This window comes from Equus caballus, chromosome X (assembly GCF_041296265.1).
Source record: "Equus caballus isolate H_3958 breed thoroughbred chromosome X, TB-T2T, whole genome shotgun sequence".
Taxonomy (NCBI): Eukaryota; Metazoa; Chordata; class Mammalia; order Perissodactyla; family Equidae; genus Equus; species Equus caballus.
In genome coordinates, this window is record NC_091715.1 from 67,491,237 (window position 1) to 67,618,913 (window position 127,677).

A 127,677-nucleotide genomic window follows, 5' to 3' on the forward strand; every position below is an offset into this window, starting at 1 on the left:
CTACCAGCCTGTTCCAGGGCCCTGCTCATAAAACAGGGGCATCACTCAAACAGGTCACAGTCCCCACCCCAATCTCCAGAGTAGAAGCTGAGAGATTTAGCATGGGAGGAGAGGCAGTCCTTAAGAACTATAAAAAATCCACGGACAACATCATACTTATTGGTGAAAAACTGAATGCCTTCCCCCTATAACTAGGAACAAGTCAAGGATGTCTATACTCACCACTTCTTTTCAACATTAGAAGTTAGAGTTAGAACAATTAGGCAAGGAAAAGAAATATGATACATCCAAATTAGAAAGGAAGATGTAAACAATCTCTTTTTGCAGATGATATGATTTGCACATAGAAAATCCCAAGAAATCCACTAAAAACCAATAGAACGAATAAGTGAGTTCAGCCAGGTTGGAGGATAAAAAATCAATATACAAAAATCAATTGTATTTCTATACGGGAGCAATAAACAAACTGAGAATGAAACAAAAAAGCAATTTCACTTATAACAGCATCAAAAAGAATAAAATACTTAGGAGTAAGTTTATCAAAAGTACAAAACTTACACTCTGAAAACTACAAAATATTATTGAAAGAAATTAAAGAAGATCTAAAAACTGGAAAGATATCCCATGTTTATGAGTTAGAAGGCTTGACACTGTTAAGATGGCAACACTCCCCAAACTGATCTATGGATATAAGGTAATACCCACCAAAATTCCAGCTGTCTTCTTTGTAGAAATTGACAAGCTGATTCTAAAATTCATATAGAAATTCAAAGGACCCAGAATAGTCAAAAAATTCTTGAAAAAGAGGAAGAAAGTTAGAGGACTCACACTTCCCAATTTCAAAACTTATTATAAAGTTACAGTAATCAAGACAGTGTGGCACTGGAATAAGGACGGATATATATATATATCAATGGAATAGAATTGAGAGTCCAGAAATAAATGTTCACATTTATGGTCAATTGATTTTTGACAAGGGTGCCAAGATAATTCAATGGGAGACAGAATAATCTTTTCAACAAACTGCTGAGACAACTAGATATTCACAGGTAAAGGAATGACTTTGGACTCTTAACTCACACTGTGTACAAAAATTAACTTGAAATGGACCAAAGACCTAAATGTAAGAGCTAAAAATATAAAACTCTCACAAGAAAACATAGGTGTAAATCTTCATGACTTTGGATTTGGTAACGGACTCTTAGATATGACACCAAAAGTATGAGCAACAGAATTAAGAATAGATAAATCAAACTTCATCAAAATTAAAAACTTTTGTTCTTCAAATGACACCATCAAGAAAGTGAAAGGACAACCCAAAGAATAGGAGAAAATATTTGTGAATCATTTATCTGATAAAAGAACTGTATCTAGAATATATAAAGAACTCTTACAATCCAATAATAAAAAGATAAACACTTAACATTCACTAGGATGACTATCATTAAACAAAACAAAACCGAAAAATAGCAAATGTTGGCAAGAAGATGGAGAAGCTGGAACCCTTGTGCATTGCTGGTGGGAATGTAAAATGGTGCAGCTGCTGCATGGTAATTCCTAAAAAAATTAAACATAGAATTATTATGTGATCCAGCAATTCGACTTCTGAGTATTTACCCAAAAGAAGTGAAAGCAGGGACTTGAACAGTTATTTGTACATCAGTGTTCATAGCAGTATTATTCACAATAGCCAGAAGTTTGAACAACTCAAGTTTCCATTGACGGATGAATAGACAAACAAAATGTGGTATATACATACACTGGAATATAATTCAGCCTTAAAAAGGAAGGAAACGTTGGGGCTGGCCCCGTGGCCGAGTGGTTAAGTTCGCGCGCTCCGCTGCAGGCAGCCCAGTGTTTCGTTGGTTCGAATCCTGGGCGCGGACATGGCACTGCTCATCAAACCACGCTGAGGCAGCGTCCCACATGCCACAACTAGAAGGACCCACAACGAAGAATACACAACTATGTACCGGAGGGCTTTGGGGAGAAAAAGGAAAAAATAAAATCTTTAAAAAAAAAAAAAAGGAAGGAAATGTTGATATATGCTACAACATAGATGAAGCTTGAAGACATTACGCTAAATGAAATAAGCCAGTCACAAAAGGACAAATATTATATGATTCCACTTATATGAGGTTCCTAGAGTAGTCAAATACGTAGAGACAGAAAGTAGAATGGTGGTTGCTAGGAGCCAGGGAGGGGGGAAAGAGGGAGTTAGTACTCAATGGGTAGAGTTTCAGTTGGGGAAGATGGAAACATTCTGGAAATGGATGGTGGTGGTGGTTGCACGACAGTGTGAATGTACTTAACACCACAGAGCTGTACAGTTAAAAATGGTTACAGTGGTAAGTTTTATGTTGCGTATATTTTACCACAATGAAAAATAAGACAACCCAGTTAAAAATGGGCAAAGGATTTAAATACACATTTCTCCAACAAAGATATGCAAATGGCCAAAAAGAACATGAAAAGATGCTCAACATCACTACCTATTAGGAAAATGCAAATCAAAACCATAATAAGATACCACTTCACATCCACTAGTATGGCTATAATCAAAAAGACAGATAATAACAAGTATTGGTGAAGATGTGGAATAATTGGAACCCTCATACACTGCTGGTGGGAATGTAAAATGGTGCAGACTTTGAGGAAAACAGTTTGGTAGTTCTTCCAAAGGTTAAACATAGAATAACTATATAACACAGAAAATCTACCCCTAGATATATACCCAAGAGAAATGAAAACATATGTCCACAAAAAAACTTGTACACAAACATTGATAGCTGCATTATTCATAACAGCCAAAAAATAGAAACCCAAACGTCCATCAATTGATGAACAGATAAATAAAATGTAGCATGTCCATACAATCAAATATTATTCATCAACATAAAGAAATGAAGTACTGATACATGTCATAACATGAACCTTGCAAACTGGATGCTAAGTAAAAGAAGCCAGTCACAAAAGCCCACATATTGTATGATTCCATTTATAGGAAATAGCCAGAATAGGCACATCTATAGATACAGAAAGTAGATTAGTGGCTGCCAGGGGCTGGGAGGGTTGAGAGGAAATGGGGAATGACTGCTAATGGGTACAGAGTTTCTTTTTGAGGTGATAAAAATGTTTTATAATTGATTGTTATGATGGTTGTACAACTCTGTGAATTTACTAAAAACTGTTTACTTGTACACTTTAAATAGGTGAATTGTATATGTGAATTATAGCGCAATAAAGCTAGTATTTTTTAAGACACAGGTGAATTTTTTTTTCATGAGGGAGCTCTTTAAGTTTGGAGAGATATATATATCTCCAATAGCTGGATAGATGATAGATAAACAGACAGACAGATACATAGAAAGGATGGATAGAGATACATAGATAGATCTCCAATATATATTGTTAAGTGAATAAAGAGGCAAGATTGCATGTAAGATTGTATCATTTCTCTAAAAAAGAGGAAAGATTATATATATATACGCACAATTGCTTGTATATGCATAGTTTATCTGTACAGCTTTTCTCAACCAGGGTTCAGAGAATAAAGCCCTACAGAAAATTATTTGTGTGACTATTTTCTTAATTCTCCCAAGAACTGCATGCAACCAATGCCATTCTAGATGCATGGGTAATAAGTTTACTCATTACATACGATGGATGTCTTAGGGCATTAGGACTGGGCTGCAAAAGGATAAACAAGAAACTGAAAACCCTGGTTGCCACTGGGATAGGGATGGGAGGGGAATTTTTCCTGGCTTGTCCTTTTATAACTTTTGAAATTTGAACCAAAAAGGAAATCGCAATGAGATATTTTAAATGAAATTTATTTTTGAAAAAAGGAAGAAAATAAATTTAACTAAAGCTGCACGTAGAATTAATGAAGTATACTCTTTTCTCACAAGACGGTAGATACTAAAGCATGTTTACTAGCTGAGGGCAAGAATCTATGATGGAGCTAGAAAGGCTGAAGAGATAAGAAAGAGAAGGAATAATACTGGCCCAGCCAGGACCCTGTAGAGATGCGAGGGTATAGGATTCTGAGCACAAGTAGAATGATTAACTTTTCTCAGAGGGAGGGAAACAGGAAAGGCTGAGCACAAATGTAACTAAATTTTGAAGTAAAGGAGCTGGTACTCAGCTTCAGTGCTCTTTATGAAGGGGAGGCAGGGACATCTTCCGCATGGGAGGGAACAGGGATGGAGCAGGTGACCTGAGAAGGGAGGTGAGGGAAGGTTGGAAACAGCATCTGTGGGGACTAGGAGCTAAGGCTGCTCGGTAATAGTCAAAGGACTGCTAGGTCATTGTGATTCCGCTGTGTTTCCCTGGGGGGCATCATGCATTTCACTTGGGGCTCCACACCTGAGGAAGGCCACTGCCAACTACAGTGTAAGCTCAGGTCAAAGCAACTAAAACGGGAAGTTTTCTGGAAACCTTGTCACATGAGGACTGACTGAAGAAGCTAGAATTATTGAACTGAAATAAAATAAATCTAAAAAGGGGCAGATGAGAAAGGAGCCACAGGTAAGAGTCAAATATGTGATGGTTTGCCATATAAAAGAAGGCAGAATTAGGAGACCTTCTAGCTCTAAGATTCTGCCATTTGCTCCTTACTATTGTTATCTTCCCAAATAGAGTATAAACATTAGCTGGCTGCTGAATGCAATCTGTAGAGGGACTGGAAACAGACCAGCACTGGAGTGATGGGGGTTAGAATGCAGTGGATTAAGAAGTGAATGAAAGGGGAGGAACGGAAGACAGTAAACACAGACTACTCTTTTGAAAAGCAGGGCTATGAAGGAAAAGAGAAAAATAAACTTAGCTAAAGAGAAATGCAGAATTCAGGAAGGGCACAGTCATAATATCTAATAGCAAATTTCATCTATTCAAAGATGCACATTTCTTCATGTTTTTAAAATTTCTGAAATTGGGATCCATCTTATAATGGAATCTCACAGTTGCTATTCACCAGGTAGCAGTTTGATGTAGCTGTCGTTGCCTGACACCATCTGGTAAGATCAAGAAAGTACCAGCTTGCAAAATCAAAACCTGCAGAATGGTTGTCAGCAACTTGGAAGAAAACCCCGGCAACAGAACACTCCTCCCCACTCCCCGAAACACTACATCACCAATGCTGTTAATGACAAAGAGAATAACATTCTGTGGAAAATCCAGAACATGTTAACTGAACCAAAAAGTAATTTGGATATACTCTAACCAAAAGTAAAGGGTCAGATTCTAAACGTGAAGATATTTTAGAAATATCTTAATCAATTTATTTCATTTCAGTGTTCTTTGTAATATATGCACAAGACTGATAGATGATAAAAATCAATTTCTAAATATGTCTTAAAGAACACTCTCAATAATTATAAATTCTAAAAGCTAAAATAGTGTTGTGTTATAATTTAATTGGCAGTGTTTTATTCTTTCCTAGTGTTACATAAAACAAGGATGCATCTTATAGTCAGTGATGTTTCAGAGTAGATGAAATAGAGTAATTCTACATCTTAAACAGAACCTATAAGAGTATCATATAGTAGGTGAAAGAAATGCTCATTTATTGGGCATTAACAGATTTATTCATACATTTATTAAACAAATATTTACTTAGAATTTACTACATGCCAGGTACCGCATGCTGGATATACAATGGTAAATAAGACAGACATAGTCTTCACTCTTATTGAGCTTAATGACTAGATAAGATAGCAGTTCCCAAACTGGTCCCTCAAAATTAGTTTCTCAAGATACTCCAGGAAAAAATAGTTCTGCGGTGAGATTAGTTTGAGAAAAGTTGCATACTAAATTCACTTCTTCACAATGTACATTACCATATTAAAGGTTTTTTTTTTTTTTTTGAGGAAGATTAGTCCTGAGCTAACATCCGTGCCCATCTGCCTCTACTTTATATGTGGGACGCCTGCCACAGCATGGCTTGACAAGCGGTGTGTAGGTCCGTACCCAGGATCCGAACTGGCAAACCCCGGGCCACCAAAGCAGAACACGCGCACTTAACCGCTCTGCCACCGGGCTGGCCCCACATTAAAGGCTTTTTAAAACCGTATGGTAGAGAAGTTTGCTTAACTTTGTTTCACTCTTCATATTTCAAATTTATAAATGATGTAAACCCAGAATCAGAATTGTGATACATAACATAAAAAGAACTCCTACAAATCAATTGGAAAAAGACAAACAATATTGGCAAAGGAGATCAACAGGGAATTCACAAAAGAAATTACATCTGAAAAATGCTCAACCTCACTCATACTTAAGAAATACAAATTAAAACAATGAGAGAGCAGACTTCTGCCCATCCGACTGGCAAAGATAGAAAAAGATTAATGATAAATAGTGTTGTGAAGATGTGGGGAAAGAGATACTCCCATTCACTACTAGTTGGAGTGTGAAGTAGGTCAATGTTTTAAGAGCACAATTTGGCAATATCTACCAATTTTACTTCTATGAATTTATCCTACAGAAATACTTACACAGGTGCCCAAAGATATATGTACAAAGGATGTCCACTGCAGCACTGTTTGAATAGTGAAAAAGTGGAAAGAACCCAAATGTCCATCAATTGGGCATTTAATAAACTATATTACATACACACAAAGGTCTACCATGAAGCCATTATAAAGATAAGAGAGTGCTAATTGAAGATGTCTGACTAAAGATATGTGCTTATCTCCCTCCCTTTTGACATCCTATTAAAATGGTAATAAAGGAATGAACCCTTAACAGTGAAGAAAATGGGCTTAACAAATTTCTGGAAGATTGGAAATGTGTCAACTGATGAAACAGAATGGAAGAAGCCAACGTACACGGCAGAAGCCCAGAAAGACTCCCATTTCAGAGCTGGCAAGTATTCAAGGTCAAAATAAGAAGGGAGTCTGAAAACCAGGGGTGAATTGAAAGCCTGTCTATGAAACAAATGCCCCCATTAGCTCCCTATGATCCCCCCCACCCATCATCCCCATACTCAACATAGTTAACCCAATCTTTATCTTTTAGCAACAAAAAAAAAGAACAAAGAAAGAAAGAAAGAAAAAGAAAGAAAGAAAGAAAGAGAAAGATAGGCAGAAAGAAAGAAAGAGAAAAGGACTCAGTAGAAATAGAATAAATGGCTGGAGAAAACGGAAGGATAGTATAGGTATTGGTGCCCCAGAGAAAATGAAAATTCTTCTTAATATGGCATTTGGGGACCTCCAGCCTAAAGGCAGTTTCCAAACCCAAGTCTAAAGAGAAGGCTACTAGTCACAAGCCCTGGCCAGTTACACAGATGTCTAGTACAATCCCCTATTCAGAGAAGAGATCTAGGGGGAAAATGGACCTACATAAGTAAAGTAGAGGAATCTATAGCACCTACTTATTCTTTCAATTATAAATATGAAGAGACAATCAAAGCCCATCAGAAATATGAAGAAAAAAAGCATTATGAAAAGAAAGGCCAACATAAACAAGAAGTAACCCCAGAGGAAACATAACTCAGAAAAGAGAAGATTTTAAGGACCTACTAAGACCAAAGGAAAAAAAAAGACCCACAGCTACATACTATATCATTTTACACTATCAGAAACAGAGAAAATTGGGGCCAGCCCAGTGACGCAGCACTTAAGTTCACATGTTCCACTGAGTGGCCCAGAGTTTGCTGGTTTGGATCCTGGGTGCAAACCTATGCACTACTTGTCAAGCCATGCTGTGGCAGGCGTCCCACATATAAAGTAGAGGAAGATGGACACAGATGTTAGCTCAGAGCCAGTCTTCCTCAGCAGAAAGAGGGGGACTGGCAGCAGATGTTAGCTCAGGGCTAATCTTCCTCAAAAAAAAAAAGAAAAGAAAAGAAAAAGAAATAGAGAAAATTGTAAATGCTTCCAGAAAGAAAAAGTAGGTTACCCATAAAGAAACAAAAATCAGATTTCTCATTAGCAACACTGGATGCTAGAATAACACTTTAAAATTGGGGGAAAATTATTCTGAACCTAGAATTTAAAACCTAGCCAAATCACCAATCAAGTATGAGTACAAAGAGATATTTTCAGAAATGTGAGGACTCAAAAGAATACCTCCTACACACCCTTCGTTCGTACAGTATGTTACTTGAAGATGTACTCCAACAAAACCAGGGTAAATCCCAGAAAGAAAAAGACATGGGAAATATGAAATAGTAGACTTAACTCATGAATCTAGTGACAAAAAAAAACTCCAGAATGACAACTGTGAAATAGGACTGGAAAGCAATCAGTCCAATTTAGAATAAGCAACCAGAGTGCTACAGAATGAATATCTTCAAGAAGAATGAAATAGATTCTAGGTGATAGATAAAGAAGCTGGAAAATATTAATGATTGGAAAGTCATGTCTCTTTCCTCAAAAAGAAAATATAAAAGGCAACTCCAGGAGAAACAAACAAAACTATACAAGAAAATAATGACGGAAATATGAAGCAAGATTTCCATTCCTGGTTATATGGTGCACTAGGTATTTGAACCAACCCTCCCACAGAAAACCACTTAAGAGACTGGATAAAACATAAAGCACTTTATTAAAAGCATCAAAGAACTGGTAAGATAGTAAGGAATTATTAAGATAAAATAAAAGGGAACCCATAAAGACATGTGGTGCACAGAAGCTGCTTTTGCCCTGGGAGCATATGCTAAATCTAGTGACCTTCAGCTAAAATATTCATAGACTCCTAGGTCCATCCGAGGTGGAGAATCTAAAAAAAAAGGCTCTCTTTCTGTACCCATGGGTTTTAGCTGAATCCTGAAAGGACTACAATCTTAAGTAAGGGCAAACTAAAAAGTAACCTCACCAAACCCCACTTTCCCAGCTCCAGGGGACTGAAGGAAAGGTTGCTTTGGCTCTGAATAGAGGAGAGAATCACATCCCTGAGAAACTGAACAATAAGCTGGACCTTGCTCAAGTTTACAATTCAAATACACACCATCTGGTGGCCCAAAAAACTTGATTTACCTTACACAGTCCCAGACCATTGCCCATAAGTGCCTAGAAGAAGCAAACACACTTTCTGAAAGAATGCTCTTTTACCCGAGGCCTCAAAAATTTTCCGCAAATAATTTTCTAAGGAAAATGAGCAGCTCACTACCAAAAATTAGTAAAACACACTTCTCTCTCACCAGAAAGGTTATTTTTTAAAAAATATCCCTCTGAGGACAGGAACAAGACAAGGGTGCCCACTTTCACCACTCCTATTCAACATAGTACTGGAGGTGCTGGCCAGAGCAATTCGGCAGGAAAAAGAAATAAAAGGAATCCAAATAGGTAACGAAGAAGTAAAACTCTCGTTGTTTGCAGACGACATGATCTTATACATAGAAAACCCCAAAGAATCCACAGAAAAACTATTAGAAATAATCAACAACTACAGCAAAGTAGCAGGGTATAAAATTAACGTGCATAAATCAGTAGCATTTCTATACACTAACAATGAACTAACAGAAAAAGAACTCAAGAACTCAATCCCATTCACAATCGCAACGAAAAGAATAAAATACCTTGGGATAAACTTAACCAAGGAAGTGAAGGATCTATACAATGAAAACTACAAGACTTTCTTGAAAGAAATTGACGATGACATAAAGAGATGGAAAGACATTCCTTGCACATGGATTGGAAGAATAAACATAGTTAAAATGTCCATACTACCTAAAGCAAGATACAGATTCAATGCTATCCCAATCAGAATCCCAAGAACATTCTTCACAGATATTGAACAAACAATCCTAAAATTCATATGGGGCAAGAAAAGACCGCGAATTGCTAAAGCAATCCTGAGCAAGAAAAACAAAGCCGGCGGAATCACAATCCCCGATTTCAAATCATACTACAAAGCTACAGTGATCAAAACAGCATGGTACTGGTACAAAAACAGGTCCACAGATCAATGGAACAGAATTGAAAGCCCAGAGATAAAACCACACATCTATGGACAGCTAATCTTCGACAAAGGAGCAGAGGGCCTACAATGGAGAAAAGAAAGTCTCTTCAACAAATGGTGCTGGGAAAACTGGACAGCCACATGCAAAAGATTGAAAATTGACCAGTCTTTTTCACCACACACCAAAATAAACTCAAAATGGATCAAAGACCTAAAGATTAGGCCTGAGACAATAAGTCTTTTGGAAGAGAATATAGGCAGTACACTCTTGGACATCAGTTTCAAAAGAATCTTTTCGGACACTGTAACTCCTCAGTTGAGGGAAACAATAGAAAGAATAAACAAATGGGACTTCATCAGACTAAAGAGCTTCTTCAAGGCAAGGGAAAACAGGATTGAAACAAAAAAACAGCTCACTAATTGGGAAAAAATATTCGCAAGCCACTTATCCGACAAAGGGTTAATCTCCATAATATACAAAGAACTCACACTGCTTAACAACAAAAAAACAAACAACCCGATCAAAAAATGGGCAGAGGACATGAACAGACATTTCTCAAAAGAAGATATGAATATGGCCAATAGACACATGAAAAGATGTTCATCATCACTAATCATCAGGGAAATGCAAATCAAAACCACACTAAGATATCACCTTACCCCCGTTAGATTGGCAAAAACATCCAAAACCAAGAGTGACAAATGTTGGAGAGGTTGTGGAGAAAAAGGAACCCTCATACACTGTTGGTGGGAATGCAAACTGGTACAGCCACTATGGAAAACAGCATGGAGATTTCTCAAAAAGTTAAAAATAGAAATACCCTATGACCCAGCCATCCCATTACTGGGTATCTATCCTAAGAACCTGATATCAGAAATCTCAAGAGTCCGTTGCACCCCTATGTTCATCGCAGCATTATTTACAATAGCCAAGATGTGGAACCAGCCTACATGCCCAGAAACTGATGATTGGATAAAGAAGATGTGGTATATATACACAATGGAATACTACTCAGCCATAAAAAAAGACAAAATTGGCCCATTCACAACAACGTGGATGGACCTCGAGGGTATTATGTTAAGCGAAATAAGCCAGTCAGAGAAAGACGAACTCTATATGACTCCACTCATAGGTGGAAATTAGTATATTGATAAGGAGATCTGATCGGTGGTTACCAGGGAAAAGGGGGGGTGGGGGGAGGGCACAGAGGGGGAAGTGGTGTACCCACAACATGACTAACAAAAATGTACAACTGAAATCTCACAAGGTTGTAATCTATCATAACATTAATAAAAAAAATATATTGATAATATCAATTTTTGACAATGACATGGAATAATCTGAACTCTCATAATTACTAATGGCAATGTAAATTGGTACAACCACTTTGGAAAACTATATAGCAGTATCTAATAAAGCTAAACATACATTTACTCCATGACTCAGCAATTGCACTCCTAGATAAGCATTCAACAGAAATTAGCTCATACAGCCATAAGAAGACATGTACAAGAATATTTGTAGCAGCTTTATTCATAATAGTCAAACGTTAAAAACAACCCAAATGTCCATCAACAGGAGAATAAATGAATAAATGGTGCATATCCATGCAAAGGAACATTAAGTTCCATTAAAAAAGGAATAAACTATTGATACAGGCAATAATATGAATGAAGCTCAAAAACATTATGCTGAGCAAAAGAATCTAGACACAAAAAAGTACATACTGTTCGATTCCATTTATATGACATTCTAGAAAAGACAAATCTTTAGTAACAGGAAGCAGATGAATGGTTGCCTGGTGCCCTGGGTGAGGACAATTGGCTGGGAAAGGGCACAAGGGAACTTTCTGGGATGATAGAAATGTTCTCTCTTGATGGTGACGGTAGTTACACAGGTGTATGCATTTGTCAAAATTCATCCAATTGTACATGTAAAATAGGCACATTTTATTATATGTAAATAATACTTCAGAAAGTTGATTAAAACTGTTTTAAAAACTTGCAAAAATGAGAAACATAATAATTGCAATTAAAACTTAATGGACAGGGGCCAGCCCCATGGCCAAGTGGTAGGGTTCACATGCTCTACTTCGGTGGCCTGGGGTTTCACCAGTTCGGATCCTGGTCACAGACATGGCACCACTCATCAGGCCATGCTGAGGAAGCATCCCATGTAGCAGAACCAGAGGCACTCACAACTAGAATATACAACTATGTACTGGGGAGTTTTGGGGAGAAGAAGAAGAAAAAAAAAAAAGAACATCAGCAACAGATGTTAGCTCAGGGGCCAATCTTTAAAAAAAATAAAAACTTAATGGACAGGATGATTCTTGGAAGGTGGTGAGGTAGCATAGTTTTTTAATCCTCCCAAGTCCCTCTACAAAAACAGAGAAAATAGGACAGCAAGACCAAAACCCATGGACAACATCTGCAAAAAAACTAGGTAACAAGATATTCTCATGAACCCCAAAATATGAGGAAAGGAGACAAATTACCAACAGCTACAAAGACATGTATGATATTAGCAGTTGTACAAAAGGAAGCAGAGAGAAGCAATGGGGCATCTGACAGATCAGAGAATCCCCAAGCAGCCAAAGTTACTCACTAGAAAGTTCAGAGGGCCAATCTGAGGATAGCAGCTGAAACTGGGAGAGGTTTTGTGTATTCCAATAGTAGGGTAGTGGTAAGACCTAAAGAGGCTAGAAGAATCAGGGCCTGGAGCAGTGTGAGCCCCAAGACTTCTCAAAACTAACCAGCTAAAGGTCCATTCCAGGACAAAGCCCCACACTGAGGAGAAACTGCTGGGAATAGAATCCAAACCAGGCAGTGCAGCAAGAAAAGATCCAGACAAAAGTAAGGGAGCGCAGCAGCAGCAGGGTGTCAGTTTTTTAATATTACACAAAAGCAACAGAAGAGGGAGCTCAAAAGCCATGAAATTAGAAAATCTATTCTAAATCCAGCTTCCCTCTAAAATTAAAAAAAAAAAAAACTTCATGTTCTTACATGAACATGAGCAACAGAAAAGGATCAAGGTCACATTTATTATAATAAAAATGAGAATAAGGATAATAACATCCCTTGACAATGAAAGCATGGCAGAAATTTAACACTAGAAAACATGAAAACTATAAGCTACTATTTTAAAACAAGCAAAAAAAATTAAGAAAAAGATATGAAATATGAAAGAACAACATAAATCAGAATTAGAAAAACTCAAAAGTTAGAGAATAGAACTAAGGAAAGAATTGTAAATAAAAGAAAAATCAGAAATGAATTCTAAACTAGAAGGAACACAAGAGTAAATAAACTCAACACATAATGCCTTAAGAGAAACAGAAAATGAAAAGAAGGAATTTTTTAAAATCAAAAAGAAAAAAAGAAAGATAAAAAGGATTTGAGAAAAAGTGATAAATTTAGAAGATAGTTAAAGAAAATCCAACATACATAGAAGAAAACCAAAGTAAGGGAACAGAACAAAAAATAAAGACTATAAGAAAGTTTTCCTGAAATAACTTCTAATAGAGACTTGAAACAACATTTAAGAAGGCAATTTGTGTAACTGAGAAAATCAACCCAAAATGACCATATCATAGTAAAATTACTGGACTTTAAAGAAAAAAATCTTATGTATTCAGCCGAAGAGAACAAGAGAAAGAAAATCGGCCAGTCATCAGATATATTGACAGCAATGGCTTATGCCAGAAGAAAAGTCACATATTCTAGATCCACAAGGAAAGAAAATGTGAGCCAAAGATTTTATATCCAGCCAAACTGACTGGTATGGGATGAATTGTGTCCCCTCAAAATTCATCTGTTGAAGCCCTAACTCCTAGTACCTCAGAAAGTGACCATATTTGGAGACAGGGCCTTTAAAAGGTAACGAAGTTAAAATGAAGCCAGTAGGGTGGGCCCTGATCCAATCTGACTAGTGTCCTTATAAAAGGACATTTGGACACAAATAGAGATACCAGGGATATGCACACACATAGAAAAGACTATGTGAGGACACAGCAAGGAGGTGGCAATCTACAAGCCAAGGAGAGAGGTCTTAGAAGGAATCAAATCTGCTAATACCTTGATTTTGGACCTCTGGCCTCCATAACTGTGAGAAAATCAGTTTCTGATGTTTAAGTCGCCCAGTCTGTGATATTTTGTTATGGCAGCCCTGGCAAACGAATACACTGACTTTCTAGAGTAGAGGCTACAAACTGTTATCAACATGCCATCATGCAGGAGAGACTGCTCTTGTGGAGCCTCCCCGAGGGATCTACCAGCGAATAAACTTCAGAAAAGCAAAGTAACTAGAAAAGTATTGACATAAGGGCTGATAGTGAGCATTAAATAAGTACAATAAATAAACACACACGCACATATTTGTAGAACTAATATTCAATGAAGGTTCTAAGTAAGAGAGTATAGTAATGCAATTGCTACAAAAGGGTGGAAAACCGAGAGAGAATATGCAAAATAACTTTTTAATTGTTCTTGTAATCATATTGGTGGTGGCAGCATTAACACTGCTAGTCTTAGTTGTGTATATCAGTGGGATAAAGTAAATGAGTAATTATGATATATTCTAATTCTATTATCCCCTATATCTTTGGGAAGCAAGATTCTCAAGCATGAAAGAAAGGAGATTCAGCTATAGGACAGGAGTTAAGGGAAACCCTGAATGCCTGAATTTGAATTAAAGTATCAGTGTCAACTCATGAGGCATTTTTTCTCAAAAGCCTTAGAAATAAGGACCAGCCCTGTAGCCATGAGCACTGCTAGCCTAGCATCTAGACTGTGGCCTTGAAATACAATTTCCCACTAAAAAGAAACGAGGGTTTTTTTGAGAAGTGGCTGATTCCAGATCTGGGGCAGGAAATGTACAAGATGAGTCTGAAATATCAAATATGTTCAAATCCATGAGTTCATAATGATGCAATTTTTGTTAAAAAAAAAGAAATAAAACTATACATATTAGCACTGTGCAAAGGGCCTCTATAGACGTACAGCAAATACTTAGAGTTTCTCTCTTGGGACTAGGATTATAGGGAATTTTTCTTTCTAAGTTACTACTTTCTAGATTATTTGTTTAAAATTTAATGAGCATACATTACTTTCATAATTAGCAAAAACAGTGATTAAAGAAAATTTTAAAAAAGAAACAACTGTGATAACTGCATAGTTTTCAAGAATCAGTTTCTAAAACGAGGCATTCTCATTGACTTAATCAAGATTGAGCAATGACTAACACTAGGTTTTGGTAAATGGCAAGAATAAAGTTCCCTAAACTGACTTTTAGACTGCTTTTGCTTTATTGCTCAAAATTCACAGTTTTGAATAGCTAGCAGGCTATTGTTATCAATGAAAATTCATCTACCCTCACACATGGATTTCTGATCCGGTGGTTCAGTACTTTAAAAAAGGTAGAACCCTGCTTTCAGTTTCAGTCATTTTCTTCCCTTCTGCTTTGGTGAGGTGTGAAGATCGGGGGGAAGGCTTCACAGAGGCAACACTCTTATCTTTCACCATTTAACCTATATGCCATGGATCTCAAAAGTGTGGTCCCTAGACCAGCAGACAAATTCTCAGGTTCCATCAGACCTACTGAAGCTGAATCTCTTGAGGGTGAGGGCTAGTAATCTATGTTTTAATAAGCCCTTTCGGCAAGGTTGCTAGACAAAATATAGGATGGTCCAGCTAAATGTGAATTTCACATAAACAACAAATAATTTTTTTAGTATAAATATTTGCAATATTTGGGACATACTTATATTCAAATTCAAGTTTAACTGGGTATCTTGTTTTGTTTCTTGTTTATTTATTTCTAAATCTGGTAACCTGACCTCCAAGTGATTCTGATCCAAGTTAAAGTTTGAAAATCACTGGAGTAAAGGTAAGAGGATGGGCCTTGGATTCAGATAGATCTGACGCCATCATTTTTTTTAACAATGGATGGAATCCCACAAATATGACTGGCATCTCCATATGACAAAGGAGACCACGGGGGAGAGAGCCAACCAGCCTCAGGGCCTAGAGTAAAGTTTGGTAGCAGAAAGGGCCTGAATTTCACCAGAAAGTTCAGACACACTCTGCGTGACTGATACTCTAGTCACCCTGGGGTGCTGTTCTCATACAAAGTACAACATTGGCCAAAATGGGAGGAAGGGCTGGGTGGGGGATGCAAGGGAGGGAAAAACTGAAATCTATAATACGGAGGGAGGAATATAAATAGGTTAGAATCAGCCAAGGTCGGTTTGTGCTCACTTCAGGCTCTCTACCACTGACTTTGCAGGGAGAAAAGACTGGGGAAGAGTCACTCTGAGTATAAAGAGGCTCCTGGGCAGCACCAACCCTGTTCTGTGAGCCTCTAAAGCAGTGCTTCTCACCCAGGGGTGATTTCAACCCTGGCAGTGTCTGGAGACAATTTTAGTTGTCACAACCAGGCGGGGTGGGGAGGGTGTGCTACTGACATCTAGTGGGTAGAGGACAGAGATACTGGTAAACATCTTACAAAGCAGAGGATGGCCACCCACAACAAAGAATTATCTAATTGCAAATATCAAGTTCCAAGGCTGAGAAACTCTGGCTCTAAAGCAGGTCAGTGCAGAGAAAGTTACTCTCTTCGCCACAGCCGCACTCCTTACCCCAAACCACTGACCCTCCTCTACAACGAGGTGTTTGCACTGCACTGCAGAGATTTGATGCATGCCCATTCTCGTAAGTCTGAACTTGGACAAGCTACTCAATTCTCCTAGCTTTTCTATCCTAATCTGTACAATGTGGGTAAAACTATTTACCTCATAGGGTTATTGCAGGGATTAAACGAGGTAATTTAACAGTTTAGATTCAAACATTTATCAAGCTCCTACACTATGTACCCAGTCTTGGGGGTACACGGTCATGCCATTAAGGATTTAAGTCTAGTGAGTTTTAAGGCACATAGTAGATTTTCAAACAAAGGCTTATTTCCTTCACACTCAGCCCCTACCCATATCCTTCCCTTTCATTATTAGACTGGTGCCTAATCTTCTCTCTTCCTTACCAGAGAACTGGAAGGAAGAGCAGAATTAATACTTATTATGAAGAGGAGCTACACCACCAGTTTGTACTATTTTGCTGATGCTTTTCATCATTAATTCTCAATACAGCACTAAAGCCAATGTATTGTTTTTAATAATCGAAAGAAGTTCAGTTAGCTATTTAAGGCTGGCATCTGCTCTGTTCTCAAAATTGACTATTACCTTTGAATAAGGTCAGGAAACAAAAAGCAAGCTCAAGAAGCCCTCTTTCTGACCCTGACTTGCATGGCTCCTACATCCTGCTCTGGTAAGTAAGGTTATTAGAGTATTAGAAAATTCGGGTGCTCTCCCAACATTCCCACTTGCTCATGAAATGGAATGAGAGAAAGGAAGGGAGGGGGCGACTCAAAGGTCATATCCAGGGGTCGGCCCGTGGCCAAGTGGTTAAAGTTCCGTGCGCTCCACTTCAGCAGCCCAGGGTTTGCGGGTTCGGATCCCAAGGGCAGATGTCCTCCATTCATCAGTCGTGCTGTGGAGGCATCCCACATACAAAGTAGAGGAAGATTGGCACAGATGTTAGCCCAGGGCTAATCCTCCTCAAGCCAAAAAAGAGGAGGATTGGCAATGGATGTTAGCTCAGGGCAGATTTTCCTCACAAAACAAAACAAAACAGGTCATACCCAGGTTTTGGGGTTGAGCAACTGGATGATAGTAGTGTCATTTACTGAGATTATAAAGTCTTGGGGAGAAGCGTGTTTGGAAGGGAAATCAAGAGTTCCACTTGGAACAATTAAAAAAATCTCTCTTCTTCTTGTCTCTAACCTCTCTTTCTATCAGCCTGTACAAATGACCAAGTCTCTCCTTTCTTAAAACAAATGAAGCCCTCCCCAAACTTTATAATCCCTTTAACTGTTGCCCTCTTTCCTTGCCTTTAGGTCCAAACTTCTTTAAAGGATCATCTATTTCTCCTCTATCTAGTTCCTCACCCCCAAGCCTCTTCTCGACCCCCTGCAATTTGGTTTCTGCCCTCACCATATTATTGGAACTACACTCACTAAGGTGACAAATAATGTCCTAATTGCCAAATCTAACAGATACTTTTCAGTCCGAACCTCACTGGACCTCTCTGTAGCCTTCGATATGGCTGATCACATCCTCCTCTTTGGAAATCTCTCCCCACTTGTTTCCCTGGCATCCCTTTTTCCTGCTTCTCTTCCTCCTCTGTAACTTTTCCTTCTCACATTCTTCCTGACTCCTCCTCTATCTGCTGCTTAAATGTTGAATTTGCAGGGATTCTGTTCAGCTCTTCTCTCACTTTACACTGTTTTCACAGATGATCCTATCTTTTAGATCCCATTTAGATGATTTTGGCTATCATCTATAAACTGTCAACTCCTAATTTGCTATCTCCCGACTCTAATTCTCTTTGGAACTATACGCTCATATTTTGAGTTGCCTACTAGACAGGTCATCTAGATGCTCCCAGATGTCTCAAATTCAACACATTCAGAATTCAATTCTAAACAAGACAATTTACAAAAGAAATTCATGTTTCCTCACCTAGTAACCAGGAAAATGCAAATTAAACCAATAAATGCAATGTTTCTTACAAAGACTGACAAAAATTTATGAGCATGAGAACACCGAGTGTTGATGAAGATTAGGGAAAAAAAGACTCTCAGACACTGCTGGTAGAAGTATGACTAGTTATAACCTTTTAGGAAACTAATCTGGCGATATCTATTAAAGTATAAAATACATATATGTCCCTTCTATGCCAAAGAAATTGCCACACAGGTCCATAGGGTGCATGTACAAGGATGCTCATCACATTGTTGTTTGTGTTAACAGGAAGGTGGAGGTAATCTGCTTGCCCATCACTGGAGAAGTGGATAAGGGAAATGTGGTAGATATATACCTTGGAGTATGATGCAGCAGGAAGAAGGAATGCCTCAGATGTATTGCATAGCAACAGGAATGGCTTTTATACCAGGGTGTTGAGTGAAAAAGAAAACATTGAAATGTCTAACACAAAAAGATTTATGTAAATTAAAATAATACACACATAAAAAAAGTTGTACTTTATAAGAATATATTTAAACAAAAGGATATACATTAAGGAATGGTTGCCTGTCGGGTGGAGAGGGCCTGGGAGTGGGAAATGAGGCTAAAAGAGAATATACAAACAAACAGGGAGGAATCTTACAAGGGCCAATGATGATAATGTGCTATAAACTGAGGAATATCATTAACTCAACCCACAGCACTGAAGACTTCCCCCAGATTAATAACACATTCTGTTTGACCCTACAGTCTGTTCCCATTTTTTTTTGCCACTAACAACAATGCTACAATAAGTATTCTTTATATGTATATTTTTATATTGGTGATTATATTTCTATAGCATATATTTTTAATTGTGCTATCTCCACATATGGAATAGCATGCAGTTATTAGAAAGGATGGGTTACAAAGAAATCCATGCCAAGACACATCATAATTAAACTGCTGAAAATGAAAGACAATGAAAAAATCTTGAAGTCAGCCAAAGAGAAAAGTATACAGGAACATCAATTTGAATTATAGCAGATTTCTCATCTGAAACCATGCAGGCCAGAAGGAAGTGGCACAAAATTTTTCAAGTGCAGAAAGAAAAGAACTGTCAGATTAGGGCAGGAAATATACAAGATAGCCTGGAACATCTTATAGTGCCAGAAAGGAAGGAAGCACTCAAAGGAGAAAAACACAATGATAGTGGAATAACAAAGGGACACAGAAGCCAACTAAAAGAGCTCCCAGTGGCCAAAGCTAGAACAATTTGAGCAATACAATAAAGTGGTATCGGGTTATAACCCAAGGTACAAAATAAATATCCATGAGTCTATACTGATATAAACAAATGATTGATTGATTGGACTGATAGATAAATACATTCATGGGGAAAAGAGACAAATCTGCTATGCAAAATTCTAAATAATTCATGTAGATACTTTGCTCTCAAGGAGGGGGAGCATAACTCTATTCTTTAAGTTTGGGTGCATACAGTGACTTCCAAGAGTACAAGATGGAAAAGGAGATCAAAGAGTAACTTGACTGTGGAGAAATCTAACAAACACATCAGCCAGGTGTTCAAGGTGAACATCAAAAGTAACATCTCTGCTAGTATGTACTCTTGATATGATGTGATGAAAATGGTATTTTCACTTCTGTGGTCTTCCTCCCCAAAACCCATAACCCCAGTTTAATCATGAATCAGACAAATTCCAATAGAGGTATTTTCTACAAAATAGCTGACCAGTGCTCTTCAAAGTTATCAAGCTGATCAAAAGCCATAAAAGTCTGAGAAACTGCCATAGCCAAGAGGAGCCCAAGGAGACATGATGACTAAATGTAAGGTGGTATTCTGGATGGTCCTGAAACAGATGAAGAACATTAGGTAAAAACTAAAGAAATCTGAATAAAGTATGGACTTTAATTATAAGGTATCAATACTCCTTCATTAATTATAGCAAATATATCATACTAATGTAAGATGTTAACCACAGGGGAAACTGGGTACAGGGTATATGAGGACTCTCTGTACTGTCTTCTCAATTTTTCTGTAAATCTAAAACTGTTCTAAAAAAAATAAAGATTAGTAAAAAAAAAAAAAAAGTACTGTAAACAACAAGTTCTGTATCTGGCAAAACTATCCTTCAGATAAAGGAAAATGGAGAAAATTTGTTGCTAGCAAACCTGCCCTTAAAGAATGGCTAAAAGAATTCTCTCAACAGAAAGAAAAGATAAAAGAAGTCCTGGAACTTCAGAGAGGAAAAAAACATCAGAATGGGCAAAAATAGGGGTATATTATCCTCTTCATGAGTTTCTTAACTCATATTTGATGGTTAAAGCAAAAATTATAACACCATCTGATGTGGTGGTTCAACATATGTAGAGGAAATACTTAAGACAGTTACATTTTTTTAAAGTGGAGAAGGTAAATAGATCTAAATGGAAGTAAGGTCTTCATACTTCACTTGAAGTGGTAAAACACCGATACCAGTAGAATGTAATTAGTAACATATTTACATTGTAACACCTAGAGCAACAACTAAGAAAACTATATAAAGCAGTATGCTCAAAAATACTGTAAAGAAATCAAGATAGAATCCTAAAAAATATTCAAGTAACCACAGAAAGGTAAGAAAAGAGAACAAGAAACAGAGGAAACCAACAGAAAACAAATAAGAAAGTGGCAGACTCAAGTCTTAACATGTGAATAATTACTATCATAGGTTGAATTATGTCATCCACAAAGATATATTGAAGTCCTAACCCCCAAACCTGTGAATGTGACCTTATTTGGAAATAGGGTTGTCTTAGTCAGTTTGGGCTACTATAACAAAGTATTATAAGCAATATAAATTTATTTCTCACAGTTCTGGAGGCTGAAAATTTGAGATCAAGGTGCCAGCACGGTTGAGTTCTGGTGAGAGCCCTCTTCTGGGCTGTGGGCTGCTGACTTCCTGTTGTATCCTCACATGGCACAAAGTACAAGGGAGCTCTCTGGGGTCTCTTTTAAAAGAGCATTAATCCCATTCATGAGGGCTCCACTCTCATGACTTAATCACCTCCCAAAGGCCCCACCCTCCTAATATCATCATATTAGAAATTAGGTTTCAATATACAAATTTTGGGGGAACACAAACATTCAGTCTATAGCAAGTGTCTTGAAGATGTAATCAAGTTAAGATGAGGTTGTTACGGTGGACCATAAAACAATCTGACTGGTGTCCTTTTAAGAAGAGGGAAATATGGGGCTGGCCTGTGACCTAGAGGTTAAGTTCACGCGCTCTGCTTCGGTGGCCCAGGGTTTCGCCAGTTCAGATCCTAGGCGCAGACATGGCACCACTCATCAGGCCATGCTGAGGTGGCATCCTTCATGCCACAACTAGAAGGATCCACAACTAAAAATATGAAACTATGCACTGGCGGGCTTTGGGGAGAAAAAGGAAAAACAAAATCTTAAAAAAAAGAAGAGGGAAATATGGACATAGACACACAGAGAAAGAGAACACCATGTCTTCACATGACACATGAACACTGACACAGAAGGAAGAGGGCCATGTGAAGACAGAGGCAGAGATTGGAGTAATTCTGCTGCCACAAGCCAGGGATCGTGTGAGGATTCCAGAAGTTGGAAGAGGCAAAAAGGATCAACCTCTAGAGGCTTCAGAGGAAGCATGGCCCTGACAACACCTTGATTTCAGACTTTTAGTCTTCACAACTGTGAGATACTAATTTTCTGTTGTTTTAAGCTACCCAGCTCATGTTATTTTGTTATAGCAGTCCTAGGAAATTAATACAATTACCTCAAATGAAAATGGTCCAAATACAGCAAATTAAAAGACAGAGATTGAGGCCAGCCCGGCGGTGTAGTGATTAACTTTGCACGCTCCGCTTCAGTGGCCCCGGGTTCACAGGTTCGGATCCCAGGTGCACTGGGACCTAGCACTGGTCATCAAGCCATCCCTGTGGCAGCATCCCACATAAAATAGAAGAAGATGGGCACAGATGTCAGCTCAGGGGCAATCTTCCTTGCAAAAAAAAAAAGACAGAAATCAGCAGAGTGGATTAAAAAAAACAGGATCCGAGTACATGCTGTCTACAAGAAACGCACTTGAAACACAATGACATAGGTAGGTTGAAAGTAAAAGGATATAAAAAGATAAACCATGTAAATATTAACAAAAAAAAGCATTGGGTATGGGGCCGGCCTGGTGGCATCGTGCTTAAGTTTGCATGCTCTGCTTCAGTGGCCCAGGGTTCACAGGTTCAGATCCTGGGTGTGGACCTACACACCATTCATCAGGCCATGCTGTGGCGGCATCTCATATACAAAGTAGAGGAAGATTGGCACAGATATTAGCTCAGGGACCATCTTCCTCAAGCAAAAAGAGGAGGATTGGCGACAGATGTCAGCTCAGGGCCAATCTTCCTCTCACACACACACAAAAAGCACAGGTTAGATTGATATATATTGACCTAGGGGTATATCCACTGAAGTATTACTAAGTAAGAAAACCAAGTTGTAGGACTATACATATATATATATATATATATATATATATATATATATATATCCTCATCTTTATAAAAACTAATCATTAAAATCATACATACATACACATATATATACACATACACACTCATGAAGAAGGTGTGGAAGGCTACACAAATTGGTCCCCTTGATGTTACAATGGAAGGGGAGGGGGATATGAAAGGGGAGATTATTAACTTTCTTCTTGTATTTTTGGATTGTTTCACTTGTTACAGTGAGAACATACTGCATTTGTAATTTAAAAGAAAATTGCAATTAGATAAATTTTTTGAGGGAAATATTTTCCCTCAAACCTACTTTTGTTCTTCTTCTCTATTTTGGTGAATTAGTACCATCATTCACTCCCAAGACAAGAGACCTGCAAGTAATTCTCGATCCTTCCTTTTCTGTAATCTTCCACTCTCCCACTTAATTAGTTACCAAATCTAGATTTTAGTTCATAAATATCCCTACCTTCCTCTAATTAATTATAAGTCCTGTCTATTCTAGTTCCTAAATCTCTTTTAAATCCCTTCCCCTCTTTACCACCCCTGCCAATAATGCCTTTTTTTAGTTCAGGACTTTATCATCTCTCAGTATTTCAATAACTTTTCAAATAATCCTGTTTTACTCCCCCATCCAATCTCTCTCATACAATGCTCTCAGAATTATCTTTCTAAACAGTTATAGTGTACCACTGCTGGTACACAAATTAATATATTTTTATTTTAATATTCATAAGAAAATATATTAAACTCATGATTTCAAAGATATTACTGCCTAAATTAAGAAATTAAAATGGTGAAGGCAGAATATGAGTCAGTGAAGTTGGAAAACATTGGTCTACAAGGATAAAGCCCAAACTCCATGAGTCTTTAGATCTGGTCCCATCCTACCTTTCCAACTTTGACATCATAAATGTACCATTCCAATTAGAGAGAACCTTCTGATGGCCCCCCTCTATTCCAGTACTTGTACTTTATAATATGCTAATTATTTGTTCACATTTCTGTGTCCCCCACTAAATTATGAACTCTTCTTGGACAGGGACTAAATCTTACCCAACTTCTTATCTCAAAGGCCCACAAAATACCTGGCATAAGCACTCATAAAATGTAAGTTGAATGAAAAGATTGAAGTCTGGAATCTAGAGCCAAGGAGAACATTCCCTAAAGGCAAGTCTGCTTTGCGTGTTACTACAGCTTCCTGCCTTCTTTTAGACATCACCCTGGTCACCTGGAAAAGAACACAAAGGCCAGAGTCATGAAGGTTTCAGGGACAGGAACAGAACAGATTAGAAGGGTTTAAAGTGAGGCCACGCTGCCCTCAGTTGGCACTAAGTTGACTGTTCTGCGTAGACACTTGGTCTTTGTAGATCAAGTCTTCCTTCCCATCTTCTCTCTCTGTCTGGTTTCTGACTATCTGGGGTGAGTAAACCCAAGAATTATGGCCTCAGCCTGCCTCTGATAACAGCAAAAAGTACCCTGGACATGATGCAACAAAATGGACATTGCTCTGCCAAGGTTTCATTTCCATGCTATAGTCTGGAGCTCTCTGGATTGATATTTCACTTCTAGATAAGGTGCAGTAGTTGTAAAAGGTTGTTAGCGGTGGTGGGGGACAGAGGTGAAGGTGGGAGGAGAGAGAGAGAACTACATTGACTATCATCATACAAATCGCACACAGAAAATATTTAAACCCTTTGGCTTAAAGTCAGCCTTGATGACAGCCCCACTTTCTGTGGGAATGCTGACTAGCCAGACAGAGAGAACCAGGAAAAGGTTGAAGGTCCCTGAAGTGACAGACTTGGAGCCATCCCTCTATATGCCCATTCTTCCTTTCACACTAAATACAATCCTTATGGTTTACTATGTCTGTGTGGCCTTTGGTTACAGCACCTTGACAAAGTAATAAGTGCATACGGGTTGAATGTTTCCAGCTTTCTAGGGACTCCTTGTCTTGGGAAACCCATGGCTACAGCCCTTACAATCCACGAACAGGCAATAGGGCATTGACTTGCCATGAAACTGGTAATATAAAAGAATTTGTATTGAAAATTAGTTTTTGAGGGCAGCATGGTGGTGTAGTGGTTAACTTTGCACACTCCACTTCAGCAGCCCAGGGTTTGGCAGTTCGGATCCTGGGCACAGACCAACACACTACTCATCAAGCGATGCTGTGGTGGCATCCCACATAGAAATAGAAGGACTTACAACCAGGATATAAAACTATGTACTGGGGCTTTGGGGAGGGGAAAAAAAAGAAAATTAGCTTTTGCTTTTTTAGTTATTGTTTGGGGAAGGGCAAACGGTGCCAATAAAGAAGTAGTAGATAAAACAGGACCCCAAGTCCCTTTACTAAGCTTTTTTTCCTTTAGCCACTTGATTCTAAAAGCCAGACAGGATTAGGCAGATTCGGGGGCAGGAAAGGGGGAATGGCTCACTATAGAAAAGGCAAATGTGAAGGTATATAGTGTACATAGGAACTATGAACCTGAGAGCTCTCTAAGCATCAGTATCCAATATTTAAAAAAAAAAATATTTTCCATTTAAAGTGATACACGTTTATTATAGAAAATATGGAAAATGAAGTCCTCCAGGTGATTCTGTCTATATTCTCTCTCTAAAGCAGGCTCTCTCAAACATTAATGTATATAAAACAATGGGAAGCTTTAATGAACAGAGAAGCTTGTTATAATACAAATGGCTAGATTCTAACCCTAGAAACAGATTAAGTACATCTGGGAATCTGAATTTTAAATGGGAATACCAGGTAATGCAGAGGATCCATACTTTGAAAACATGGGCCTAAGGGTAGAGCCTCATTCTTAGTCTGCAGAACAATGATTCTGAATTTCTTCCTATTCCATCTTTCCTTCCTTTAGCAATATTATCCATTGATATAGTTGCAGTCTCACTTATATGAACAACTCCTGAAGATTTATTTCTATCCTCAACCTCTCTGAGTTTCGGAACCAAGTTTATAATTACTTGCAAGATACCGTGTGGCTTGCCAGCACCTCAAACTCAACAGGTTCAAAACTGAAGTCATTAGTCATTCAGTGACTTCTTACTATGTACCTGAAACCATGCTAAAGATCTGGGATAGAAAGATGAATTAAAATTCAGTCCTTGTATCTCCTTTCCCTTCACTTTCCTGAATGAATTTCAGAGTTGGAAGAAGCATTAGAAGTCAAGAAGTATAATCCTTTTACAAAACAATCTACCTGAAATGAATGGGCCTTCTGAAAGTGATTTTAGTGTGTAGATATTTGGCCTCCTATGACATTAATCAGGGTATGGATTCCTTAAGAAATATAATTACAAGGTGGTGGTTGTTTTTATGGAGTAATATTTCAGGGGATAGTTTCCAAACACTCTAAACCCATTTACACCAGGAAAGCTATCTTCTCTACATTATACAGTAGGAAACTTTACCATAAACTTGCATCTCAGTCTGACTACAGAGCTCAGTAGCTCTTAAGGTCTGCTACAAATACATCAAGTAAAATCCTCCTTGAAGAAAAATATAGTGGAGAGTAACTGCAAATTGGTATGGTGTTTATTTTTGGAGTGATAAAAATGTTTGAAAATTAATTGTGGTGATAGTGCACAACTCTGTGAATACACTAAAAACCAATTAATTGTATACCTTAAATGAGTGAATTGTATAGTATGTGAATTATGTCTTAATAAAGCTATTATAAAAAAGATATCAAGAGAATGGAAACACAACTCTCAGAATGGGAGAAAATATTCACAAATCTTATATATGATTATATATATATATATCAAGAATATACAAAGAACTCCTATAACTCAACAATAAAAAGACAACCCAGTTTTAAAAAGAGCAAAGATTTCAATGGACATTTCTTCAAAGAAGAAATACAAATGGCCAACAAGCACAGGAAAAGATGTTCACCATCACTAATCATTAGGAAAATGTAAATCAAAACCACAATGAGATACCACTTCACACCCACAAAGATAGCTATGATCAAAATAACAGATATCAACAAGTGTTAGTGAGGATGTGGAGAAATTGGAACCCCCATATATTGCTGGTGGGAATGTAAAATGATACAGCTGCTGCGGAAAGCAGTTTGGCAATTCCTCAACAAGTTAAACACAGAATTACTATATGACCAAGCAATTCTACTCCTACGTGTACACACAAAAGAATGAAAGGGGCCAGCCCAGTGGCGCAGTAGTTAAGTTTGCACGTTCCAATTCAGCAGCCTTGGGTTCACTGGTTCGGATCCTGGGTGCAGACCTATGCACTGCTTATCAAGCCATGCTGTGGCAGGCATCCCACATATAAAATAGAGGAAGATGGGCACGGATGTTAGCTCAGGGCCAATCTTCCTCAGCAAAAGGAAGAGAATCGGTGGCAGATGTTAGCTCAGAGCTAATCTTCCTCAAAAAACCCCAAACAATTATAAACAGGTGTTCAAACAAAACTTTGAACATATATGTTCATAGTAGCACTATTTACAATAGCCAAAGATAGAAACAGCCAAATGTCTATCAACGGATAAACAAAATGTCGTGTACCCATATGATGGAATATTATTCAGCCATAAAAAGGAATGAAGTACTGATACGTGCTACAGTGTGGATAAGCATTAAAAACATCATGTTAATCATTTCACACTGTATACAATATCATGTATATATACATCAACACATCGTATTGTACACCTTAAGTATATACAGTGTTTGTCAGTCATATCTTTATAAAAGTGGAGGAAAAAAGGAGAAAACATCATGCTAAATGAAAGAAACCAGACACAAAAGATCATATATTGTATGATTCCATTCATATGAAATAACCAGAATAGGTAAATCCATAAAGATAGGGGGCAGATTAGTGGTTGTCAGGGGCTGAGGGCAGGTGGAATGGGGAGTGACTGCTTAATAGGTACAGAGTTTCCATTTAGAGTGATGAAAAAGTTAGATAGAGCTGATGGTTGCACAACATCATAAATATACTTAAAACCACTGAATTGTATACTTTAAAAGAGTTAAAATGGTAAATTTTATGGCACGTATATTTTACCACAATAAAAAGAAAAGAAAAATTCAAACATGCAAGAGGTTGCAGGAAAGCATTAGAAATATAAAACTATAAGTGAAATTTAAGCTTCATTATGTCATGTCACAGCTTGGAAAACAAAACTATAGTGGGTCTAACTGGTTGGGATAGGAATGCATTTAGCAAAAGTGTAACCCTGTAAGACTAACTGCTGATTGAAATCTTTTATCATCTAAAAACAATCTTAGTATTGGAAAGAACCTCAGATGCCATCCTAATCTTCCCTACAGTAAAAAAAAATGATGAACACAAAGGAAAAACATAAAAAACTTATGTTTGAAAAAAAATGTCAGGTCTGACACGTAAAGAGCTCAGAAGTCATCCCTCCTATCCTCACAGGAAAAAAGCGGAACTGAAAATGCACAACTATTCTTAGGTTCTTCAGAGAATTGAGGTCACAGGGTAAACCACTGCCCCCAAAAGTGGAGAGACAGGTGAATAGAGTGAATCACAGCTTTTGAGAGCAGAAGCCCCCCACTGGAGCTAGTATTAGGATAGGAAAATCAATTGACCAATTGTTGGAAGCTCTATGTGGACAAGCATGAGAATTTAAAAGTCCAGAGGGGAGCCCCAGTCCCAGGGAGGCCCCCACACTTTCATGACTTTTACCTACATGAGCCCCACTAGGTTCTCAATGCAAAGCTTGGAGAAAAATTCCCTCATGATTGTGACGGGGGTGTGGGGAATAACCATTTTGAAATAACCCAAGGTATTCTGTTCTCCTTAACAAAAGCCTGCACCAAAGCTAACTGATTTTACCAGAACCTACCACACTGGGTTTTGCTAGAGCCTAGCCAATCTGGAGGAATGGAAATATCCAACTCCAGCTCCCTCTAGACTTCCTATCTCACTCAAGTTGTGGCAGGGTGGAATAAAAAGCACTTGTAAAGATCACAGCCTAGGAACACAGGCTTACTAACAGACTGAGACCTAATTATAGGAATATAGAATCTTTCCCCGTCTCTGACACCATACCACCACATCAATAAAGCTCCTGTATAACAACAGGGAATTACAAATGAAAGAATTGCATGTCTCAGATCTTTAAGAATAACTCTCTAGGGCAAATCCAAAGACAACAGGGGAAAGAAAAACAAGGACACCTGGGCCAACCTGGTGGCACAGTGGTTAAGTGCGCACATTCTGCTTCAGTGGCCCAGGGTTCGCCGGTTCGGATCCTGGGTGCGGACATGGCACCGCTTGGCAAGCCATGCTGTGGCACGCGTCCCACATATAAAGTAGAGGAAGATGGGCATGGATGTTAGCTCAGGGCCAGTCTTCCTCAGCAAAAAGAGGAGGATTGGCAGCAGTTAGCTCAGGGCCAATCTTTCTTAAAAAACAAAAAAACAAGGACAACAGAGGAAATTTTACCTCTGACACAACTACAGTACATAGTAAACCCAGCCTAACTGCTAGCCAGACAAACATAAAATCTCACACAAAATGTCAATTTACCTGAGTTCCTCTTATCTAGTACATCATGTTAAGCTTTCAACGAGGCATTACAAGGCATACTAAATGGCAAAAAACACAGTATGAAGAGAAAGAGAAAACATCAGAGCCAGACTCAGATATGGCAGAGATTTTGGTACTACCAGAACAGGAATTTAAAATAACTATATGCTAAGGGCTCTATTGGAAAAACTGGACAACATACAAGAATAGATGGGTAATGTAAGCAGAGAGATGGAAATTCTAAGAAAGAATCAAAAGGAAATGCTAGAAATCAAAAACACTATAATGGTAATGAAGAATGTCTTTTATGGGCTCATCAGTAGATGGGACATAAATGTGGAAAGAATCAGTGAGTTTGAAGATACGAAAATAGAAACTTCTGAAACTAGAATGCAAAGAAAAAAAAGAATGCAAAAGATGGAACATAATATCCAATACTTGTGGGACAATTACAAAAGGTGTAATATATGCATAATGGGAATACCAGAAAGAGAAGAAGGAGACAAAAGAACAGACGAAATATTTGAACTAATAATGGCTGAGAATTTTCCAAAATTAATGATAGATAACAAACCACAGATCCAGAGAGCTCAGAGAACAGCAATCCAGGGTAAATATCAAAAAATCTATACCTAGGCATATCATATTCAAATTATAGAAAATCAAAGACAAAGACAAGCTCTTTAAAGAATTCAGGGTTAAAAAACATCTTACCTACAGAGGAACAAGGATAAGAATTACATCAAACTTCTCTTCAGAGACCATGCAAGCAAGAAGAGAGAGCAGTGAAATATTTAAAGTGTTGAAAGAAAAAAGCCACCAACCTAGAATTCTGTATCTAGCAAATTCATCCTTCAAAAGTGAAGGAGATAAACAACAAAAACAACCCAATTTAAAAATAGGTAAATCTCCAAAGAAGATATGCAAATGTCCAAAAAGCACATGAAAAGATGCTCAACGTTACTAATCACTAGGGAAATGCAAATCAAAACCACAATGAGATACCACTTCACACCCATTAGGATATTGGGGTGGCTATTATTTAAAAAAAATTAAAAGATAATAAATGTTAGCGAGGATGCAGAGAAATTGAAACCCTTATGCATTGCTGGTGGGGATGTAAAATGGTACAGTATGGCAGTTCCACAAAAAATTAAATATAGAATTACCATATTATTGAGCCATTCCACTTCTAGGCATATACCCATATACCCAAAAGAATTGAAAACAAGAACTCAGATTATTTGCACACCATGTTTACGGCATCACTATTCACAATAGCCAAAAGTGGAAACAACACAAATGACCATCAACAGATGAATGGATAAACAAAGTGTGGTATATACATACAATAGAATATTATTCAGCCTTAAAAAGAAAGGAAATTCTGATACACACCATAACATGGATAAACCTTGAACACATACTGCTAAGTGAAATAAGCCAGACACAAAAGGACAAAAATTGCATAATTCTGCTTATATGAGGTACCTAGAGTTGTCAAATTCCCAGAGACAGAAAGTAGAATAGTGGTTTTCAGGGGCTGAGGGAGAATGGGGAGTTATTGTTTAATGGGTACAGAGTTTCAGTTTGGGATAGTGAAAAAGTTTTGGAGATGGATAGTGGTAATGGTTGTATAACAATGTGAATGTAATTAATGCCACTGAACTGCACACTGAAAAGTGGTTAAAATAGTAAATTTTAGGCTATGTACGTTTTACCACAATAAAAAAAGAAAAAATGAGACAGATCTGTATATACAGACATGTAAATATTTCTACACGCTTTCTCTTGTAAAAAACTAAAAGACATTAGAAATACTGTAGTAATCTTAAAAGCCTATAAAAATGTTTACAGAAATGCTTTCTCTAGTTACTGCTCTCTCAGTTCTAAAGTTGTACCTCGGTTAATTCGATTATTTCCCATATTTCCATTAGTAGCACACTTGTAAACCACTTCTACAGATGGCTAATCTCATCCCTTCAATGACAATTCTTATTAAAATTTCAACCAGTAATTCTTTTTCCAAGTTCTCAGCTTCCAACATACTCATTACAGCACTAATCATTTTACCTGACAATATCTATTCACTAATCAATTCCCAGTGAGAATTATAAGACATTTATGTCCAGTAGCAAGAAAGAAAAAATTAGAATCCCTGAAACAGATGGTAAGTGATATGCTTTCAAATCTAGGACATATAGAAAATGAAAATATGAGACTCTCTGGTGATTTCCAGAGAAAATAATATTAACATAGTCAATGCACTGTGTGATTTATCAAATAAGTGCTGTAGAAACATTAGTGAGATCATTTGGACTCTGACAGAAGGAAGGCTTGTGGAAGTAGTTAGATAGGGTTGGCTATATGCACAGCCATTACACATAGAAAAAGACTAGAAGAACATATACCAAAATGTTAATATTGATAATCTCTGGGAAGTAGGGTTCCTAGGTTTCTTTTCTTTTTTTGTTTATCTGTATTTTCTAAAATTTCTAAAATAAATATGATAACTACTATAATAGGAAAAATCCAAATAATAAAATTTATCAAGGACACCATCAAAGTGGCAATGTAGGAGATCCCAGCCTCCATCCCCCCACAAAGATCAATAATTAGATAGCTATCCATGAACAAAAACAGCTCTGAGAGAGCTCTGGAGTTCACTTAAGAAACTGTAGCAAGAAAGTGGAACAAAAAACCTGAGAATAACTATAAAAGAAGAGAAAGTAGACAGCTTCATTTTGCCTGTATCATCCCATCCCCCAAGCTACCACTGCTCAGCACCAAGGGGGAACTTCCCAGCTAGAAAGAGTTCCCCTCGTCAGGAAAGGAAGAGTGGGGTGAGTGACCACCTTCCCCAGCCTTTCAGGCACTTCATGAAGGTCTCACTTCAGTTCCACCTCACCCAAACTAGCAAAGCTGAGCCATATAGAGATGGCTAGGAACAAGGAAGAAAAACAGGGGCTACCAATGCAGTCATGCAGTGGAAGGAATTGCGGTTCACAGTGATCTGCTCTGTAGATAAACACAGCAGATTTCGCCACAGGAGAAGAAACTAGCCAACACAATCACTGTGGATGCCTCACAGATTTCACCATCTTTTGCCCCACAGGTATTCACATTCACTGACATCAGCTACCTGAGTCCCTCCTCACTCCCCTCCCCCACTGGAGCCTGGGAACCTCACTGGCAGCCAGCTCAGGCCTCTGTGGCTATGTAAGTGCAAGACACAAGCCTAAACCCCCACAGCTGACCCCCACTGCCATGTGCATGCTTGCAGTTATCCCCTCCAACTGTGCACTTGCATGCTGCTGGCCTGATGTCTAACATCTATTACTGGCTCCCACTGCAGTGTGCACACCCAGGGGGAGACTATGCAGCCAAGGGAGAGCATGCCAACAGCTAGGGCCCCTGCAGCCACCAGTGAGCCCATGGTTGGCCTCAACCTTTGTTATATCACTTGGCCCCCACCACCACATGTGTGTCTGCATCCAGCTCCTGCCACTACAAAAGCACCTGCAGCCAACCCCTGTAGCTAAATGTGTGCCATCACTGGCTCTAGCCACACTGCTACATGCCCTGGTCCCCAGCCATGGTAACAGGAAATGTTGCTAAGGACACCAACAGCCCTGCAGCCACAGTGGACCCCCTGCAGTGATCACCAAGAACCACAGTTGTCAATGCTGTGGAACCCAGTGGCCTGAGCTGAAGAGACATCATGCCCCCCTGGACCTAGTACTATCATATGCCCCTAAACTTGATGCCCTACACCACTAGACCCAGGGTCACAGCATGCTCAAGTGAGCCCCCAGCTCTAGGTGAAAGGCTTCCCTTACCAAAGACCGTCCATAAAGTCTGGAAGAGGTGACTGCTTCTTCAAATGTGCAGGCATCTACAGAAGGCTACAGGGATCATGAAGAATCAGGAAAGCATGATTTCACCAATGGAATACAGTAAACCTCCAATAACTGTCCTCAAAGAAATGGAGATCCAGGATTGCCCAACTAAGAATTCAAAATAATTGTTCTAAAAATATTCAGAGAGCTACAAAAGAACACAGATAAACAATTTAATGCTATCAGAAAACAATACAAGAACAAAATGAAAAATTCAACAAAGAGATAAAAAAATATAAAAAAGAACCCAAGAGAAATTTTGAAGCTGAAGAATACAAAGATTGAACTGAAGAATTCAATAGAGAGCTTCAATGACGGACTTGAACAATCAGAAGAAAGTATCAGTGAGGTAGAAGATAGAATAATTGAAATTATCCAATCAGAAGGTCAAAAAGAAAAAAGTACGAAAAGAAATAAAGAAAGCTTACAGGACTTATGGGACACCATCAAGAGAAATAACGTATGCAACACTGGAGTCCCAGTAGAAGAGATGGAAAAAGGTGCAGAAAGCTTGTTTAAAGAAATAATGGTTGAGAACTTCCCAAACCTGGGGAGAGATTTGGATATTCAAGTTCATGAAGTTAATTGGTTATACCAAAATTTCAATCCAAAATGATCTTCTCCAAGAAACATAATAATAAAACTGTCTAAAATCAAGAAAAGAGAGAATTTTAAAAGCAGCAAGAGAAAAAAATCTCTCATACAAGGGAACCCTCTATAAGGCTATCAGCAGATTTCTCAGGAGAGACCTTACAGGCGAGGAGAGAATGAGATGCTATTTTTAACGTGCAGAAAGAAAAAAACTGCCAACCAAGAATACTTTCCCCAGCAAAGTTATTCTTCAAAAATGAAGGCAAGATAAAGATTTTCCTTAATAAATAAAAGTTGAGGGAATTCATCACCATTAAATGTGCCTTACAAGAAATGCTGAAAGGAGTTCTTCAAGCTGAAATAAAAGGACGCTAATTAGTAACATGAAAATATATAACATGCTGGTAAGAATAAGCATATAGACAGATTCAGAATACCCTAATACTGTAATATGGTGATGTGTTACCTACTTAACTCTAGTATAAAGGTTAAAAGACAAAAAGTATTAAAAAGAGCTATAGATTCAACAATTTGTTAATGAAAACACAACATAAAAAGTTATAAATGGTGACATAAACCTAAAAGGGAAGAAGTAAAACTATAGAGGTCTTACATGCAATCAAAGTTTTTGTAAGTGAGACATTGCTATCAGCATAAAATAGGCTGATATATACATATATAGATATATGATGTTTTATGTAAGCCCTATGGTAACCATGAAGCAAAAATCTAAAGGAGATTCACAAAAGATAAAGAGAAGGGAATCAAAGAATACTACTATGGAAAATTATCAATTTACAAATCAAGGCAGAAAGACAAGAAAAAAACAAAGGAACTGCAAAAGAGCCAGAAAATAATTAATAAGGTGGCATTAGTAAGTCCTTACCTATTACTAATTACTCTAAATATAAATGGATTGAATTCTCCAATCAAAAGACACAGTGACTGGATGGATTAAAAAAAACACACACAAGATCCAACTACAGTTACCTAAAAGAGACTCACTTCAGCTTTAAGAACACATATAGGCTCATAATGAAAGGACCGAAGAAGATATACCATGCAAGTAGAAACCAAAAAAGAGAAAAGGAAGCTATACATATATCAGAAAAGAGACTTTTAGCCAAAACCAGTAGCAAGAGCCAAAGATGGTCAGTATATAATGATAAGGGGGTCAATATATCAAGAAGATATAACAATTGTGAATATATATGCACCCAACATCAAAGCACCTAAATATATTAAGCAAATACAAACAGATCTGAAGGGAGAAACAGACAACAATACAATAATAGCAAGTGAGTTCAATATCCCACTGTCAACAATGGATAGATCATCTAGACAGAAAATCAACAAGGAAATGCTGGGCTTGAACCATAGTTTAGACCAGATAGACCTAACAGACATACAGCACATTCCATCCAAAAGTAGCAGAATATACATTCTTCTCAAGTGCTCATGGAACATTCTTTAGGATAGATCATATGATAGGTCACAAAACAAGTCTTAGCAAATTTAAGATTGAAATCATACCAAATACTTTTTCCAACCACAATGGTATGAAACAAGAAATCAACAACAGGCGGAAAGCTGGAAAATTCACAAATATGTGGAAATTAAACAACACAGTGCTAAACAACCAATGAGCCAAAGAAAAAATAAAAGTGATCAATAAATATCTTGAAACAAATGAAAATGAAAGCATAACATATCAAAAGCTACAGGATGCTGCAAAAGAACTTCTAAGAGAGAAGTTTATAGTGATAAATACCTACATTAAGAAAAAAGAAAGATCTCAAATAAACCACCTAACTTTACACCTCAAGGACCTAGTAAAAGAAGAACAAACTAAGCTGAAAGTTAGCAGAAGGAAGGAAATAACAAAGATCAGGGCAGAAATAAATAGAGGCCAGAAAACGATAGAAAAAATGAGCAAAATTAAGAGCTTGGGTTTTTTTAGAATAAACAAAATTTGTAAACTTTTAGCTACACTAACTCAGAAAAAAAGGAAAGAGGACTCAAATAAATAAAATCAGAAATGAAAGGAGACCACAGAATGATACCACAGGAATACAAAGGATCATGACAGATGACTATGAACTGGACATACCAACAAACTGGACAACCTAGAAGAACTGGATAAATTCCTAGAAACACACAACTTACCAAGACTGAATCATGAAGAAATAGAAAATATGAAAAAAACCAACAAGTAAGGAGATTGAATCAGTAATCAAAAACCTCCTGAAAAAGAAAAGCACAGACAGTTTCACAGGTGAATTATACCACACATTTAAAGAATAATTAATGGCAATCCTCCTGAAACTCTTCCAAAAAATTGAAGAGGAGAGAACACTCCCAAACTCATTCTATGAGGCCAGCATCACCCTGATACCAAGGCCAGATAAGGACACTATAAGAAAAGAAAACTGTAAGCCAATATCCCTGATGAATATAGATGCAAAAATTCTCAAAAAAATCTTAGCAAACCGAATTCAACAGTACTTTAAAAGGATCATACACCATGATCAAGTGGGATTTATCCCTGGGATGCAAGCATGGTTCAACATACACAAATCAATGTGATACACCACATTGACAGAATGAAAGATAAAAATCATATGATTTCAATAGTTGCAGAAAAGGCATTTGACAAAATACAACAACCTTTCATGATAAAAACAGTCAATGAATTGGGTATAGAAGGAAACATGCCTCAACATAATGGAGGCCATATATGACAAGCCCACAGCTGACAACATACTCAATGGTGAAATGTTGAAAGCTTTCCCTCTAAGACCAGGAACAAGACAATGGTGTCCACTCTCACTAATCTTATTCAACGTAGTATTGGAAGTCCTAACCAGAGCACTCAAGCAAGAAAATGAAATAAAAGGCATCCAAATCAAGAAGGAAGAAGTAAAATTGTTTCTGTTTGCAGATGATGTAATCTTATATATAGAAAATCCTAAAGATTCCACCAAAAAACTGTTAGAATAAACAAATTCAGTAAAGTTGTAGGATACAAAATCAACATACAGAAATCAGTTGTGTTTCCACACATTAACAATGAAACATCTGAAAAGAAATAAAGAAAACAATCCTATTCACAATAGCATCAAAAACAATAAAATACTTTAAAATAAATTTAACCAAGGAGGTGAAAGATTTCTACACTGTAAACTACAAGAGTTTGAGGAAAGAAATGGAAGAAGATGCAAATGGAAAGCTATCCCATATTCAAGGATCAGAAGAATTAATATTGTTAAAAGTCCATACTACCCAAAGCCATCTTATAGAATCAATTCAATTCCTATCAAAATTCCAATGGCGTTTTTTCACAGAAATAGAAAAAGAATCCTAAAATTAGTATGGAACCACTAAAGGCCCTAAATAGCCAAAGTAATCCTGAGAAAGAAGAACTAAGCTGGAGGCATCAAACCTCCTGATGTCAAACTACACTACAAAGCTATATTAATCAAAACAGTATAGTATTGGCATAAAAATGAATGTAATAGACCAATGGAACAGAATTGAGAGTCCAGAAATAAACCTTCACATATAGTCAACTAATATTTGACAAGGGAGCCAAAAATACTCAATGGGGAAAGAACAGTCTCTTCAGTAAATGGTGCTGGGAAAACTGGATATCCACATGCAAAAGAATGAAATTGAACTCCTGTCTTAAAGAGTCACAAAATTTAACTCGAAGTTGATTAAAGACTTAAACATAAGACCTGAAACCATAGATATCCTAGAAGAAAACATAGGGGAAAAGCTCCTTGACATTGGCCTTGGCAATTACTTTTTGGCTATGACACCAAAAGCACAAGCAACAAAAGCAAAAATTAATAAGTGGGGCTATATCAACCTAAATAGCTTCTGCACAGCCAAAGAAATAATCAACAAAATGAAAAGGCAACCTACTGAATGGGGGGAAATATTTGCAAATCATGTATCTGATAAGGGGTTAATATCATATGACTGAACTCATCATACATATGAACTCATATGACTCAATAGTAAAAAAACCAAACAATCCAATTTTTTTTTTTTAGGAAGATTAGCCCTGAGCTAACATCTGCTGCCAATCCTCCTCTTTTTGCTGAGGAAGACTGGCCCTGAGCTCACATCCGTGCCCATCTTCCTCTACTTTATATGTGGGACACCTGCCACAGCATGGCTTGCCAAGCGGTGCCATGTCCGCACCCGGGATCCCAACAGGCAAACCCCAGGTCGCCAAAGCGGAACATGCGCACTTAACAGCTGTGCCACGGGGCCGGCCCAAATCTGATTTTTAAAATAGGCAGAGGAAATGAATAGATATTTTTCCAGAGAAGAGATACAAATGGCCAACAGGTACATGAAAAGGTGCTCAACATCACTAATCATCGGGGAAATGCAAATCAAAACAATGAGATATCACCTCACACCTGTTAGAATGGCCATCATCAAAAAGACAGGAGATAACAGGTGTTGACAAGGATGTGGAGAAAAGGGAACCCTTGCACACTGTAGCTAGGAATGTAAACTGGTGCAGCCACTATGGAAAACAGTATGGAGGTTCCTCAAAAAACTAAAAATAGAACTTCTATATGATCCAGCAATCCCACTTCTGCATATATATCCAAAGGAAATGAAAACAGGCTATCAAAGAGATATCCGCATTCCCATGTTCATTGCAGTACTCACAACAGCAAAGTTATGGAAACAACCTAAGTGTCCATCAATGGATGAATGGATAAAGAACATGTAGGATATGTATACAACAGAATGTTATTTAGTCATGAAAAAGAAGGAAATCCTGCCATTTGCAACAACATGGATGAAACTTGAGGGCATTATGCTAAGTGAAATAAGCCAGACAGAGAAACACAAATACTGTAGGATATCACTTATATGTGGAATCTAAAAAAGCTGAACTCACAGAAACAGAAAGTAGAGTAGTGGTTTCCAGGGGCTGGGGAATGGAAGAAACGGAGACATGTTGGTCAAAGGGCACAAACTTCCAGTTATAAGATGAATAAGTTCTGGGGATCTAATTGTGATTATAGTTAATAATACTGTATTACATACTAAGTTACCAGGAGAGTAAATCTTAAATACTCTCATCACAAAAAAGAAATGGTAATTATGTGACATGATAGAAATGTTAGCTATCGTTATGGTGGTAATCATTTTGCAGTATACAAGTGTATCAAATCAATATGTTGTACACCTTAAACTTACATCCTTCTTAAAATGTCACTTATCAATAATTATCAACTTACAAATTATCAACTTACAATGTCACTTATCAATAATATCTCAATAAACCTGGAGAAAAAAAGCTATCAAAGAGATGGTTTATTTTAATAGCAACTGACCTGAGTTGCATTTTCTAGTGGTTTTTTCAGCCACAGAAGTGAACAAAATCTTCTAGGACAAAGTAACAGTGTAGATGGGACCCAGAGAGAGACTGATTGTACTCTATGATAAGTATTCTCCAGAATATAAAATGAAGTCATGAACAGGAGGCCAAGCTTTTGTTCTCTTGTATCTCTCTCCCTCTTGCCTCTTCTCTGATTTTCTTCCACACTCTGAGCATTCTAAGTCATCTTATGTGTGGTCAGAAAAATCTATAAGGAAGATTGTTTCTCTAGACTCTGGCTCTATCAATTATCCCTTTTCTGCTCTATTTTCAACATTTTCTTGTCTACCTACAGACACATTTAACTTTCCCTACTCTAAAACAAACTAAAAACACTTATGTCCACCCTATCTCATTACAAACTCCCATCCTTTCTCCCTTCTTCCCTTCAAAGCCAGATTTCTGGAAGAATTAATCTACATCCAGTCTGTACTTTCTCCTTCTCCATTCATTAAATTCACTGCAGTCTGGCTTCCATCATGATTCCAGGAAACTATAAAGGAAAGCTTCCAAGATGTTGGATTCACTGGCCTGTATTCACATAGCCTAAGGCTATTAATTGCTCTTATTTCTCAAAATTTCCTCTTCTTGACCTCTGGGACACTACTGTCTCCTCATTCTCCTATCTTTCTTACCTTTCCCTGTCAGAAGCTCCTCTTCTTTCCAATTCTTACTCTTTGGGGTTCCCCAGGATTATGTCCTAGTCTCTCTTATAGTCTTACACCACAAAGGAAAAAGTTAATCTATTTACACAGCTTCAACTATCAGTGATAGATCCCAAAATTTTTAATACTAGCCCCCAAACTCCTGTCTAAGCTTGAGACCTCTATTTCCAAATTACTTTTAAGCATTCCTACCTATAGGCTATAAGGGTACCTTAAGCTCCTCTAGTCTAAAATCAGACTTATCCTCTTTACTGCCCAAATCCTCTACAACCTTTTGGATTCCTGGATTATATTCTCATTCCCAATCATAAGACAGGTTCCCAAACTAGAAACTTTTGCCCCAACTACTTCTTCTCCCTAATCCTGCACATGTAATCAATCAGCATACAATTCTATTGATTCTACCTCATAAATACCACTCTGTCAAACCCAGGGTTTCCCCTGCACTGCCACAATGTGGGTTCAGACTCTTATAATATCAACTTGGACTACTTACCACAACACCTGCTAACTAGTCCTGCCATCATTCTCTCCCCACTCCAGACCAGTTCAGCTTCTACATTGCTTTCAAAATGATCTTTACCAAACCACTCTTTTGATTCTCCAGTGTCTACAGGATAAAACCCAAACTCCTCAGTCTAGCACAGTAGGATCCAGTCTAGCTTAGAAGCCTCACTTTCTACCTCATCCCCAACTCCCGCATACTAAGCTTCTGACCATTCCACAAACACACCAGACTATTTTATGTCTCCACGTCTTCATACGTTGTATTCCCTCCTCTCAGAATGTCCTTCTCTTTCTTCCTCGCCTGACAATGTCCTAGATGTCTGAGAAGAGAGAATTTGCTTTATTTTCTACAGCATCCTCCATGTGTCTGACATGTGGATGGTCCGCAGCAAATACTTATAGTGTGATTGAATAAGAGAGAATTCATGCCTCAACTCCACGCTTCACTCTCAGCCATACAGAATTTCAATCCCTGCACCCATGCTCTTACCTCCATATCTTTGCACACACTAACACTCAGGAAAAAAATGTATACGTGCCTTCTCAGGAACCAGAAACTAGCTATCATTTATTGAGCAGTTTTGCTAAACGATTTATGTTCATTAGCTTATTTTAATCCTCAATCAGTACTGTGAGGTAAATATTATCATCATTTCACAGATTAAAAAAAACTCGGAGATGTAGAAGGTTTAAATAACTTTTCCATCTTGTAAATGATGGGATTTAAATACAGACCTTCAAAGCCTGAACCTTTAACCACCGTGCTCCAGACAATGTGTATCACACACAAGCGACTGCTCCATCCTCTCTGCTCCCATACCACTCCGTTCACCTCTCTGTAATGACAGTTGCCACATTAGAATGTAATATTACTGTTTACACAATATCATCTCCACTAGACTGGACGTTCCATTGTAATAGCAACAAAGTCTCACTAATCTTTGTATCCCCAATGTGTTTAGCACATTGTACGTGCTCAATAAATGTTCACTGTACAAATTCCAAAATCTCTCTCTGGCAATATCCTTTTGGTTGCTGCCTTGCTTTTCTTCTTCTTGCTGTATCCTTTCATTATTCATTCAACTATAAGCACTAAAGGCTGACAACTTGGTAGTGTTTAATAAAGATCACCTTTCATATACTAAGTGAATGTGCATGAAATGAGCAACAGAGGAATAGATCAGGAGTGCTTCCTTATTTGGGGGGAAGTTTATTCTGTAGCATTATCAGTCATATTAATATCATATTTTTAAACCACTTTCTTGTATTAGATACAAATAAACATAGGACTAATGACGTATTATTTTAGGAATCAAGGTTCTCAGTATAAAACAAAAGAAAGTACAATCACAGACTCAAGAATTTAGGAACACCATTGAGAATTACTGTTGAGCTTATTAATCATGTTGATATTAACTCTTTTATTGGTATCATGAAGAATATAGAAAACTGTTAAAGATAGCAGTTAGGAGATATTCTCTAACTCAAGGGGAATATTAGTAGAATGAACCTATATGTTCTGACCTTGAGTCAGACGAAGCCATGTGAAATATCCAGAATCCAATTGGATCTAATTTTAAGGATCCTTAGGAGTTATATAATCCTATGAATATGAAAGAATGCACAATTCCCTCAGGTCTTATGTCTTAAAATTAAATGCAAAAGACATTACTACGGAACATCAAGTTTAAGAGTCTCTAGAGATATTTACATATCTTAACATATGTAAATTTATATATCTTAAGATTTCAAAACTCAATCAATTGATCAACTCAGGTAGTAGCTGCAGACTTTTAGGGATAAAAAATATGTAACACAAAAAGTGAACCCAGGTATTTATCCAAAGAATACAAAAACACCAATTTGAAAAGATATATGCATCCCTATACTCACTGCAGCATTATTTACAATAGCTAAGACAGAAACAGCCTAAGTACCCAAAGACGGATGAATGGATAAAGAAGACGTGATATATACATACACGATGGAATACTACTTAGCCATAAAAAGATGAACTCTTGCCATTTGCAATAACAAGGATGGACCTTGAGGGTATCATGCTAAGCAAAATAAGCCTGACTGAGAAATATAAATACCGTATGATTTCATGCATATGCATAAGATAAACACGACAACAACGAATAAACAAACATATAGATACAGAGAACAACATATTGGTGGTTACCAGAGAGGAAGGGGGGTGAGGGGAGGGCAAAAGAGTAAAAGGGGACATTCGTACAGTGATGAATGGAAACTAGACTTTTGGTGGTGAACACGACGTAGTGTGTACAGAAGTTGAAATATAATGATGTACACCTGAAATTTTTAAAAAATTGAACCGAGGGAAGTGGGCTAGATGATCACTCCCCTATTTATGTATTTAGGCATACATTTATGTATTAATTTTTTCTTCTTTTGCCTGGAGTATTTTAAGGCAAATCCCAGATATCATATCATTTCACCCAGTTATTCCTCTCTTGAAGTTATGGAATCATTAACATAATCATATATAGTTGGCCTTCCATATCCAGAGATTCCATATCCAAGGATTCAACCAACTGCGGATTGAAAGGCCTACGATGCTTGTGTCTGTACTGACCATGTACAGACTTTTTTCTTGTTATTATTCCCTAAACAATATAGTATAACAACTATTTACATAGCATTTACATTGTATTAGGTATTACAAGAAATCTAGAGATGATTTAAAGTACACAGGAGGATGTGCATAGGTTATATGCAAATACTATGCCATTTTATATAAGGGCCTTGAGCATCCACGGATTTTGGTATCTGTAGGGGTCCTGGAACCAATCCCTCATGGGTCCCCAGAGACGACTGTATAGTTTAGTGTTGCCCATTGGGATCTCAAACAAGATTTCTCAGCCCCCCAGCCCAATTGTCTGCTGGTAAACAGCTTCAGTTAACTGATATGGTAACTGCCCTCTTAGGTGGGTAAACATCTTTTAATTTGAGAAGCTTTAGAATAAAGCATAGAAATATTTAAGAGACCCATTATATGAATATTTTTTGTGTGTTAAAATGGTGGCTTTGCATATTTGGTGTTCTATGTATTTGTCACCAGAGGGTGGATTCATTCTGGTAGAATGACATCTTTGTAACCAATTTGAAATGTTGAAACAATTTAAATTTTTTTTTATTTTAAGGTGAAATCTTACCAAATTATTCTTTTTTTCCATCCAGCTTTATTGAGGCATGATTCACAAATAAAATTGTATATATTTAAAGTATACAATGTGGTAAACGATGACCACAATCAGCTTAATTAACACATCTATCACTTCATATAATTACCTTGTGTGTGTGTCTGTGTGTGTGGTAAGAATGTTTAAGATCTACTCTGTTAGCAAATTTCAAGTTAACAGTATAGTATTATTAACTATAGTCACCATGGTATACATTAGATCCCCAGAACTTATTCATCTTATAACTGAAGGCTTGTACCCTTTGACCAACATCTCCCCATCTCCCCCACCTCCCAGCCCCTGGTAACCACCATTCCACTCTCTGTTTCTATGAGTTTGACTTTTTTTTAAGATTCCACATATAAGAGAGATCATACAGTATTTGTCTTTCTCTATCTGGCTTATACTTAGCATAATGCTGCAAATGGCAGGATTTCCTTCTTTCTTATGGCTGAATAATATTTCATTGTATATATATACCACATCTCCTTTATTTATTCATCTGTCGATGGACACAGATTATTTCCATATCTTGGCTACTGTGAATGATGCTGCAATGAACATGGGGGTGCAGATATCTCTTCGAGATACTGATTTCATTTCCTTTGGCTATATACCCAGGAGTGGAATTGCTGGATCATATTGTAGTTTTATTTTTAACTTTTGAGAAACCTCCATAGTGTTTTCCATAACGGCTGACATTCCCAACAGTGCACAAGGGTTCCCTTTTCTTCATATCCTCACCAACACTTGTTACCTCTTGTCTTTTTGATAAAAGTCAGGAATACTTCTTGAATTAACTTTCTCTTTCAGCAGCCTAATCTACTGACACTTTCTCTTCAACCTATTAATGTTCTCAAGGCTTTGCCCATCTTAAAAAAAATAGTGCTCCTTCAACCATGCTTTTTTGTCTAGCTACTGTCTGCTTTCCCTACTGCCCTTTCCCTTTGCAAAACATCTTCAAAGAATTGTCTACATTTGCATATCTCCCATTCACTTTTTTTAAAATTCGGAAACACTTTAAGCAAACAAAAAATGGTAAAGAACAACATAATAAACACTCATGTACCCACAACTCAGTTTGTTAAATATTAACATTTTGCCAAATTTCCTTCCTAGTCTTTAAAGAAATAAAGCATTATTGCTACAGCTTAAATATCATGTGTACCTATCACTTCCGCAATCCTCTTCCTACCTTCTCAGAGGCAACCACTATTTAGACTTTGGTATGTCTTATTTACATGTCTGTTTTGATATCCATACTACATATGCATGTATCCCTAAAAAATATGCAGTCCTGGGAGATGTGGGATCAATAGGCCCCAATGAATCATGTCTCCTTGAATCCACACCCTTGGGTGGCCTCCTCCCACACTGACTCTGGATTTGGTCATGTGATTTGCTTTGGCCAATGGGATATCTACAAATGTGACACAAGTAGAAGCTTGAAAAACACTTGTAGGCACCATGGGGTCAGCTGGTTCTGGCTTTCAGGGAAGAGGACACAGGGGCTACTTTCCCTCTGCTACATCCACCACTGCCACGATTCCGGTGTTGCTGCTGGTAGTGGTGGTAGTGGGCTGCTGGACTGCCATCTACCTGACTGACTTGGTGCTGAAGGTGAGGGCCTTGGGCCTAAAACCCAAGCCCGTGGTGCCCAGGGCTGGGGCACAAGGCCGGAGGCCATTTCTCTTCCCCTGCCTAGCACCTCTTGGGTTGGCAGCCACATGGCCGATGCCCACATGTGCCCTTCCACATGGTGCCTGGCTCTGTGGCATACATAAAGCACGGTGGGCCACAGGAGGGGTGTGGTGGCCTGAGCAGCTGCTGTAGTCGCATTGCGGGGTAGTGCAGGCTCTGCAGCCTTTGGGCCCTGCCCACAGGCACTGGTAGTGGGCTCGGGAGGGCCAAGGTCCTGCCAGACCCTGTGGCAGTGCACCAGGGAGGAAAATAAATGTCTGCCTAGGAACAGCATTGTTTTCCCTCAAATTGTCTTTAAGCCCATGACCCTCTAGGGACTCTGGTGTTGGAATGAATGTAAATCAAGTTGTGATTTAGGTCAGAAGTCTCAAACTTTAAAGTGCATACAATCATCTGGGGTTCCTGTTAAAATGCACATTCTGATTCAGCAGGTCTGGGGCGGAACCTGAGATTCTGCATTTCTTTTTTTTTCTTTAGGATTTTATTTTTCCTTTTTCTCCCAAATCCCCCCAGTACACAGTTGTGTATTTTTATTTGTGGGTCCCTCCAGCTGTGGCATGAGGGACGCTGCCCCAGCATGGCCCAACAAGTGGCGCCATGTCCACGCCCAGGACTCAAACCAGCAAAAACCCAGTGGAAGTGGGTTTCGGTGGAAGCAGAGCGCACAAACTTAACCACTCGGCCACGGGGCCGGTCCCAAGATTCTGCATTTCTAACCAGTTCCCAAATGCTACAAATGCTGCTAGTCTAGAGACCGTACTTCCAAGTAACAAGGATTTAGATAGTTTCTGACTACTCAAATTCTAATTTGCACTCTGCTCACCCTTCTTCACATTAACCCCCCAAACGCACATACCCTGGGTACGTGGTCAATTCTTCAGTTATTTGGGAAGATTAGCAAAAATTATGAACAATTATCTGACCACATGCTTCAAGCAACCTTTTGGAATTGAATATTGGGGGGTAGGGGTAACTGTATGTTTGGAATAAAATCATATAAATTCTCAAATGGTTAATAAAAATTCCAATTATGAATATAAAGCTTCATGTTATGAATACCATTTAAAATAGAATACTATTCTATTTCTATAGAACCAACCTTCCTCCCTCCCTTCCTTCCTTTTTGTTTTTGCTGGGAAAGATTTGCCCTGAGCTAACATCTTGCCAATCTTCCTCTTTTTTCCCCTCCCCAAAGCTCCAGTAGTAGTTGTATATTCTAGTTGCAAGTCCTTCTAGTTCTTCTCTGTGAGCTGCTGCCACAGCATGGCTACTGACAGATGAATGGTGTGGTTCTGCACCCAGGAACCGAACCCAGGCCGGGAAAGCAGAGTGCGCTGAACTTTAACTGCTAGGCCATCAGGGCTAGCTCAAGAGAATACATTTCTGTTGTTTTAAGCCATCCAATTTGTGGCAATTTGTTATGGCAGCCCTAGGAAACTAACACACCTCCCAAATGATCTCCCTGCCTTGGATTACTTCTTTACAATCAATTTTGGGTTAGGCTCAAGAATGGCTCTTTCCAAAATACACACGCAATCATATCACTCCTCTGCTTAAACCCCTGCCATAATTCCCCATTGGCCCATGCTGATCTTTGCAGCCTCATCTCTTGCTACTCCATTACATAATCCCTACACATTAACAACATACTACTTGAAGTTCTCCCCAAATGCTATGTTCATGCACACTTCCGTGCTTTGCTACACACTGTTCCCACTGCCTAGAATATACTCCCTGCACCATCAAATTTTTCTTCTCTATATCTCCATAACCTAGTACGCAAGGAGTGGCAGTAGTGAATACAGAATGGTTTTTCAAGGAATCTCACTGTGAAGGCTCAGAATCTTTTGTCAGTTACAAATTTTGAAAACAGAGAATCTGGAGTCTGCTTTCTAACATACACTGCTAGCAAGGGATCCTCTACTTATACAAAGCCATCCTCCCAACATTCTGCCATTGGTCCTTTTCTGTTTTCCCTCTACTATTTTCCCCCTTGAGGATGGCATCCAATCTTATGGCTTCAAATACCACCTATTATAATAGAGGCTAGCAAATCTCTATCTCTACTTTTAATATCTCTCCTAAGTTCAGACCACTGGTATTTGTTCCACAGCACACTGATGCTCTGTTCATTTTTCTTCTGGTCATTTTTCATCTGTGTGTTTAATTTTGGATAATTTCTATTGCTGTGTCTTCAAATTCACTAATCTTTTCTTCAGTCGTGTCTAATTTGTTAATCCAATCAAATATATTTTTTCTCAGACATTGTATTTATAATCTCTAGAAGTTTAATTTCAGTCTTTTTATATCCTCCATGTCTTTCCTCAACATGATTACATGATCATGTTTTCCTCTACCTTATTGAACAAATAGAATATATTCATAATATCTGTTTTAATGTCCTCGTCTACTAATTCTATCATCTGTGTTATTTGTGGGTCTGTATCTGTTGATTGATTTTGCTCATATTTTCCTGCTTTGTATACCTGACCATTTGTTATTGGTTGCAAGGCATTGTGGACTTTATATTGTTGGATGCTGGATTTTTTTCTTTATTGCTCCTTTAGATACATTTGTGATTTGTTCTGGAATGCAGTTAAGTTTCTCAGAAACAGTTTAATCCTTTCAATGCTTTCTCTTAAGTTTTATTAGGCAGGATCAGAGCAATTTTTAGTCTAGAGCTAATTTATCCCCACTACTAAAGCAGTACTCTTCTCTTTCTCTCTCTGTCTCTGTCTCGTTCTGTGTAGGTCTCTCCTCTTTGGTACTGTGCCCTGTAAATATTAGCCACTTCAACCTCCCTGAATTCTCAACTCTGTCTCCTGAAGTCAGAGAGGCTGCTAGGCTCTAGCTAGACTTCCTCTCTCTGAACCGTTGTTGCATATATTTGGTCCAGTTTTGTAGTTGTTTAAGGCCAAAGGGTGAATCCAGTCCTTGTTACTTGATCATAACCAGAAGCATAAGTCCTTACCCTTTTGAAAAGATCAGTGCATCTACTCTGAAAAAACAGATTGTAGAGGGGCAAAAGCGGAAGAAGGGAGACTAGGCTATAGCAATAATCCAGGTAGAATTGATCAACTTGGACTATGGTGGTAGCAGTGGGGATGGAGAGAGAGATTCTGGGTGCATTTTTGTTTGTTGTTTCAGAGTAGCAAGTGGATCTGTTACTTACCACTAAACCTATAGCACAGTACCTAGCCCATAGTAGATGTTTAATAAGCAAAAGGCAATATGTCACCTCCAGTGACTGGCTCAAAGATAAACAACATGTGGTCACTGTCCACAAGAAAGCAACAATCCAGTGCAAAAAAAAGTCTGATTATGTTACTCTACTGGCTCAAAAGCCTTTTGATGGCTCCCCGTTACTTACAAAATAAAGTCAAAACTCCTTAGTACATCACGCAAGGTCCTCCTTGATGAACTTCTATTCTTTCTTTCTAGCTCATCTGCAACTGAACCACTATCCTGCCAAACTCTCACACTCTAATCTCACCAGACTACAAGTAAATAGGTGCTGAGTGAACAAATAAATTACATTATGCAAAAAATATATACACAGTTCTGATATTTTCTTGTTCCTGATTGTATCTGAAGAAGATAATAAACTCAGAGAATCAGCATCTTACACCAAGCCACAGCTATTTTGAATTTTTTTCTTCTTCTTCTTTTCCCCAAAGCCCCCTGGAACATAGTTGTATATTCTAGTCATAGGTCCTTCTGGTTGTGCTATGTGGGATGCCACCTCAGCATGGCCTGATGAGCGGTGCCACGTCCGTGCCTGGGATCCGAACCGGTAAAACCCCAGGCCACCGAAGTGGAGTGTGTGAACTCAACCACTCGTCCACAGAGCTGGCTCCTATTTTGAATTTTTAATAATTTAGAATAAATTATTTACCCTAACTCTTGGCTCCCCTTCTCAAATATCGCATTCCTGTTAGTGGTATCACAATTCTTCCAGTCTTTTAGGTAAAAGTCTTGGTCTCATCTTTGGATACAGGGTTCAGAAAGGGATTTCTTAGATACTCCATTACCATGTGTCTCATTTACACATCCTTCTTCAATACTATTGGGACCAATACTGTTCAGAATCTCATTGCTTCACACCTAGATTACCATTACAGATTCCTATCTGGTCTCCCTTTACTGTTTCCCAATATATCTTATACACAGCTGTTGAAAAAATCTTCCTAAAGCACAGCTTTCATCATGCCACTCTCTTGCTCAAGGAACTTCAACAGCTCTCTAGCTGCATCAAGTCAAAACTCTTCAGCTTGGTTTTCAAAGTCTTCTATTATCTCCTTTCCTACCAACACAATACGACCTTACTTCCTGTTACTCTCACACTTGTAACTGCTACTATAGTTACACCAATTTCCTCCTCACTCTTCCTGGATCACACCAGGCACATTCCCTTCTCCATACCTTTCTTCATACTGTTTCCTCTTCTTAGAATGCCCTCCCATCACCTCTTTATCTAAATCCTCCTCTTGTTTAACAACCAATCCTAGTCCCGCCTCTTCAATGATGCTTTTTTCAATTACTGTAACCTTGAGTGCACAAGGTGTCTCACACTATAGATAGCTCCCAAAGCACCTGGCACAGCACTGAGCATAAAGAACCCAAATAAGTACTTTCCCAACCTGATGAATATATAAATTAACAAGAACAAAATTCATAATTTTCTTTTTAAAGATTGGCACCTGAGCTAACAACTGTTATCAATCTTCTTTTTTATTTTTTTGTCTTCCCAAAGCCCCCCGGTACATAGCTGTATATTCTAGTTGTGAGTGCCTCTGGTTGTGCTACGTAGGACACTGCCTCAGCATGGCCTGACAAGCGGTGCCATGTCCATGCCCAGGATCCAAACCAGTGAAACCCTGGGCCGCCAAAGCAGAGCACATGAACTTAACCACTCAGCCATGGGGCCGGCCCCCAAAATTCATAATATTTAATGAACATAATCTCAGTCTCCTTCACTGGCTCCTCATTCTCTGCTCACTTCTTAAATACTATTATAAAAATAGGAATTATAGTAATACCTACCTCATTTAAGGTTGTTGTGAGAATTAAATGAATGGGTACATATAAAGCACTTAGTATAATGCCTGCCACACAGTGGGCTCTCAGTAAATGTTAGCAATTATTATATCACAGTCACCACTCTCTAAACTTGTTTTACTGCAAATAGTCTCATTCTTAGTTAACGGTCTCACCATTGACCTAGGCTCCTAAACCAGGGCCCTTTAAGGCTTTAAGCCATTTTATTGCCATTTAATGGCTTTAAGCTCCTCTTAACTCCTCTCATACTTTCCATATTCACTTAGTTAGCAAAGGACTATCGACTCTTCTTCAGAAGTACCTCTCTGAATCCATCATTTCCTTTCTTTCGTTCAGGACCTCACTTCTTCCTTGAGACAATTCCAACAGCCTTCTACACTAGTCTCCCTTCCTCTGGTTTTTCCCTACCCAGTCTATTCTTCATACTGTAACCAGCTATCTAAAACACAGTTCACTTCCCCTTTTAAAACTTTTCTTGGCTACCAATTATAGAACACAGTTTGGTGTGCAAGGCCCTTTTGTGCTCTGACCCCTGCCTATCCATCCAACTTTGTCTTCTATCGAATCCTTATTCTATATCTACAGTTCAGCTATACCAATCTATCTTCAGTTACAAGAATGGGCCATGCTGTTTTACCACAGCATGCCTGGGTACTTTAATTTCTTCCTGAAATTCCCTTCCTAACCTTGTGCACTTAGTAAATGCTTATTCATTCTCTGTCTCCATTTAATTGCCTTCTCTGTGAAGATGTCTCTAATCTCACTCTCCATTGTCATACTTTATCACATTTTCTCTGCTTATGTTTCCCCGACTACCAGATTATCTTTATTCCTTAAGAGCAAAAGTCCCATCTTATTCATATTTTTATTCTCAGTGTGTTGCATAGGGTCTAGCTTATAGTAAAAGGGCAATCGCTATTTAATGACTAAATAACCCTCATTTCCAGCTGTACTTCCTACTATCCTATCAAATCTATGAAGACACATTTCACTGTCTAGCCTCTCTCCCTTGCTTCTGCCAATCCCTGTGCTGGCAATGTTTTCTACCCCCTCATCTCAGCCTCCTGAACACCTACCTATTTGCCAAGGGCCAGATCATTCTCATCTCCTATTGCTACCTTTTCTGATCACCATGGCTGGAAATGATCCCTTTCTCGTCCTGTTCTCTATTATATCATGAGATTTTAGGATCGATAAGATCCACAGATCAATGAGATCTACTCTTTGAGCTCAAGAACTCTCTGTCTACTGTGGGGGTACTTAACCTAGGGCAGTGGTTCTCAAAGACTAGTGAATAAAAGTACCACCTAGGGGGATTGTTCAAAATCTTTGGGGCCCACCTCCAAAGATCCTGATTCAGTAACTGGGGGTGGGACCTGGGAATTGACTTTGTAAACAAGCATTCCAGGTGATTCTAATGCAGATGAGTGGGTCTGTACATGCCCTTTGGGAGGTTCATGGACCCCATGATATTACATGGAAACTGTATAAATATATGCATGTATGTGCATATTTCTAGAAATAGAAATTTCTTTAGCTGATTAGTATTCCATTGTATGGACATACCACATTTTGTTTATCTGTTCATCAGTTGATGGACATTTGGGTTGTTTCTACCTTTTGGCTATGATGAATAATGCTGTTATGAACATTCATGTATAAGTTTTTGTTTGAAAACCTGCTTTCAATTCTCTTGGTTATATACCTAGGAGTGGAACTGCTGAGTCATATGGTAATTCTGTGTTTAACTTTTTGAGAAACTCCAACAGAGATTTTTAAGCAAAGAAATGATCAGTAGGATACTAACTACAGCAAAATGTAGAAGAAAGCTGGAATGGGAAAGAGGAGGCAGGAAGATCCCAGAGGTGGATACTGTAATAGTCTAAGTAAGAGTAGATAGGGGTTTAAATTTAAAAAGAGGCTAGAGAAGAGGTAAAATAACTATGTAATATTCAGGATAAGGAATAGAAATAAGTCAAGGAGATGACACTGTATTTGCTAGCTTAGAAAACTAGAGGGATGGTGACATTAACTGAAACTGAGAACATAGGATGGCGAAGAAGTTTAAGAAAGCTCATAGAGCACAACTGTTAAGAGTATTGGCTCTGGAGCCAGACTGCTTAGGCATTCAAATTCAGGCATAGCCACTTACTAGCTGTGTGACCTTGGACAGGTTATTTACCTTTCTATGTGTCAATTTCCTCATCTGGAAAATGGAGATAATAATATACCACTTCATCAAGGTATTGTGAGAAATAAAATGAGTTAAAATATATAAAGCACTTAGAATAGTACTGAGTATATAGTAAGTACTCAATAAATATCATCTACGGTCGCCTGCTGTTGTTGATGATGATGCTATTTGAGATGAAAAATCTAAGTCTGAGTTGCTAAGTGTAAAATGTTTAGGGAAGAAGAGTTCAGTAGGCAGTTAGAAATACTAAATTGAATCTTGAAAAAAGGTACTTTTGGTACAAAGTTACACCATTGGTGTAGATGAGATTTCTCACAGAGAATGTATAAGTAAGACAAAAAAAAAAAAAAAGAAGGATAGAAATCTCTTTCCTGGGATATTCCTTAACCCATCGTCTAAACAGTCCCTTGAATACCAACCTTAGCGTGTTCTTCTTATTATAATCTCCCTAAGCAATCTCACATATTCCCACACTTTTAACCATTACCTAAGTGCTGATAGTTGTTAAGTATCTACTTCCAGTCTTCATCTCTCCCCTAAACTTCAAATTCTTATATCCTATTGCCTGATTAATGGCTCTTCTTTAATGCCCCTAAACATGTCTAAAACTGAATTTATTGTCACCCTGACCACCAAACCTGTTCCTCCTATATTCCTTATCTCAGTTGGTGGTATCATTTCCTCCTAGGTGAAGCCGGAAACCTAGAAGTCATCATCTTACTCAACAATGCCGCCACCAACATATACACATCTTATTTCTCACTAAGGGTTTTAGTCTATTCTTCTAAAGAGCTCTAGAATCCATCCTCTCCAACTCTCCAACTGTCCTAGTTCAGGTCCTCATCATCTTGAACATGGTATAATAACTGTATCCTCACCGGTCTCCCTGCCTTAGATATTGGCCAATTCCCATTTCACTCCTACCTACCACATAGCCACCATAATTATCTGTTTAAAATGAAATTTTCTTCAAACCTACTTGAAGCCCTAAAGGGCTCTTCTCCAATAACCACAGCACTGATGGGGGTTAGCAGTCCCCAGAAGTCCTAGCCTCTACCTCCTTATCCTCATCTTCAGGCACTTGCCACTTGCTACTTCTCAGTGCTGTCCAAAATTCATCAACAAGTCAGAGAATCAACCAGTAATTCTGATTTACTCTAGGTTTCCCTTGTTAGAGTAGGAGAGGTAGAAGACATCTTGCAGTGTATTGAAAAGAGAACGAATGAGAGGTAAGGAAGGGCAGACATACACCTAGTGTCAATGTTTTGACAAATTTATCAAAAACATGAGTGACAGGAAAGAGGGAATTTATAGTTTGAGAAGAGGCAGAATATTTGTTTCTAGATCGAGGATTTGAGTTTATTTGCAGACAGGGAGGAAGGAAGCAATGGAGAAGAAGAGAATGAAGATACAAAAGAGGATAGCTAATGGAGCAAGGTCAGGGAGAAATAGGGAGGGGATCATCAAGAGAAAAGATAGAGAGTGCTTTTCTCTATTTCTTATATTGTTTATTTTTTCATAATAAGCATGTATCATTTTTGTAAAACCAGCAAATTCATTACCTTAAATTTAAAAAATAGTTGGAAGAGTTAGCCTTAGACAGGAAGGCCTGAGTCTGAAGGGAAGGAGGTAAAGATGAGTGTCACCACCAGTCAGCTTGAAGATAGAGAGAAAATTTCTCACTTGATGACCAATATGTTCTCTGAAGTAGAAGACAGGCTCATGAGAGAGTAAGAAGGCCACAGTGGAGGGCTTAAGAAGAATGGCAAATTCTTAGAAGTAAATAGGAGAGTGAGAAAGGGTTGACAAGAGATAAGTAAAAGGCTGCAGAACAGTACAGCAAACCCAGCTGAGGTTGGGATGCTAATCTTGCAGTAACTCCTATCTACAGGACTATGATGTTTACTCCAGCAATGCTGGGCATGTCAGGAGCAAAGGGGTGAAAGCACATGGCTGAATTTACCCAAGACTGGAGATAAGTTGAGCTGGTGAAGAGAAATTTAACTTTAATACAAAATATATGTTTATCCCCTGTACTAGCTATACCTCATTAAACTTTCTACTCCCTAGACCCTCATACATATTACACTTTCAAATATTTCATAAGGACCCTTGACTAGAGGGTTTTCACACAAGAAGAAAAAAAAGAATACTAGTGATTGTTCTTTCTCCTATATTCCACAACCCAGCTCTTAAGAACTGTTCCCCTACAGGTAGTAGTTTCACCCAATGACTTCTTGTAATAACTCTGGTAAAGGCATAGTCTTCAATTGAAGTGATCCTGGCCTTAATATAATATGTTAATTTCTCGGGTCATTTTGGAGGAACTAGGAAGATTTGTAATTTCCTGCCTACACGCTTCTCCCAAATTATCAACTTTCCCAAACTGTCCTTAGTATCAGTTTTAGGTGCCACCAACTACTACTAAAACCCTCTGGTGTCCATTAAACACACCCTGTAACAAGTCACTATGCCAGCCAGAAGGGGGCTGAAGATAAGGAGCTAGGGGAAATTTGAAAAAGTTTTTTAAGCTAAGGCTTTTTAATCTTACCTTAGTCCCAACATATCCTAATACTTCTTCTAAGAAGAAGGTCATTTTCTAAAACCTAATTAAATACAGAGAAACTCATGGAGTATCAAAGCCCAGAAGGCTGCACATTAGATGCATCTCACATTAAATACAACCACTACAAAAATAAAGAAATTAAAACATTACACTAGAAAATATTCACCTAATACAAAACAAAGCAGTAAAGAAGGACTAGAGAAACAAAAAAGAGATGAAACATAGAGAAAACAAAAACTAAAATGGCAGATATAATTCAACTATATCAATAATATTCTTAAATCTGAATGGATTAAGACCACGAAAACATGAATTTATAAAGATACTTGCACCCCTATGTTCATTGCGGCATCATACACAATAGCCAAGACTTGGAAGCAACCTAGGCGCCCATCAAGGGACGAATGGATAAAGAAGATGTGGTATTTATACACGATGGACTACTACTCAGCCATAAGAAATGACGAAATCCGGCCATTTGTGACAACATGGATGGACCTTGAGGGTATTATGCTAAGCAAAATGAGTCAGAGGGAGAAAATCAAATGCCATATGTTCTCACTCATAAGTAGAAGATAAAAACAACAATAGACAATCACACAGAGACAGAAATTGGATTGGTAGTTACCAGAGGGGAAGGGGGGAGGGAGGAAGGCAAAAGGGGTGATTAGGCACATGTGTATGGTGATGGATTGTAATTAGTCTTTGGGTGGTAAACATGATGTAATCTACACAGGAATCAAAGTAAAATGATGTACAACTGAAATTTATATAATGTTATAAACCAATGTTACTTCAATTTTAAAAAAAAAGCAAACGTATTAAACAATTTGATCAAAATGCAGTTATTATCAGATGGATTAAAAAAAAACCAAGATCCAACTATATACTATCTATAGGAGAAACACTTTAGATCAAGGATACAAATAGGTTGAAAGTAAAAGGATGGAAAACACATACCATTGCAAACAGCAGCCATAAGAAAGCTGGAATGGCAAGACTACTATCAGACAAAATAGACTTTAAGAATAAAATGTTACTAGAGATAAAGAGGGACATTTTAGACTGATAAAATCATCAGGAATATATAAGAATTATACTGTATGTGCACCTAACAACAGAACCTCAAAATGTATGAAGCAAAAATTGACAGAATTGAAGGGAGAAATAGACAATTCAACAATAATAGTTGGAGACTTCAATATCCCACTTTCAATAATAGAACAGGACAGAAGATCAACAGGGAAACTGAAGACTTAAACAACACTATACACAAACTAGACCCAACAGACATCTACAGAACACCACATCCAACAACAGAAGAATATACATTCCTCTAAAGTACACATGGAACATTCTCCAGGATAGATTATATGCTAGACCTCAGTAAATTTAAAATGACTGAAATTATACAAGCGTGTTCTCCCATCACAATGGAGTGAGATTAGAAACTAATAATACAGAAACTAATAATAACTGGTGCAGCAGTTAAGTTGGCACATTCCGCTTCAGCGGCCCGGGGTTCACCAGTTCGGATCCCGGGTGCGGATATGGCACTGCTTGGCAAGCCATGCTGTGGTAGGCATCCTACATATAAAGTAGAGGAAGATAGGCATGGATGTTAGCTCAGGGCCAGTCTTCCTCAGTGAAAAAAGGAGGAGGATTGGCAGCAGATGTTAACTCAGGGCTAATCTTCCTCAAGAAAAAAAAAAGAAATTAATAATAAAGAAATTAAGAAATTTGGGAATTGACAAATATGTGGAAATTAAACAATGCACTCCTGGAAAAGCAAGGGCTCAAAGAAAAAAAATCACAAGGGAAATTAGAAAATACTACGAGGTGAATAAAAATGAAAACACAACATACCAAAACTTATAGGATGCCACTAAAGCAGTGTGTGCAAAGAAGTGTATAGATATAAATGCCTATGTTAAGAAAGAAAGATCTCAAATCAGCAACCTAAACCTCTCTTTGAAAACACTGGAAAAAGAGCAAACTAAACCCAAGGCAAACAGTAGGAAGTAAGTAACAAGGATTAGAATGTAAACTAATAAAATAGAGACTAGAAAAAAACAATAGACAAATCAATGAAATCAAAAGTTGATTCTTTGAAAAGATCAACAAAACTGCCAAACCTTTAGCTAGACTGATGAGCAAAAAAGGAAAAAGGATTCAAATTACTAAAATTAGGAAAAAAGTAGGGACATCACTACCCACCTTAGAAATATAAAAAAGATTATTAGGGAATACCATGAACAACTGTATGTCAACAAATTAGGTAACCTAGGTGAAATGGACAAATTCCTAGAAAGACACAAAATAAATAAAATTACCCAAGAAGAAATAGAAAATCTGAATAGATCTAAATAAGTAAAAAGATCAAAATGGTAATCAAGGGGTTGGCCCAGTGGCACAGCGGTTAAGTGCACACGTTCTGCTTCAGTGGCCTGGGGTTCACTGGTTCAGATCCTGGGTGTGGACATGGCACTGCTCGGCAAGCCACGCTGTGGCAGGTGTCCCACATATAAAGTAGAGGAAGATGGGCACGGATGTGAGCTCAGGGCCAGTCTTCCTCAGCAAAAAGAGGAGGATTGGCAGCAGATGTTAGCTCAGGGCTAATCTTCCTCAAAAGAAAAGAAAGAAATGGTAATCAAAACACTTCCCACAAAGAAAAACCCAGACATGGATGGCTTCACTAGTGAATTCTACCAAACATTTAAGGAAGAGTTAATACCAATTCTTCACAAACTCTTCCAAAAAAGAAAATAAGAGGGAGAACACTTCCCAACTCATTCTGCGAGGTCAGTATTATCCTGACACCAAAACCAAAATATCACTAAAAGTACACACCAGAATCTCTTATGACTATAGACACACACACACACACACACACACATACACACACAAGCAACATGAATCCAGCTATATAAAAAAAGGAATATAAACTATGAACAAGTAGGATTTATCCCATGATTGGAAGGATGGTTTAACAACCAAAATCAATTAGTGTAAAACACCATAACAATAGAATAAAGGACAAAAACCACATGATCATCTCAACAGACACAGAAAACTGACAAACTTCAAAACCTCTTCATGACAAAAACATTTAACACAGTAGAAACAATGAAGGCTTTTCCCTAATTTCAGGAGCAAGACAAATATGTTTACTCTTGCCACTTGTATTCAACATTGTACTGAAGGACCTAGCCAGGGCAATTAGGCAAGAAAAAGAAATACAAGGCATACAGATTGTAAAAAAATGAAGTAAAACTATATCTGTAGATGACATAGTCTTGTATATAGAAAGGCCTAGGAAATTCACTAAAAAATGATTAGAACTAATACATGAATTCAGCAGGGTTGCAAGACGTGAGATAAATATACAAAAATTGATGGTATTTCTATACACTTGCAAAGAAAAATCCAAAAATGAAATTAGGGAAAGAATTCCATTTACGATAGCATTAAAAAGAATAAAAGAATTATGAATAAACTTATCAAAAGAAGTACAAGACTTATACTCTGAAAAATACAAAAGAACTTGAATAAGACCTAAATAAATGGAAAGACATCTCATTTCACGGATTATTAGACAAAATATCATTAAAATGTCCATATTCCTCAAATTGATCTACAGATTCAATGCAATCTCCATCAAAATTCCAGCTTGTATCTTTGCAGAAACTTATAATTTGAACATAAAATTCATATGGACATTCAAGGGACCCAGAATAGCCAAACAATCTTGAAAAAACAAGAACAAAGCTAGAGGAATCACATTTCCCAATTTCAAAACTTACTACACAGCTACAGTAATCAAGACAGTGTGTTTCTGGAATAAGACAGACATATAGATCAGTGGAATAGAACTGAGAGTTCAGAAATAATTTTTGAAAAGGGTACAAGTACATTCAATAGGGAGAGAATTGTCTTTTCAATGAATGGTGCTGGGAACACCGGATAGATACACGCAAAACATGAAATTGGACCCCTATCTCACATCATACATAGAATTAACTTAAAATGGATCAAAGATCTAAATGTAACATAAGTGTAAATCTTCATTACCTTGGGTTGGGCAATGGATTCTTAGGCATGACACCAAAAACACTAGTAACCAAAGATAAAAATAGATATATTGGACTTAACCAAAATTAAAAACTTTGGTGCTTCAAAGGACATATCAAGAAAGTAGAAAGACCCCCTCCATCAGTTAAAGGATCCATGGCAAGACAGTACATGTCAGATCCCAGGAGGATAAGAAATGAGACTATAAGCAGGAGCTGAAGAGCTTGGAACAAGGAGGATAAAGAGGTCATAGCTGTAAACTGCATCTAAATTAATTTTCTTATAGTTTTAAAGTCCATGACATCCAGGATTATGAAGATCTCTCCAAATGCAATCAGCTTATCTAACTTTATTCTTGAAGGCAATCCCAAATACCCAAATTCTAGAAGGCTCAAAGAGAATATAAAACATATCTCAGACGCTACTTTACTTATGAGAATAACTGCGTAGGAAAGCAGAAGCACAGGTACCTGAGCCACACTTATAATAAAGAGATAATTCAGTTGGGAAACTATGTTTAAAGTACAAAAGTTTACTTGGCGATGAGAATTCAGAGGATGATTTATTTAGACAACAATTTGTGCTTTATTCTCCCTGCTGTAAAGGATCAAAAACCAAGAGGTATTAGACCCTCCCCAATCTAAATCAGTGGCCATATCATGTGTCTAGAATCTAGGCTCCCTAATCCAAGGACCTTAATGACTGTTATGTGATAGAACCTAAAGTAAGAAGTTACCGAACACATAGAAGACAAGGATCCCACAGCTCCTGCCATCAGATCTTGTTGGAGAGATGGCAGTTCATCAAAAAGTATTGGTACAGGGCCCGGCCCTGTGGCCAAGAGGTTAAAGTTCTGCATGCTACACTTTGGCAGCCCAGGTTTGCAGGTTCGGATCCCAGGCGTGGACCTACTCCACTCACCAGCCACGCTGGTATAGAGGAGGATTGGCACGGATGTAAGCTCAGGGCTAATCTTCCTCAAGTGAAAAAAGAGGAAGATTGGCAATGGGTGTTAGCTCAGGGTGACTCTTTCTCAGAAAAAAAAAATAATAAAAACTGTTGGTATAGAAAGTGGTTCAAAGATATGGGGAGAAAAATGACTCAAATTTGGAGGAAAAGGTTGAAGCTTCTCCAGGACAATGAGAAAAGAAGGTGCTAGATTTCTAGGGAGTAATGAAAAAAAAAAAGAAAGTGAAAAGACAACTCACAGAATGTGAGAAAATATTTGCAATTCATATATATATATGTTAAGGCACTTATATCTAAAATACATAAGACATAATACAACTTAATAATAAGACAAATAATCCAATTAAAAATTGACAAAGACTTTCAGTTTCCAGTCTTCATTGAAGGAGCTTAGAAGTTGCCAATCCATCCTAACAAGTAAAAAGCTGAACAAACTGAAAAATAAGCAACTCTTCCTAGATGTGTCAGAGAAGTGAGGTCACAAGGCAAACCACAGCCCCCCAAATTGGTGAGACAGACAGGCAGATACAGAGAATCACAATTTCCTGGAGCAGAAACCCACGGGCAGAAACCTCCACGGGAACCTGTGCCGTGGCAGAAAAATCGGAACTGTAAGTGACGAAATGCTGTAGGCTCAGAGTGGACAAGCCTGAGAGATTAAAAATCCAGGGAGACCCAGTCATGGGGGACTCATTACTTTTGTGAGGTTTACCTCCAGGTTCTCAAAGGGAAGACTGATGAAAAATCTCCTCAGGATTCCAGCAGGAGGAGGGGAAAGTAATCATTTTGAAATATGTCAGATCATTCTGTTCTACCTAACAAGGCCTGCCCTCAAGAGAAACTACCAGAGCCTGACCTATTGGGGTTTTATCAGAGCCTAACCAACCTGGAGAAAGGGAAATACCCAACTCCTGTCCCCTCTAGCCACCCTGTACCACCTAAGCGGAGAGGAAAAACCAGACAGACACTTATGAAGTTCACAGTCCAGGGGCGCAGGCTCACTAAAAGACAGAGACCTAATCATAGGACTATAAAGCGCTTCCCCTCCACCACACCTTACCAGTACATTACTACAGGCCTATTTACTGAAGTTCCTTTTACCTAGTACATCATGTCTGGCTTCCAACAAAAAATTACAAGGCATATCAAAAGGCAAAAAAATACAGTTTGAAGAGACAGAGCAAACATCAGAACCAGACCCAGATTTGCCAGATGTTGGAATTATCAGACCGTGAATTTAAAACAACTATAATTAATATGCTAGGGCCTCTAATGGAAAAAGTATATAACATGCAAGAACATATGAGTAATTTAAGCAGAGAGAGAGGAATATAAAGAATCAAAAAGAATTGCCAGAGATCGAAAACCCTAATAGAAATTAAGAATGCCTTTGACAGGCTCATTAGTAGACTGGACACGGCTGAGGAAAGAATCTCTGATCTTGAAGATACATCAACAGAAATGTCCAGAAATGAAAAGCAAAGTGAAAAAGACTTTTAAAAAGGGAACAAAATATCTAAGAACTGTGGGTCAACAAAAAAGTTTAATATATGCATAATGGGAATACCAGAAGGAGAAGAAAGAGAAAAAGGAACAGAAGAAATTTTTCTTATTCTTAATTGATTTAACAGAAAACAGTTTGCTCAAAATAATAATAGCAACAATGTAGGGGCCGGCCCTGTGGCTGAGTGGTTAAGTTCATGCGCTCTGCTGCAGGCGGCCCAGTGTTTCGTCGGTTCGAATCCTGGGCGCGGACATGGCACCGTTCATCGAGTCACGCTGAGGTGGCATCCCATATGCCACAACTAGAAGGACCCACAACTAAGAATATACAACCATGTACCGGGGGGCTTTGGAGAGAAAAAGGAAAAAAATTAAATCTTTAAAAAAAATAGCAGCAATGTATTCAATTATGCATGTTTATATGTGTGTATATTTATATATGCATATAATAAGTGAAATGAATGACAGCAATGATACAAAGGATGGGAGGGAGGAATTAGGATTATTTTGCTACTATAAGGCACTCACTCTACCTGTGAAATGGTATAGTGTTATTTGAAGAGTGGATTTGGATTACCTGTAAATGTATATTGAAAACTCTAGGGCAACCACTAAAAAAATAAATTACAAAAAAGAAGTATAGTCAATATGCTAAGAAAGGAGACAAAATGGAATCATATAAAATGTTCAATTAAAACCACAAAAGGCAGAAAAATAGCGGAAGACAAAAATAGGAACAAAGAACAAGGGCAACAAATAGAAAACACTAATGAATATGGTAAAAACTATCACTTTGAATGTTAATAGTCTAACTGTACCAATTAAAAGATAGAGATGTCAAAGTGGATCAAAAAACAAGACCCAGCTATATGTTGTCTACACGAAACCCACTTTAAGTATAAAGACATATATAGATTAAAAGTAAATGGGTGGACGAAAATATGCCATGATAACACTAATCAAAAGGAAACAGGGCTAGCTATATTAATTTCATACAGAGCAGACTTCAAAGCAACGAAAGTTATCAGGGATAAATAAGAGCACTACATAATGATCAAAGGACCACTTCTCCAAGAAAACATAACAATCCTTAACGTGTACGTGCCTAACAGCAGAGACCCAAATTATGTGAGGCAAACACTAATAGGATTGCAAAGAGAAACAGATGAATCCAGTATCTTAGAGACTTCGACACCCTTCTATCAGAAATGGACAGATCCAGCAGTCAGTAAGGATACAGTTGAACTCAACAACACCATCAATCAACTGGATACAATTGACATCTATGTACTACTTCATCCAACAGTAGCAGAACACACATTCTTTTCAAGCTAATATGGGACACTCACCAGGATAGATCACATTCTGGGCCATAAAACACACCTTAACAATTTAAAGAACAGAATTTAAAAGAATAGAAATCATGCAATTCCTGTGGTCAGACCACAGTGGAATTAAACCAGAAATCAATAACAGAAAGATAACTAGAAAATCCAAAAATATATGGAGATTAAAAAACACACTTATAAATAACAGATGGGTCAAAGAAGAAATATCAAGAGAGATTTTTAAATATTTTGACTAAATGAAAATGAAAACACAACTTATCAAAATTGTGTGGGATACCACAAAAGCAGTGCTTGGAGGGAAATTTATAGCATTGAATGCATGTATCAGCAAAGAAGAATGATCTAAAATCAATTATCTAAGTTTTCACCTTAGGAAATTAGAAAAAGAAGAGCAAATTAAATCCAAACTAAGCAGAAGAAAAGAAGTAATAAGAATTAGAGTAGAAATCAATGAAATTGAAAACAGGAAATGAATAAAGTCAATGAAACCAAACCAAAAGCTGGTTCTTTGAAAAGATTAATATATTGAATCATACAATTGAATTGTACATTTTAAATGAGTGAATTGTGTGGTATGTGAATTATACTTCAAGAAAGCTGTTTTTAAAAGTAAGATCAAAACTATGGAAACAGTAAAAAGATCAGTGGTTACCAGGGGGTAGGGAGGAGAGAGATGAATAGGTGGAGCACAGAGATTTTTAGGATGGCGAAACTATTCTGTATGATACTCTGATAACAGATACATGTCATTATACATTTGTCAAAACCCATAGAATGTATAACACCAAGAGTGAACCCTAACGTAAACTATGGACTTTGGGCGATAATGCTATGTCAATGTAGGTTCATTGATTATAACACATGTACCACTCTGGTGCAGGATGTTAATTGTAGGAGAGGCTGGGCATGTGTGGGGGCAGGAGGTATATATAGGAACTCTCTGTACTTTCAGTTCAGTTGCGCTGTGAATCTAAAACTGCTCTAAAAACTAAAGTCTATTTAGGGGCTGGCCCTGTGGCCGAATGGCTGAGTTCGTGCACTCTGCTTCGGCGGCCCAGGATTTCGGCGGTTTGAATCCTGGGTGTGGACGTCACACCACTCATCAAGCCATGCTGAGGCAGCATCCCACATGCCACAACTAGAAGGATCCACAACTAAGAATATACAACTAAGTACCTGGGGGCTTTGGGGAGAAAAAAGAAAAAATAAAATCTTTAAGAAAAAAAAAAACTAAAGTCTATTTAAAAGGAAATTTTTTTTTTTAAATCAGAGACTCTTCAAACAGAATGTGAAACAACAACAAAAAAAATCCTGTACCTTTAAACTTCCTCTTCCACGGCTCCTTTATAGGCCTAACAAAACTAGACCCATGGGGCCAGCCCCATGGCCGAGTGGTTAAGTTCACACACTCTGCTTCAGCAGCCCAGGGTTTCGCTGGTTCGGATCCTGGGCACGGACATGGCACCGCTCATCAGGCCATGCTGAGGCAGCGTCCCACATGCCACAACCAGAGGCACTCACATCTAGAATATACGACTATGTACTGGGGGAGCTTTGGAGAGAAGAAGAAAAAAAAAAGAAGATTGGCAACAGTTGTTAGCTCAGGTGCCAATCTTTAAAAAAAAAAAAAAACTAGGTCCATAGAAAGTACAGTCTGTGTCCTCCTTTGCTATTCAGACTGAGAAGCCTACCTCCTCCTTAACTTGAATAGGCTGGCCAGAGGGCCTCATTAGGACCTCTGTTTAGGCTCCCTGTGACACTTCAGCTCCAGGCATTCTGCTTCACTCTACCCAGACAAGTGACCTAATGAATTAGATCCAAAAGCTGATCGGCACTGACTATGGAGAAATCTTTACCTTTTATACTCTTACCATCTTCTGTTTTCAATTAGCATGGTCTGTCTACCTGACCTGTCCATCATTTTGCTATCTTCCCCAAAACTCAAGATCCAAGTCAAACAAACAAAAATATTAAAAACACTAATGGTTAATCTAACTAAAAATGCTAATGTTAAAAGCACTATTTTAGAAGGAAAATGTATAGAAGACCTAATTTGTTACAAACCAGGAAATAAAGGAAGTTACCCTCCTTCAAACTGACCTAATTAGCACTCATTGTAGCCTGATCTCCAAGAGGTTCTGACCCTGAAACTTCTTGCTGCAGGCTGCTCGGACAAGAAATAACTGCATACCTACCTGTGAAGAATAATTCATCACATTATTGAACATCCATCTCGGTAACTCGCCCTCCCACTGCCTGATAATAATGACCATATATTGAACTCTAAGTATGTGCCAGGCTTCATGCTATACACTTTATATATTTTTTCACTTAATTCTTACAATAACCATGTAAGTATCATTAATCTATTTGAAAGGTAAAGAAACAGGTTTGGAGAAGGTAAGCAATTTTCCTATGATCACACAGCTAGTAAGTGAAAGAGCCAGATTCATTCTCTCTTAACTATTAAATATTAATCTTTAAAATATGATTATCATCTCTATATAGCTAATATTTCATCAATGACACTGCATTACAATTAAACTTCTATCCATTTTAACTTCAAAGCATACTTGCTTCCTATTTAACCTTGCCTTTATAGATATTTTTATTGCAGTTCAATCTAAGTTTCTTCATTCTTGAAGTCACGTCAGGTCCCAAAAAAGACTTAGTTCTCCCAGTGTTTATATTTCATGAATATCACTCTACTGGACTTATACATAACCCCCAGGGTCCTCTCCCCATGATTTGCTGCTTATGGCCCAGGCCTTAACTTCTCTAGGGTCTAAGATTCATATCTATATTTTTCCCCTTCTTTGCTTTTTTTCTTTCTTGTTCTTTTCTGGAGAACAAGATACTTGTCCATAGGGACTACTCACCTGGCTAGACCAGAATGACACAGACTGCCTCATGAACTGGAATTCTGACAACCCAAGAGCTCAATATCTCAGGTCACAAATGATGAACAGGACTGTACAGGCAATAGCTTTTTTGTGGTCTCTTTTCTGATGGCTGCTAGAATGACAAAAAAAAAGAAATATTACATCTATAAGAGTAACCATTAAACTCTTTCATGTTATTAGAGTAGAAATCAATGTAATAAGTCCCCAGCATGACCATAAATAATTTTTCTGCTGTTATCCACCAATACCAAATAGACAGCATTAATATAAAAACAGCTATAAGGCTCATTGCCAATTAACCAACTCTCCTCCTCCACCCTATTGCCAGCAATTACGCACCTCAGTATCCAATTATTTCACTGTTCTTTCAGTTCATAATAAATGATAGCCAGAACTGAAAATCTACCAGATTACTATCACAGCAGTTAATCTTCTTAAGGTTTTCATAACTGGAGCTCTACGTCTCCAATTCAGTCTCATTTTTGTTTCACATTTTCTCTTCTCCTATGCTTCTAGCTACATATCCTACTTATACAGAGGTACAATCATATCAAACAGAGTCAGGGCATTTGAGATCAAAACCCTCACACTAAAGTAGATCTTACACAGTCTTTTATATATTGTGGGTTGCAGATGGTTCTGGAAAAGAATAGAAAAAGATTATTCCAAAAAGTCAACACATTTTTAAAGCTCCAATTTTCTAATTACAAAAAGACCAAAATTTATCACAGTCTACTGGCCACATTCCTACCAAAATTATGATCTATTGTCAACTTCAGTTCCAATGATGGCATTAATAACATCAAATATACACCAATTTTACATTTGTCATAGTCCAAGTATTCCAAAGCTGTCAAACTGCTTCCCAGTTACCAATACCAGTTCCAAAATTTCCCTAAGATCTAAACAAAATAACTTCAAAAGGTTTCCTTAGTACACCACCTAATTAATATTTTAACTATAATGATTCTGTTATATTCTAGATTCAAACTAATCACATAGATTCCAATATTATCTTCTATTACACCCCTAATTGCACCCTCTGCTTACAAAAAAAAAAGAAAGGACTATCCACCATTTCCTAAAACTTTCTTGCCTTTGGCCTTGCTCATCCATTCAGCCTCTATCTCCTCTCTTTAACTCTGGGTGTCCCAAATTCTGTTTCCCTTGCAAAACTCTTAGTTGGAGGCTGCTCACTTTCTTTTACTCACCCTTTTCCATAAGTCGAGATCAGGTCACCATCTTCTCATATCTTCTTCATTGGATCCTTAAAGTATTATTTTACCATCTTCCCTCAACGGCCCTTCTTTCTTCAAAGTTCACACTACTCACTTTTATCACCCTCTCAAATGTTGAATGTCGACTTCCAGGTCTCTCTCCTACATTCACTGAAGACTTTGGTACCAACTGTTTTCCTTTCCCCTTTTCATCTTGAAAGCCTTCATTATCCCCCCTGATGACCTAATGCATCCAAATTTCACAGCTACTTGACATATCCTATTCTAATTTCTCCATCTCAACTCCAGTTTAATCGTCCATTTCTGTAGTGACACCTGGATAGCTCTACCTCCAAAACCAAACACAGAGTTGTCAACTTAAAAAGCAAACTCACCTGTTATTTTACTCTCCAACGAGCTTATTCAGGAATAACCAAAAGAATTGCAATTTGGGATGTGCATACTATGGTGAACCATAGGCAAATCTGGAGAACAAGAGGGGAGCTTGGTTTTATAGAGCAAAAGGGGGAGAAGGGGGGCCGGCCTGGTGGTGTAGCAGTTAAGTGCGCATGTTCGCTTTGGTGGCCCGGGGTTCGCTGGTTTGGATCCTGGGTGCAGACATGGCACTGCTTGGCAAGCCATGCTGTGGCATGCGTCCCACATATAAAGTAGAGGAAGATGGGCATGGATGTTAGCTCAGGGCCAGTCTTCCTCAGCAAAAAGAGGAGGATTGGCAGCAGATGTTAGCTCAGGGCTAATCTTCCTAAAAAAAATTAAAAAAATAAAAATTAAAAAAAAGGGGGGGGGGAGTAGGGAGCGGCTGTTTAAAACGAAAGTCCATTGGGGGAAAGTTACAGTTCAGGGCAGCAATGGCTTCTTAACAACTGAGCTGCTGTGTCTCATTGGCTGGGCTGTTGCCAGGTGGGAAGAGAAATCTTCCTTCAGTAGTAAAGTAGTTGTACTTCCTGTCAGAGATGCAAGCCCACATCTCCTCTAGTTTGAAGTAATTGAGGATGTATGATACGGTGTGAGAGCTCCCCCTACAGGCCTTCCCAACTCCAACTTAGTTGAGTTACCTTTTGATAACTCAAAACTCATTTTGATAACTCATTTGAGTCCACCGTCAGAACTACTTGTTTTTCTACTTCTCTTACGCCTTACGCTCCTTGAATTTACCCTTCAACTTCCTCAAGGCCTTTAGTTCATCAACCCACTTACCCATTCTCCAAGGCCACCATGTCCCTTTGGGCTTCACTTCCTTCTCCACCTAGGAAAGATTCCATGGACAGTGGGTCTTCAATGACAGTAACCAGCACTCTCAATTCTCCTATCCCCTTGATTTACCACCATACATATTCTGCCAATCTCCACCCACAAATCAACTCCACTATTTATATTTTCCATTCCTGTTTATAGATTACAAAGTACTACAGTCATGTATTGCTTAGTGACAGACATACGTTCTGAGAAATACGTCATTAGGTAATTTCATTGTTGTGCGAACATCATAGAGTATACTGAAGGGGACCAAAATTTGCCATCCCAAAATATGTCTCTTTAACATGAAGATTATTTTAGGTGGATTATTTTTAAGAAACAAAAGACTCAGAAACTTTTTCTTGCTGCCTCCCCCTTGATTGCCAAACAGAATTCAGATAAAAAATTTGTCTCAGGAAGCAAGCTATCACCTTAGCATAATGTGAACTAGGTGGTAGACAGGGAGGAACCTAGAAAAGCCTGTTTGTTGGGCTCCCCTCTGTGTTCTTCTCTTTCCGTGTAGACAAACAAACACTTGCTTTCTAAACATTTGCTCCTTTTCACCTTCCTGTGAATTGTATTCCTTCCCTTTGAAGTCCCTGACTCTCCCCACCCCCAACATCTTCTTTTCTCTTTAGCTAAGGATGGTATTTAAGCTGAGGGCTTCAGCCATTTTGATGAGTTACTTGGTTTTCCTGGCTTTCTCCCATGTATATATGTTATATTAAACTTGTTTGTTTTTCTCCTGTTAATCTGTCTCATGTCAATTTGGTTCTTACACCAGCCAGAAGAACCTAGAAGGATAGAGGAAAATTTCTTTCTCCCCTACAGTACTTACACAAACCAAGATGGTATAACCTACTACATCCTAGGCTATATGGTACTAATTTTATGGGACCACCATCATATACGTGGTCCATCGTTGACCAAAATGTTGTTAGGTAGTGCATGACTATAATGTGTAAAATTTTGTACTCCTGACCACCAGTTTTCCCTGCACCCAACTGATCTTCCACTGCTATCAGAATGATCTTTTAAAACATAAATTAGGCAGGACTTCAGGAATGGCAGAGTGAGGGGCTCAGCAAATGCTTTCCCTGAAAAAACAATGGTATAGGCTGGGAAGATGGTGGCATAGGAGAACTCTGAACTCACCTCTTCCCACAGACACAACAAATTTACAACTATCCTTGGAACAATTACCCCTAAGAGAGAACCAGAAACTGGATAAAAGGAACCCCACAACAAGGAACAGTGCTGACTACGGTGGAAGAGGCAGAAATACCTTTCTGGAGAGGGAAAAAGCCACATTATAGCCATGGCACTTTACGGCTGAGAGAAATCTTAAACCACATACAGGGGATCTGCCCCACCTTCCAGTGCCTGAAACAATTGTGTGCTGCCACGCCCAGGGCTGGCCCCACCCAGCTGCACTCCTGAGACAGCTGACAACAGCCTTGCAGGCTAGAGGCCTACAGCAATTGTGAGCCCCTGAGCCTACCAACCAGCCACACTGTGGGCCTACTTACTTAACAGAAAAACTGCAGCAGGAATGTGCTATTAGACCTTGCAACCAACTGTGCTGGGGCTCCCCCTGCCCAATAAAGTGACTGAAGGGACTGCAGCAGCCACACATAGCTGAGCATTACAACCAGCTAGCCAGGGGTACAGCCTAGCCTTCCCACGCACATGCAGTCAGAGCAACCCCACCACGACAGAAGGACCCATGTAGCCCACACAGGGGACACTCCTGGAACATTTGGAACTGGCGACAAGAGAGAAGCACAGTGCTGGACCTCATAAGGCATCTCTTACATAAGGCCACTCCTCCAAGATTGGGAGACATAGCTTATCTACCTAAAACACAGATATAAGCACAGAGGAAGGCAAAATGGGGAGACAAAGGAATATGTTCCAAATAAGGGAACAGGAAAAATCCTCAGAAAAAGAACTAAATGAAACAGAGATAAACAATCTACTTGATAAAGAGTACAAACTAATAGTCATAAGGATGCTCACTGATCTTGGGAGAAGAATGGATGAACTCAGTGAGAATTTCAAAAAAGAATTGGGAAATATATAAAAGAATCAATCAGAAATAAAGAATACAATAATGGAAATGTAAAATTCACTAGAGGGAACAAATAGAAGAGTGGATGATACCAGAGAACAGATCAGCAAGCTGGACTAAAGACAAGAGGAAATCAACCAAGCTGAACAGAAAAAAGAAAATTAAAAAGAATGAGGACAGTCTAAGGGACCTCTGAGACAATATCAAGCACATTAACATACATATTATAGGTGTCTCAGAAGAAGAAGAGGGAGACAAAGGGGCAGAGAATCTATTCAAAGATATAATAGCTGAAAACTTTCCTAACCTAAGGAAGGAAACAGACATCCAGGTAATGGAAGCACAGAGAGCACCAAAGAAGATGAACCCAAAGAGACCCACAACAAGACACAATATAATTAAAATGTCAAGAACTAAAGATAAAGAGAGAATCCTAAAAACTGCAAAAGAAAGACAATAAGTTACATACAAAGGAAATGCCATAAGGCTATCAGCTGACTTCTCAGCAGAAACCTTACAGACTAGAAGGGAGTGGCATGATTTATTTAAAGTGCTGAAAGGAAAAAACCTACAGCCAAGAATACTCTACCAGCAAGGTTATTGTTAAATGGAAGGAGCAATAAAGAGTTTTCAAGGGAAGCAAAAACAAAGGAGTTTATCACCAAGAAACCAGCCTACAAGAAATGCTAAAGAGACTTATTTAAGTGGAAAAGAAAAGACTACAAATAGGAATAAGAAAATTATCCAAAAAAATAAAATAAAATTACTGGTTAAGGCAAATATACAGTAGAGGTAGCAGATCAACCACCTATGAAGTTAATATGAAGGTCAAAGGACAAAAGTACTAAAATATTCTATTTCCATGATAAGAGATTAACAGATACACACACACAAAAAAAGAGGTTAAATATGATACAAAAGACATCAAATGTGGGGGGGGGGTGGTAAAAGAGTAGAGCTTTTAGCAAGAGGTCAAACTTAAGAGACCATCAACTTAATATAGGTTACTATATATGTAGGCTAATATTTATGAACCTCATGGTAATCACAAACCAGAAACTTATAATAAATACACAAAAAATTATGAGAAAGGAACCCAAACATAATACTAAAGAAAGCCATAAAACCATAAGGGAAGAGAGCAAGAGAAGAAGAAAGGAATGAGAAGAACTACTAAAACACCCAGAAAAAAAAGTAACAAAATGGCAATAAGTACATACTTATCAATAGCTACTTTAAATGTCAATGGACTAAACACTCCAGTTAAAAGGCATAGGGTGGCTAATTGGATTGAAAAAACAAGACCCATATATATGCTGCATACAAGAGACACACTTCAGATCTAAAGACACTCACAAACTGAAAGTGAAGACATGGAAAAAGATACTCCATGCAAATGGCAATTAAAAGAAAGCTGGGGTAGCAATACTTATATCAGACAAAATAGACTTTAAAACAGAAACTGTAACAAGAGACAAAGAAAGGCTCTACATAATGATAAAGGGAACAATCCAGCGAGAGGATATGACACTTGTAAATATCTATGCACCCAACATAGGAGCACCTAAATATATAAAGCAATTATTAACAGACATAAAAGAAGAAATAGACAGTCACAAAATAATAGTAGGAGACTTTAACACTCTGCTTACATCAATGGATAGATCATCCAAACAGAAGATCAACAAGGGAACACTGGCCTTAAACGACACATTAGACCAGATGGACTTAGTCGATATATACAGAACATGCCACCCAAAAACCACAGAATACACATTCTCTTCTAATGTACATGGAACATTCTCCAGGATTGGTCACATATTGGGCCACAAAACAAATCTCAATAAATTTAAGAAGATTGAAATGTACTAAGTATCTTTTCTGACCACAATAGTATTAAACTAGATATCAACTACAGGAAAAAAAAAGTGTAAAAGCCACAAATATGTGGAGATTAAACAAAATGCTACTGAACAACGATTGGGTCAATGAAGAAATCAAAGAAGAAATTAAAAAATCCCTGGAGACAAATGAACATGAAATACAATATACCCAAATTTATGGGATACAGTAAAAGCAGTTCTAAGAGGGAAGTTTATAGCAATACAGGCCTACCACAACAACCAAGAAAAACCTCAAATAAACAATCTAACAGAGTAGCTAAAGGAACTAGAAAAGAATAACAGAGCCCAAAATCAGTAGAAGGAAGGAAATAATAAAAATCAGTGTCGAAATAAATGAAATAGAGACTAAAAAAACAATAGAGAAAGTCAATGAAACAAAGAGCTGGTTCTTCGAAAAAAACAAAATTAACAAACATCTAGCTACACTCACAAAGAAAAAAAGAGAGAAAGGTCAAACAAATAAAATCAGAAATGAAAGGGGAGAAATTACAATGGACACCTCAGAAACACAAAAGATTATAAGAGATTTCTATGAAAAGCTATGCACCAACAAATAGGATAATCTAGAAGAAATGGATAAATTCTTAAAATCATACAACCTCCAAAACTAAGTCAAGAAAAAATAGAGCATCTTAATAGACCAATCACTAGTAAGGATATTGAAACAGTAATCAAAAAACAAAAGTCCATCCCAATCAGAATCCCAACGACATTCTTTACAGAAATTGAACAAAGAATCCTAAAATTCATATGGGGCAACAAAAGACCCCGAACTGCTAAAGCAATCCTGAGAAAGAAGAACAAAGCTGGAGGCATCACAATCCCTGACTTCAAAGCATACTACAAAGCTACAGTAATCAAAACAGCATGGCACTGGTACAAAAACAGGTGCACAGATCAATGGAACAGAATTGAAAGCCCAGAAATAAAACCACACATCTATGGACAGCTAATCTTCGACAAAGGAGCTGAGGGCCTACAACGGAGAAAAGAAAGTCTCTTCAACAAATGGTGCTGGGAAAACTGGACAGCCACATGTAAAAGAATGAAAATCGACCATTCTTTTTCACCATTCACAAAAATAAACTCAAAATGGATCAAAGACCTAAAGATTAGGCCTGAAACAATAAGTCTTCTAGAAGAGAATATAGGCAGTACACTCTTGGACATCAGTTTCAAAACAATCTTTTCAGACACCATAACTCCTCAGACGAGGGAAACAATAGAAAGAATAAACAAATGGGACTTCATCAGACTAAAGAGCTTCTTCAAGGCAAGGGAAAACAGGATTGAAACAAAAAAACAGCCCACTAATTGGGAAAAAATATTTACAAGTTATTTATCTGACAAAGGGTTAATCTCCATAATATGTAAAGAACTCACACAGCTCAACAATGAAAAATCAAACAACCCGATCAAAAACTGGGCAGGGGACATGAACAGACATTTCTCTAAAGAAGATAGACGGATGGCCAATAGACACATGAAAAGATGCTCATCATCACTAATCATCAGGGAAATGCAAATCAAAACTACACTAAGATATCATCTTACACCTGTTAGAATGGCAAAAATATCCAAAACCAAGAGTGACAAACGTTGGAGAGGTTGTGGAGAAAAAGGAACCCTCATACACTGCTGGTGGGAATGCAAACTGGTGCAGCCACTGTGGAAAACAGTATGGAGATTTCTCAAAAAGTTAAAAATAGAAATACCTTATGACCCAGCCATCCCACTACTGGGTATCTATCCTCAGAACCTGAAATCAACAATTCCCAAAGTCCCATGCACCCCTATGTTCATCGCAGCATTATTTACAATAGCCAAGATGTGGAAGCAACCTAAGTGCCCATCAACTGATGACTGGATAAAGAAGATATGGTATATGTATACAATGGAATACTACTCAGCCATAGAAAAGGATAAAATCGTCCCATTCACAACAACATGGATGGACCTTGAGGGTATTATGTTAAGTGAAATAAGCCAGACAGAGAAAGACGAGCTCTGTATGACTCCACTCATAGGTGGAAGTTAAACATAGAGACAAAGAAAACTGATTGGTGGTTACCAGGGGAATGGGGGTGCGGGGGGACAGCACAAAGGGTGAAGTGGTGTACCTACAACATGACTAACAATAATGTACAACTGAAATCTCACAAGTTTGTAAACTATCATAATCTTAAAAAAAAGAAAAAAAAAAACTTGACATTTCAAAAGAAAAAAACTGGGGCTGGCCCGGTGGCACAGCAGTTAAGTTTGCACATTCCACTTCTCGGCGGCCCGGGGTTCACCAGTTCGAAACCCGGGTGCAGACATGGCACTGCTTCACAAAAGCCGTGCTGTGGTAGGCGTCCCACATATAAAGTAGAGGAAGATGGGCATGGATGTTAGCTCAGGGCCAGTCTTCCTCAGCAAAAAGAGGAGGATTGGCAGTAGTTAGCTCAGGGCTAATCTTCCTGAAAAAAAAGACAAAAAGAAAACAAAAAAAGTCCAGGGCCAGATGACTTCCTTGGTGAACTTTACCAAACATTCAAAGAAGACTAAATACCTATCCTTCTCAAACTCTTCCAAAAAATTGAAGAGAAGGAGATGCTTCCTAACTCATTCTATGAGGCCAACATTACCTTGATACCAAAACCAGACAAGGACAACACAAAAAAAGAAAACTACAGGTCAATATCACTGATGAACATCCATGCAAAAATCATCAACAAAATACTAGCAAATCAAATACAACAACACATTAAAAAGATCACACACCATGATCAAGTGGGGTTTATTCCAGGGATGCAGGGATGGTTCAACATCCACAAATCAATCAACGTGTTATACTACATTAACAAAATGAAGAATAAAAATCACGTGATCATCTCAATAGATGCAGAGAAAGCATTTAACAAGATATAGCATCTAATTTTGATAAAAACTCTGAATAAAATGGGTACAGAAGGAAAGTACCTCAACATAATAAAGGCCATTTACGACAAACCCAAAGCTAACATCATACTCAACAGTGAAAAACTGAAAGCCATCCCTCTAAGAACAGGAACACGACAAGGATGCCCACTTTTGTCAATCTTATTTAACATAGTATTGGGAGTCCTAGCAAGAACAATCAGGCAAGAAAAAGAAATAAAAAGAATCCAAATTGGAAAGGAAGAAGCGAAACTGTCATTATAGGCAGATTACATGATTTTTATATATAGAGAGCCATAAAGCATCCACCAAAAAACTTTTAGAAATAATAAATGAATATAGTAAAGTTGCAAGGTACAAAATCAACATACAAAAATCAGTTGCGTTTCTATACACTAACAATGAAGTATCAAGAGAAATTAAGAATACAATCCCATCTACAATTGCAACAAAATGAATAAAATACATAGGAATAAATATAACCAAAGAAGTGAAAGACCTGTACACTGAAAACTATAAAACATCGTTGAAGGAAATTGAAGAAGATACCAAGAAATGGAAAGATATTCTGCGCTCTTGGACTAGAAGAATTAACATAGCTAAAATGTCCATACTTCCTAAAGCAATCTACAGATTCAATGAAATCCCTATCAGGGTTCCAATGACATTTTTCACAGAAATAGAAGAATTCCAAAATTTATATGGAACAACAAAAGACCCCAAATAGCCAAAGCAATCTTGAGAAAAAAGAACAAAGCTGGAGGTATCACACTCCCTGATTTCAACATATACTAAAAAGCTATAGTAATCACAACAGCATGGTACTGGCACAAAAACAGACACACAGATCAATGGAACAGAATCAAGAGGCCAGAAATAAACCCACACATCTATGGACAGCTAATTTTCGACAAGGGAGCTAAGAACATACAATGGAGAAAGGAAAGTCTCTTCAACAAACAGTGTTGGGAAAACTGGACAGTCACATGCAAAAGAACAAAAGTAGACCAGTACCTTACACCATACACAAAAATTAACTGAAAATCGATTGAAGACTTGAATGTAAGACCTGAAACCATAAAACTTCTGGAAGAAAACAGAGGCAGTATGCTCTTTGACATCGGCCTTAGCAGCATATTTTCAAATAGTACGTCTGACCAGGCAAGGGAAACAATGGAAAAAATAAACAAATAGTATTATATCAAACTAAAAAGCTTCTACACAGCAAAGGCAACCATCAACAAAATGAAAAGACAACCTATCAATTGGGAGAAGACATTTGCAAACCATATATCTGATAGGGGTTAATATCCAAAATATATAAAGAACTCATACATCTCAACAACAACAAAAAAACCAAATCAAAAAATGGGCAAAAGATATGAACAGACATTTTTCCAAAGAATATATACAGATCACCAACAGGCACATGAAAAGATGTTCAACATCACTAATCATTTGGGAAATACAAATCAAAACTACAATGAGATATCACTTCACACCTGTCAGGATGGCTATAATTAAAAAGACCAGAAACAAGTGTTGGAGAAGATGTGAAGAAAAGGGAACTCTCATACACTGCTGGGGGGAATGCAAAGTGGTGTAGCCACTATGGAAAACAGTATGCAGATTCCTCAAAAAATTAAGAAAAGAACTACCATATGATCCAGCCATTCTACTGCTGGGTATTTATCCCAAGAACATGAAAACATGAATGCATAAAGATTTATGCACCCTGTGTTCGTTGCAGCCTTATTCACAATAGCTAAGACATGGAAACAACCTATGTGCCCATCAAGGGATGAACAGATAAAGACATAGATACAGAGATTAGATTGGTGGTTACCAGAGGGGAAGGGAGGAGGGAGGAGGGCAAAAAAGGTGGTGACTGGGCACATGTGTATGATGATGGATGGTAATTAGTCTTTGGGTAGTGAACAGGATATAGTCTACACTAAAATCGAAATATAATGATGTACACCTGATATTTATATAATATTATAAACCAATGTTACCTCAATAAAAAAAATTGGTATAACTGTACAAAATTGTCAAACACAACCATTTCAGGACTCTGGATGTAGACCAAAATGAAACAAGAAATTAAGAAGTGTCTAAGAGGGGCCAGCTCTGTGGCCGAGTGGTTAAGTTCGCGCACTCTGCTGCAGCGGCCCAGGGTTTGGATCCTGGGCACGGACACGGCACCACTCATCAGGCTACGTTGAGGCAGCGTCCCACATCCCACAACTAGAAGGACCTGCAACTAAGATATACAACTATGTACAGGGGCGTTTGGGAAGATAAAGTAGAAAAAAAAAAAAAGGAAGATTGGCAACAGTTGTTAGCTCAGGTGCCAATCTTTAAAAAAAAAAAAAAGAAGTGTCTAAGAAAACCTATTGAATCTTGTGTAAGAACAGTGGAAGTCCATGGTGTTTTAGCCTGAGGCTGTTCACATCCCCCGACTCCCAGCCCCGTTGGAGCTGATTTTACAAGGGCAGGGCAAAGCAAGCCATAAAAACCAACAACTTGGCTGGTGGAGAGGAATTGCTTGTTTAGGAATAAGCACAAAAAAAAGTCCTATGCCCAGGGGTGTCAAAAACAATAGCAAACTCCTTAGGTCAGGGAACACCAATATCACAGTTACCTGAGGTCACAATACTGGTTGGGGTAAGCAACGGAACAGCAGGCCTGCCAAAAAGTTTAGCAGAGAGACCCAGAAAAGGCATCCCTAGTGGAACTTGAAAAGTTCCCTCATCTCCCTGGTGGTCTAGAAGGCTATGTGTATGTGCAAGGTTGCACTCAAGCTCACAGTAGTGGAAAGGGCCCTAGTTATCTACATTTCCCTGGCTGAATGTGAAGCCTTGCACAGGCACAGAGGAAACATGAGGAGCCCCAGCAAAAAGTAAAAACCAGGGAAGACTTGTAAACTCCCTGAACTTCGAATATGCTTCCCAATCCACACACAATTCCATTAACAAAGTGTGGAAGACCATACTGGCCCAAGGCATTCAAGGATAATCTCTAACAAACCATTGGCTGACCACTAAGCTATCCTGATCTTGGTATGACACCTCGGAAGCAGGCTTATAAATAAAAAGAATTTTTTATAAAACTGAGCAGGAACATCAACAGGCTACACACAGAAGAGGAGACAGGATCCAAAGAATTAGTCCAGGCAAGTCACTAAACAAATAAAAAAAAGAAACAAGACCACAACAACCTCTAGTGGGGTAGAGATAAGAACCTGAGCTTAACCTTTTGAGCAACAGCTGACTGTTTTCCAAAGTGGCTACATCCACTAGGATGGCTATGATCAAAAAGGTGAAAAATAAACAAGTGTTGGCAAGGATATGGAGAAAATTAGAACTCTTATACACTGCTGGTGGGAATGTAAAGTGGTGCGGCTGCTTTGGAAAACAGTGTGACAATTCCTCAAAAGGTTAAAAATAGAGTTACTGTTACCCAACCAGGTTCATTTTGCCGACTGCACGATTATGTCAATCACTAAGATGATGAGTTTTCAAAGAGAAAGGATTTAATCACAAGGCAGCCAAGTGAGGAGGTGGGAGAACCAATCTTAAATCCACCTCCCTGAAAAATAGGGATTAGGGATATTTATGAGATAAGGCGGCAGGGTGCTCTGAAGTGGGAATAGATAATTGGAGGCAAGAAGTGAGGTAATTGATGATCTGTGTAAGCGTAGTCAAATGTCATGGCTCCTCGTAGGACACATGTTCACAAAATGGCAGCATTACCATGATCTGATGGTGGAGTTTTCAGTTCCCTGATGTCAAAGGGTCACTTATAGGTCATTCAGCACAGGCCTGGTTGATGAGTTAGTGGTCTCAACCAGCCTGAACTGGACAAGGAGTCAACTCTCAGTTCCTGAAAAACTTAAGCACCCAGGCATCAGAGATGTTATTTATAGAGTGGGCTTTAGGAATGCATTATCTACCTACTTTTGCAAATAGACAACTAACTGAGTATAGTTAAAGCAAGTTGGCCTCTGGTTTCATTATCTACAATAGGACTCAAAAAGTGGAAACAACCCAAAATGTCCATCAACTAATGAATGGATGAACAAAATATGGTATATTCATACAATAGAATACTATGCAGACATAAAAAGAATGAAGTAAGTACTGATACATGCTACAACATGAATGAACGTTGAAAAAACTATGCTAAGTTTAAAAAAGCCAGACCAAAAGGCCACATATTGTTTGATTCCATTCATACGAAATGTCCAGAGTGAACAAATCCAGAGACAGAAAGTAGATTATTGGTTGCCAGGGGCTGGGAGAAGGGGGAAAATGGGAAGTGACTGCTAACCCATACAGAGTTTCTTTTTGGCATGATGAAAATGTTCTGGAATTAGATAGTAATGATGGTTGCACAACCTCGTGAATATACTAAAAACCACTGAGTTATATACTTTAAAATGGTGAATTTTATGGTATGTGAATTATATCTCAATTAAAAAAGAAAAACTAATGCTAAGTGAAAGCAGCCAAACACAAAAGGCTATATAGATTCCATTGACATGAAATCTCTAGAAAAGGCAAATCTATAGAAACAGAAAGCAGATTAGTGGTTGCCTGTGGCTAGGGATGGGAAAGGGGATTGACCGAAAAAGGGTACAGGAGATTTTACAGTCTGATGAAAATGTTCTAAAATTGGATTGTGATCATGGTTGCACAACTACATACATTTACTAAAAATCATTGAATTGTATACTTTAAATAGGTAAATTTTATGCTATGTAAATTATGCCTCAATAAAACTGTTGTTAAAACAGAAAATATAAATAAACTAAGGTCCCTTAAAGAAGTGGCAGGTCTGGAGCAGGAAATATAAAAGCTTTGTGCCAGAAATCAAGCAAGCCATGAAACCCTATTGAATAGTTTCAGGGGGATATGGGAGGCAACACTCTGGTAAAAGATGGGACAATTTGAGCACTAACAAGAATAATGAATGCAATCAATTGAAACCCATTGAATACATCAAAAAACAAAACACAAGTTCATATTAAAAGAAAACAAACACATACAACCCATTGTACATCATTGAAAGTAAGTAACTAGGGCACCAACTCTTTATTCTGAAAATTGGCAATCAAGTCCAAGATCAAAAGTTAAGCATCTCTCTTGCCTTCCCTGTACAGGTACCCCATACCCCTAGCTGATGTGGGAAAGTTTACTTTCAGAAGAATTCTAGCTAATTAGAGTAGAAGATAAAATTAGGAAATCACCACTTTGAAACTCCTAGTGAAATAGTTAATTCTGCCAATGATCATCAGTGAATGAAAGGTTGATAGGAAACATCATAATGAAGGAATCAGGCTATTACCGTTCATTAAAGGTGGAATAGACATGTGCCTCCAGACATGATTCAAAGTGAATTACACAGCAACCCCTGTGAAATATTCTTGACCAAAAAAGAAAAAAATACAATCACAAAAGAATTAAACATTTACCTTGATAATCATGTACAAACTGTATTTTAGGATACCAAATAGGCCTAGTAGGTAAGGGGAAATTCTTTACAAAAGAATTCCAGCTAATAGATACAGAAGGAATGACAGAACCAGAAAAAAATCACCAGTTTGTAACCCCTTATGAACTGATTCAGATAATGATCATCAACAGATACTAAAAGCAATAGGAGAAAGACAAATGAGGACTTTACAATAGAAGGAGCAAGCTGTCACGAATCTACACTCACGGTTCAATCATAGCATCACTAAAAGGATAACAACCAGACATTGGAATAGCGTGTGTGAAGGTTTGGATTCAAGAGGAAGAGAGCATGGCATTCTCCAAGAATGGAAAACAGAGTTTAGAATGACTGAGATACAGAGTTTGAAATGGGGAGTTTTGATAAATGAAGCTGAAGTCGGAGAAAGATGTAGCGCCTTGTAAGCTACTCAAAGAATTTTGGACTTTCTCTTAAGAGGACTAGGAAGTCACTGAAGCGTTGTGTTTTAGAAAGTGTTCTCTAGCTGTGGCGTAGGGAATGATTTGGAGGTAGGAAAGAATAGGGGCAGGTAGATTAATTAGGAGACAATTGAAATAGTTCAGGTGAGAGGTTATAGTTGTCTGGACCAGGGTAGTGGCAGCAGGAACAGAGAGAAGTATATGGATTCAAAGGATATTTAGAAAATAGACCTGAAAGGATATTGTGGTAGAATAACTAGAGGGAGGACGGTATGAAGGTTTCAGGCTTGGGCAACTGAATTGATGGTGGTGCCATTCACTCTCTAAAGAACACAAGAGGAGGAACAGGTTTAGATAGAGAGGGGAAGAATGAGCTCAGTATGGGAAATGGTGAATTTGAGATGCCTATCCACATAGGCAGGTGGATACACAGGGTCTGAGGCTCAGGAAAGAGGACTGGGTTGGAGATACATTTGTGTGAAGTGAGTGTATAGTAAGCAGTTGAAGCCACGAGAATGGATAAGATTAGCCCAATAAAAAAACAACAAAACACAACACATGTCCCCATAGCCCATATCTTCCACTCCTAGCAATTCCAGGCCAGTGGCAGAAGAGAAGCCAGATCAGTGAATTGAAGAGTAGGAAGTGAGGGAAAAAAAGGTGAATGAAGGGGAAGAAGGAGAGATGACAGGAACTAAAGGGGAATATGAACTTTTATACCATTCATCCATGTTGTCCAATTAACCCTTTAATTGTCCTAAGTTATAATATATATAGTATTGTCTTCTTCAAGAATGCCTCACATGCATGTCTAGTCTTCCCAGTAAAACTATAAGCTCCTCATGGAGTCTTTAAAAAAATATTTCTTTGGAGAACTGTTCAGTGGTTACTAGGGGAAGGGGGGTGAGGGGAGGGCACAGGGGGTGAAGGGGAGCATTTATATGGTGACAGACAAGAAATAATGTACAACTGAAATTTCAGAATGATGCAAACTATTATGAACTCAATTAAAAAATAAATATTTCTTTGTATTCCCCACTATACGTACAGAAGTCAAAGAGCTGTTTAAGATCAGGAGGCTTAGTTGTTGACTACAAAAGAACGACCTCCTAGGTAAGCAATATCTTTGTGGCATCACAGTGGTCAAGGATATGGTGCTCAGCAAGCCAAATTAGCCAGTTTCACAATTAGCTGGATTATATGCCAATGACTTGATTTACAAAGGGAAACAGATTTATCTCAAGAACCAGGACCAGGTCATCTGTACAGGGCAGTCCCTCTGCGGGGGGAGGGGGGGGGGAGGCATATTCAGCAGGCCAGACTATATATTAAAAGTTTGGGGGGCCAGCCCGGTGGTGCAGCGGTTAAGTGCGCACATTCCGCTTTGGCGGCCTGGGGTTCGCCAGTTCGGATCCCGGGTGCGGACATGGCACTGCTTGGCAAGCCATGCTGTGGTAGGCATCCCACATATAAAGCAGAGGAAGATGGGCACGGATGTTAGCTCAGGGCCAGTCTTCCTCAGCAAAAAGAGGAGGACTGGCAGCAGATGTTAGCTCAGGGCTAATCTTCCTCAAAAAAAAAAAAAGTTTGATTTGTGAGCACGTTTTTAAAACAAAAGGAGTTTATATCCACAAAGGACATATACCCATCAAATATACACATCAAACTATCTTTCTCTACTCAAGATATTTCTATAAAAAGTCTACCTAACCAGAATGGGGGCAAGAGAATTGGTGAAAGAAAACTTATTCTTACCTGTAATGTTTTAATATTTCTTACAAGAAGTATTCACATATTACCTATGTAATTAAAAAAATAACAAAAAGAGTGCCCGGAAAAGGCTAAAGAAACAAAATTTTCTTCCCCTTCCAGGATCCTCACCGTTCCATTCACAGGTCACTCCCTCAGACAGCCAAGTTATCAGGCAGTTAAGTTAGGATTTCTTTGCATTGTTACATTTCATTCTCTTCTCTTCTTCCTGAGACTATACTCTGGTCTTTGATGGAAATGTGAAAAACACCCTCATCTAATTAAAAGAAAACTTAGAAGCTCTCTCTTAGGATAGGTTAATTCTGTAGATGAATGCTTTCAGATAGCTACTTTTATCCATCATATTTAATTTTATTCCATTTTAAGACAATGACTTTTTCCCTTCCTTATTTGCAATTCTGAAAGCACCTTCCTAGAAGGCCGTTTTCCTCCTCTTTAATAAGGTGAATAAGTACTTGCTAACTGAAACGGCAGATTAAAAGAGAAGGGCACACTAATAGGAGGTTTTGTCAGTTAGATTTTGGAAGCTTGAACTAGATGACCCCTAAAATTCCTTAGAGTCGATGAAGATTCTGTGATTAAGGTGGAATAGCCTTGCCTCCCTGAAACATTTCTCTTTTGTCTGGCACCAAGGAGGACACAGACTGAGCCAGACCAGGCCAATTTCCACTCAAGAATAAGTTTGGGAAGGCCCTCCATTTTATAATAAACAAACTTCCCCATGACCTTGAAGCACTGGCCCTATGAGAAAACTAGAAATTGGATCTATTTTGTGTATTGTGACAGGTCTGTTGGCTCAGATTCTACACAACAGCGGCTGAAGGTAGATGAACAGCAGCAACCCTTATTTGATGGATTGATTTCAACATGGGAGAAGGTCTCTAGCCAGGCTGAAAAGATTTGAGCTCCACCCTGCTCTTTTTGATATTTTTAAACACTTACTTGTATGAAGACATTAATGGCATACTAATCAAATTTGCAGACGATAGGCTGGAAAAGATAGCTAGTACAACTGGATGACATTCCAGATTCAAAATAAGCTTGACAAGCAGGAATAATAGGCTAAATTTTAAAAGCTGAAAAGAAAGAGATTAACTTAAAGACTTATACTAGGTCCTAAAACACAACTGTGCAAGTACCAAATGGATGAACACAGGACCAGAGTGAAAGCCTTAGAGATTTCAACTATAGGCTCAACAAAGTCAACAGAGTGATTGCAGCTGTCAAAAAAGAAAAGAAAAGGTGCTGGTCCCATGGCTGAGTGGTTACGTTCTTGTGTTCTGCTTTTTTTTTCTTTTTCTTAAGGTTATGATAGTTTACAAACTTGTGAGATTTCAGTTGTACATTATTGTTAGTCATGTTGTAGGTACACCACTTCACCCTTTGTGCCCTCCCCCCACACCCCCATTCCCCTGGTAACCACCAATCAGTTTTCTTTGTCTCTATGTTTAACTTCCACCTATGAGTGGAGTCATACAGAGCTCGTCTTTCTCTGTCTGGCTTATTTCACTTAACATAATACCCTCAAGGTCCATCCATGTTGTTGTGAATGGGACGATTTTATCCTTTTCTATGGCTGAGTAGTATTCCATTGTATACATATACCATATCTTCTTTATCCAGTCATCAGTTGATGGGCACTTAGGTTGCTTCCACATCTTGGCTATTGTAAATAATGCTGCGATGAACATAGGGGTGCATGGGACTTTGGGAATTGTTGATTTCAGGTTCTGAGGATAGATACCCAGCAGTGGGATGGCTGGGTCATAAGGTATTTCTATTTTTAACTTTTTGAGAAATCTCCATACTGTTTTCCACAGTGGCTGCACCAGTTTGCATTCCCACCAGCAGTGTATGAGGGTTCCTTTTTCTCCACAACCTCTCCAACGTTTGTCACTCTTGGTTTTGGATATTTTTGCCATTCTAACAGGTGTAAGATGATATCTTAGTGTAGTTTTGATTTGCATTTCCCTGATGATTAGTGATGATGAGCATCTTTTCATGTGTCTATTGGCCATCCGTCTATCTTCTTTAGAGAAATGTCTGTTCATGTCCCCTGCCCAGTTTTTGATCGGGTTGTTTGATTTTTCATTGTTGAGCTGTGTGAGTTCTTTACATATTATGGAGATTAACCCTTTGTCAGATAAATAACTTGTAAATATTTTTTCCCAATTAGTGGGCTGTTTTTTTGTTTCAATCCTGTTTTCCCTTGCCTTGAAGAAGCTCTTTAGTCTGATGAAGTCCCATTTGTTTATTCTTTCTATTGTTTCCCTCGTCTGAGGAGTTATGGTGTCTGAAAAGATTGTTTTGAAACTGATGTCCAAGAGTGTACTGCCTATATTCTCTTCTAGAAGACTTATTGTTTCAGGCCTAATCTTTAGGTCTTTGATCCATTTTGAGTTTATTTTTGTGAATGGTGAAAAAGAATGGTCGATTTTCATTCTTTTACATGTGGCTGTCCAGTTTTCCCAGCACCATTTGTTGAAGAGACTTTCTTTTCTCCGTTGTAGGCCCTCAGCTCCTTTGTCGAAGATTAGCTGTCCATAGATGTGTGGTTTTATTTCTGGGCTTTCAATTCTGTTCCATTGATCTGTGCACCTGTTTTTGTACCAGTGCCATGCTGTTTTGATTACTGTAGCTTTGTAGTATGCTTTGAAGTCAGGGATTGTGATGCCTCCAGCTTTGTTCTTCTTTCTCAGGATTGCTTTAGCAGTTCGGGGTCTTTTGTTGCCCCATATGAATTTTAGGATTCTTTGTTCAATTTCTGTAAAGAATGTCGTTGGGATTCTGATTGGGATAGTGGTGAATCTGTGGATTGCTTTAGGTAGTATGGACATTTTAACTATGTTTATTCTTCCGATCCATGTGCATGGAATGTCTTTCCATCTCTTTATGTCATCATCAATTTCTTTCAAGAAAGTCTTGCAGTTTTCATTTTATAGATCTTTCACTTCCTTGGTTAAATTTATCCCAAAGTATTTTATTCTTTTTGTTGTGATTGTGAATGGGATTGAGTTCTTGAGTTCTTTTTCTGTTAGTTCATTGTTAGTGTATAGAAATGCTACTGATTTATGTATGTTGATTTTATACCCAACAACTTTGCTGAAGCTGTTGATTATTTCTAATAGTTTCCTATGGATTCTTTGGGGTTTTCTATATATAAGATCATGTCGTCTGCAAACAGTTTTACTTCTTCGTTGCCTATTTGGATTCCTTTTATTTCTTTTTCCTGCCGAATTGCTCTGGCCAACACCTCCAGTACTATGTTGAATAAGAGTGGTGAAAGTGGGCACCCTTGTCTTGTTCCTGTTCTCGGAGGGATGGCTTTAAGTTTTTCACTGTTGAGTATGATGTTGGCTGTGAGTTTGTCATATATGGCCTTTATTATGTTGAGGTACTTTCCTTCTATACCCATTTTATTGAGGGTTTTTATCTAAATGGATGTTGGATCTTGTCAAATGCTTTCTCTGCATCTATTGAGATGATCATGTGGTTCTTGTTTCTCATTTTGTTAATGTAGTGTATCACTGTTGATTGACTTGCGGTCTTGTGTTCTGCTTTGGCAGCCCAGGGTTTTGCCAGTTCGGATCCTGGGCACAGACCTCGTCATCGTTCATCAAGGCATGCTGAGGTGGCATCCCACATAGTACAACCAGAAGGACCTACAACTAGAATATACAACTATGTACCAGGGGGCTTTGGGGAAAAAGAAAAAAAAAGAAGATTGGCAACAGATGTTATCTCAGGTGCCAATCTTTAAAAAAGAGAAAGCTAACTTAATCTTGGCCTGCATGAATAGTACCATAGGGTCTAGGACAAAGAAAGTCATTGACCAACTCCTCTGTACTGATCAGAACATGTACCTCAAATAGTACATTTCATTCTAGATGCCAATCTTTAAAGAGATGTTAATGAACTGAAGTATGAACAGGACAGAACAGAATAACCAGAATGATGAGTAGATCTTAAAACTCTGCCATGACAATAATAGCAGTAAAGGACCTGCAGATGCTTAGCACAGAGAAGACAAGACTTAGTAGAGGAAACCAATGACCACTGTTTTCAAATATAAAGTGTCGTCAAATATCAGAGCTGCCCAGCAATGGAAGAGACTGTCTCTGAAGGGATTTCTTCAAATAATGAAGTGGTCAAGCACAGACCTAGACAATCACTTGGGGGGGATATTGAGAGAGATTCAAAGCCTGGGATAATTCCTAGGTCTCTCTGCTAAAAAAAGCCCAAAAGCTATGACATTCCAGTAGCAATAACCTAGCATGCAGATCTTGCTTTCTAAATATCATTCCTCAATTAAGGGAGCCACAGCTCCTTGGAGAAATAGCTGATTCCAGGGCTAGGGCAGGGAAAATACAAGATAAGCCTGAAATATTCTTGTTGTTCCAGAAAGTAAAATGCTTTTAAAGAATGGTGAGGAGGGGCCGGCCCCGTGGCCGAGTGGTTGGGTTCGCTGCTCCGCTTTGGCAGCCCAGGCTTTCGCCGGTTCAAATCCTGGGCGCGGACATGGGACCACTCAGCAGGCCATGCTGAGGCGGCATCCCATATGCCACAACTAGAAGGATCCACAACTAAGAATATACAACTATGTACCAGGGAGCTTTGGAGAGAAAAAGGAAAAATAAAATCTTTAAAAGAAAAAAAAAAGAAGAATGGTGAGGACATGTCAGTGGACACAGAAATCAGCTTAAAGGGGCTCCCATCTGGGCCAATTTAAACATCAAACTGAATAATGACAGTAAAGCATTATAACCTATGCAATAAATAAGAATCCAAGTATCCACCCTGATAATCAATCAACCAATCAATACATAAGGTAAAGTGGAAGCTCTTCTTTAAAGTAGAATGCCAACTAATACATGTAGAACTAGAGATGTATTTAGAAAAATCACCATTTTTCTTTTCTTTTTCTTTTTTTGAGGAAAATTAGCCCTGAGCTAACATCCCCTGCCAGTCCTCCTCTTTTTGCTGAGGAAGATTGGCCCTGAGCTAACATCTGTGCCCATCTTCCTCTATTTTATATGCGGGACGCCTGCCACAGCATGGCTTGATAAGCGGTGCATAGGTCCGTGCCCGGGATCCGAACCTGCAAACCCCAGGCCGTCAAAACAGAGCATGCGAATTTAACCACTGCACCACCAGGCCAGCCCTGGAAATCACCATTTTTCAAATATCCTAGTAATAACTGATTCAGATAAGAATCATCAATGAATGTTAAAAACTATTGGGTGAAAGTTTGATGAGGAACAAGACATTTATACAGTCTCAAAGTAATAAGTTTTTAAAAATCGTCCCATTTGCAACAACATGGATGGACCTTGAGGGAATTATGTTAAGTGAAATAAGCCAGATAGAGAAGGACAATCTCTGTATGACTCCACTCATATGAGGAATTTAAAAATGCAGACAAAGAGAACAGATTAGTGGCTACCAGGGGAAAGGGGGGTTGGTTGATGGGCACAAACGGTGAAGTGGTGTACCTACAATACCACTGACAAACAATAATGTGCAACTGAAATTTCACAAGATTGTAACCTATCATTAACTCAGTAAAAATTAAATTAAAAAAAGAAAAAAAAGTAATAAGTTTTTAAAAGCTTCAAATGATATAAAAAGGGGAAACTATATTAATGTTCTTTAAAGTTCTAACAAGACTATCAGCAGGAGCCAAATTCTGAAACCAAAGCTTTCAGCAAAGGAGACAATAATATTAAAGAATTTTTACAAGTCTTGGAAAAGTTATTAAGAGACTAAAAATAGTCTTTTTGTAACAGCAAAGACATGGTATTTTGTGTCACATAGACCAGGATTCAAATTCTTGTTCTGCTGCTTATTATTTTTATGAACTTGGGCAAGTCGCTTAGCTTTCCTCAGCCTCAATTTCCTCATGTTGTAAAATAAAGACAATACTACCTACTTCTCTAGTTGCACACACACACACACACACACCCTCCCTAACATATGAAGTCCTTTTATAAGTCATTACATATCAACATGTAAAAGATGAACACTCCAATAGAAAAATGGACAAAGGATGAAAACAGGCGAATTGTGAAAAATTATATACAGATAATCAATAAATAAAGTTTGTGAAAATATGTTTAACCTCACCACTAGTCAAAGAAATGCCAATGAAACTGAAATATACTTTTTTTTTTTGAGGAAGATTAGCCCTGAGCTAACATCCACTGCCAATCCTCTTCTTTTCACTGAGGAAGACTAGCCCTGAGCTAAGATCCATGCCCATCTTCCTCTACTTTATATGTGGGACGCCTGCCACAGCATGGCTTGACAAGTGGTGCATAGGTCCACACCCGGGATCCAAACTGGCGAACTCTAGGCCACCAAAGCGGAACGTGTGAACTTAACCACTGTGCCACCAGGCCAGCCCCTGAAATATAATTTTTAACCTACGAGACTGGCAAAGAATAAAAACATTGATAAAACCTAGTGTTGATGACAGTATGAGAAATTGTATTACTGGTGATAATGCAAACTGGTACAACCTTTCTAGAAGGCATTTGATAATAGCCATCAAAACTGATCCAGAAACTTCTACACTGAAAGCTACAAAACATTGCTAAGAGAAATTTATTTTTGGAGAGGAAGTTTCGCTCTGAGCTAACATCTGTTGCCAATCTTCCTCTGTTTCATATGTGGGTCACTGCCACAGCATGGCTTGACAAGTGGTGTAGGTCACACTCAGGATCCAAATTCGCAAACCCAGGCCACGGAAGTGGAGCGCGCCGAAGTGAACCACTACTCCACGGGGCCAGCCCCAAAAGTCCACAGTTTTTAATCAAATTCTGAAACAATTACTCTCATGCAATTTGTTCATCAAACATTTATTAAGAAACCTACTATATGCCAGGCACTATAAATATAGAGATAAAACAATAAGGTCCCCACACTCAAAAAGTTTACAGATGAGAAAGAGAGAGAAGTAAACAAAGAATTACAAAATTGTATAAAACACAAAAGAAGCCTAAATAAAAAGAGAGACATACCATTAATAAAGACCTAAATAGAGAGACATATCATATTCATGGTTGGGAAAACTCAATAATGTAAAGACATCAACTCTCCCCAAATTAAGCTAAAAATGCAATGTAATATCAGCTAAAATCTCAAGATCTTTTTTTTTTTTTTTGAGGAAGATTAGCCCTGAGCTAACTATTGCCAATCCTCCTCTTTTTGCTGAGGAAGACTGGCCCTGAGCTAACATCCATGCCCATCTTCTTCTACTTTATATGTGGGATGCCTACCACAGCATCGCTTGCCAAGTGGTGCCATGTCCACACCCGGGATCCAAACCAGCGAACCCCGGGCCGCCAAGAAGCAGAACGTGTGAACTTAACCACTGTGCCACCGGGCCGGCCCAAATCTCAAGATCTTTTGTGGAATTTATTGACTGATTCTAAAAATTCTTGTGGAAGGAAAAATGATTAGCCAAGAAATGTTTTAACTACAACAAGGGAAAACTTGCCCTATCAGGTATCAAAATTTACAATAAAGCCATAGTTGTAATTTTAATATTTATACTGATATTAATATTGATATTGGCATAAAAACAAATGAATACATCAATGAAACAAAAGAGATGGTCCAGAAACAGACTCACATGTATAAGGGAATTTGGTATATGATAAAGGTAGCATTTCAAGTCATTGGAGAAAGTCAATAAAGTGTTGGAACAATTAGCTAGCTGTTTAGAAAAAAATAAGTTGCACTAATATCTCATACCATTCACAAAAATTAATTCTAGGCAGTTTAAAGAATAAAACCTAAAAAATCAACTCAGAAAAAAGCCTGTGTTGACAAAAATTTCTTAGATATGAAACCCAAACCATGAGTCATAAAAGAAAAACTTGATAAACTTCATCAAAATTATGAACTTCTGCTCTTCAAAAGATATCAGTAAGAGAATGAAAAGACAAACTACGGACTGAGAGGAAATGTTTGCAAATCACCTATCTGATAAAGGACTTGTACGCAGAATATATAAGAACTCTCAAAACTCAATAATAACAAAAATAATCCAGTTTTTCAAAATGGGCAAAAGATTTGAACAGACACTATACCAAACATGTTCAACATCATTAGTCATTGGGAAAACACAAATTAAAACCACAATGAGACACTTTCACACCCCGATTAGAACATCTTTTAAAAAAACCTGACACTACCAAGTGCTGAGGAACTAGAAGTAACTGGAATTCTCATACATTGCTGAAAGAAATGAAAAATTGTACAGCCACTTTGGCAGTTTCTTTTTTTTTTTTAAAGATCTTATTTTTCCTTTTTCTCCCCAAAGCCCCCCCAGTACATAGTTGTGTATTTTTAGTTGTGGGTCCTTCTAGTTGTGGCATGTGGGATGCTGCCTCAGCATGGCCTGATGAGCAGTGCCAAGTCCGCGCCCAGGATCCGAATGGGTGAAACCCTGGGCCACCACAGTGGAGTGTGCGAACTTAACCACTTGGCCATGGGGCCGGCCCCCGGCAGTTTCTTATAAAGTTAAACATACATTGACTATACAACCCAGCAATCTCACTCCCAGGCATTCACCCAAGTGAAATGAAAATATGTTCACACAAAAACCTGATGCTGATGTTTAGAGTGACTGTACTTGTAATCACCAAACCCTGGAAACAACCCAAATGTCCCTCAACTAGAGAATGGGAAAAAAAAAAACTGTGGTACATCCATACATTGGAATCTACTCAGTGATGAAAAGGAACAAACTACTAATACAAGCAACAACATGGATACATTTTAAAGGCAGTATGCAGATTGAAAGAAGCCAGTCTCAAAAGGTTCTATACTGTATGAGTTAATTTATATGACAGTTTTGAAAAGGCAAAAACTATGACAGAAAACAGGCCATGAGTACTAAGAGGTAGAGGGAAGGAATTGACTATAAAGGTGAACTGGGGAATTTTTTGAAGTGATGGAACTATTCTATGTCTTGATTGTGGCGATTCTTATATGACTGTACGCATTTGTCAAAACTTGAAGAAATATGTACGATAAAAAGGGTGAATTTTACTATATGTAAATAATTCCTTAATAAAAAAATATATAATCCTAACACACACATGCATACACACACACACACACACATTTAGAAATGTATGAGGGACTGGCCCCGTGGCCAAGTGGTTAAGTTTGCGGGCTCCGCTTCCGCAGCCAGGGTTTTGCCAGTTTGGATCCCGGGCAAGGGCATGGCATCACTCATCAGGTCATGTTGAGGCGGCATCCCACATAGCACAACCAGAGGCACTGACAACTACAATATACAACTATGTACCGGGGTGCTTTGGGGAGAAAAAAAAGATTGGCAACAGATGTTAGTGCAGGTGCCAATCTTTAAAAAAAAAAAAGAAACAAAGAAATGTACAAGATGCGTGAGAACAAGGGGGCACAAGGAAACTTTTGGGAGTAATGAACCATGTTCATTATCTTGATTGTGGTGATAGTTTTGTGGGTGTGTACAAATGTCAAAACTCATCAAATTATATGCTTTAATTATGTACAGTTTATTGTACATCAATTATACCTCAATAAATCTGTTTAAAAAAAAGAGGAGAAAGAAATATATGAGAAGAAAATATACATGAATATGTTTAAAACCTTAGAGTAGGGACAGCCTTCTTAAGACAGAAAAAGCAAAAGCCATAAAAGAAAAGAATGGTATATCTGACTACCTCAAAATTTAAAGTTTCTATTCTAAAGACATTGTAAATAGATACAAAAGAAGAATAGATTAGGGAAAAATATTTCTAATATATATAGATAATGGATAATTAATATCCAAAATATAAAGAACTCCTACAAATCAATAAGAAAAAACAACCCAATAGAAACATGAGCAAACAATATAACAAGCAACTAAGAAGAAATGCAAATATTAATAGACATATGAAAGAAGGATGCATAAATTGACTAGTAATCAGAGAACTACGAATTAAAACAAGACATCACTTTTTGCCTAAGATATTAACAAAAGTTTTAAAAGACTGACGTCAAGTGTTGGCAGGGGTACAGGGAAATAGGTGCTCTCACATAGTGTTGTTGGAAGGATTCAGCCTTTTCTTGAGCAGTTTCGTACTATCTGTTAAAATGTAAAATGTGCATACCCTTCGACCCAGTAATTCTATTCTTCATTACTACTCTAGAGAAACACTTGCATATGTCCACAAAAAGAGTTCTTGGGAAAAAAAACAAAAAACTAGAAACTCCCTCTCAGTGATTTTCAAACTACATGTGGTAAAGGACCAGTTTTTTTGGGTAAATTTCCAATCTGTTATGGACTGATAGCTTTGTAAAGTAGAGAAAAAAGGAATTACTAGAAAAGTGATTATGTACTTGGATGTCATGGCAATGTCAAATTGCTACAAAAGTTTTTAAATGCTTACTCTCAACTTCTGTACTTCTCTCACGGTGGACAGGTGATAGTTCATGACTGGCACCAGTCTGTGGAATACAATTTTACTAGTACTGATCTAAATGTCCATCAAAAGGGAAATGGGACTTGCTATATGACCCAGCAATTCCACTTCTGGATATATACCCAAAAGAATTAGAAGCAAAGACCTGAATGGATATTTGTACCCCCATGTTCACAGCAGCATTGTTCACAACAGCCAAAAGGTGGAAGCAACCCAAGTGTTCATCAATGAATAGATGGATAAACAAAATGTGGTATATACATGCAATAGAATATTATTCAACCTCAAAAAGGAAAGAAATCCTGACACATGCTACAATGTGAATGACCCTTGAAGACCTTATGCTAAGTGAAATAATCCAGTCACAAAAAAACAAATTCTATATGGTTCCACTAATATGAGGTACGTAGAATAGTCAAATTTATAGAGATAGAAAGTAGAATGGTGGTTGCCAGGGGCTGGGGAGAAGGGGTAATGGGGAGTTATTGTTTAATGGGTATGGAATTTCAGTTTGGGAAGATAGAAAAAGTTCTGCACATGGATGGTGGTGATGGTTGCACAACAGTGTGAATATATTTAATGACACTGAACTGTACACTTAAAAACTGTTAAAATGGGGGGCCAGCCCCGTGGCTTAGTGGTTAAGTTTGGTGCACTCCACTCCAGTGGCCCAGGTTCACGGGTTCAGATCCTGGGCGTGCACCTACACCATTCATCAGCCATACTGTGGCAGTGACCCACATATAAAGTGGAGGAAGACTGGCATGGATGTTAGCTCAGGGCTAATCTTCCTCAGCAAATAAATAAATAAATAAATTGTTAAAACGGTAAATTTTATGTTATGTTTATTTTACTACAATTAAAAAAAGGGAAATGGGAAATGGTGTATGCATACTACAGAATACTGTGCAGCATGTTCTATGTTGCAACCACTGATCCACCTCACTCTCTTAAGCATATTGCTGAGTAAAAAAAGCAAACTGTGGAACACTATAGAGCATGATTTCATTTATACAGGGGAAAATAAACAAAAGCTATATTTCTATTTTTAAATACACAGAAAATGATCTGGAAGAACAAATACCAACCTAGTAACATTAGTTTCCTTTGGGACAGGGACCTACATGAAGAGGTCAAAAAGGACATCTACCTATAATGTTTGACTTAAACAACAAAAACATATTCATGTATTACTTGAAGAATTGAAATGCTTTTTATAAAAAATGAAAAGAAGGGGTCAACTACAGAAAATATATAGTATGGTGAGTAAAGAAGGCAGAGGTGCTGTAGGCATACCAGAAAGCACAGGTGCTATGAACATACACGGGGTACCTCACTGCAGCCTGGGAAAAACAAGGAAGGCTTCCCAGAGGAGAAAAGAAAGCTTGAAACAAGTCTTGAAAGAAGAGTATAAAGTAGCCAAGAAAAATGTGAGTGGGAAGAAAAAGATGGAGAGGGTATTATAGGCAGAGGGAAATGAACGTGTGAGGGCATGGAGGTATGAAAGAACATAGCTTTCTCTGGGAACTGGAAATAGTTCACCAGCCTTGAAGCACAGAATCTATGTAGATGAGTGTAGGATTTGGCTTTTACACTGAAAACAATAGGGAATTTTTAAAGCTTATAGGAGTCGCCGGGAAGTTTTAGAAAGATCGCTCTAGCTGTTGTGCAGAAAATTGATTGAATAGTAGTTGTAAAACCAAAAAGGTCACTTTCAAAGCTACTTTAGTAATCCAGGAGAGAAATGATAAAAGGGGGTAGGAGTTGATGAAGGGGGGACAGGCAAGGAACAACAGAGGGTTGTTTGATATTGGGCATTTAATTTGAAAAGGATTTCCAAGTGGACGTGTTCAATAGGGGGTTGAATTATACAGGTCTGGAACTTGGGAGAGATGTCTGGTTAGAATCGCACATTTGGGAGTCAGGCTACTGAAGCCAGGAGAATTCAGTCTCTTCTGTGTCATAAACCTCACCCTCTCAACTGGCTCCTTTACATCGACATTTAGGTAGACTCCAGTCTCTCTCAACTTTAAGGGGAAAAAACTCCTTCTCAACTCCATCCTCCCATTCTCTACTCCTTTATAGAAAAATTTTTAAAATTCTTGAATGAGCTGTGTTCTCAACGTTCTTCCCACTTCCCATCACTCCACGAAAATAGCTATTGCAAAGGTCACTAAACATAAGAGATGCCTTCAGTCATCGGCTTACTTTGGTCTCTCAGCAGCCTTTGATACAGTATTAAATGTACCCTTTCCTTCCCTCCTTCTGTTAATACTCTAGTCCCTTGGCTTTCATGACACCTCATCCTTCTGGTTTTCCTCCTACATCTCTTCCTATTCTTCAGCTTCCTCTATGAGCTTTTCTTCTTCTACCTCCTACTTCCTATATAATCCAACCAAAGGCAGATAGAATGTGATTGGAAAATTATTATGGAAGGGTTACAAATTCTATTGCAAATAATCCTGCAAGCCTAAAACAAAGCTACTTCTCTCCCCACTATGACTCAATATCAAGTGAATAAGCATAGCCTTCTGCTGAAGTAACCCCCTGTGGTAGGCTAAATAGCAAAGGATGTCCACATCTTACTCCCCAGAACCTGTGAATATTTTACCTTTACATGGCAAAAGAGACTTTGCAGAAGGAAAAAAAAAAGACTGAGAAGATATGATTAAGTTAAAGGTCTTGAGATAGGGAGATTATCCTGGATTATTCTGGAGGCCCCAACATAATCGCAAGCGTTCTTGTAAGTGAAAGAGGGAGGCAGGAGAGTCAGAGAAGGAGATGTGAAGACCCAAGTAGAAGTGGAGTGGAGACTGCTAGCTTCGGAGATGGAAAGGGCCCATGAGCCAAGGAATACAAACAGCCTCTAGAAACTGGAAAAGACAAGGAATAGCTTCTCCCCTAGAGCCTCTAGAAGGAACACACCCCTGCCAACACATTGATTTTTAGCCCCATAAGACCTCTTTTGGACTTCTGACCTCCAGAGCTGTAAGATAATAAATTTCTGTTGTTTTAAGCCACTAAGTTTGTGGTAATTTGTTACAGCAGCAACAGGAAATGAATATACCCACTTTAAAAGGTAAAAAATAAAGAAACAAATTGGATCCTAAAGCAAAGATGGTTGGCCCCAAGAAAACTCTTCTGACTTCCCATTATGACAAGAAAAGCCTCAAGGAACCTCTTCTCCAGAGTAAGTCTAGTGAGACCACCTAGTGATTTTTCTGCTATCTTGCCTTGAGGGTTCTTTGTCTGGATGGGCTAGGTGACGACTCTCCCGCTCCCATCCTCTGGAACATACCTGGAACTAGGTCTGACTCTTCCCTTCCCCTTGGTCAACCACGGTGAGGATTTTTCTAGGAAGATGTTTAGCTCACCTATAGGTCACCTCTTCCCAGCATGAGAGTGGAGACCAGGAAAGAGCCAGCGCCACATAGGAAGCTCTCAATGATTAGCGGATGAGAGCTGGGTGTGGTGATGCTGGGCTCTGAATGGGATCCCTCTTTACAGGAAATGTCCCCCTTATCAGGTGTGTCCCAGTGAATGCAGCCAACTGCTGAGGTCAGAAAACACCATGGGCAAGACTTCAATTGAGGAGCCCTGGAGATTCACAATCCTAGGGTCTCTCTATTCTCTGCTGAGTCCCAAGACAGACAGTCCTTTGAAAACAAAGAACAAAAATATATAGGTCACTCACACTATGGTCACTCACACTATCCACAAAAATAAATCCTAGCTGGATCAAAGATGTAAGCACAGAAACCACTATACAAGTATCAGAAAACACAGAAGAATGTTAATGATCTTGTCATATGGAAGACCTTATTAAAACACAAAAATCAAAAGCTAAGAAAGAAAAGATTGATAAATCTGACCTCAAAATTTAAAACTTCTTTTCAATACAAGATACCACACAGTTAAAAGGCAAGAGAAAGACTGGGAGAAGATATTTGCAACATACATAAAAAAGGACTAATATTTTTCTTTAATTATCCTGGATCAGGAAGAGACAAACAATATAGAAAAACAGGTAAAGGATATGAGCAGGTATATCACAGAAAAAAACACAAATGGCCAATAAACATATGAATGGATGTTCAACTTCCCTATTATCAAAGTACTAGAAAGAAAACAATGAGATTCTATTTTCTACCTTTCATATTGGCAAAATTTAACATTTGATAATATTCAGTGTTGGGAAGAGTAAGGAGAAATGAGACCGCTTACACCCTGCTGGTGGGAGCATAAACTAGTACAGTCACGTTGGAGGGGTGTTTGGCAGTATCTACTAAGATTACAAATGCATAGTTTAGGATACCACTCCTAGGTATATGCCCTAGAGCAGATGTTCAAATGTTCTCAAAATGTGGTCCATAGATCCTTTGGGGAGCCCAAAACCCTTTCGGGGGTCTATAAGATTCAAAACTATTTTCATAATAGTATTAAGACATTGTTTGTCTTTTTTACTGTGTGACATTTGCACTGATAGTGCAAAAGCAAAGGTAAGAGGAAAAGAAAAAGCAAGACTGAGTAAAACTGCTAGTGCCTTAGTGCTCATCAAGGCAGTGGCATTAAACTGTACTAGCAGTCACTGTATTTTTCACCACCACACACTTAAGAACGTCCTTGGTGAAACAGTAAAAAGTATTAAATCTCCATCCTTGAGTAGATGGCTTTCTAATATTCTGTGTAACAAAACCGGAAGTACAGAGAAAGCACTTGTGTTGCATACTGAAGTACAACAGTTGACCCAAGGAAAAGCACTTGTGAGATTGAGTTGGGAGCTGAACTAGTCACTTTTTTCATAGAACACCCTTTTTCTTGAAATAATTACTGACAGATAAATTATGGCTATTCAGACTTGGGTATTTGGCTGGCATTTTCTCAAACATGAACAAGTGAACCTGTCACTTCAAGAAAAACAACTGACAGTATCTGGTGTCATTGATAAAATCTGAGCTTTCAAGCAAAAATTAGCATTTTGGAAAACTTTCACCTCCACCATACGCTTGAAATGAGAGCAGTGGTGATATTAATGAATGAGACATTGACACTGTATAATGAACCGTGTCTGCATTTGAAAGATCTGCATAACTCAGTGAACCAATATTTTCCAAATTGCCAGTGTATGGTGTTATAAAATCATTCACAGGCAAAAGATCTGTTGAACTACCAGGTAGACCAACAGATTTTAATATAACAAAGTATGGAAAGTTGATTAGGGCGGGCCTGGTGGTGCAGTGGTTAAGTGTGCATGTTCTGCTTCTTGGCGGCCAGGGGTTCGCCAGTTCGGATCCCGGATGCGGACATGGCACCACTTGGCAAAAGCCATGCTGTGGTACGCATCCCACATATAAAGTAGAGGAAGATGGGCATGGATGTTAGCTTAGGGCCAGACTTCCTCAGCAAAAAGAGGAAGATTGGCAGTAGTTAGCTCAGGGCTAATCTTCCTCAAAAAAACAAAGAAAGAAAGAAAAGTTGATTAACATGCTTTCAATATCCACATTAAAAGCAATTTTAAGAAACTATAACTTGCTGAGCATTGATGTAGTATTAAAGAATATCCACAATTATCTGAAAAGGCTATTAAAACACCTCCTCATTTTTCTAATTACATATCTGTGTGATATACTTCAACCAAAACATCGTAATAGAGAAAATGCAGAAGCAGATATGAGAATCCAGATGTCTCCTATTAAGCCTATTTTTTTTTAACTGCTCTTGTTTTTTTGTTTTCTTGTTGGTTTTTTTTTGGCAGGGAAGGATTCGCCCTGAGCTAATATCCATTGCCAATCACCCCCCCTTTTTTTTTCCTCCCCAAAGCCCCACTGCATGGTTGTATATCCTAGTCGTAAGTCCTTCTAGTACTTCTATGTGAGCCATCTCCACAGCATGGCAACTGACAAATGAGTAGTGTGGTTCCACCACCCAAAATGAACCCGGGCTGCCAAAGCAGTAAGAGTGCCAAACTTAAACCACCAGGCCATCAGGGTTGGCTCCTGTTAAGCCTATTAAAGAGAATTGCAAAAAATGTAATACAATATTCCTGTTGTCATTAATTATAATTTGGCTTTGGAAAAGTTATTTTTCATTTAAAAATATCATTTATGTTAACATGTAATGGGCTTATTGCTATTATTTTTAATGAATAAATATTTTTAAAATTTCTCACTTTTAATCTCTCATATATTGAATAGTGATAGATATAAACCCACATAAACAAATTCTCTTAGGAGTGTAAAGGGGTTCTGAGAGATCAAAAAGTCTGGGAACCACTGCCCTAAAGAAACTCTGACAAGGAGTCATGTTCAGAAATGTTCACAGCAGTATTGCTTGTAAAAGCAAAACATTGGGAAAAATCTAGTAGTCTATCAATAAAGAATGGTTAGGGCTGGCCCAGTGGCACAGCAGTTAAGTTTGCACATTCCACTTCAGCAGCCCGGGGTTCACCGGTTCAGATCCCGGGTGCAGACCTACACAATGCTTGGCACGCCATGCTGTGGTGGGCGTCCCACATATAAAGTAGAGGAAGATGAGCACGGATGTTAGCTCAGGGCCAGTCTTCCTCAGCAAAAAGAGGAGGACTGGCAGCAGATGTTAGCTTAGGACTAATCTCCCTCAAAAAAAAAAAAAAAAAGAATGGTTAATAAACCATTTTATAGCCATACTATTGGATATTATGCCACATTTTTTAAAAAAAAAATAGAGTAAATCTGGATGTGGCGAAATAAAAATGTTTCCAAAACACTGAATGAAAAAACCTGCAGGATATGTACAGTATGGTATACTTTTTGTAGAAATAAAAACACAACACAATGCATTTTCTAAAAAAAAAAAAAAAAAAGACCAGGAAGGCTACCAGGATACATACCAAACTGTTAACAGTTTTTTCCCCTTTGGGAAGGGGAAAAGAGGACTAGGATTGTGGGTAATGGCCGAAGGGTACTTTAGTCCCATCTATGTATAATGTTTTGAGTTTTTGTTTTTGTTTTACAAGGAGAATGTACTAGTGTAATTAAAGATAATGAGGAAAAAGGAATAAAGCCAACGAGGTCAAGCCCACTGGCATTGAGAAAGAAAGGACTCGCTCTGAGTGCAGGCTGAGAGGGCCAGTGTATTTGCCACAGTGGTTCTGGAGTTGATGAGTCTAGGCAAGAGCCACGAAGGGTGAAACCAGGCGACAGAGGGGATGGGCTGGCCGAAATGGTGGTGGCCACCTGGCCGGCGCAACTTTCTGGGTCAGACACCTCCTGCTCCCTTCCCGGGACTTAATACAAAGGCCTTCACAGCCGCAGAGCACAGCCTCTCCCGCTTCTGCCGTCATGAACCTCGCCCTGATGCCAGCAAACTCTTGCCCCATTCCCGGTCCCCACTGCCCAGCTCCAGATCCATGACCTCAGCGGACACATCAGAGGCAGAGCTCCAGGCTGGCGGTGGTGGAAGGAGACGAGCAGGCTAAGGCAGAGCTTCCCTAAGCGCCACACAAGAAGACTACAGCCTGAGTCGCCACAGCACACCTGGAGACACTCTGAGACACCAGAAGCGTGACGGGGATGGGGGTATAGAGGGCAGCTAGGTTGCGGGAGGGCGCAGTTACCAAATCCAGCGCACAAGCTCCGAAGCAACCTGCCGCCTCTTCCAGTGGCCGTGGGGCAGGCTTCGCTTTCGAAAGCAGCGCCACAGCGTTTCCATTGGTTTTCCATTCCAGCCAACCAGCAGGTCTCCCTATGGCCCACGCCTCGATTAAGAGGCCAATCAGGAGAGGGTATGTGCTTCCCATCGCGTAAGACCAACTAAAAGCTTGCTCATTTCTGACTGACACGTGGACAGCCAACCAGAAGAGCCGAGGGCTGGTGATTCAGCCTCCTAGTTCAGTCACCATCTCGATCTAGGTGCCTGTCCTTGTCTGTCCTGCCTGGAATCTAAGGTTTGGATTTGAGAGATATAACCAAAAAGGAGGTCCAAGCTGGAGGGATGGTGGCCCACGAGGCGAAGTAATATTTCCCCCAGTTTCCAAGGAGGTTGGCCCTGAGGTCAGATAATGTTGCTTTGCCACCAGGCTGATTGCTTCACTTTCCCCCAAAGTCAGGTAGGAAGAAGTCTAGGAACATTCAGGGCCTTTATGTTTGTGTGTGTGTGAGGAAGATTTGCCCTGAGCTAACATCTGTTACCAACTGTCCTCTTTTTGCTTGAGGAAGACTGTCACTGGGCTAACATCTGTACCAATCTTCCTCTGCTTTACGTAGGATGCCACCACAGCGCAGCTTGATGAGAGGTGCTAGGTCAGCACCCGGGATACGGACCCTGGGCTGCTGAAGCTGAGCAGGCGAACTTAACCACTACACCACAGGGGCCCGGCCTCCATTCAGGGCCTTCAATTAAGAGTGTTGGTTTATCTACAGTGAGGAGTGGTAGGGTTGCTCAATTAGCAGCAATAAATACTACTTGTAGAACAACTAAAATGAAATGTGCAGGGAAATTTTTTAAAACCTGATAGTGGTATCACCACAACTAAGTGTTCCAGAAAATGCAAATTAAAACTAAGAAATACCATTTTCAACAAGTAGTTTGAATAATTATCAGTTGTTTAATAGTTTTCCTCTTTTGGCAAAGAAACTTTTTGTGGGGAAACAGGGATTTTTCCACTTTTGGAGAGGAAACAGAAATTCTCATTTGCTGTAAGTGGGAGCCTAAACCACACTAAGAAGGCACCTTAGTAGTACCTACCAAAATGTAAAATGTACACATCCTTTGATCCAGCAATTCCTTCTCTCAAAATCTATCCCACAGAAATACTTAAATACATGAGCAAGGTTTTATATAGCATTATTTGTAACAGTGAATGATTGGAGACAAACTGCCATCAATAGGTGAATCATTAAATTGTGATACAACCATACTATGAAATGTTATGCCGCCATTTTTTAAAATGAGGTAAATTTCCATGTACTAATGAGAGGAAGTCCACAACACATTGCAAAGTGAAAAAATTCCGTTCAAAATAGTACATATAACAGACCAGTTTGTTTTTAAAATGACTATATACAAGTGTGTGGGTATTCATACATGTATCCGTGTGTATGAACATATGTATATTTATGTATGCATATATGCATGCAGTTATATACATATATTTGTGCATAGGAAAAGGTCTGGGAAGACACCAGATTAAGTTATTCTTGGAGAATGGGAGTAGGGAGAGGGAATAAGGAGAAATCTTTCCCTCTTGACACATTTATATTTTGTTTGAATTTTGTCAACTAGCATTACTTTTGAATTTTTATCACCACAATGAAACATTTTAACAAAATAGGCACTTTCGTCATCAGAACAATCAACAAAATTATAATTTATATATTTTAAATACGAATAATTCCATATAGGTATTTCATTTAAAATTTTCAGCTAGAAGACCTGGGGTAAAATTAGGGCAACTGTAAATCAAATCACCATTGAATTTCAGTGGGGTACTCATGACTTGATACAATAGGATGTGGGCAAACAAAACCTAATCAGGGTAAGTGAAGAGTCATTCATTTCTGGAAGAGAAAACTAACTACAATACAGCAAACTCCATCATATGGGAAAAACCGTGCTTTCACCTTTTTGGTGGCATCACCTCCAGGGTTTACTCAACTCCTTGGCAAAGGTTGGAAATCAGAAAAATTAGAGATTCAAGATACCTCAGTCAAATCCCCTCATTTTATAGTTGAGAAAACAGGCCCAGAGTGGTGAAGCAATTTGCCTAAGGTGCTACAGCCAGCTGATAGCATAGCCAGCTCCAGAACCTAGGTTTCTCTTCTAGGCTTAGTACTCTTTCTACTTTCAGATCTTCCTGAGTCTTCATTCCGATGACATATTAGGAAATATTTTTAAGTCTCATGAATATTAGACACCCCTACATTTAAACTTTAGAAAAATGCATTAACAAAATAAAAATGTATATCCCTCCATTAGCACAGATGATCAAAAGTTGACTGTATTTGGACAAAAAACATTATTGGTATAATAATATAACATTTTCTTGAAAAGTAATGCATAAATTTCTGTGAATCCAACTGTATTTTACTGTTAAGAACTACTGTTTTATCCAATTTCTGGTTGATCTTCAATTGGCAGTGCCTCTTAATCCTTTACCTTCAGTTTCTCTCTATCAAGTAGTTGATGATCTATATACAAACACTTAAAACCACCATAGGAAGAACCTATTTAAAGGAAGGCTGTAGAGATTTAAAGAATCCTTTTATAATATTAATAATTACCCGAGTTTGTAAGGAATGAGTTTTCTGTTCTCAAAGCATAGACAGATAGACAGACAGACAGACAGACAGACAGATAGATAGATAGATAGGCAGACAGACAGGCAGAGGAGAGAGAAAACAAAATTACAACAGGGAATAATCATTTTTTTGTACAAGCAAGGTGAAAAAAAAAAAAAAAGAAAGATAAGAGGAATGAGGGGTGGTGGGTAATCAGAGAGTGGCAGAGAACCACAAGCTAAATTAGTCACAAAGTGTTCATATTTTAAAATTAAACTTAAAACTATGATATATAAGTGGACTAACAACCATCTAACCTTCAGGCTATAATTACAGTGGTGTCTAGTTTTAGACTCTATGTCTTAGAGACATGTGAGGACCTTTGAGAGATTTCAGAATAATAAAGATAAAAGGGTTAAAAAATGAGCCAAGTGAGGAAAACTCAGAACTGTTATTGTGTCTAAGAAGAGATGATCAGGGGTGACTCAACGGTCCTCAAGGATATGAAGAAATACCCATTTCAGTGAGCAGCTGGTCTGCATTTCCACAGCAGAAAGTAATTTTATTTAAATTATTACAGCATATATTTGAAGATACAAGTGTTTCACCTAGGCAATCTCATCAAACAAAAACTCCAGAGAAGCCTGAATGCTGTCCACCTCTCCCATCCTTTACTAGCTCAACACCACATCTCAAAGAATGGGTCAAAGGGGAGATAAGGCATCTTTGGAATGTGAAGATTCAGACTTCTTTCGGGTCCAGCTACTGTGTTCAAAATTTTTTGTTAGCCTCTATCCCCCATGTCCAGTGTAAGGCTGAGCCGCTTCTGTGCTATGGATAAAGTGATTAATTAATAGTAAACACCTAGATGCATGCACAAACTTGAATTCCTCATAACAGTATGCTTCTTCTCAGTGTTGATGGGTAAGAGGGCTTGGATTGGGGTTCTTTCGGGATCCACTTACTGTGCTAAAATGGCCCATTTGACTCCAAAGAAGGGGAATTTACCTAACCTGCTATTAAAAAAAAAAAAAAAAGACTGGATAACCAGCTAGATGTGCCGGGACCTCTTATTTTGTCTCTAGCATTTTCTTGTCCTGTACAGACATCTGAACTAAAGTATAAGAAGTGTAAGGTCTATAAAGAAAGAGAATGCAATCATAGTCTATTTGTACCATGACCACCCCACCCCATCCCCAGCCCAGCTTTTATCATAAAGTTGGGCACACAGAAAGCTATTAACTAGTACTTGTTAAATGAATGTCATCTGTCCAAAATTTTAATATTTTATTTTATAGCTGCTTGTTCTAGTTATTCTCTAATTCATTGTCTAACACTGCTGCCTCTGAAGACTGCATTTCTCTCGTTATTCATCCTCTCTTATCTCACAGAAACATCTATTCTTCCCTACCCCCTCAGATAACTTTAGTCATCTAATTCCTGAACTACCAAAACCTCTTAACTTCCTTAATTCAGCCCCCACTCTTCTACTTAGAACCAAACATCAATGTTAAGTCACCTTAATTCATAATGTTTTGACCACATCACTTTCTATACCTTCTTTCCATGCTCAGTTACATGACTAAAACTAGCTTTGACTTCCCAAATGACAAGACTCCTACCTCCTCTCATTTCAAACTTTTCCCAAAACCCACTTTGTGTAGGAAGCCATTTCAGAACACCTTGGTCAGATGAAAATATCCACCCATCAAAAGTTCTCAGAGTTCACTCACCTTTCTGCCTGCATCAAATCTATTTGAAAGAAAAAAAGAAGTCTCAATTGAGGTAAAAAGCCCATGAAAGAAACAGTGTTTGTAGGTGGTGTGTGGGTGTGTTGGAGGATTAAGCACATGCACACACGTTTATGTACACATATAGTATATGCATATACATACATACACACACACATGCTGTAAATATATCCTGCCCAAATTAGCACAAACCCACAAGCTTAAAAACCAAATCTGCTAAATCTGACCCAAACCACAGGTACTGAGCCCTATGGATACTTCCTACAAGCAGATGCATTACCTTTGTGACAAAGTCAATTGCGAGTTGCAAGAAGGATAGGTAAATATCACTACAGGCAGCTAGGATTCTGCTTTTTTTTAAAACTTAAATGCAAAGCTTACTTATCACCTCAGGACATTGACCACGTGGTATGATTTCTACACAATACCCAGAATATCCTAGACACTGAGAAATACTAAATTTACAACTTAAGCAGGAAAACAGAGGCTTGCTTCACAGTGGTTTAATATGAACAGAGTTGAATATGACATTGTCTGACAGAAGAATGAATAGTTTGCTGAATAAAAGCCCCGAGTCAGGATATATACACAGCAGAAATGGGGCCTCAGGCTCTCAGCACTTGTGCACAATGAAAGAAGGAATCTTAAAAAAAAAAAAAAAGTCAATAACAGAGGATACAAATCAAAAAGGCAGCAACAATACCAACATTGGGGAGGGAGGAAAGGGAGCAGAGCCTCTCTCTAGGGGCTGCTCAGCCCCGGCAAAGGCTTGGCAGCTGGAGAGCTGATCTGTCTCAGGGAACTTCAACGTTTAGATGGACTCCAAATCCCAGGTCAAAATCTAATCCTAATCTCTCCGATCAGGGTCTTCTCAGAATCAGTCGTCCTTCTCCCCAAGACCCTGTATAGAGAACTCCAATCCTTCCGTGATAAGGAGTCTAAGCAAAGAACCCCCACTCTTGACCTGAAACCAGAGTTAACTTGCTCCCATCCCACCACTTGGGATAGATATCGGGGCCCAGCAAACAAACCACTACCTCCCAGAGAGAAGCCCAGGAAAGTTGCCAGCCTCAAGAAGCTGCTTCAGACTCTAAGATTTGGGAAATCCATATCCAGCTGCTATCCCTAGCTCAACTTCTGGAGAGAAGGCTGGAGGTCCATGGGAAACAAGTGCAGGCAGTTCAATAACCCTGTGACCAAGCTGGGAAGGGCAGTGACAACTCTTGCCTGAGCCCCATTCAACAGTTCAAAGTGCTTAGCAGAAGTCAGAGACTGTGTGGTTTGTTCATGCACTTCTGCCCTGTGGCAGCACTAAACAGGATGGGGGAAAGGAGAATGGAAGGAAGAGAGTGGTCATTCCCTTCCCTACCACCGGGAGGTACCTAGAAAATGATCCACGCCCACCCTTCAGGGAGTTACCTGGCAGTAGTGAGTTCCCCCCACCCCTCAAGCCACCAAACCTGCAAAGCTAACCCATAAAGCAGCAAGGGCTTGGGGAGGGAGAACTGCTGGTCCATACTAACTCACCTGCTGGTGAGCAAGAACAGCCAGCCAGAGCAGGGAGCCACAAAGGAGAGGGGCTAGGCAACAGGAGCTCCCTACTGTCCTACGGCTTTCTTCTGACTCTGAAGCAGCTATGATGATGGGCCCAGAAAACCCACACACCTTGCTCCACATAACAGACTGCTTATACTCTAGGAGGATTACTGCCATCAAAAGCAAGAAAGGAGAGAGAAAGCAACAAAAGAATCTGGAGAAAACTGGGAGCAGGCCTAGAGAAAACAAGGAGAGCTTTTGGGTCTCTATCACCTTCCCCAAAAGGAAAAAATTCATGCAGGTAGGAAAGGCAGGTTTTTCCCTGCTCGGCATTCCTGGTTAAACCTAAGTGTAAGAAAAATCCCCTGGACTTGCAGCATCAGTATGTATTCAAGTGCCTCACCAGCACGAGACCCGCCCCCCGACCCCAAGGTTAGCCTTCTGGCATGGGTAAATGCCCAAGAAATTGCCTTCTACTCTAATCCTCCCACCCACCCCCCAACCCCAAGCAAAGGGCATCTGCCTGTGGTTGCCCACCTCTCCTCAGAGAAGAGGATCCTAGCAGAGTGCCCACGGTATAGTCAAGTACCAAGGAACACAATGCCAGACAGTCTATCAGGCCAGGGGATGGGTAGCCAACTTCAGATCAAAGAGAGAAAGAGGCTTAGTGTAAAAACCAACGTCATTTCAGCAGGAAAGTAGAGGGCAAGTGGTGAGAGGGGCTCCTACTGGCGCACCTTCCCGGGGACGTAGTTCCTGTCAATTGCCTCCTCCTGCAGGAACATGTGTAGGCAGCGTTCATTCTGAGCCAGCGGATGCCCAGCAATTCTGTAAAGAGACCGAGATGGTTATCAGTAGTATTTGGGATTAGAGAGAATTCGCAGAGAGATGGGGGTGTGGACAGGGGAGGAAGGGCAAGGTCAGCCCTGAGGTTTAAGCAAGTAGAGAACAGCAGCAGGGCACCACTTCAACCCTAATATTGTAGAGGGGAAGGAGGATAGAGAGGTAGGGAGGGGGAAATCCCTAGACATGTCCAACATCCAGTGCTTTCTCAGGCCCCGAGGTACAGGATCAGAATTCTGCTCAAAGGAATGGAGTTTTACTATCCAGTCAGTCCACCACACAATTGGCACCACATCATATTACCCATTACAAAAGGGGAGATAGACGAAACATAGAGAAAGACTATGATGGCAAAAGTTGCCAAGAGGAGCCCCCAGGAACTTGGCTTACTTGTTAATAAACTGTTCGAGGCCCTGCCTCCTCTCTTCAATGAAGGACTCCTCAAAGATCCCTTCATCTCCTCGAAAAGGGAGCTGCCGCTTCAAGGCTTTCCCAGGCAGTGGGGGTACCACAATCTGCAGGCAGACACAAAATATCAGCCACACAGGAGAGGAAGGAGAGGGAATGAGATGCCAAGTACTATATACCTCATTTCCTGTTAGGCGTAGGGTCCATCCTACCTCACAGTCAGCAACTTGCAAGAACTGAGACCATAAGAACAGTGGGGATGGCTCAGGCCAAAAATTAATCCAACCCTGCTTTTGTAGGAGGACAGGTTTACTATCTCAAAAGAAAAGAAATAAACTCCAAATAGTCCTCCCTTTCTTTAACAATCCACTACCATCCAAGAATTTAGCTAGGCCTTTCCTAACACTGTACTTTCCATTTTTAGCACTTACAGGAGTTAAGCTGAATGAGTTTACTAGCCACTAGTTAAGTAATGCTTTTTCTTTACAATTTGTCCTAAACTCACCACTTTCAGGTTTCAAAGGGTATCACCCAGATGCAATATATTGGGATTTGGTAGATAGAGTGTGTTCACCCTCTCCACTACCTCCAAGATTTTATAGACTGTGATTTTATGCATTCTCAGTCTATGTGTATCTCCTCCTCCAAGGCTGCCACACAAGGAACGATGCCATACCTTACTGTCTCGCTCCAGCTCATTTTTTAGCCACTCAAAATCACTGTAGCGCCGTCGTACACAGGACTCCTTCAGCTTGAAGATAGGTAGGTTTGTCTACAGGGAAGGAAGGATAAGAGAAGAGAGATGGTAAGTAAGGTTCAGCCTGTGGTGGCCACCTGTCAGAACTACTTGGACAGGTCCCAGTGAAGAAATAGCTCCGATGAAGGTCGGCCCTGTGGCACAGCGGTTAAGTTCGCATGTTGCAATTCTCGGCGGCCCGGGGTTCGCCAGTTCGGATCCCGGGTGCAGACATGGCACCACTCGGCAAGCCATGCTGTGGTAGGCGTCCCATGTATAAAAGAGAGGAAGACGGGCATGGATGTTAGCTCAGGGCCAGTCTTCCTCAGCAAAAAGAGGAGGACTGGCAGTAGTTAGCTCAGGGCTAATCTTCCTCAAAAAAAAAAAAAAAAAAAAGAAATAGCTCTGATGGACCATGCTTCTAAAATTCTTTCAAAACACCACTGGGTGAATACCAATCCTTACCACATCCAGCCTTGTCACAGTTGGTGATTAGAAGTCCCTTGCTGCTTAGCATTTATCCTACAAATAGACTTGAAGTTGCATGTAAATATGTATGTACAAGGGTTTTCACTGCATTTTATCATTTGCAATAATAACAAATATCTATCAATCAGTAATTGGTTAAGTAAATTATGGTACACCTATTCATTAGAATACTGTACAACTAAGAAAAGAACGGGAAACATATACATGTGCCAGGACGGAAAGATAGTAAGTATTACAATCAAGATCCAGAACGGTATATACAGCTTGCCTCTTTTTGTATTTTAAAAAGGGATATGTGTATGTGTGTATATTTATATTTATGAATAAAATATTTATGAAAAGATACTGGTAATAGTGACTGACTTTGGAGAAAAAGACTAGGTAACTGGAATGGGTAGGAGGGTCACATTTTTCATTGTGCAATTTGAATTTATCATGTGCATGTATTACATTTTCAACTGAAAAGTGAATTTCAGTTCCCAGTAAAGAACAAGAGATAAGCACCTCCAAGGTATGCCTTTCTCTGCTTTTCCTGTCTAAATCCTCTCCATTCTACAAGTCCCGCTTCATCCAGGAAATCTTTCCTGACAAAACCAGCTTGATTTTTATTGGTCTTCCTCTGCTCTGAACACCTATGACACTTATATTTTAGTACTGCCTGACACGCTATTGTTTTATACATCATGCTTAGTCTTGCTACCTAACTAAATTGTAAATTCACTGAAATCAGGAGCTACAACTACTTCTGCATCTCCCTAAATGCGGTCTACACAAGTTACTCAATAAATACTCAGTTGATTCTAGAGGCCCTATGTATCTGTTTACCCTCTCCTTATTTAGAAAGTGCAGCAGAAATAGCAATTACATTACGTTGGCTTACCATAGCTTGTTCCGGATATAAATCAGCTTATTTCCACATCTTAATCATTGAGAATTTTCCCAAGGCTCTAATGGCAATGCAAATACCAGAGAAACAAAAAGCCTTGATCCTCACTCCTGTCTACAAGTTCTAAATAGAAATAGCCAGCTGCATGTATTAATACTGACTATATTTCCCACCAGCCAATTCAGATCAGCAGATGGAAATAAAAGGAACTAGCTTCTCTCCTTTCTCCACAACTGCCTCAGGGCAGGAAAAGAGCATCCTGGAGCCATGCTATAGCTTCCCACAGCACACACTACAACATACTTTATAGTCTTCAAGACTGGAAATTGTCTTTTCAGGATCCACTTCTAGGTGTAGGCCATCAAAAGCCCAATAACTGGCCAACTTACATTAGTTACAACTCTACCCAGGATCGAGGTCCAAGGAACGTCAACGGGTTGAAGTGGAGTGAGAGACGTACATGCCAAGTAATATTTTATTACCTATTCTTTAGAAGAATAAGAAACTGGAAACAGTGGTTTCTTCAGAAAGGGGAACCTCTGGAGGGCAGAGGGAGGGAGACTTAGTTTTTACACCTTTTGTACCTTTTGAATTTTGTACCATGTGCGAGTATTAACTATTCAAAATAAACCATTATAGAGAACATTCTCAGAATGCTGCAAGAAATATATACATGTATCAAATCATCACATTGTACACCTTAAACTTACACTTACGTGATGTTATACATCAACCATATGTGAATAAAGCTGGGGGAAAAATAATCCCACAAGAAAAAAAGTCCTTCAGTATCATGTGATTCCAGGCTTCCACCACAGTTCATTACAAATATTCTGATCCCCAAACAGTAGAACCTTAACTAGTAGGTTTTTACAGAAGCCAACAGAAGGGCCAAAGAAAAGAAAAAAATGCTGAGTAGATTCTTCCAAGACACAGAGACACCACCCACTGCCATTTTGTGGACTTCCTTCTTTGACTCACAAAAATGCTGTTCTTTCCCTACCCTGACAGAACGGTGACAATAATAGCCTTTCATCTCAGCACCTAGCCATCTAAGGAAGGGGCTACTACAGACTAGGATAGTCTCCCAGCTTCAACCTACAAATCACATGAGGAAGACAGGACTGTGTAGTACAGGATATAGAGAGCCCTCTGGCTCTGATTAACACAAAGTCAAGGGAAAGGAGAGAAAGAAGCACAGTTCAAGTCCACAGGACAACTGACATTTGAAAACTTCCATCTGCATTATGTGAAGTCACCAGGACACCTCTCCAGACTCCTCATTTCTTGAGGAGGTGGGAGGGGGGAAATTCTTTCCTGAGCAAAACGAAAGAGAACAGCTTCAGAAATATTTAGCTATTATACAAAGAAAAAAAGTCAGGGCTATCTGCTTCTGCCATACCCAATACCTAACTCTCAAAGCCCATTCTCTGAGTCTCATGCTCCCTATAATGCCTACAACAATCAATCACTTAAAATAGCAATTTAAAACCAAATCATTTCACCAATTTTTCCCCAAAACAGAATTCAATCAAATATTAAAAGCCTATATAGCCATACAAATTAACATAAACTACACAAATTAAGTCAAACTCACAGAACTACAAACTGCCATCAACCCTATCATCACTACACAATCAGATATTGTGGAAAAGACTGATGAAAAGCTTAGTGGGTAGAAAAACTTTGCACACTAAAGTTTTGCAACTTTAAGCGTTGCCAAAGAGACTAAAGTGTAGCAGAAAGAGTATGATGGGCTTTGGGGTCAGATAGACCTGGGTTCAAATGCCAGCCCAGCCACTTATTATTTACGTGTACATGGGCAAGTTACTTAAACTGCATTCCTCCTCAGTTTCCTATCTGTAAAATAGTGTTTTTTTAAGGATTTAACAACTAAAACCTAGTTCGGTGCCTGACACATAATAGGCACTGGGTGAACAGTTCCTGTTGTCATTAGAATGCCTGCAGTAGAGAGCTATCTCATTCATAAGCCCTAAGGCTCTTGGGTAATGCATCAATACAATGTCTCCAAAACCCCACAGCAGAGAGTCCTTATACTGAACAACGTATGCCCAGGCTTCCCCAGGTAACTTCTCTACCATGAACAGTTTCCAGCTTTTATCGTATTTTGAGAGATCTAACTTCCATTCTTCCCCAAAGAGATGATTTCAAATAGTTCTTACATAGACAAGTTTTCCTCATTTTTCACTATTCGCTTTTCTTTCTTGAGTTTGGACTTTGCCTAACTTGGAATTTGGAGATCATCATTTCTCAACCAGATTTCAAAGCCCAGGTAGGAGAGCACACTCTCATTCAGTTCATTCATTCATTCAAAAATGAAAGCACATACACTCTTTTAGGTCTTCAAATGCTGTTTGAGTAGCATGCTGTCCATAGAGAATACTCTGGCCCTCTAGTCTGAGAAGAAAACATAAGAAAAATTAGAAAATGGTTATCAAACTTTTTTGCCTATAACCATTTCAACTGGGCAAAATAACCTGCAAACTGAGTAGTCTATCTGCATATTCCATCCTTGCATTGTGGACCAGGAACTAGAGAATAAAGTCCCCTGCAGTGCACAATGGAAGAAGCCACTCCTGGGGCAGCCCTGAAATATCACATATTAAAGTAACTACAGACCAGGGTCTGAATCCAGAAGGTTAATCTAGGACAGAATTGAGAGCCAATAGATATTGAAATAAACATTCTGGATACTTTAAATCTAAAGGATCAGCACAAGAGGAGAGCAGCGACTGACAATCCACCAATCCCAGTGCAAGGCCAGGGTTCACAGTGAGACACAGCACGTGGTGGTACCTGAGAAAAGTTAAGCATAAAACACTTCTCTCCTTCAGATGCTAATTCTACACAAATCTGGGAAGCACTCAGTCTCAAGGAGACTCCTTTTCTTACTTCCGCTCCACCAAGCCCACTGCCTCCCTTTTCGGGGGTCTATCCTCCCTTGAATCCAGGCTTTGCTCAACTCCATCATCCCAGGGAGACCTCACTAGGAAGAAGCCGGGCCTTCCTGCCCTCCCTCTTCAGATTGACTTCCCACAACCTAGTTTAGTTAGGGGACCCAGTGATATAGCGCCTTGGCTTTCCACCCCCCAGCCCTCTTCCACGCTCCCTTCCCTCCTCCTGTCGACACAGTCGTGATTTCTATTTCCTTGATTCCTCACTCTGATCTTCTCCATCCTCCCCACCCCATCCAGCCATGCTTCACTTCTTGCACGAGCACTTGTTTTCCCTCACCCCGGTCCGGTGTCCCCCTCAGGAGTTTTCTGTACCCTCGGGCCACAACCGAGTCTGCAGACCTCTCTCCAAATCTATTAAGCTCTACTAAGCCCCAAATGACCCCTCCAAGCGTCTTCTCCACCGTTAGTCGTCCCTATGGCAGCCTCCCCCCAGCCCGCTCCCGCCCCCCCCCGCCTCCCTACCCCCCCGCCCAGCCGCCCGGTCCTCCCTCAGCTGTCTCCCTCACCCCGTGACTCACCCGCATGCGAACCTCATAGGTGGTGAAGCGCGCGCGGCCCACGCCCACCGTCTGTGGATTAAAGATGTCGATCTCCAGGAAGTTACTTGGCGGCCCATAAGCGTCGGTCAGGTCCTGCGGCTTCGAGTTAAGGCGCCGAGTGTCAGCTACCGCCGTGTCCGACATCTTTCCGAAGGAGAGACTGGGACCAGGGAAGGGGGGTGGGGGACAGAGGCCGGAGGGAGGAGCGCGCACGGCCCCTCCCGCTTGCAAAGTAACCAGCCAACCCACAGACAGCGGCGCCGCGCACGCGCGCCCACGCACGCACGCACGCACGCACGCACGCGCACGTTGCCCCGGACCAGGGCCCGGCGCCCTGAATTGCAGCCCAGCTGGCGGTTGTGTGTCCTGTGCAGAGGACGCGTCATTCAGTCTTCCGGGCGGTGTTTGTAGCCGCCCCGGAACCTGCATCTCTAGTACGTACCACCCAATGTCCTGGGACGCCCTCCAGGCGGTATCCGCCCATCGCTGCTCCTCAACCCAAGAAACGGTCTTGTACCGGGTCTCAATCAGCAGTGGGCACTGCCCCGCAAACTAGGATCCTACAGTGATAGGCCACAGCCCTGTGACCTGAATAAGTCAGAGTTCTGCGCGAAAATAGGAGGAGGGTGGTCTCTGGAGAGTGGGGTTCCAACAAGAGTACCAAAAACCTAGAACGCAGCCCCGCCGCTTGTGCCCCTGATAGTTTCAATTCATTCTACACGCAGTTGAGCGCTCGCTGAGCGTTATCTACGGTGCCAGGAAAGCAGTCAGGATGGGATAAACAAAGATGATTTCTCATTCTCACCTTTCAGGAAAATATGGGCATATCTTCATCTTCCACTTGTTGCCACATAAAAGCTAACTCCAGGTGTACTCAAATAATACATTTCTCAACAAATTGAAGGCATTTATTTCATACCTTCTATCGCTACTCTGCAGAGGTCCATAGTTGGCACTGCTCTGAGGTTGCTTGCAGCCCACAATGGAGACAGAATACGAGTCTACATGAGAATATCTATAGAAATATGTGTTGGGGCCGGCCCGGTGGCGCAGCAGTTAACTTCGCACGTTCCTCTTCTCGGCGGCCCAGGGTTCGCCGGTTCGGATCCTGGGTGTGGACATGGCACTGCTTGGCAAGCCATGCTGTGGTAGGCGTCCCACATAGAAAGTAGAGGAAGATGGGCACGATGTTAACTCAGGGTCAGGCTTCCTCAGCAAAAAGAGGAGGACTGGCAGTAGTTAGCTCAGGGCTAATCTTCCTCAAAAAAAAAAAAGAAAAGAAATATGTGTTAATATTTATATGACTAATTTACACATGGCCCATTTGAAGGGGTAGTGCCCCACATTAAGGGTGGTGATTTTAGGTCATCTTTTCTCCTTTCCGCACCTGCCCTCATCTGCAAAAAAAATTTCCCATGTCACTGATGCCTGAAATTCCTTCCACAGAGCACAAGGCCCGATAATTTCACAATTCAGTTATTTAATTCAATTTAACAGATATCTACTAAGCAACCACTTATGTGCCAGGCACTATGCTAAACACTAAAGACCTACAGTTGAGTAAGAAACTTCCTGCCCTCAAGGGGTTAACATTCTAGAAAGGGAGACAAGTAAATTAAACTAATACAATGTGACAAATACAAAATAAGCGAATGTTCAAAGCAGCACATAGGACATGAATAATTGGAGGAATTAGGGAAGGCTTCCTGGAGGAGGAAACATCTGAGTTTGACAGACATGAAAAGACATAAAGAACAAATAGGAGTGGAAATGGGGAAAGGTAATTTCTTGCAGAGGGAATAGCATAGCAAAGTCATTCTGATAAGAAACAGCATGATATTTTTAGGCAATTATCACCAATTCAGATTGTGTAATGGAAATGCTTAGAGAGGTAGGCTGGCTGGGGATGGGCAGCTGAGGGTGATCCTTCTATATTAAGCAAAGGGTCTCTGGCTTTATGATGTAGGCGATAGGGAGGCACTGAAGGACCTTCAACAGGAAAAAGACATGATCAGATTTGTGTTTTAAAAGGATTATTTTGCAGGCAACATAGAAGACGTGTTTGAGTTGAATATGACGAATTATAAGAGTATCAACAATAAAACTTAGAATCTGGTCGTGATGGTGGGAATGGAGAAAAGGGAGGAGATAGGACTGAGACTGAGGAAATAAATAGATAGGACTTGTATGTGATTAGATATGGTGGTAGTATAGTATAGGACTTAAGCATGTGAGCTATGAACTTAAGCTGCCTGGGTCAAAATCCCTGCTTCCTAGTTGTATAACCTTGAGCAAGTTATCCAAACAGTTTTCCTCATCTGGAAAATGGAAATGATAAGACTAAAAGCTACCTCTGGGGCTTTTGTGAGAATTAAATAAAATACATGCAAACAGGAAGTGTTCAGTAACTATTGGCTATTATTACTATTTGAGGGGAGAGGGAGGAAATTGAAAATGACTCCTGGGTTTCTGATTTATGTAACTAGGTGGATGCTGGTACCACCAATCAAAATTGGAATTACAGAAAGAAGAGTAAGTTTGGGAGGGAAGACAATGAGTTCAATTTAGATAAATCTGGGGTGTCTGGGAGGAGATGTCCAGCAGGCAGCTGAAGTACTGGCCTGGAGCTCAAGGGTGTGATCAGGGTAAGAGACAGAGATTTGAGAGTCATCAGCATACAGTGTAGAAAGAAAAACGTGAAGAGCAAGGACAGAAGATTTAAAACTTGGTGAAGGCATGCAGTGTTGATGAGAGTGTAAATCCATACAACCGTTCTGGGAGGCAAACTGGTAGCATGTATTAAAAAAACATTTGACCTCAAGAAACTTGTAATACTGCTTGTCTCTGGAGAGCAGAACTGGAGAGCAGGAGTCAGGGATGGCAGGGAGAGCTGTTTTTCATTTTCATTTCATTTATGTTTAAGTATTTTTTAAAAAATTTTAAATGTTATTTACCAAAAGTTTTGACTCAAAAATTTCACTTCCAATAATTTATCCTGAGAAAATAATCAGATAATCACATAAAGATACCAGTATACAGATCTTGTCTTTAAGAGCAAATAATTGTTCATGTTATGCAATGGAATATTTTTGTAGCCATTTTTTTCTAATTGGTGAATTTGTTTATATGACAAGTCTTACAAAGGAGTAGTGGGTGCTATTTTTTACAGACTTTGTATCTCAGTCACTTCCATCATAAAACTTAGTCTCTTGTGTAAATGGCCAAATTCAGGGTTCTCCTAAGTATCCATTTAAAATAACATTCTAGGGGCCGGCCCAGTGGCGCAGCAGTTAGGTTTGCACGTTCCGCTTCTTGGCGGCCCAGGGTTCGCCAGTTCGGATCCCGGGTGCGGACATGGCTACCGCTTGGCAAGCCATGCTGTGGTAGGCGTCCCACATGGCAAGTAGAGGAAGATAGGCACGGATGTTAGCTCAGGGCCAGGCTTCCTCAGCACAAAGAGGAGGGCTGGCAGTAGTTAGCTCAGAGCTAATCTTCCTCAAAAAATAAAAAATAAAATAACGTTCTATACTCGTTGATATGGAATGATGCCCACAAAAAAAGTGAAAAAAGCTGGTAAAAAATATTGTAATATGATACCATTTGTATTACTGTATATGATTTATATATATAATAATTTTTAAAGACTGGAAGGATATAAATTAAAATGTTAGCAGTGGTTACCTGTGTGTGGTGGGGTTTCAGTTGGATTTTATGTTTTTATTTATAATTTTCTAAAGGACCTCATTTTTAAACAATGAACATATATGGTTTTTTTAATGAGAAAAAACCCCACTATTTCCATTTTGGAAAAAAATTAAAGGGCAGGCACAGGAAGAGAAGCTTGTGAAGGAGACCAGGGAGGAGTGGTCAGAGAGGTAGAAAGAGAACCAGGAGACAATAGTAATCTGAAGGGGGGATAAAAAATGTTTCCAGAAGGAGCAAGGAGGTGGTTCACAGTGTTTGAAACAGTAGAACCGTTCAATAAGATAAGGCCTGAGAGAAGTCCACTCGATTTGCCCATTACCTCCGTGAGAGCAGTAGAGGCCTGGAGATGGAACCCAGACTGCAGTGGATTGAGGATTAAATCAGAGGCGGAGAAGTGAAAACATTTAGTAGAGATTATTCTTTCGAGAAGCTTGCCTAAGAAAGGAATGTGGTAGCTAGAGGGCAATGCTTTGTCAAAGAAGGATTTGTTTGTTTGTTTTTTAGAGAGAAGAGACTTGAATATGTTTAACAGCTCGGGGAGCGGGGGAAGGATTTCATAGAAAGTGAGAAGTTGAATATACAGGTAAGTAAAAGAATAAGGCTTAAAAATCAAATAGCCCTAGGAGAATTGTGAGAGTTAAATTCACAATGAGGCATAAATATACGGTCTTTTTTTAAAGAGAAAGATTTGACAGGGCAGAGAGAGAAGAGTAGATGGTACCGGGCTAATTAAATCCTTTGCAGTAATAACATGCTAACAGCTGTTACCAGCTGGCTTAGACACACACACATACACACACGCCCCGCTTTTTGCTTTTCATGAAGGGCACAGAGCTTCACAGTTACCAAGTGATGTTGGGCAAGGCACAGTTATCCTCTGTACCTCAATTATCACACCAAAGGGGGAAAAAAAAAGAATAGCTGAGTCAAATCTCTTGGTAAACAGGTGACATCAGAACTCGATGTAGCAATGCTCATTTTTCTCTCTATCAGGTTTCCTTGAGCACGTTCATTCTTTGCCAAAACAAGTCCAGAGTGGGGAAAAAATGAGAGATAGAGATTTAGGATCTTTAAATTGGAAGGAATCTCATTAGTTCATCCTCCTGCCTACAGGCAATACTGTACCTTAATCAAACAGACACCTATCCATCTTCCTGCCCTTAAATTTTTCCAAAAGGAGATTGCACAATCTCCAACTCAGTGTTAGGCAACCAAACTGACAAGAACTTCTTTCTACTTTCTATTCAGACTGTCCCAAGAAAATGGCAAATCAAAAGCCCCTACAATTTGGAGTGTTGGCGTTCTTGGGAGCAGGCGTCTGGAACTGAAGGGAGGGAGTGGGGCGGGGGGTGTCTGAGTGTAAAAGACGTAGTGCAGTGAGGGAAACCAGAGAGCAGTGCTCAGGACGGCCAGGCTATACTCCAGGGAACATGGATCCAGAGGTTAGCTGCCTCTCTCTGCAGCCCCACTCTCTTTCCACACACAGCCAGCCAGCTGCCTACTACCATTAGTGACTTCTCCCCTTTGTGAAGTTCATTTAACCATAATTTCACCTGGCGCCTCCCTAGGGATAGTCTCTACTTTAAACTCAATCCATTCTGAAACTTGTCAGCTCTCTCCCTATGTTGATGAAGTTGTTCATTAAATACTCAACTTGTCTACTTAAGTCAGTGATTGTATTTATTTTACTAAAGTATTTCTGGATCGCCTAGGGGTGAAGACAATCTGACAAAAAGTGGCGTGGCCTAAGTTTCTGAGTGTCTATGCATGTTTATCAGGGGTTGCTAAAGACCTAACCCTTTAGCTGACCAGAGTGTGGCCTCTAGCTTCCATACAGGTATTCATTAATTATATAATGAATTACCAAGCAACAATAAGACCTGGAAAGATAATAATGTTGCAGTTAGCCAGCCTTTTCCCGCAAAAAAAGCTAACATTTATCGAACACTCACTATGTGCCAGGCACTCTTTTAAGCACTTTATATATTTTAACTCAATTAATCCTCAAAACAATCCTACCACATAGGTGCTATTTTTATATCTGCATTTTACTGATGAGGCACAGCCAGATTAAGCAATGTGCCCAAAATCACACAGCTAATAAGTGGTAAAGCCAGGATTTGAACCCAGACAGTCTGGTTTAGGAGCCCAGGTTTTTAACCTGCCTCTCAATGAAGATTCTTTTAGCCCTGTACGTCACCATAAAATGGAAAAAATATATATATTAAAAAAAGAAAAAAGAGAGAAAGACTGAAAAAAAGTGCATTTGGTGGGAAGGGATAGAATGTCACTAACGACTGCTCAGTAACATTCTGGTGTAAGCTGCCTACTCCTGCCTAGATGTTGTTCTTCATCTGTTTTGTCTTTAGCCTGAAACTTTTTATGTTGAATTCCATCTTCTTAATAACTATTAGAAGTTCAAGCCCATTTAATTTCTGCCTATCCTTCAAAGCCCAGTGCAGGTCCCACCTCCTCCAAAAAGCCTCCATGTCCATCCAGTCTACAGTAATCTGTACTTTTAAAAATTTTACAGACTTGTCTGTAACGTTCATTTGGCTCTGACTCGCATTCTCTATTAGCTTTGTGTGCATTTATGTCTCATCTTACCAACCATACTGTAAACTCTCCAAGGGAAGAGACTAAGATTTTTCTTTCTCTTGCATCTTGTATCCCCCATAATGCCTAGCACGGTGTATTGCAAAAATAGGCACTGAGTAAATATTTGTTGGTTGACTGATTGATTGAAAAAGGTCAGAAACTGCATCAAATGTTGGTTAATTCCCACATCATTTAGTGAAGAACTATGCACTCAATGTGTACTCAATAAACATTAATAATGATTACAAAATCATTCAAAAAGTCTTTATGGAGTTTCCACAGTGTGTAGAGAATGGTGCTGCGGGGATAGAAATGAAATTGAAGACACAGCTTCTACCTTTGAAGAGCTTAGCTTAGTCTTCTCTCACTACTTCAATGCACACTGTCTCCTTTCTCTGAATTCCTGCTGCATTTGAAGTCAGGACTAGTTATCACTCACTTGTTGTCTCCCTCAATTAGATCGTGAGCTCCTGGAAGGAAATGGATAGCACTGTGCTGGGAACATAATAGAATCACGGAATTGGAAGTGACTTTCGAGCTTTCCTTATTGTCAAACTTCCCACCCGGTGCAAGAATCCCTTTTGCAACAGCCCTGTTCCAGCTCTTATTTAATTATATGCTTCCAGAATCAGGAATTAACCGAAATAGGAAATGCAGGAAGAAGAGTAGGTTCACGGGCTAGATGAGTTGGATTTTGACTACGTGCAGTTAAATGTGATTCCAGACAACCAGGTGGAGACAAACAGCTGAAATTCAAGTCTCAATATCAGGAGAGAGGTCAGGGCAGAAGATAGAGTCTTGGAATCTTGGGCATTGTTGTGATAGTTGAAACACTAAGATTGAGTAAGACTGCCAAGGACAAAGTCTCTGAAAATTCTTCTACTTAGAAAACGAGAGGAGAAATCAGTGAGGTGGGAGAACTGGAAGACAAAGGAGAGAGTTTTAAGGAGAGGTTGGTCACCAGAGTCAATGAGGGATAGAGCAATGAAGTTAGAGAGGATAAGACTGAGAAAAAGTTATTTCATCTGGTGATTAAGAAGCCAGACCTTTGATGACCTTGAAGAGAGCAGTCTCAGTGAAGTAGGGTCTATTTTTACTTACTCTCGTTACCCCTAATGCCTAGCACAATGTCTGGCTCAATACATATTTGTTGAATAACTGAATAAACGGATGAATGAATTGTAGTTCCTGCCCAAAACAAGAGGTGATGGGAAAAAGTAAACAAGTTAGCCTTTTTTTCCCCTCTGAGGCAAGAGGGGAATATAGGTGATAAGATAGAGAAATGCCAAGGTGAAAAAGAAAGAAGTTGAGGGCTCTGATTTTCCCCCCAAAAATATGAAGTAAGCTCATCTGAGAATCTCTCACAGGTTCCATTCTCTCTCAATAGATAAGAACTATAAACTCTGGACAAAATACACACACACACACACACACACACACACACATCCCTACCTGAAAGCTCCAGAGAGTGAAGAATAGCAGGCATATATTGGAGGGAGGTTGGAACTTGGAATAAGGGAACAGCATGGGGCAAGTTTCTCATTTTTATGGCTTTATTATGAGGGCAGGCTGCAGTCACCAGTCAGACCATTAAAACCATATTAGGAAACCCTCATATGTCTAGCCTGAAGAACCAGAGGACAGGGGGCCTGTGGCAACCATAGTCTCTAGAAAGTGAGGGGATAGCTCAGAAAAAGATTCTGAGAAAAGGAACCCAAAATTATCTGTATAAACTCTTCCCAGGTCTTCTCTTGAGCCACACATGCATAAGGCAAACTCAAAGCAGTTCTCGTCTAAGACTAAAAGGATGGAACTGAGATTTGAGCTGCCACCCATTGCAGACAAGGCAGAGTTTTCAGTTGGAATCTAACCATGTTAATCGCTTGCTGAAACAAATACATCCACACTCTTCAGAGGAATACAACAGAATCTGGAGTCTCCACAAGATAGCATTCACAATGCCCAGGAAACCCTCTAAAATTACTCAATATATGAAGAATCTGGAAAATGTGACCCATTCTCAAGGGAAAAGACAACTAGACAACTAATGGAGGCCAACCCTGAGATGATGATGCTTGATGAGGAGAGAAAAATACCCTGATAATGAATGAAAAGATAGGAAACTTCAGCAGAGAAATATAAAATAAAAAAAGAACTCAATGGAAATTCTAGAACTGAAAAACACAATATCTGAAATAAAAATAAATAACTAGATGGACTCAATATCAGAATGAAATAACAGAGGAAGGAGTTGGTGAACTTGAAGATATAATAATAAAAAGCATCCAATCTGAAGAAGAGAGAGAGGGGGTTGAAAAAAATGAACAGAGCCTCATAGACCTGTGGGACAATATCATAGGTGAAAAATAAGTGTGATTACAGTTCCTGAAGGAGGGGAAGGAGAGAATGGGGTCAGAAACATTATCGAAAGAAATAGCGGTTGAACACGTTCCAAATTTGGTGAAAGACATACATTTACACATTCAAGCTCAGCAAAGCCCAAACAGGATAAATACAGAGAAACTGTACCTATGCGTATTCTAGTCGAACTGCTGAGAACCAAAGACCGAGAGAAAATCTTGAAAGCAGCAAGAGAACAACAACACAGTACATATAATGATTCAAATAACAGTCAACTTCTCCTCAGAAACTATGGCTGCTAGAAAACAGTAGAAAAACATCTTTAAATTGCTAGGGAAAAAAATCATTGTCAACCCAGAATTCTATGTTCAGTAAAAATATTCTTCAAGAATGAAGGTGGGGCCGGCCTGGTGGCATAGTGGTTAAGTTCGCTTGCTCCGCTTTGACGGCCCCGGGTTTGCAGATTCAGATCCTGAGCATGGACCTACACACCATTCATAAAGCCATGCTGTGGCAGCATCCCATTTACAAACTAGAGGAAGAATGGCACGGATGTTAGCTCAGGGACAATCTTCCCCAAGAAAAAAAGAGGAAGATTGGCAACAGATGTTAGCTCAGGGCTAATCTTCCTCACCAAAACAACAACAACAACAACAACAAATGTATATGTATGTATGTATAAGAATGAAGGCAAAATAAAGACATCATCAGATAAAAGAGAGTCTCTCTCATGCTTATAAACCTTTATTCCTGCTGTTCCCTCTGTCTGGAACACACAGTCTCTCCCCTAGTCTCCTCCACATCTTCAGCTTGCTAATTCCTACTCATCCTTCACATCTAAGCTTAGATATCACTTCCTCCAGGAAACCTTCCTGGTCCCCCAAGTCCAAGTTAGATGTCCTTCTTTTATATACCTATAACCCCCCATATTTCCCCAATCTTAGTATTTATCATGCTGTATGTGATTGCTTGTTTGATTGCCTATGAATCCCACTAGACGATATGCTTCATGAGGGCAAGCACTTTGTTTTTCTTATTGGTATCTTTAAAGTCCCTGGCACGTAATAGGCACTCCATTAATATTTATTGAATAAAGGAAAGAATGTCTGATTCCAAAGTATTTTTTCTTTCTACTACACCAGGCTGCCATCACGGAGAGGGAGGTCCTGACACTACTGTAAGATTCACTACTATTGTACTCTCTCAACTTTTTGGAGAAATCTACTGTTGTCTGAAAAACTGCAGCCTTCATTGAACTACTATTTTCCTGTTTTCCTATTTTCCTATTTTTTCCTATTACATGGCAATTACTGTTTTGGGAAAATCTATTTGTGCTTAACATAGATCCTTGGCAATCAATGCTTGTGAAAATCTTCATTTTAATACTACTTCAAGTTAGTGGCTAGCAATATGGAAATGATTATCTATGGTACATCCAACTGATAGAATAATACGCAGGAACTAAAGTTCTATTTATGAACCTGTGTAATCATTTGAAAACATCTTTATATGTTAAGTGGGGGAAAAAACCCAAATACAAAATTATACATATAGTGTGGTTACAACAGTGTTTTCTTTTAATTTATGTAGAAGGAAAAAATAATACTGGAAAGAAATATAGCAAAATATTAACTGTAGTTTTCATTGGGTGATGGAACTATAAGTACTTAAAAATTTTTTTTCTGTATTTTATAATTTTTCTTTAATAAACATGCATTACTTCTATAGTGTCTGGGGGGTGACTTTCTTTTTTTTAAAGTTTAAAATAGAAAGTCTCAGGGCAGGTAGAAGTCCCCTGGTATACCAGACCACGATCACAAGTAAAACAGGACTGTGTTTAAGGCTCCTTTCTCTTTAACTTATATCTTAATGGCCTGATGCCACTTAGAGATTAGCTGAGTGCATGACCTTGTTGAAGGATGCTGTAAGTCTGGCCTCGGGAAAAGAAGAAAGGGGATCAGCAATGGAAACTGCCAGAGGCAGAAGGAGAAAGAGACTAAGCAAAGAGATCAGAGAACATAAACATAAAAGAACAGGAAACAGGAGGGGGGAGGGAAAGACAAGAGGATAGGTATACTTTCATACGTTGGCGCCCCTATGAAAAAGAGGAGCTAGTCATGGATTTTTGTAACAGGCATAGCTGGCATATTTTTCATGTTATTTTATCACTGTCTGTATTAAGACTGTATTTGTGCCTCGTGCCTCACTATTCCTCCCAGGGGCAGGCTGTGTACTTCTTCAGCCCACATGTGCTGTCATATCTGCCTGCTGCTGCCAGGGAAGATCAACTGGACATTAGATCTGGACATTCTGGAGCCTGCTCTGGGAACAAATTGCATAACCACATGCCTATCTATGTGAGCTATAGATTTAGCAGGGTATATGGGACAGTCAGGAACCTTCTGGGTGATAAAGGAGATCTGGATGGGGATTCAGTGTCTCTCAGAGGCATTTATGGAAATCAAAAAAGTACATCAGTTCTTTCTGGGTCTAAATCCCATTTACGACATGCAACTTGACTAACTGAACAATGCTGGCTCGCAGCCAAGACCGTTTTGCAAGATGTTTATACCATTCTGTTGACTTTGTGTACTACTTCTGTCATCCTTGAAGCTTTTACTGGACTAGTGGGATGACTGATGGGGGATTTTAGTTTATTAAACGTCAAGTGAGGGTGTTGGGATTAGAAATGAATTTCTACATGGTTTGGTTTGAGTATAGTCATTTCCCAGAAAGACAGGCTTTCTAGCAACCTTGTCTTTAACCCGTCTGGAAACCAGGAACAAGGAGAATTAACCTTAAAAGAAGAACATATAAAAAGACCAATACAAGATCTTCGCATCATCCATTGACCTTTAGAGGGTGGACACAATTGTCTCAGAGCTCCTGATGATCTAATTTGTAGCCTAAAAGAGCGTGGCTTCCATTACCCTATGTTAGAGTCTTGCACTATCCAATACAGTAGCCACTAGCTACATGCGACCAAATTTAAATTAATTTAAATTAAATTAAATTAAACTAAAACTTCAGCTCCTCAGTTGCCTGGCCACATTTTAAATGCTCAATAGGCATGTGTGGCTAGTGGCTGCCGTATTGGACAGTACAGATATAGGACATTTCCATCATAACAGAAAGTTCCATTGGGCAGCACTGTGAATCCAGACTCATGGGATGGTGATTTGGGGACCAGGGATCTCTGCGTCTGTGTGTAAAGTAACATTTTTTTCTTACTTCAGGCTGTCTCTCTGCATTAATGTGCTCAGAATGACACCAGGGAAATTGACATAGTTTAGCAGACTTATTAACCCTCTTGCCACATACACACACAAAAAGATACGAATTCTGCTTTAGGGAATGGCTAAATGAAATGTGGCATATTCGTTAAATGGAATACAATACAGCAGTTAAAGGGAATGAACTAGCTGTTTCAATAAGGATAGATCTCAAAAGCATTTTTATGTGAAAAAAGCCAGTTGCTGAATATAATCATTTATTGTACATATTTTTCCTATGTAAGAGTATTTTTTTAAAAAAGTCTGGAAGGATACATATCAAGCTCATGACAGTGGTAACTTCAGGGAGGCGGGCAAAGGTGAGTGGGATAAGGGACCAAATGGACTTTTAGCTTTTTCTGTAATGTTCTAAATTTTCAAAGGAAAATATACGCATGTATTACTGTGTAATTACAATGATTAACACAGAACACAAATTTATATGTATAATATGAATATAAATATGTAAAAACATGGTGGTGAAAAAAATAAGAGAAGTACAAAAAAACCTTAGTGATAGTTGCGTTAAGAGGATGGGATTGTGGGTAATTATTTTCTCCTATTTCTCTATTTTTTAAATTTTTTTGTTTTGTGGCTGTAATGTTAAATTTTAAAATAAAAAATGAGTCTGCCTTTATGCTGCTGACATAGTATTATCACACATTAGGTGCAGTTCATAAGAGGCAAATGGCTCTGGTATATAATTAGTACCAGAAATAATAGCTCAACATCATTTACGTAAAAAATTTTAATTGTCCTTGGTGACAGTCTCCAAAATTCAACTGGTCAATATAAAATCCCCTTCTGCAGCTAATTCATATTGGCAGGCACACTGGGAGCCTACAGTTCCTAAAACCAGAGGTTCCATTGGATTATTTATGAGACTTCCCTTCTTATGCCAGGCCACCTGACTGGTTATGGGCTTTGAAAACTGTTCAGATCAAAAATCCCTCCTTTGTGGTGTGGAACTCAGATCCAAAAGCTGCTTCCTAAGAAAAATCTGGCTTCACCTGCACCCTACCTTCATCGGGATGTGAGGTAGACATCCACGCAGGCAACAACACTGGTCAGGCTTCTCAACTTTCAAGCCAGAATGTTAACCCTGTCACCCGACCACCTGTTCGTCTGTCTTCCAAAACATATGGATCCTGCCTCAGTCAACAACAGAGCATACCAACACTTCTGGCCTTCATCAGAGAATAAGTGTAGTCAGCCTCTGAGGTCCTGTCAAAAGCCTGGCTATGAGAAGAGATATTTATGGAATATATTGTAAGGGACATTCTATCCATCCACTCCTTTAGGTGGCATTTTAAGTTGTGTCCTCAGATCAAGTTAGAGCACCAGAAGGTTACATGCCTGAACCGTATCAGCTCAGCCCCTGCAGAAATGCTTTAATGTTACACCCTTGGCTTTTAGCCAGGGTAGATACAAGAAAGTAATATGAAAATCTCTTCTATGTGCGTTATGAAATTTACTGAGGACATTGTCCCTTATGTTAATCCCACATGAAAAATTTCTTACGGAATTTAGTGCCAGTAATGGGCCATTCTGTAGCTGCTAAAAATTATAATTCCTGAAGACTAAATATGAAACGTGTTTATGATATGTTCATTAAAAAAACAGAACACAAAATGGTATATAGA

The 127,677-nt window shown here is 39.0% G+C and overlaps 1 protein-coding gene across 3 annotated transcripts; it reads right to left on the reverse strand.

Moving 5' to 3' along the window:
* Positions 1–18,989: 18,989 nt before the first annotated feature.
* On the reverse strand, positions 18,990–114,379 carry SNX12 (sorting nexin 12). 3 transcript variants are annotated; one of them, XM_070258360.1, is made up of 10 exons: positions 114,078–114,369; positions 109,147–109,242; positions 108,453–108,577; positions 107,957–108,047; positions 68,578–68,626; positions 66,119–68,122; positions 41,358–41,458; positions 24,092–24,234; positions 22,271–22,491; positions 18,990–20,332 (listed from the first exon to the last, which is right to left on the reverse strand). In XM_070258360.1, exons 1-6 carry the CDS (start codon positions 114,240–114,242, stop codon positions 68,103–68,105), a joined length of 546 nt encoding a protein of 181 aa, XP_070114461.1. In that variant the 5' UTR covers positions 114,243–114,369; the 3' UTR covers positions 18,990–20,332; positions 22,271–22,491; positions 24,092–24,234; positions 41,358–41,458; positions 66,119–68,102. The 3 variants fall into 3 exon arrangements, with proteins under 3 accessions (XP_070114461.1, XP_023490180.2, XP_023490181.1); XM_023634412.2 differs by lacking the exon at positions 41,358–41,458; XM_023634413.2 differs by lacking the exons at positions 18,990–20,332; positions 22,271–22,491; positions 24,092–24,234; ... (1 more) ...; positions 66,119–68,122; positions 68,578–68,626 and adding an exon at positions 106,172–106,326 and having other exon boundaries at positions 114,078–114,379.
* Between the last annotated feature and the right edge of the window lie 13,298 nt (positions 114,380–127,677).

Coding starts and splice junctions, on each gene's coding strand:
- SNX12 (XM_023634412.2), bottom strand. CDS start 114,242: ATGTCGGACACGGCGGTAGCTGACACTCGGCGCCTTAACTCGAAGCCG. Junction 108,578..109,146: donor AGCTGGAGCGAGACAGTAAG/GTATGGCATCGT, acceptor GTCTGCCTGCAG/ATTGTGGTACCCCCACTGCC. Junction 68,627..107,956: donor GGAACTACGTCCCCGGGAAG/GTGCGCCAGTAG, acceptor AATCTTTCCTAG/GTGGAGAAGGAAGTGAAGCC.